At 36.6% G+C, this 144179-nt stretch overlaps 1 protein-coding gene and 1 long non-coding RNA gene across 2 annotated transcripts; both read right to left on the bottom strand.

Annotated features, from left to right (window-relative positions):
• Positions 1-44566: 44566 nt before the first annotated feature.
• Positions 44567-102933, bottom strand: SYT10 (synaptotagmin 10). The gene is made up of 7 exons (XM_072954409.1): positions 102454-102933; positions 86195-86555; positions 71102-71669; positions 53562-53682; positions 50336-50507; positions 47862-47991; positions 44567-45197 (listed from the first exon to the last, which is right to left on the bottom strand). The coding sequence occupies exons 1-7, from the start codon at positions 102602-102604 to the stop codon at positions 45126-45128; spliced, it is 1575 nt and encodes a 524-aa protein (XP_072810510.1). The 5' UTR covers positions 102605-102933; the 3' UTR covers positions 44567-45125.
• A 2592-nt stretch (positions 102934-105525) lies between these two features.
• Positions 105526-131366, bottom strand: LOC140691276 (uncharacterized). The gene is made up of 4 exons (XR_012066858.1): positions 131082-131366; positions 126082-126129; positions 106885-107026; positions 105526-105772 (listed from the first exon to the last, which is right to left on the bottom strand). It is a non-coding gene; the product is annotated as an uncharacterized lncRNA (long non-coding RNA).
• Positions 131367-144179: the final 12813 nt, after the last annotated feature.

The raw sequence follows: 144179 nt of genomic DNA, 5'->3' as shown, positions 1-144179 counted from the left end.
AGAGAAGTGTTTGACTTCCACTGATATATACTTCAACTGAAGATAAAAAAATTAAATAACCTAATAGGAATTATAAGGAAAAAAACCCAGAATTCTCTAATATGCCTTATTGTCAAGTCCAAAACACATAGAGAGGTGAACAGAAGCTACAGTAACTATGAAACTCTGTAGCCTCATGCAGCCTTACAGGTTGCTTTTAAATTTTTCTTAAAATTAGATCTATCAGAAGAAATGCAACCCAGCTGATAATGTGATTTCAGGACTTCTAGAGCTAAGGATGATCTGGAATCATCCATGTTCCCAATGCCCAAGGCCTCCCTTGAACGTCCCGAGACAGACATGGGAATCCAGCAATTACCAGAAAAGGGAATGTAGTGTTGGGAGTGGTCATTGATGCCTTTTCCAGCCTCAAGAAGACAAATTGCTTGACCCTGAAGGAGATGTTTTGTCAGCACCTGGACTTCCAGATGCCCCAAGTCTGCCCTGCAGTGAAGAAGAGGTGTTGAGCTCACATCCTGAAAAGAAGCATCCTGAGGACAAGAGTGGTAACACCAGGGCACATGGCAGCCTGGAGATGCTGAAAGAGGATCCCTTGAGTGGTCAGCGCAGGACTGAACACTTCTCCATCCCCCTTGATTAGGGGACTGGTGTGGAAATAGACAAGCTGAGTATCACTGAAAGGTGCCTGAAGGCGACACAATCTACCCACATAATGTGAAGTGTTTGTGGACAACATGAACCAGAATATTATGAGAGTCTTGTAAAGAGCAGATTTTAGAAAATTCTGTTTGGAAAAGCATCTATATCTTATTTAAAACTTTTTTGCTTACTGTATGTATTCTCAGGCTTAAATTTTCACCCTTATTTTTGATAACAGTCTTTAGGATCTGAAAAGGTCTTGATGAGAGTGACATGAATAATCTAAAATGATTTGATTTACCCTTTAGGGTTATAATCTGACATTTCTTTTACTCTTACTTCTTGCCTAAGTATGGACACCACCATAATTTTACCTGATTGTTATGTATGTCTTAAATGATGTGAGTTTTGGCAAGAAGATTTCTTGCTGCATTTTTGCACGTGGTTGTTTTTGATGTGTCTTCCCAGTTGATTTCAGTTGAATGTCGGTAATTGACAGAGTGATAACATGACAGGTTGGACTTAGTAACTCATTATCTAGTCACTCTTTTCTCCAATAATGTGGTGAATTATTTTCTCTTCTAGCCTAAACTGAACTTAAAGAAGAACATATAGGTTACATTCTCAGTGCTCCTGAGGGCTTCATGGAAGACATGAGCAAATACAAAAACATACGATCTCAGGTCGGAATATTTAATCTTGTGGAAATGTCAATTCTCCCAAGTTAACATACAAATTTAAAGTGATCTCAGTAAACGTATCAACAATATTTCCCTTGCACAACTTATAAAACTGATTCTAAAGTTCAAATTTTACATAAATATACGATTACACGTACTATTAAAATATTATAAAGCTTTAATAATGAAAACTACTCATAAATGGTGAAATGAAACCAAATACAAACTCTAGAAATAGAACCAAATACATATACCAAATTTATAGTAGGGGGTCATTCAGATTTTTAGAGGAAAGATAAATCACTTAGTATAAACAGGGGGACCATGCAATGGCTATCTAAAAATTCAATAGCCTGAATAAGGAAGGAACTAACGGGAACAAAAAGGGGAGTGAATCTACTGAGATTATTTTTTCCACATCACACGCTCTCTCAATAGCAAATCTCTACCTTTCATCAATTAATACAAAGGTAATTTTACTTTAATTTGTTAGTGGTTCAATCCGTTTCTTCTACTGGAACATATGCTATATCCAGGACAGGAACTTTGGGTGATTTGCTAATTGTTTTTCAGCTATACCCTGTCAAATTCATTGCAGGAAATCACTAAGTGTTTGTTGAATAAATGAGAACTAATATAAAAAATCCAATTGCTTCTAGGAGATAGTTTGAAGAAAGAAAACATAAAGTATGTAAATTTAAGTAAAAAATTAGATTCATAATACGATGAAGTAGGCACTTCTAAGTATTAACTCATTTAACTACAAACTCACTTATTTAACCGCAAATGAACTCATTGAATTCACAAAGTAATTCACCTAATTATTTCTAACAGACTTAGGAGGTAAGAACTTCCGTGACACCCATTTTACAAATGAAGATGTTGAAGGCTAGAAAAGTTAAATGAAGGGTCACAGGATCAGTAAGTGGCAGAGCTGGAATTCAAACCTCCTGGGTCTATGTTCTTAATCTTTTAAGCTCTGCTGTTCTGAGACTTTGTAAGTAGAAAAACCTTAGTTTCAATCTATTTTAACTTGGGAAATGTCAATTCTCTGTTCTAAGCACAGTTATTTATTTTAAGTAAATGGGTTTAAATATAACAACAAGCTCAGGAGGTAAATATAATTTCTGAGAGCCACAGAAAGGTGAGGTAAATTGATGACTAAATTGGGATTTCTGCTGAGGCAGTCTGGCTTGAGAGAAGGCTCATGAGCTTCTTTCAACCATTAAGTACATGCTTTAGAGTTGTAAAGCAGTTTCAAGAAATTAAGTAATTCAGGATGCAATACAACCCTAGTTATTCAATTACTTCCTTGTTCTTTCAGCTACAGTCATCCATTCTATGCTATTTTATTAACTGTGGACCATCCAGATGAAAAAGAAATTCCTTAAAAGCGGGGTGGGGAGGGGAAGTAGATAGAATTTTGGCAATGTGCCTGAATGTAACTGACACACTGCCATGCTGGAGACCCTCAGATAGATCTATTCCTTTCTAATCTGTGTTGCTAGCTTTGCTCATTGTTTTGGTTAGAATACTAGGCTATTCTGTAGTAACAATTAAAACCCCCAAATTTCAGTGGTCTAACACAGTGAAGATTTATTTCCTGTTTGTATCACAGTTGAACAAAGGCTGGTCTTTACCTTTAGACCAAATTTTCCTGGCAGATTCCTGGTTTTGATCTTTGCCTGGAAGTCATTTTAAAATTGTATCATCATTTGCCACCTGGGAAGGCTAGGAAAATTTATATCCAGCAAGTCCTTACTTCTTTGTGTTTAACAGCCTTTCCTTTATCTTGTCTCTCTCGCCTCCCATCTTATTGCAAACAGCAAAAAGAAACTGGGTAATACTTTCAACACTCTACCTGGAAATTTACTTAGAACAATCACCCCATTGATTTGGGTACATTTTCTACCTTTCACATTATAGAGAGTGATGGAGTTCTTAAACTTTTTGCCACAGAGAAAATCTTCATTTCTCCAATTTCCAGTAACACTTTTCTTGCACCCCTTTAATCCTTTACCTGTATCCTCTTCAAGGTTCATCAGTAATGTCCTAACAATTTCCTCAGAGCTTTTCAGTGTTTCACTAGCTTTTCCCTCAAAGTCCTTTCTTCCTGATTCCAAAGCCACTTCCACATTGAAAATTTTTCTTATAGTAGGACTCCACTTCTAGGTATTGATTTTCTATTGTTGAATAGCAAATTATCTAAAAACTTAAAACAACAATGGGTAGTTCCTGTGGGTCAGAAATTTGGGAGTGGCTGTTCTGGCGTGTGGTTTCACCTGTAAGAATGGCTATCACCAAAAGTCTACAAATAATAAATGCTGAAGAGGGTGTGGGGAAAAAGAACCCTCCTACCCTGAGGATGAGAATGGAAATTTGTGCAGTCACTAGGGAAAACAGTATAGAGGGTCCTCAAAAAACTAGAAATAGAAGTACCACATGATCCAGCAATTCCACTCCTAGAAAAAAATGGAAACACTAATTCAGAAATATACATGCACCACGGTATTCAGAGCAGCACCATTTACAGTAACCAAGACATGGAAGCAACACAAGTGTCTATCAACACATGACTGGATTAAGAAGATATGATATATGTGTAATGAAATGTTACTCAGCCTTAAAAAAGAATGAAATGCTGCCATTTGCAGCAGTGTAGATGGACCTAGAAAATATTATGCTTAGTGAAATAATTCAGACAGAGAAAGAAAAGTACTATATGATATCATTTATATGTGGAATCTAAAAAATAATATGAAAGAGTATAGATGCAAAACAGAAGCTGACTCACAGATATAGAAAACAAACCTGTGGTTACCAAAGGGAAGAGGGAAGGGGGGGATACAAATTATGGGTTATCAGATGCAAATCACCATATATAAAATAGGTAAGCAATAAGGATACACTGTACAGCACTGGGGATTACACTCATTATCTTGTAATAATTTATAATGCAATATAATCTGCAAAAATACTGAATAACTGTGCTGTACACCTGAAACTAACACATGTTGTAAATCAACCATACTTCAATGAAAAAAATTTGAACCTCTCTGTTTTACACCTTACACCAATAATTTTATAAATCAGCTTTACTTTAATAATAAAAAATTAATTAATTAAAAAGTAAAGATAACAGGAGCTAAATGATATGGTTTATTGAAGTCTATGAATAATAAATGTTTATAATTTATAGATAGAGAATATAACCTTTTCCAAATGGCAATAGAATAATTATAAATATTTTACATCATTTAAATAGTGATTTAAAGTTATAGAACACACAAACATTTATAAACTCCAAAAATTCAGGAGTTACTGAGACTATATTGATGGACTCTTTTACCTTCTTGCCTCCTTTCCTGCTACTTCTTTCCAGGAGTACTTCAGTGATGGCCGGTGTTCCAGCCTCCATGTTGGAACATTTGGCAACCATAAGGATGAAATTCATGGATTTAGGACGGCTAAATATAAACAAACGCTAATTACAAAGCAACAGCAATACTAGGCCTGGACTCTCTGTTTAGGACTTCTTTTAACTGAAAGAAAACTAATCCTATATACATCTAGGCAGGGTTAGTGCTGGGTTCTGCATTTTCTGTCATACGCAGATAAACTTCATTCTTACTGGTAGATAATATTGCTACCATTTTGACATTGCCAAGCTCTGACTAAAATTGTCTAAGGCGGTATGGCCCGTAAATGATGTTGTGTATTAAGTAAGATCTTGTTACAGGAAATGAAGGACTACTCCATCTACTTCACCACGGCCGTGGGTAGATTTGGGACACATCAGTTACACACATAATTCCCCATTTTTGCCATTAGTTACAATCTCTTCTCACAGCTGCTAAAATGGTCCAGCTTATAAGGCATTACCGCTGCCTTGTGACTTACTTGAAGTGAAGGAATACTGAAACAATTGTGAGAGGAGGTGTAAGGACTCTCTGGCTGGAAGTTAGCTGGTGTTTAATTTGTTTCAAAATATAATTTCAGTTTCACTTTAAATAACCGTTTCTATTTTGGCCAGAATTTACATTCAATAGAAAAACATTTTTCAGAGGTAAATGGAAAAGAAATATATACTTGTTCAAAACCCGTTTTGCAGAGGGGTGTGTGTTGCCATCTGACTTAACAACAGGTGTTTTTAATTATGAATGTCGTCTCAGTGTTTATGGCATTATCGATGTTCTGGTCTTTCCACATAATGCTCTTGTTTTTTATTTTAATAAAAACAAATATTACACAGATTACTCATCCATACCATAAAAATATACCTTTTACATAATCTCTCTCTTAACTAACAAATCCAAACACACCACTGAAAGACAGATTTGAATGAGAATGATGAGAACTGAATAAATTTTTGCTCTGATCTTTCTGACAGTGTTGTAATTAAGCTGCCAAAAGCTAAGAGAAAAAAGAACACATGTGCACACTGTATTTGACTAAAGATTAGCTGTTCAAGGAGAGCATATTTTGTACAACAGATTCAAGGAAGCATTTAAGCATATTTGACCTATAGTTCAGTGATGGGCAGTGAGACATTTGTCACTGGAAATAGCTGTAATATAGATCCTACTTCACATAGTCTGTCATCTTAGAACTTTGTGTCTGAAAACAATAAAAATAAAATTAGTGCTATAATGAATACTGCTTTAGAGAAAGTGAAGATTTAAGCTTTTGAGTGACCTCCCTCTTAAGTCTCATGCACCTCGAGGTGTGTGAGCCGACACCATGATAGAATCTTAGTTGACACCGCTGAGGTCTTGAAGCAGCCACCTTTATTGGTAGGTTAACTGTTTCTCACATTGGGCTCAGAGCCCAACAAAGGTTATTAAAAAAAAAAAAAGGGAAATTTCAATAAAAATGCTAAGATTTTATTATCTGAGGAACATGCTTACTCTATGGAGCTCATGTTCTGCTAATGTTCCTTTACTGTAAATCATACACTTTCAATGAATAGCAAGTTTCATGGGCACTAGTGCCCATTTTTTAATGTTAGTAGAAGAGCTAAACTCATAAATGAAAATTCAGTGATCTAAGGAATGACCATTCGTGCAGACTAAAGCACATGTTTTGATAAGTTTCCACCACTTTTGAAAAGATTTGAATACTCTCAGCATGTTGTAGCATCAAGGGATTCTTATAACTCATCTTAGAGCGGAGGAGTGATTGCAGGGGTTTGAATTACTTGATTGAACCACTCAGTGCAATTTAAATGAGATAGTACACTATGTGCTCAGGGACAATTCCTAAACTCTCTCCCCACAAATAGGTTTAAAATTTATGTCAGTGTCTTTCAGACTATAACAGAATACTTTAGCTTGGTTTTATCAATTCTTCTTACTCAGGTCTTAGCTCTATCACAATCCTAATGATACAGAAATATTATCTCCAAATTTGGAAGTAATTCGCCTTAGCTCTTTTTACCTTTTAAGATTTTTGACTAGGTAATAAAGAAGAATATAAAGATGTGCTCAATATCATTAGCCATCAAGCAAATGCAAATTAAAAACACAGTGAGTTATTAACGCACACCTTTTAAAATGGCTAAAAATTTAAACATAATAATAACAATACTTGACAATACCAAGTGCCAGGGAGGACGGGGAGCCCTGAAATATATTTCACCTTCATATATTGCTGGTGAAAATGCAAAATGGTACAGCCAGTTTAAGAAACAGTTTGCAATTTTTTGTGAAGTTAAACATTCACTTACCTTATAGCTCAGCATTCCATTCTAGGCATTTACTTCCCCTAAAATGAAAACTTCTATTCATGCAAAAACCTATGTGTGAGAATTTATAGTGACACTAGTCATAATTGCCCCCAAATGGAAACAACTCAAATGTCCTTCAATTGGCAAAATGTAATAACCTTCCTCAATGCCCCTCACCCCCCAAAATACTTCCAGAATGTTTGGTATGTAGTAGGACTCAATAAATGCTGGTTATTAATATTTGAGAAAGTTTATGACAAACTTCTATGGAATATTCTAGGGATTATTTGGAAGAAAGAATAGATCTTACAGAAAAGTGGGAATAAAGTCAGGCTATCAAAAATGTGTCTTCAGTAGAACTTAGTCTTCTTTTTAAGCTTTTGTATTTTTCTTGATGACACACCGTTTCTCACCTTGTTTTGGCAGCCTGTGAGCAACTCGGTTTGAATAAATATGTGCAATGCCTTATTTTAGAAATGTGTTAGCAAAGTAATTAATAGATGTAGGTTCTCTTATTCCATAAAACATGACCTTAAATTTTAAAGGTCTTGAATATATGAAAACTTTCTTAGGAGGGAGTACTCCCAGACTCATTCTATGAAGCCACCATCACCCTGATACCAAAACCACACAAAGACACTACCAAAAATGAAAATTACAGGCCAGTATCATTGATGAACATAGATGCAAAACTCCTCAACAAAATATTAGCAAGCAGAATCCAACAGCACATGAAAAGGATCATACACCATGATCAAGTTGGGTTCATCCCATGCAGACAAGGATGGTTCAGCATATGCAAATCAATCAGTGTGATACACCACATCAGTTTTGAGGGCCATAGTTTTAACCTCCACAGAAACTAAAGCATATGTTTATAGATTTTAATACATTTTTAATTGTCATAATTAGTATACTTACATCAAGAATAGCAAAGAAAGGAGAATACATTCATAAGGAAATGGCTCTTTGATACTAATTATAGGTTTATAATGCATAGATGACTGGTTAAAAAAAATCAACCTATGAGTAAGTGTGTGAAAAATCAACCTATGAGTAAATGTGCAGAACTATGAACATTTCCTTAACTCTTTCTCATATTATGTAGGTAAGGGGTAGCAGAATATGCCAACCCAAAATATGCCTCTTAGTATAGGGATTGTTTTGAGCTGATTGTTTTGAGAAATAGAACAACAGATAGTGGAGAAGCTCTGGAAACAGAGTGGAAGTCACCCTTTGGTAAGGGACGTTTATATTTATAAAGAAAATCTCCATTTTGTAAGGGTGTCTTCCTCTTTGTGCCAGGATGAGAAGGGTGACTCCATGACAAGAGAATCTTGTCAGTAGAGAAAGCAACAACTTTAATCTGCGTAGCAAAACTTACCCTAGACGACCATGCCTGTCCTGGTCACCTCCCTATAACTCATCTCCGTCTCCCATCCCTACCCCCAACACCTTTCTTATTTTGTTTTTAGCTGAAGATGGTATTTAAGCTGGAGTTCTAACAACTTCATTGAATTACTCATTTTTCCCCTGGGTATATCCCATGTACACATGAGGTACACATGTTAATAACCTTCTGTTTGTTTTTTTCTTGTTAAACTGTGTTTTATTATGGGGGTGTCAGCCAGGAACTCAGAAGGTTAGAGAGAAAATCATTTTTCCTCCTCTACAATGTGGTAGTTCAATTTTGAATTTTTTTTGTGGTATCTTCATGCTGTTTTTGGTAGCAGCTGCACAATTTTGCATTCCCACCAATGTACAAATTTTCCAATTTCTCCATGGCCCTGCCAACACTTACTTTTGTTTTTTGATAATAGCCATCTTAACTGGTGTGAAATGGTTTGGATTTTCATTTCTCCACTGATTAGCAATGTTGAACATCTTTTCATATACCTGTTGGGCATTTCTTCTTTGGAGAAATGTCTGTATGTCTTCTTTGGAGAAATGTCTGTTTTAAGTCCTTTCCAATTTTTAAATCAGGTTATTTGTTTTCCTTTTGAGTTGTAGGGGTTTGGTGTCACATTTTAAACAATCAACTCTTCCACAGCTTCCACAAAAAAGGCATATGATGTTTTTTGATTTGTTTTAATTCAAGAGGTTAATTTTTAATTAATACTTTCACAGTGAGGTTCATTGTCTCAATTACTTAAAATGGCAGTTCACATTAACATGAAACAAACCCAAATTATACTTTGTTTTGAAAAACATACTTTCCTGTTTTCTCCATTTCTATTGTCACTCTTCTTGAAGACTTTGCATGACAAGGACAGTGCTATACATTTATAAAATACCGTTTTTTTTCTTTCTCTGGGCACACAGAAATACGACATTTTACAAACTCACTTGCAGTTGAATTAGGGCCAAATGATCAGGTCCTGGCCAGTTGCCAAGGTAAGTGGCAGCCAAGTATGTCCCTTAAAAACAGCTCTCTCTTCTTCTGAGGTGCGGACTTTGGAAACCATATATTACAGAGAGAGCTGCAAGGTAGAAGAGGAGTTATCAACTCTCAATGACTTTGCAGTGAGCAAAAAATAATTTTTATTGGATTAACTCATTAAGATTTCAGGGTATTTTTTTTGCTTCTTACTTAAGAATAACTAGTCTATGATGACTAATTTAACTCTCAACAAACACTGTTTGCTAAACCTGTATAAAAGTCAATACATAATGAAATTATTAGAAAATTTAAAAAATGTTGTAGAAAGGGATTTCACAACATGAATCAACATCTCTTCTGGTAGTCATTTCTCCCCAAAATGAGTATTTTGTCAGGTATGAGAATGAATTAAAGCCAGGAAGAAAAATTGGTTTTGAAACACAAAAACGTAGATTAGAGAAGTCTAAACATATTTAAGAACATTGAATAAGGCAACATTAGCTGAAATTATATTTAATTATATAGTAGCAATCTTGGGTTAACAAATTTGAGATATAAATTTTGTGGAGTTGGAATGTTTCATCTTCTTTTTAAAAAAATCTCATCAAGTAGAAGATAAAAATAATAATACTGTTATATTAGACAGTTAAACACATCATACTAATAGACTGAGGCAGGAATCTGAGTAATACCCCATAAATGTAACAAAACTAAATACATTTTCAATGAAATTTATGATAAGTAAATAGATGACTTTTTGTAATTTTCCCCTTATTAAAAATCATCTGTAGAGCCTGTAAACTGAAAAAACCAATAATGCAGTCATCAAATTTACTGCATAGATCACTGTGACATTAAATGAAAAAGAAAGAAGTTACAAGTCATTAGAGTGTGCAGTGAAGGGTATCAGAATATGTCACCCCAGAACATCTCTTTGCCATATGTATTATTTCAAATATAGGCCATTAAGATATTGTGTGAGTTCTGTTCTCCTTAAATTTATCATATATTAATTTTTTGGAAGTTTTTATCTACATATATGTTATTTGAAGTACAGTCAGTTTACAATACTATGTCAATTTCTGGTGTACAGCACAATGCTTCAGTCATACATGAACATATATGTATTAATTTTCATATTCTTTTCACCATAAGATATTGAATGTTGTTCCCTGTGCTATACAGTATGAACTTGTTGTTTATCTATTTTATATATACTAGTTAGTATCTGCAAATCTCAAACTCCCAATTTGTCTGTTCCCATCCCCTTCCTCCCTTGGTAACCATAAGTTTGTTTTCTATGTCTGTGAGTCTGTTTCTGTGGAATGGGAGAAAATATTTATAAAAGATGAGACTGACAAGGGCTTAATTTCCAGAATATATGAGCAGCCCACATAACTTAATAAACAAACAAACAACCCAATCCAAAAATGGGCAGAAGACCTAAACAAGCAATTCTCCAAAGAAGGCATGTAAATTGCCAATAGGCACATGAAAAAATACTCAATATTACTAATAATCAGAGAAATGCAAATCAAAACTACAATGAGTTATCACCTCACAGCAGTCAGAATGGCCATCATTCAAAAGTCCACAAATGATAAATGCTGGAGAGGCTGTGGAGAAAATGGAGCCCTCCTACACTGTTGGTGGGAATGTAGTTTGGTGCAGCTGTTATGGAAAATAGTTTGGAGACTCCTCAAAAGATTAAAAATAGACTTACCATATGATCCAGCAATTCCACTCCTGGGCATATATCCAGAAGGAACCTTAATTCAAAAAGATGCATGTACCCGCAGTGTTCATAGCAACACTATTTACAGTAGCCAAGACATGGAAACAAACTAAATGTCCATCAACAGATGACTGGATAAAGAAGATGTGGTATATTTATACAACGGAATACTATTCAGCCATAAAAACTGACAACATAATGCCATTTGCAGCAATAGGGATGTTCCTGGAGAATGCCATTCTAAGTGAAGTAAGCCAGAAAGAGAAAGAAAAATACCATATAATATCCTGTATCTATGGAATCTAAAAAAAAGGGCAAACTTCTCTCATGTATTAATTTTAATCACATATTTTTTAGTTTCTACTTTTCTACTGTCTATGATCTTGTTATTTATTCCTCTACTTTATTTTTCGTTCCAGTTCTCATTTTAACTCTCTTTCATTCTTTTTTTCTTCCAGTTTTATTGAGATAAAATTGATATACAGCAATGACTAAGTTTGAGGTGTGCAACATAATGCTTTGACTTACCTACCTCGTGAAATCATTACAACAATAAGTTTAATGAACATCCGTCATCTCACATAGACACAAAATTTTAAAAATAGAAAAAATTTTTCTTTGATGAGAATTCTTATGATTTATTCTCTTAACAACTGTCATGTAGTGTACAGCATTGTTAATTATCTTTATCATGTTATGCATTTCATCCTTGCTACTTCTTTATCTTATAATTGGAATTTTGTACCAATCAACTACTTTCATTGGATTTTCCCTCTCCTCACCCCTTGCTTCTGGTAACCACAAATTTTATCTCTTTTTCTATGTGTTTGTTTGTTTTTGAAGTATGATTGACCCAAGATGCTTTGTTACCTGTTAGACAAAGTAGCGATTCCATATCTCTGTACATTTCAAAATGGCAACCATGGTAAATGTGGTTGTGCTATGTCACCAAACAAACAAATTGCATAGCTATTGACTATATTCCCCACACTGTACATTTTATACCTGTGACTCATTTGTTTCACAACTGGAAGTTTGTACTTGGTTATCTCACTTGCTTATTTCTCTCTTGCTCCACCCATCCCATCTGGCAACCACCTATTTGTTCTCTATAACTCTATTTCTGTTTTTACTACGCTTGTTTGTTTTGTTTTCTTTTAAATTCCACATATAAGTGAAGTCCTACAGTATTTGTCTTTCTCTGACTTATTTCACTTAGCTTACTATCCGCTAGATCCATCCATGTTGTTGCAAATGGCGAGATTTTTTATGGCTGAGTAATATTCCATTGTACATATATGCCAGATCTATTGATGGGTTCCTGTCTATTATGGGCACTTGGATTTCTTCCATGTCTTGGCTATTGTAAATAATGCTGCAATTAACATAGGGGTGCATGTATCTTTCTAGTTAGTGTTTTTGTTTTCTTCAGAAAAATAAGCAGGAGTGGAATTGCTGGATAATATGGTAGTTCTATTTTAAGGTTTTTAAGGAACCACCATACTGTTTTCTATAGCGGCAAAACCAGTATATGTCCCCATGCACTATTGTGAGTGAAAAATTCCCTTTTCTCTACATCTTCACCAACACTTGTTATTTGTCTTTTTTATAATGGTCATTCAGACAGATGTGGGTTGATACTTCATTATGGTTTTGAATTACATTTTCCTGATCATTAGTGATGTTGAGAGTCTTTCCATGTGCCTATGGTCCATCTGTATGTCTTCCCTGGGGAAAAAAAATATCTATTCAGTTCCTCTGCCCATTTCTTAATTGGGTTGTTTGTTTGTTTTTAATTTTGAGTTGAGTTTGTGTATTTAGGATATTAACCCTTACTGGATATATCATTTACAAATATCTTATCCCACTTAGTAGGTGTTTTTTTTATCTCATTGAGAGTTTCCTTCATTGTGCAAAAGCTTTTATTTTGATGTAGTCCCAATTTTTAACTTTTGCTTGCCTGAGGAGACATAGTCCCCAACATAGTACTAAGACTGATGTTAAAGAATTTACTGCCTATGTTTTCTTCTAGAAATTTTATGGTTTCAGATTTTACATTTAAGTCTATTTCATTTTGAATTTATTTTTGTAAATTATATGAGAGAGAAGTTCAGTTTGACTCTTTTGCAGGTAGCTCTCTAGTTTTTGCAATACCATATATTGATTTACTTGTGTTTTCCCAATTATATATGCCATAGATCAACTGCCCATATAACTGTGGGTTTGTTTCTGCACTCTCTGCTCTGTTCCATTGATCAATGTGTGTGTTTGTTGGTCAATACCATACTGTTTTGCTTACTGTAGCTTTGTAGTATAGTTTGAAATCAGGACGTGTAATAACTCCCACTTTGTTCTTCATTCTCAAGATTGTTTTGGCTATTAAGGATATGTTTCCATTAAAAAATTAGAATTATTTATTCTAGTCCTTTTGAAAATGTTATGGGTATTTTGATAGGGATTGCACTAAATCTGTAGATTGCCTTGTGTGGTCATTTTAATAGTATTAATTCTTCTAGTCCACGAGAACTATATTTCTATTTGTTTATGCTGTCTTCAGTTTTGTTCATCAGTGTCTTGCAGTTTTCTAAGTGCAAGTCTTATTTCCTTAGATGCATTTATTCCTAAGTGTTTCATTCTTTGCCATGCAATTGTAAATGAGATTGTTTCTTAATTTCTCTTTCTAATTGTTCATTATTAGGGTGTAAAATGCAGCAGATTTCTATATATTAATTTTGCATCCTTCAATTTTACTGAGTTTTTTGATGAGCACTAGTAGTATTTTGTGACATCTTTAGGATTCCCTATGTATAGTATCATGTTCATCTGCAAACAGTAACATTTTGACTTCTTCCTTTCCAGTTTGGATTCCTTTCATTTCTTTTTCTTGCCTGACTGCTACGGCTAGAACTTCCAAAATTGTGTTGGATAAAAATGGCAAGAGTGGGTATCCTTGTCTTTTTCCTAATTTTAGAGGAAACGCTTTTGGCTTTTTACCATTGAGTATGATGTTAGCTATGGGTTTGATTATGTTGAGGTATGGTCTCTCTATATCCACTTTTTTGAGAATTTTTAATCATAAATAGATGTCAAATTTTGTCAAAAACTTTTACTGCATCTATTGTGATGATCATATGATTTTTCCCTTCAGTTTGTTAATGTGATGTGTCCATTGGTTGATTTGCAGATATTGAATCATCCTTCCATCTCTAGGACAAACCCCACATGATCATGGAGCCTTTTAATGTGTTGTTGAATTCAGTTAGCTAACATTTTATTGAGAATTTTTGTATCTATGTTCATCAGTGATATTTTCCTGTAACTATTTTTTTTATCATATCTTTGTCTGGATTTGATATCAGAATGATGCTGGCCTTATGGAATGAGCTCAGAAGCATTCCTTCCTCTGCAATATTTTGAAATTTTAACTCATCTATACCCTATGAAGCCTTCCCGGGACAAACCCCTCCCCCATATCCTCTACTTTAGCTCCCCTCTGATGATAATATGTGATGCACACTTCCTGGTTTGTTTCAGATGCTAAAGCTCCCACCAAATGGAAGACCTTTACTTGATGACCATGAGCACATAGTCATCCCCCAGGCTTACTGGGGCTTGAGGGTTGATAGTGTTAACCCCTGTGACATTGCCCTGTCACCTCACCATCAACCAAGTAGGGAATTGTGTATGAGCTTATCACATAACTCGGAACTCCTCTCCTTCACCTGGCCTTTAAAAATACTTTGCTGAAACTTACCAGGAGGTTCAGGCTTTTTGAGCATTAGCTGTACCGGATTCCTTATATGGGAGCACCTTACAATAAATGCTGCATTTTCCTTCGCCACAACCTGAGGTCGGTAGATTGGTTTTACTGCACACAGGTGAGAAGACCCAGGTTTTGGTTTGGTAATAGAATGGTTTAAGGATAGGTACTAACTCTTCTCTAACGTCCAATGGAATTTAATGCTGAAGCCCTCTGGTCCTGGACTTTCATTTGTTAGGAGTTTATTTTTTATTACTGACTTAATTTCATTACTGGTAATTGGTTTGTCCATATTTTCTATTTCTTCCTGCTTCAGTCTTGGGAGATCATACGTTTCTAGGAATTTGCTCATTTCTCCTAGGTTGTCCGTTTTATTGGCAAATAGCTGTTCATAGTAGTCTTTTATAATCTTTCTTTGTATTTGGGTGGTGTCAGTTGTAACTTCTTTTTCATTTCTGATTTTATTGATTTGGGCTATCTCTTATTTTAATTCTTTTTTTAAAAACATTTTATTTCTATAATTGTTAATTTTACTTACAATTTTGGCAACATTAATAAAATAATAAATTTTATCTGAAAGAATAAGCAAAATAGGCAAGGGAATTCACAAAGGGCAATGACCAAATAGTCATCTTGACAGATATTCAATATATCTGTAAACAAAACAAAGTGACATTGCCTTAAAAATACAGACGAATCAATAGAAAAACAGAGAAATCTCCCAAAATAACTGTTGACTGAAAAAAAAAAAGCACAACCTAAAGTTGAGAGTTACATTTTATTTGGTAGGTTTTCTGAGGACTTGAGCCTGGAAAGTGGCCCCTGAGATCACGCTAAGAGACTGCTCTGAAGAGGCAAGGGAGCAGCCAGGATATATAGGAGTTTTAGCAATGAGGAGTTAAATGTTGGGACATTGGTGGGTCCAGGATATCTGGCTGCAGGGTCCTGGGGTCCCAGGGCTAGTACAAGTCCACTGGTGTATGGGATCTGGTCCTGGGCCCTCCGGTGGGCAGAGCCATGTCCTGAGCCACCAGTAGGCTTAAGGGGACTTACGGTGACTGACGGTTTGTTGTTGAGTGGGGCTGAGTCCTAGCCTGGCTAGTTGCTTGGCCTGAAGCATCCCAGTGCTGGTGCAGACAGCCTGGTGGGTGGGGTCAGGTCCTGAGGGTAATAAGCTAGATGGAAGATTCCAAAATGACACTTGCCAGCACCAGCATCATGGTAGGAAAAGAGCCTCAAAATGGCTGCTGCCAACGTCTGTGTCCCCAGCGTGAGCTCCAGTTGCCTCCTGCATCTCCTGGAAGCACTCCAAGATTAACAAGTGGGTCTGAGCTAAGTTCCTGCCAAATTACTTCTGCCTTGGGTTTTGGAGCTTGTGATATTTTGCACGTGCCATTTAGTAGTGGAATGTCTATTTCTCACAGCTCTCTGGCTTCCCTGAAAGTAAGCCATGCTGGTCTTATTAAACATGCATTCACACATCATAATTTGGATTACTGTCCTTCTTTGGATTCCCACTGCACTCAAGTAATATCTGAACTCCTTGTTAGGAGCCCCCATTGCTCCTCCCCCCACCCCATGGTAGCTCCTGTATAATCTTATATTACTCTATCCCACTAATTTTGCTCCAGGCATACCTGTAGGTCTCTTTCATATTTGGGACACCTATATTAAAGGCTTGGAAGCAGCCCATTTCAGGCGGTAGGGAACGGGAGCATTTCAAGGTAATAATGTGCCCTGAAAGGACCTAGAGAGCAGTGTTGCCTTCAGATTCTTTGCTGCATAGGGAATTGGCATTTGCTGTCTGTCAGCTTGTGTCTTAGTTTATCTCTTGACTTATATTCTTTTCTCATCTTTTAGGTCTCAGCATAAACATGCCATCTTCAAAAAGGTCTTCTTTGATTATCTTACTCAAAGTACGTCCACTCATTTGCTCTTCATCATATCACCTTACCTATTAATATGTTAGCATTTATCAGAGTTTAACATTATCTTTTTGTTTTATTTATTTTTATTCTCTCTCTTTACCTCCGATAGGTATATAAACTCTATGACCACAGCAACCTTGGGTGTTTTCTTATTAATATATCCCTGGTACCAAAGCAGTGTCTGGCTCAAAGATAACAGAATAAATAAATGTGTACATGTTGAGTGTCATTTTCTACTTTCTCATTTCTGTCTCCAGTTTCTGGAAACAAATTATATTATTGGAGCACATTGTATTAATTATCTTCATTATACAAATAAACTAAACTGATAGTGCCAAAGTACAGCGGAAGAGTCTAAATTACTCTAATTAAATATTGATTTAATTTTCTTAAAATATGTATCAAACCTGCCATACACTTCTATTTCTAATAATACTCTCCCATAGTTCCTTTTGAAGGGATAAATTTAGAAACATGAGAGTAAACTTTGTGGATCAGATTGTGTCAAGGCAGTTTAGTTTGAAGCATATGTATCTGAGAAGTATAATTACAGTCATTCACGGCACAAGGTGATTATTATACACGTTTTAACATGTAACTAGAATTGTTTCGTCCGTGGATTCTGAGATTGTAATAGGCACTGTCTTACTTCCCTGTCTTCACTGGCATTTTGTATTCTCTAGTTCTCATATATAAAATTTATTTTAAAAAGTAACCAAATTGAGTTTCAGAGAATGTAATAACTCTTGAAATTCTCACCTTTACATTTCTCTTGAGGCGGGAAGCCCCGTAAAAAGAACAGCAGGACCCGTAGGCAGGGCCGCTGCTCTCCTCTTAGCACCGCTGGTTCCTTGGCCCAGAGGCTCTATCTCACTTTTTGCCGCTAAAGCGGCTAACTTACACCTAGAATTCTATTGGTTCCCTGAGCTCACTTCTGATTGGTTATTTCCTTCACTCCTGATTGGTTATTACTCTCACTTCTGATTAGCTATTACTCTCACTTCTGATTGGCTATTACTCTCACTTCTGAATGGTCCACTCTCCTAACTTCTGATTGGTCCATTTGTAGTACTTCATTTGCATGGAGCTCACTTCTGATTGGTCAATTTCTACAAAGCTTGTTCCTGACTGGTCAACTTCTGTTGTACTTTATTTGCATATGATGTTGCAAAGTGTAAAACTGGCAGCCTATAAAAGGCCTGTGTAAACGTGCTGGCAGGGTCTAGAGCTTGAAGTTTTAACTCCTTTCGGCCTGCTGGTGTAATAAACCCGAGTTCTCCAACTCTCCGAGTGCTGTTTGGTCTCTCGCCCAGATGCAGGTTGCTGTCACAACTGAGCTGTAACGCCGAGCTGTGACGCGTTTTTCTGCAACACTCTAAGGACTGAGAGTGAAACTGTTCAATCATGTCTGCGGGTATAGACACACTCCACATGTAAGTACAGATCATAACCCAAGGCAAGAGGAACTTAGGAATTTATGCCAGTTACATATCCGTTCAGTACTGAGTCTGCTCTTGTTGCTTTTAATGACATCCCATATCCCCAGATTGTAATGGTGAGATTCGTTGCCCTAAGTCTGTATTGCCCAATATCCACAGTCAGTCAGGACCCTTCTTTCTGTCTTTCCATCTTTTTGGACCCTTCCTCAATTGCCTTCCCCATCATTGTTCTAGATCTTGGTTTTTACTCCAACTTGTATTAATGTTAAACTTATTCTATCCCCATTTGTACATGCAGCCATGTATACAAGAAAGATTAGTTTTCCACATTGGTTCACTTTTTATTGTATTTGACATGCTTTGAATTTCTCTTACAAATAATCCCAAATGAAAAATACTAGCTTTTGTTACATTTATGTGATTCACTTACATGAGTCTCATTTAGAGCACTGAGATTTTCAGTCATCCTTATTTTGAGTATGGTTCTCTTGGTGAGTTACTCCACAGTCATCTCACCTCTTACTGAGTTGCGTTTCTTTGTTTCCAATTTTCTTATGTCCCCAGAAATGTCATTACTGTCCTTATTTATATTCATAGCATTGTCCAATACAAGTTCTGTAGGGGACCTGATCTAAAACCAGACCACACACCAGTGGCATCCTATTTCAAACCATCTATTTTCCTTCACTTCATTACTGGTTACCTTTGATGTCTAGTTTGAGCAAGTTTCTACTCCCCATGATAATGCTTACTATCAAGCTGAAAGGAGTTATTTCCATGATTATAATTTCATGATTTCTACATCTAAATTCTTTGCTAGAGAGACCATTAAATATTCTCTGGAGGAAAAAAATATAGCATAACATTTTTTGCTGCTGTTGCATGAATTTACCATCACAAATTCTAGGAAGTGCCTTCTCTCCAGGAGAAATAGAGTAATAAGCTGCAAAATAATCAGATTTGACAATTTATATTTACAGTAATAAAGTAATAATATCTTTATGATATACAAGATAATTTTTTAGTTCAGATTTTTATTTTTAAGACCAACTAGAAAATACAATTGAGACAATCAAAACAAGAAGACAGCATATGGTTTATTGATCCCACTAATATGATCTTGTTCCTCAGCATTTTTTACTAAGCCAAAGGTTTGTTTTGTGTAATTAAGAATTTGGAGGGGAATTCTTAATTGAACCATGAATTGACTGTATCAAGTCAAAGCAAAAAAAAAATGAATTATGTAAGGAAGATTTATGGCCATTGGAAGTTTTGGGTGTGGTCCTTTTTCAGGTTGAGATTTTGCAGGGCTCTTGCTCTCAGTCTGTCTTCCAATTAATGAAGGGAAGACCTGCTATTTGAGATGAGTTTTGAATTCTGGGGAATGAGGAACCAGGATGGAGAGGTGTCATTTATCTCCTAAAGCTTGCTCAGGACTTTTGGTTCAAAAAGAGACAGCTTAAACCAAACCTCTTTTTTTATTCCTAAATTGTCTAAAACTATTCACTAGGTATAAATAAGGCAGATATTCAGGGTAACATTTCAAATGATAAAAATTTAGTTGAAGCTTTCCTTTCAGTCTTCTTTCCCTTGAGAAACTCAGAAGAGAGCCTGTGCGTGGTACTCTGCATATGGCAGTTAATGAACAGCCTCAACTCTTCAAACTTTTCTTAACCAAGTTGAAAAATCACTTTAGGTGAAGAGATTTTTTAAGTGGTTTAGTCATTGCTTTCGTGATAAAGACACAACTTACAAGAGTATGGGAATAATTCATTTAGCCAAAACTGGGTTGCCACAGATTGACTTTTGTGAAAAACAACTTAGAATAAGAGAATCAGTTAATTAAAGACTCCATCATACCTCTGCTGGAGAGTCATCATTTATGGTTGAGTTACATATCGCTTTATCCAAGTGCATCAAGCAGCAGAAAATAAAAATACATACTTCACATGAGAGAGTTGGCTTTCCAGATCGGCTCACAGGGCATGGGGGTGATCCTGGGGGTACAGCGACTCATGCTCCTAACTTTCACTGAAAGCTACTACTAACCTTTCTTTTCAGGGGGTAAACTTAACTTTTTCAGAGAACTGAAGTACAATTGAGCTTTTGATAACACAATTTAATTAAAAAGAAAATGTTCCCTTGGAGTTTCCCACAACTGCCTCCCAAAGAGATCAAGGAAGCTTGACACCTGCCCCATCATGAAACACCAGGCATCCTTTCCAGACTTCAGCAACCCTGGGAAGCTGAGAGCCCAGTAGGCTCTGAAGTGAAATCTGCCACTTGGCATTTCTCCTGTTCTCAGACACTCTGGCCATCCAACCACTCCCAAGGTCATGTTCTCATCATCTCGGGGCTCTTCTCCATTGATCGGCTCTCACCCCTTCCACACTCCCCTAAACCCTTTCACTGTGACATTTGCTGTTACTGATCTATAATCAGCAAACTCTTATATAGCCTCAGTGGCTTCAACACATTTGCCTTAACTTGACCTCAGCATCCCTCAATCTGCAGGAGCTCACATGTTCACACCCCACTAATCTCCAGGTCAGATCATATATAAACACTTAGGTCACAAATGCCTTGATCACCCGCTTGAACTGGTGTTCTCTCATCCACCTGAGAATCTCACTCCCGTTGGTGTATTCTGCACCTTTCGCCACCCAAAACTGTTTCGATGTAAAATCCCCAATTCAGACATTCCACAGTAAGGCCACAACCGTACATTTCTTGTTGGCTTGTATAACTTACTGGCATAAGTTTTTCCTGCTTTATTGAGATAACATTGACATTTAACATTGTGTAAGTTTAAAGTATGCGATGTTATGATTATACATACATATATAGTGAAATATTTACCACAATAAGGTTAATTAGCATATACTTTACCTCATACAAGTACCATTTTGTTGTTATGGTGAGAACATGAAAGCTCTACTCCCACAGCCACCTTCAAGTGTACAATACAATTCTGTTAACTATAGTCACCGGGCTGCCCCTTAGATCCCCAGGACTTATTTTGTAAGTGGAAGTTTTTCCCTTTTGACCAACATCTCCCCATTTTCCCCACCCCCTGTCCCTGGCCATCACCACTCTCCTATTTGCTTCTGTGAGTTCAGTGTTTTTTAGATTCCACATATAAGTGAGATTGTGCAGTGTTTGTGTTTCTCTGTCTGACTTATTTCACTTAGCATAATGCCTTCAAGGTCTACCCATGTTTTGCCTTAATTGTTTTATTTTTATGCTTTAGCCCTTCAGCATCAACATTAACTCGTGTAGCTTTCTCATGCTCTTCAATAACCATTTCAGAATTTTCCTCCCTATCTTTAAAGACTTCTTTCTTTCTTATTCTCAGCCAATGATTGGGGCTACTCGAAATGGACATTTAGATGTCTCAAACTCAGTGTGTGGAAAACTATTTTTGCACCAGCCCTCATGGAAAACATAAATAACTGTAACCCTTCTATTACCTCACTTTCATGCACTCTGCTCTTGGATCGCTGTCGTATCTTTCCAGTTCACTTCTATTATTTCCATCAACTGTGCCTATAGCCGTGAAGCTGAGCGTATGGAGAAAAACACACAACCACATTGACCGTTCCTCCTTTAAACTCATGCCACAGACTTCAAAGTGGACCCTTAATCATCCCTAGCAATGATAGTACATTTCCTTGGGCTGCTCACACTCTACTTTCTTGGAAGATTTTGCTCACATCTTCCTTCTCAGACCCTGACTCTTTCCTCTGGCTTTCCTTTTCACCTGACCCCTTTCACTTCCTTCTTTACTGAGGACATGGAATCACTTAAAGGAGAACTTCGCCAGATCCTACCACCATAATTACCAACCTACCTACTACACTTGTAAGCTAAAAGATCTGATGGCACATTAGTACATGATCTCCTTGTGCTTCTGATTCAAGCCCAGACTTTCATGAGTGCATTAGACCTCAGCTCCTTTCACTCCATCTAAAGGCACTGCTCCAGAAATTCTGCAGCCACCTCTTGTATTATGTTTTCCTTGTTTACATTATTATTCCCAACAGTACATAAGCATGACATTATTTTTCCCATCTTAGCAGCATTATTTACAATAGCCAAGACATGGAAACAGCCTAAATGTCCATCAACAGATGACTGGATAAAGAAGATGTGGTACATTTATACAATGCAATACTACTCAGCCATAAAAACCGACAACATAACGCCATTTGCAGCAACATGGATGCTCCTGGAGAATGAAATTCTAAGCGAAGTAAGCCAGAAAAAGAAAGAAAAATACCATATGAGATCGCTCATATGCGGAATCTAAAAAAAAAAAAAACAAACAAACAAAGCATAAATACAAAACAGAAATAGACTCACATAGAATACAAACTTGTGGGAGCAGGGGGTGGGAAGAGATAGACTGGGATTTCAAAATTGTAGAATAGATAAACAAGATTATACTGTATAGCACAGGGAAATACATACAAGATCTTATGGTAGCTCACAGAGAAAAAAATGTGACAATGAATATATATATGTTCATGTATAACTGAAAATGTGCTCTACACTGGAATTTGACACAACATTCTAAAATGATTATAAATCAATAAAAAATGTTTTAAAAAAAGAAAAAGAAAACTTTTCTTGACCCTACTTTCCTCACCAAATCTCATTCTTCTGCTCTTCTTTGCAATTGTGTTTACCTCTAATTATCTCTTAACCCCCTGCTTTTCCCTCCCAGTCAGACGTTGGCCCCATCCTTCCACTGAAACTGTGCTTAAGGTCACAAGTCACTTCCATGATACTAAATCTACTGGCCAAGTCCCAGTCCTCATCTTACTAGGTCTTTTTGAATCACTTGACTTCAGGTGATGAAATCTTTCTCCTTTATACATTTTCCTCACCTGACTTGCAGAAATCAGCATCCTTTTGATTTTCCTCCATTATCCTTTCGGCATCTTCTTAGTCTCCTTTATGGCTTCCTATCCTTGATCCATGCCTCACTGTTGGAATCCCCTGTGCCTTAGTCTTTTTTTATATCTATATCCATTCCCTTAATGATACTAAAATTAATGATACTGTGGCTTTAAAGTTTAATTATATGCAGTTGACTTGCAAATTTATGTCATCAGTCTGGACTTCTCTCCTATTTAACAGTTACATGATATTTCAAACTTAAACTTGTCCAAAACTGGTTTTCTGCTCTGCTTCCAAATCCACTCTTTCTATGTGATTTTCCATTTTAGCTGAAGGCACCTTAGTCCTTTCAGCTATTTAAGCCAATAGTAATTTTTGAATCTTCCAGGAAATTTTAGTTCAAACTTTAAAATATATTAAAAACCAATCAATTCTCTCCATCTCTAACTACTATTACCCTGGTGTGAACGGTCATTATCTCTCACCTAGATTGTTGTTAGTGTTTTCAGTGGTCTCTCTGCCTCCCTATAATACAGTCAGTCGGACTTTATACCTGACACAACAGCTGTGCTAACTTTTGTTGTAATGATTGGATTTTGTCACTCGTCTTCTGAAACCCCCTTAATCACTCCCTAACTTAGAAGGAAGCCAAAGTCTTTACAATTGCCCATAAAGTCCTATGTGAACTGTTTCCACTTATAGCCTGACCTCAACTCCAGCTACCTTCTTCCTCCATTGTAGCTCAGTGACCAGCTTGCTTTTCTATGAGCATCTAAGTGTATCAGTGGGATGCATACCTCAGTGGTAGAGCGCCTGCTTAGCAAGGTCTTGGTTCATTCCCCAGTACGTCTATCAAAAAAAAAAAATTGATCCATCTGAGTATCTTTTACTGGAAATTCCCTCTGCCTGGGACATTCTTCTCTCCAGACGGTATCATATTTAACTAACTCTTGTTCTTTAAGTCTTTGCTTAAATGTGACCTCCCAATGGCTTACCCAATTTTTAAACTTTTTTTTAACCACCCTATTTAAAATTACAACCCACCTGGAGGAGCGTATAGCTCAAGTGGTGGAGTGCACGCTTAGCATGCACAAGGTCCTTGGTTCAATCCCCAGTACCTCCATGAAATAAATAAATAAATAAACCTATTTACTCCTTCCCCCATAAACAAAACAAAACAAAGCAAAACAGAACAAAAATAAAATAAAATTGCAACCCACCCTTCCTAGCATCCATGATTACTCAAATCTGTTTCTTCATACTAAGTTTAATAAATTTTTATTTATTACCATTATCAGACTCTACCATATATATTTTCTCTATTAACTATGTATGATTATTGTCTGACTCTCTGATTAGAAGTCAGTTACTGTGAAATCACGGATTTTGATTATTTTCATATTTTTGATCACTGATGAATTTTGTCTCCAGAAGAATGGCTGACATCAAATAGTTGCTCAGAGGATATTTACTGGATGAACTAGTGAGTAAAGAATTTCCCCCATGTTGGAAAAATTACTGGCATTTACAGAAAAATATATTCTTTATGTTTGAAATAAATTAAAATATATATAAAGCCAAAAACTGTCACATCAAAATGCATTCTCTTAAAATACTCACAGTTTTGTTTTCTCTTAAATTTCTTTCTATGCATCAAAATGTAACTGAGATGGAAGTTGAGACATCTACCAGCACTGCTGTGTGCTCATTTTCTTCAAAAGGCAGCTTACGTTATAAACCAAATCTTTTGCTTGCAATTTCTCTTTAAAAATTATTTAAAAGCTAATTTTCTAACATCATTATGTGTTCTTCTGAAATGTGATTTTAAATGCAATATGTGACATAACTTATTTTGTTAAAGTTTTATTTTGGTATTCATGCTGTTTACTCAGTCCAACACTGTTTGCTATAAATAGGTGAGGTTTCTTACTTTATCTTAATTAATATTTTACCATATGTTATCTTGTTTATAATTTATTGTTTTTTAATGGTTTCTTATTGTTTTCCTTCTTTTTTATGGTCTTTTGCTATATTGACAATTTTGGTTTTTTCTCTTAATTCAGAAGGTGTATTATCTGTTCCCATTATAATAATATCTGTTCTTAGGTAACTGTACTCTGTGATTTTCCTTTAATGATTGCATCTAAGCATTTTTTAGACTCCATATATTACAACACATTCAATTTGCCTTTCTTCTTCTGTCTCTTTCCCTTTTAATTTCCAGTTTTTGCTAGTGAAATCTGAAATTTAAATCTATATTATCATTTCATATTTTATATCTTCTCTCTCAAGATTTTTACATTATATTGTTTATAATAATTTAATACTTATTCAGTTTTTCTTAAAGATAATTTCTTTATATTATTACTTCTCTATTCTTAAGATCTCTGCTTTTTTGTTTTTTTCCTCATTTTGTTGAATTACTTCCTCAAATACTTTGCATTAAGTCTACAAATATACTGTACTTTCTGAATATTTGTACACCTAAAATATCTTTTCCTGTCTTTACAGTTGAATACAATTCGGCCTTGTGTAAAAATTTTATCCTACTTTTTTCTCTGTAAAACTCAGAGATTAGTTTTCTGTTTTCTGATCTTAAGAATAAGATCAAGTAAATCTGGGGATACATATACCCTGCACCATACCCACAATCTTAAGGGTTAAGAATGTGTAACTGTTAAAATATGCAAATTTTTTAAAGTACGGGTGATCAGTAATGTAAAAGATAAATCATGTTTCCATTTGCTTATGTGATAAGGTAAACACTGGAATATTTTCAGCCAGAAAGCAAACAAAAATAACAACTGATTTTCGTGCTTCAATCTTATCATCTCTGCCTGCTTACATTCTGCCTACATGCTTGTTGAAGTGCACTTCCTTGTTTATGATGACATCGTGCAATATTATCATGGGAGTACACAAAATCTAAATTTCGGCTGTGGTTGGATATAATTTATTTCATGATACCTGCGATGACTTTAAAACTGCAAAAGCCTGTACTGACATTTTCACGGCAATTTCTGTGCATTCAGCTGCTAAGTCAAGAATGTGAAACAAACAAATATTTTATTATTGTCAAGAAGTTTCCAGCTGGTGCCAGTATAATGAGACTATTTTGAGGTTCAAAATAAGGTTATAATTAGCCACGTTTTAAAAGTCATTGGAAACAAGGAAGAATTATTATCAACCAAAATTTATGTTTAAAGCAAGGAAACTTCAAAATAAAACATGAAAAAAAAGAAACCATGAAATTTTAAAATATCTTGGTTCAGATTTTTCTCATCATTTTATATATAGGAGGTAGATTCCCCGTGTTTGGATCATTTGTTCTAATGTTAAACATTTACTCATGAAAAATCATTATTTATGATATAAAACATTCTAATTTAAACAACAACAACATTGGAAAACTTCAGAAAATATAAAGGACATTAAATACTTTTAAAATCAATATAATTGAGGACTGAATTCCAATTTAATGGTAAAACTATTGCTGATAATGACAATTACAATCAAATTACCTTATCACTCATAACAGGTTAAACAGCTAGAATGCACTTGAAATTCAGTTAGTACAATTACTCACATAATCATATCTATATTTAACAAAGACAATCTATTTCACTGGGAATATAATCCTTAAAAGGAGAACTATCCAGAGGTTTTAGTTTATAAGCTAATATTCCTATAAATTTGTACAAATTTAAAATAGAATAATAAGCACTGGAATGCTGCATGGCATTGTAACTAGATCCTTTTGGATTTATTTAGTAGTTCCTGGTGTATTTGACGAACAAGCAAGTGACAGCTGTCAGTTCATGTAAGACAGCTGAATAAAATGTCAAAATATGCTTAAGAAGAGATTCTTAAATTTTACCGGTGTTGAAGAAACTGTTGGAAACAACTTGAAGAGGTTATTATAATGAATCTTAAATAAAGTTTAATTTAAATAAGATATATGATTATGTATATGGCATCTACATAAATTTGAATTTTATTGAGGTGAACAATCCATCATTTGGATTGAGTAATAGTGAAACTTTGTAAGGAATTCCAAAATGTTCTGAACTTTAAAACAAAGTTTATGACACTATGCATCTGAGATATGATAGGCATTTTGTTTCCCAAAATATTTGTGAAGTAGGCAAAGGTGTATTATGCAGGAAATAATACTGCTTGTTAAAAACAGATTGAATGTATATCATCATGGATTACATGAAACAAAACATATATTAAGGAAGGGCTGGGGATTTTGCTTTAAAGATGGCAAAGTAAAAAATACGGCCATTCCCCACTTCTTTTGAAAAGAAGCAGCGTTAAAGAGAAACAAAAGCATTGAGAAGGGTAAAGAGGCATTTATACAAGAACAAAAGCCCAAAACCAAACTAACAAACAGAAAAACAAACACTAAAACTGTTATTGCAAAGTACTAGATTTATAAATAACAAAACACAATTTTTTAGGTTAAACATTTCATGAGACTATTTATAAACCATGCTTTGTTGTATAAGAACACTCTCCACAATCTCTACTCCGCTGCCAATTTTATGTCAGTTTTCTGGCCAACATTGCTACTATCATTGCTCTTTCTTTCATTTCCCCATAACTATGGACACTCTAGTGGTAAATGAAATGAACCAATTCTATTCAAAAGGGAATATGGACATGGTGGACATGGGACAGTGGGAGAATTAACACCGACATAATTCTCGATCCTGGTAGAAGAGAGATTTAAAGAGATCAAAGCTTATTCATTCTGCCTGTATCATTTTATGTTATAAAATTAAATTTTTATCTCTGTTTAACAGATTCAATAAATGACAGTTGACCCACTGTTTTGTTTTGTGAACTGAGGATATAATATGTAAGATATAACAGGATAAATGTTAATTAATGAATTTTTTAAAAAGCCTCAGTTGCACAGAACTGTCTTAATCATAATGTTTGGTTTGTAGACAGATTATCTTTCATTGGCCCATGCAAGGTCTTCTTTTATTCTATGTTTGTAGGTATGGTGCATATATATGCATTTATTAACATAAAGAACACCCATGAACTCAAATCTTAAGAACTGGACAATTTCTAATTATTCAGAACTATACATTTATTCATCCTTATTCTATTCTTCTAACTCCCACTTCCAAATAAATACTGTCCTGAACTTTCTGTTTGTCATTCTCTTGATTTTTTTTTTGGAAATACCTTTATTGGGATATAATTCATATATAAACAATTCATCCACATATAGTGTATAACTAAATGGTTTTTAGTGTATTCACGTATTTGTAAAACCTAACACCACAATCAACTTTAGAACATTTTCATCACCCCCAAAATTAATCCTGTTTCCTTTGCAGAGGGGATTTGGCCCCAGTCTCCTCATCCAAGGTAGCCCCAGACAACTCCAGATCTACTTTCTGTCTCTATAAATCTGCCTATTATAGACCTTCCATATAAATGAATTCATACAATATATCATCTTTTGTGATTGTCTTCTTTCAGTTGTCACACGTTTCCAAGGTTTACCATGTTGTAGTACATACCACTACTTCATTCTTATTTATTCCCGAATAATATTCTGTGTGTGGATACACCACTTTGTACTTTACTATTCATTAGCTGATGGGCATTTGGATTGTTGCCTCTGGTTTGCTTATAATGAATAATGCTGCTATAAGCATTCATGTACGAGGGGTTTTTTGCACATTTTTTTTCTCTTGGGTGTATATTTAGGAGTAGATTTGCTGGGTCATATGGTAACTTTATGTGTAATATTTTGAGGAACTGTCAGACAGTTTTCCAAAGTGTGTGTACCATTTTACATTCCTACCAACTGTCAATGAAGATTTCGATTTTTCTGTATTTTGTCAACACTTGCTGTTATTCATCCTTTAAATTATTGACACTTTAGTGGGCATGAAGTGGTATATTGTGGTTTCAATTTCCATTTCCCTGATGACTGATGATTCTGAACACTTTTTCCAGTGCTCATTGGCCACTTGCATATCTTTTTTTGGAAAAATGTCTTTTTACATCTCTTGCCCATTTTATTTTTCTATTTTATTTTATTCTTTATTGACGTATGATTGATTTACAACATTGTGTTAGTTCCAAGTGTACAACAATGTGATTCAGTTATACTATATAGATATAATTTTTCAGATTATTTTCCATTATAGGTTATAACAAGATACTGAATATGGTTCCCTGTGCTATATAGTAGGTCCTTGTGGTTAATCTATTTTATATATAGTAGTATGTGTCTGTTGATCCTAGACTTCTAATTTATACCTTTCCCCCTTTCCCCTTTAGAAGATTCAAAGGCAGCAAGAGAAAAACAAAGAGACAGGTAAAAGGGAACCCCCATAAGGCTATCAATTGATTTTCTACACAAACTGCAGGCCAGAAAAGAGTAGCAAGATATATTCAAAGTCCTAAAAGAGAAAATCCTGCAGCCAAGGGTACTCCACACAGCAAGATTCATTTAGACTAGAAGGAGAGATAAAGAATCTCTCAGACAAACAAAAACTCAGAGAATACAGTGATACTTAATTTATCCTAAAATAAATATTGAGAAGACTTTTCTAAATAGAAAAGAAGAAAGAAAAGAGAAAATCAAAATTGGAAATGTGATAACTACAATGAACAGGGGAAAATAAATATGAAGATTTAAAAGAGGGCATCAAAATCATAAAATATAAGGGAGGGGTGTATAAAAATGTAGATTTTTTCCTTTTTTTTTTTTAATAATGTGTTTGAGTCTATATGCCTACCAGTCTAAAGCAAGTAGATATAGTATGGGTTAACATACTTGAAAAGCATGTTAACCTCAAATCAAAAACATGCAATAGTCACAAAAGCCAAAAAGAAAATAACATAAGCATAATTCAAAAGAAAATTATCAAACCACAAAAGGAAAAGGAAAAAGAAAAAGAAAGGAACAAAGAAGAAATATAAAATTAACTGAAAAAAAACAAGATTTAAAATTACAATAAATACATATCTATAATTATGTTAAATGTCAATGGACTAAATGCTCCAATGAAAAGACACAAAATGACAAATTGGATAACAAAACAAGAGCCTTCAGTATGCTGCCCAGAAGCGATCAACTTTAGGATGACAGACATACATAGATTGAAAGTGAAGGGATGGAAAAAGATACTTCATGCAAGTGGAAATGACAAGGTGGGTAGCACTACTCATATGAGAAAAAAATAGACTTTAAAACGAAGGCTATAAAGTTAAAGAAGGATACTATACAGTAATAAAAAGATCATTACAAGAAAAGGATAGTATACTCATTAACATATATACAATCAATATAGGAGAATCTGAATACATAAAACAAATACTAACAGACATAAAGAGAGAAATTGATGGGAATCCAATAACTTAGGAGACTTTAACACCCCACTAACATCAATGGACAGATCTTCCAGACATAATAATAAAAAAGGACCAGAGATCCTAAATGATACAGTAGAACAGTTGGACTTACTTGTTCTTTTCAGGATATTACATTAAAAAAAAAAAACCGAATATACATTCTTTTCAAGTGCACATGGAACATTTTCTAGGATAGACCACATACTTGAACACAAAACAAGCCTAAATGAATTTAAAAGGATAGAAATTATTTCAAGCATCTTTTCTGACCACAGCGGCATGAAACTAGAAATCAAGCACAGAAAGGAAAATGAGAAAAAAAAAAAAAAAAAAAGATTACATTGAGAGTAAAAGACGTACTAAAAAACCAGTGGGTCCAGGTTGAAATCAAAGGGGAAATTAAAAAAATACCTTGAGACAAATGATAATGAAAGCACAGCCACACAAAGCCTATGGGATGCAGCAAAAGCAGTTCTAAGAGGGAATTTGATACTGATACAGGTCTTCCTCAAAAAACTAATCAAAAAATCTCAAATAAACAATGCAACTTATTATCTAAAAGAATTAGAAAAGGAAGAACAAACAAAACCTAAAGTCAGCAGAAAGAAAGAAAGAATGAAGATCAAGAAGGAAGGAAATAAATATTTAGAAATTAAAAAAAATAGAACAAATCAATAAAATCAAGAGCTGGGGTTTTGAAAGGGTAAACAAAATGGACAAACATCTGGCCAGGCTCATCAAGAAGAAAAGAGAAAGGACCTAAATAAACAAAACTAAGAAATGAAAGAGGAGAAATTACAACCAATACCTCAGAAATACAACAAACCAGGAGAGACTATTAGGAACAATTATATGCCAACAAATTGGACAACCTAAAAAAAAAAAAAAGGACAAGTTTCTAGAAACATACAGTCCACCAAAACTGAATCAAGAAGAAATAGATCATTTGAACAGACTGATCACTAGAAGTGAAATAGTATCTATAATTTAAAAACAAACAAACAAAACCTCCCTGCAAACACAAGTCCAGGACAAGATGGCTTCACTGAGGACTTCTACTAAACATACAAAGAAAAACTTACATGGATCGTTCTCAAACTCTTACAAAAGACTGAAGAGGAGGGAACACTCCCAAACTCATACTATGAAGCCACCAGCACCCTGATACCAAAATCAGACAGACACCACCAAACAGTAAACTATAGACCAATATCTTTGATGAATATAGATGCAAGAACACTAAACAAAATATTAGCAAACTAAACCTAAAAACACATGAAAAAAGGTCATAGACTACAAATAAGTTGGATTCATTTGAGGTACACAAGGATTGTTCAATGTATGGAAATCAGTGTGATACACCACGTCAACAAAAGGACAGAAAATACACGATCATCTCAACAGGTGCAGAAAAAAAGATTCTGATAAAATTCAACATTTATTCATGATAAACTTACCAAGTTAGGTATAGGGGAAACATACCTCAAACTAGCACAAGCTGTTTATGACAAACCCACAGCCATACAATACTCAACAGGGAGAAATGGAAAGCCTTCCCCCTGAAAGCTGGAGCAGGACAAGGCTGCCCACTCGCACCACTGCTATTCCACATAGCGTTGGAAGTCCTGGCCACAGCAACCAGACAAGAGACAGACGTAAAATGGATTCGAATTGGAAAGGAAGGGGTAAAATTGTCATTATACGCAGATGACATCATATTATGTATAGAAAAGCCTAATGACACCACATAACAACTAGAGCTGATAAATGAATTCAACAAGATAGCAGGACGCAAGGTTAACATACAGAAATTTACTGCATTGCTTTACACTTGAAATGTTAGAAAAAATAGTTTTAAAAAATTCTTTTAAAATTGCACCAAAAAATACTTAGGAATAAACCTGATCAAGGGAGTGAAAGACTTATACGCAGAGAAAGTAAAATACTAATAAAGAAAATTAAATATGTTTTAAAGAAATGGAAAGGTATCCTATGCTCTTGGATTGGAAGAATTAATATTGTTAAAATAGCCATACTACCCAAAGCAATCTATAGATTTAATGCAATTCCTATCAAATTACTCAGGACATTTTTCACAGAACTAGAACAAATAATCCTAAAATTTACATGGAAGCACAAAAACCCAGAATTGCCAAAGCAATCCTGAAGAAAAAGAACAAGCTGGAGGCATAACCCTCTCAGATCTCAGACAGCACTACAAAGCTAGAGCAATCAAAACACAGTGCTGTTGGCACAGAGACAGACACATGGATCAATGGAACAGAATAGAGAGCTCAGAAGTAAACTCACACAGTTACGGTCAATTAATCTTTGACAAAGTAGGCAAGAATATACAATGGAGAAAAGATTGTCTCTTTGTCAAGTTGTGTTGGGAAAGCTGAACAGCAGCATGTAAATTAATAAAGTTAGAACATTCCCCCACACCATAAACAAAAATAAACTCAAAATGGCTTTATGACTTACACATAAGTCAGGACACCATAAACCTCCTAGAAGATAACACAGGCAAAACATTCTCTGATATAAATCGTAGCCATGTTTTCCTAGGTCAGTCTTCAAAGACAATAGAAATAAAAGCAAAAATTAAGAAATGAGAGCTAATTAAACTTAAAAGCTTTTCATAGCAAAGGAAACAATAAGCAAATCCAAAAGAAAACCTACAGACTGGGAGAAAATGTTTGCAAACAGTGCAACTGACAAGGGCATAATTTTAAGAATGTACAACAGCTCATACAGCTCAATAACAAACAATAAACAACCCACTCAAAGAAATGGGCGGAAGACCTAACAAAACAGACATTTCTCCAATGAAGACATACGGATAGCCAATAGGTACGTGAAAAGATGCTCAATATCGCTAACATCAGAGAAATGCAAATCAAAACTACAATGAGGTATCACCTCACCCTATTCAGAATGGCCACCAGCAAAAAGTCTACAAGAAAGAAATCCTGGAGAGGTTGTGGGGGAAAGAGGCCCCTCTTACACTGCTGGTGGGGATTTAAATTGGAGCAGCCACTATGGAAAACAGTATGAAGTTTTCTTAAAAAACTAAAAATATAGTTATGTGATCTAGGAATCCCAACCTGGGCATATACCTGGAGAAAACTCTGGTTTGAAAAGATACATGGACCCCAATGTTCATAGCAGCATTATTTACAATAGCCAAGACATGGAAGCAACCTAAATAGCCATGGATAGATGACTGGATAAGAAGTTGTTTGTGTGTATATGTGTGTGTGTGTGTGTGTGTGTGTGTGTGTATATAAAATAATATATATATATATTATATCTATATATGGTACTGGCACAAAAACAGACACATAGATTAAGAGAACAAGACAGAAAACATGGAAATAAACCCACACACTCGTGCACTTACGGTCAATTGATCTATGACAAAGGAGGCAAGAATATACAATGGAGAAAAGACAGTCTCTTCAATATGTGGTGCTGGGAAAACTGGACAGCTACCTGTGAAAGAATGAAATTGGAACATTCTCTAAAGCCATGTACAAAAATAAACTCAAAATTGATTAAAGACCTAAACGTTAAGACCAGATACTATAAAACTCTTACAGGAAAACAGGCAGAACAATCTTTGATATAAATCACAGTAATATTTTTTTGCTCTCTCTCCTAAAGTAAAGGAAATAAAAGCAAAAATAAACAAACGGGACCTAATCAAACTTAAAAGCTTTTGCACAGCAAAGAAAACCATTGAAAAAACAAAAAGACAACCTACTAAATGGGCAAAAATTTTTGCAAATGATATATCTGATAAAGCATTAATATCCAACATATATAAACAGCTCATACAACCCTACATCAAAAACAAACAACTGGAATAAAAAATGGGCAGAAGAATTGAATAGATATTTTTCCAAAGAGGGATGCAGATGGCTAAAAAGTACATGAAAAGATGCTCAACATTGCCAATTATCAGGGAAATGCAAATCAAAATCACATTAGTATGTCACTTCACACCTGCCAAAATGGCTATCATCCAAAAGAACACAAATAACAAATGTTGGTGAAGATGTGGTGAAAAGGGAGCCTTTTTACATAGTTGGTGGGAATCATGCAGCCACTGTGGGAAACAATATGCAGGTTTCTCAAAAAACTAAAAATAGAACTACTGCATGACCCAGCAATTCAACTCCTGGGTTTATATCTGAAAAAAACTAAAACACTAATTCAAAAAGATACATGCACCCCAATGTTCATAGCATAATTATTTACAACTGCCAAGATACGTATGGCAATGACTTTAGTGTTCTTCAACAGATGTCTGGATGAAGATATACACAATGGAATATTACTTAGTCATAAAAATGAACAAGATTTTGCCATCTGCAGCAAAATGGATGGATGGATGGACTTGGAGGGCATTATGCTAAGTGAATTAAGTCAGACAGAGAAAGACAAATACTGTATGATGTCACTTACATGTGGAATCTAAAAATATAACCAACTAGTGAATATAACAAAAAAGCAGCAGACTCACAGATATAAAAAACAAACTAATGATTACCAATAGGGGTGGGGGGCAATACAGGGGTGGGGCAGTGGGTGGTTCAAATTCTTGGGTGTTAGATGAACTCACGGATATACTGTATAATATGAAGAATATAGCCAATATTTTTAAATAACTGTAAATAAAAATAACATTTAAAATTCTATTAAAAAAGAAATCATTCTCTCTAAATCATTCATACTTTATAATAGAATCTTGAAAGTTTTTGTTTGGCTTTTAATGCCATTTCACGCTGAATTTAGTATGCAGATTGAAAGGGGGATTGGAATTTGTAATTCCCCCTACAGATAATCTTTCTTATAGCTGTAATTATTAAACAAATAGTTCCATTTTCTTCCCATGTGCCCTCTCACCTATCTAATTTCTATATCTGCTTGACATGTTTTACTCTATTTGTTTTGCCAATTTGTCTATCCTCATGCTAGTATGACACGTCTTAATTACAGTAACTTCAGAATAAGCGTAAGTCTCACCACTTCCTGTCTTTCTTTTTCAGCAGTATGGCTGTTCAGAGACCTCTATTTCTCCATACGCATTTAAGAATCAGCTTGTCAAATTTCATTAAAAGAAAATTTAAAGACTCACTGGGATTTTAATTGAAGTTGTTTTGAAATGTTGAGTTGCTTTAGATCAATTTGGAGGAATTTTAAGTCTTTACATTTTTAAGACATTCTACATTTAAGAAGCCAGAAAGTTTCAGCCAGGTGTGCCTACAAAAAGATCAGGTCTTGGTCTTCCACAAGCTCTACAGGTTTAAGCCCTGTTGTATCTGAATTTAATTTCTATGTATGATATGAGACAGGAGTCAAATGTTTTTCTTATGGATTCACAGTTGGTCCAGTATCATTCTTTTCCCCTTTAAGATTCATTTATGGTTTTCACGGAAGGATATGGATGCACAGAGATGCATTTTCTAGAGGTGGACCTAACAGCACTGGGTAGCAGACAGTGACAACTATGAGAATCTGGAGGCTTTTAAACCAATTAACAAGATTCATAGAATGCAGTCAAGAGGATTCATGGCTTGAACCAGAATAGTGTTAATGGAAAAATAATTTTTAATGAGAGGTGATCCTTCTTTTCTGTTCTTTGTTCTTTTTTGTCAGATCAGTGTCAAGTTGATATCTGAGGGGAGTTCCTTCTTCCTAGCAAAGTGATCTATACCTATTCCTGTCTTATGACTCTTAAAAATATTTATTACATTCATATTTGTTAGGTATTAATGATGGGAATGATTCTGGTCATAGAAGTAGTACCTACTGTGTGCCTAGTGCATTGACCTGTTATAACAATGACACGTTAACTAATCGATAGCGCCGGCAGATACAACTGATCTCACCTTTATAGATGACCTTTATTTTTATTTTGCTATTTTGTTTTTGTTTTTTGTTTGTTTTTATTTTTAATTTTTATTTTTTTTATTGAGTTATAGTCAGTTTACCGTGTTGTATCTATTTCTGGTGTATAGCACAATGCTTCAGTCATACAGGAATGATCATATATTCATTATAGACGAACTTTATAGATGAGTAAAGATTGGTAAAGTTTATACGTATTTCATCTTGGTGATTTATCTAAAGAGGCAAAAAAGACAACAGAGCGTCCTTTGTTTCATGGCATGTTTTAGAGTGTTATACTGAAAAAGGATCAGGTTGCTTGTGCATATAGTTTGAGGACCAAAGATCTAGACTTGAGGACCAGTCCCGCCACCTACCATATGACCTGGGGCTTTCATTTAACCACTCTTAACCACAATCATCATTTCTGTAAAACGAGAGTTAAAAAAAAAAACCCACATACCTTTTTTGGTAAGAATTAAGAAACAGCAAATGTGAAAATATTTTAAAATTGTATAAATATTAGCTTGTATATTTCATGACATGTAGAGGATAAAAGTCCAGACTTTGGCAATGAGTTTTGTTCAAAGCTGTGCTCTGCAATTAAAACCAAAAAAATCTCCTCCAATTCTTGACTCCAGCTTTCAATTACTGCTTCTGGTTAAGGTACCGCTGTAGCTTTCATGCTGCTCCCTTGTTTTTCACTAATTTAAGGTGGTTCAATTCAGATGCTCCTGGTGGCATCATTTATATAGACTAGTGTGGCCAGTGCTTTCAGGTGTTGGTGGCCTGTCTCATGTTTTCAGTACAATTCTTTCCTGTTAGTTCCTTTACTTTCTGGTTTAAGTTCCAGTCACCAACTCAAGTCTACCTTCCCATTTAAAGTACAATTTTCAATCATATATGTCCTGAAAAATTATTTTAAAAAAGCAGAAAATTAAAAAAAAAAAACCCAAAATCTTGCTGATGGAAATGCACACAAGCTAAACAGTTAGACTCACTAAGTGCATTCACAGTGGGAACTGATTCCATTCTGAATGATTTTTTTCATTTGAAGGAAAACTGGGCTTGAAAAACATGGAAACGATCAAGGGTCCTATCTGTGGTTACTGTTCAAATTTTTTATTCTGTTTTCTGTTGACACTGATGGATGTATCTTCTCTTTGTTCCATTCAATTTTATGAGGGTGAACTGAATTGACAGAAATCAAATATAACACAAAAGTGAATTTAAAAATAGCATAAAAAAAGCATAAATAATGGCTTATCCGTGAATGAATGCCTTCAAATCCTTTCAGATACAGGGGTAGTTATAGCCCAGAATGGTCTATATCATTGTAAAGATAATCATGCTTTTTAAGATAAAAATGATAACTTTTTATTGTACTTTGCTTTGTATTCCTCACATATATTTTTCATTCATATAGACTATATAAATTGCCTTTATACATTATAGCCTGACATTATAAGCCGCCTGCCTTGCGTATAGTATTGGAAATAAGTTTGAGATGTAGTCATATAAAGAATATGAATGCATTTAAAAAATGAAACAAAAACCTTTAAAAATGGATAAGGAAGACAACTCCAACAGAAGAATGGGAAAAGTCTTAGGTAATGGAATCCATATTTCCTATCAATATATATATGAAATGATTAATACCCCTGGATAGACAATAAATATAAATGAAAAGATTTATAAAATATTATTTTTGTTGTGTTCAAGTTGGCAAAGATTCAAATAATAATATTAAGTATTAACCAAGGTAACTGGAAACTCTCATAGATTATTAGTGGAAATATAAATTTTAAATCAGTGTAAATATAAACACTTCCTGGGGACATAATTGGGAGTACTAATAAAAACTCTTTAAAAGAAGTCATTTGACTAAAGTTTTTAGAAGCAACTTACATTTCATTCAGGTTCCTCATACTTTTTGGATGTAGGAACTTAAGCAAGGACAGAGAAGTCAGATCACTGACTTTTCTTTATTCTGCTTTCCACACAGAGGCAAAGGCTTATTTGTTTGCTGCTGCTTATGAATTCTATTTTTTTTAAACAATGACTCTAGGTATAGAACACCTGTTTTATCAACAATTATGATTTGAGGCAGTGCTGTGTTGACTGCCTAAAACTAGTTGCTACACTTACATTCCTTATAAAAACATTTTTGAACAAATAAACAAGATAACTGGTATACTCCGGCTACTCCATCACCTGGCAAAGGTATTTATAGGGACTCTTTGTAGATGAAACAAATGTAGCTAATATGTGTAAATGGCATTTACCTCTTTTAACACTTGACTAGTGATTGTTTCATTACTCCTTAATGGAAAAAATCTAGGACCTTAAATTAATACTTTTGTAAAAAATGGTATGTAGTAAGTGAGGTTTTTTAAGATATATTCAGTAGCTCATTACTGAATTATTGATAAATTAATCACACTGCTTTCTAATGAATGCTAAAAATAATGATTACTAAAGAAAAAGCAACACAATGGTCTCAAAATTAAATCTAGAAAACGTATTTTCTTCAAACAAGAAAAAAATAATTTATAATCACTTTATTTATTTTTCAAAATACATATGAAACAGAATTATATTTCAAGTGCTTTTCCATTTTCTTTTACAAAAGTAAGCATAAACTGTACGCTTCATAACAGCTTTGAGGTTTCATTGTTACATAATTCATCTGAACCTGACAAATAAGTTCACACATTTTAAAGACGTAAAAATACTGAGATATGTAACATCTTTTAAAGGTGGTTGCAAAACATTTGTTCTAAGTAATACAATTATATGCTGTCAAGTTTCACAAATGGTTGGTTACCATGTACAAAAGCCAGATACATGAATTTCAAAAGATTTTTAAATTGCTGTTCTATGATACAGAAGTCAAAGATACTAATTTGAACAATGGCTACATAGTATATCACAAACTTCAGTTAAAAAGCCACCTTATGAACAATGACGGAAGGATACAAAAAAAAAAGATCAAATATAATGGATCCAAGTTATTCAATGTCATGTATGAAGTAAATAATTTTCATGGTTTCTGCCAGTTTAGAATAACTGACAAATATCTTGGACTATTCATTGGTGGAATCATCATATTTACAATGTGAGATATTTCTTTTCTTTTTTGACTTGTTCATTCTCCATTCTTCAATGGAATTCTCACTTCATGTGTTCCATAATTTACCTGTATTTTGCAGATGAAACCAATCATTGCTCTCAGTTGGAAGGGTCAATTAAAAGTTATTGCCAATGACATAAACTTGAGTTGGACTTTTGTTTATAAGAACTAAAAATGCAAATATTTTGTATATTAGAGTTGGTCTACCTGCTTCTTTCCTACACAGTAATACAATTTATGATGCTGTTCACATTGGGGATTACTGTGCTTTTAAATGGAAAGCTTAAAGGGTCTTTTAAAAGAAAAAACAAAAAGGTATTTAATAAAATCCACAGAACAATCTATATAGATATAAATAGAATAAACCATGCAATTTTTATAGATGATTATTCTGTGACCAGTTTGTTCACAGCCTTAGCGATTATAGGAGGCTTTCTGGTTCACAAACTTTATTCTAAAGCAAAGTCATAGTCAAACATAATTGACGTTTAGACGTTTAGGGAAAACTTTTTTTAATTTTGAAAAAGAAAATAAAAACAAATCCAATGCATTAACCTTACTACATTGGGACTTACTTTTCTTAACAGTGTTTGACTCATTTCAATAATATGCATTATTATCCAATGAATCATTTTTGAGAAAACAAAAACATGAAATTGAATAATTGAAATCCATCACCCTGTACAGGAAATAGGGATCCTGTGCATAGCAGATGCAAATCACAACAAAATTTCTGAAGAAAATGGCCAATTTTTATACCTTTATGACAAAATCAGGCAGTTTGCTCTTTGGAGAGGATCCTTAGGGATTAGAGCTTAGAAGAAATCATTGTCAGTTTGAGGTTAATGTATTTCTGTATAAATACTATCTACTCTTTAGATCCATCAATAGCAAGTTATTTCCAGTGTTTTGGAATAGATAAAAATAGGACTATTCTAATCAATTCTCCTTATAGGAGTATATTTAAATTTTTTTCAGGCATGACGATGCTTATTTTTCCCTTTAAATATCTTCTACTTATTTTTTCAGTCACCATTTCTAGTATCCAAAATGTTTGCGTTCAATAAATCCTTAAGACTCACCTCCACCCTTAATTTAATACTTTCTTTTTGAAGTCTATAGCATGATTATCATGCTATCAGGTCAAACCTTCACAATGAAGAGTGGAAATAAAAACAATTTTTTACTTTGATGAGAAAACACTTGAACACAATATTAATTAATACCACTGTTCAAATACACATTTTTTTGGTTAACCGATATTGACAGATGACAAGTATTACCAATGCATCCTTTATTAAATTACTATACACTTTAACATAAGACTGAGCAAATATTGGAAAAGTCTTTTAATGAAATAGAAAATTCTTACCTTAAAGAGTATCACTAAATAACATACTGGAAACATTTTGTTTAATTAGCTCTCTTTCCCATGTAAAATATATACTCATTAATTTCTTTTAAATAATGGGTCTTAGTAGGTTCAGATGAATCATATCCTGAGCCATGTCACTGAGTAACCATTAAAATGCTGTGTCATGGGTTTTTTGAACAGTGTTAGAAGGTTTACTTTCCCCTTAAAAGTTGAAATACAAAGGTGGTTTTGATTTTGCATATGCTTTAACAGTCTATTTTATTTCCATATGCTTTAACATCTCTGTTTAATTGTTTAACTATATAGATTCTTAATTTAAATGATTTAACTTGTGCAGGGAGGGCATAGCTCAAGTGGTAGAGCACATGCTTAGCACACACCAGGTCCTGGGTTCAATCCCCACTACCTCATCTAAAAAATGAAAAAAAAATAAGTAAAACCTAATTACCTCCCACCCCAAAACAAATTAAAATTTTTTTTTTTTAATTAGAAAAAAAACAACTTAACTTTCCATGTTTTTGTATCCTTTCTTATTAAAGGCAGCAATAAATTCTTGGTCTACAAACTCTAAAAGTTTAAATCAACTAAAGTGCATCAGAACAATCAGAGATGTTTCAAGAAAAAGTTGTAAAGAAAACAGATTTAGTGGAGAATGCATGACTTTCTAAAATCCTGACAACTCTAGTTTTTTCTTTTTTTCTAAAAAATTATCAGGTAATTAAATTATAAGATGGAAAAAAAAATATGGAACCCTATTCCATGAAAATATATGTCTGAGATGATAATATCAAGTATTCTTTTTAAAGAGGTAAAGAAATAACCATGTGTTCAATGTTAAGATTCTGAGTCCCTTTATTTGTTCTAGTCTCTGGCTCTTTTGACAACTTATTCAGAAATAAGTTAGATTTTGTTTCATGGATAGTAAAGGTTGAGGAAGAAGTGAAATTTTGGCTTTTTCATTTGTGAAGCAATCAATTGTTAAATGAAAGCCTTAAGAAATTGATAAGTTCTTTATCATGTCTCCAAATTTTAAAATAACGAACGTTACAGAGCAAGCACAGGCGGAATGTCAACTAAATATCACAGCCAAATAGGTTCAAATATATTTTTCTTTATCTAAAACCTGAGTCAGTATTGATCAGTTGCGATCTCCCTGCAGTAATTAGAACATGCGCACGCTCCCAAAAACTGCATAAGAAAGTGGGTGCCTGGTTCTGTGTTCCCATCTCGAGATCCCTGGCACTACTCCTGAAAATATGTTTACTGAGCTGTGAATGTATTAATATCATACGTTTTATATGTAAATCAAAGTATCAGAAACAGGGCTGGCCTCACAAAAAAGTTAAAATTGTCAAAAAAAAAAAAACATTATTCAGAAACTAGTGTAAAAAGGCGTCTATCTACTGTTCAGATTTTTGTGAGAAGACTGTATATCCACAAACCAATGTTTTTTCATACTCAATTTCCTATTCTCCTAATTACTTAGTGAGTTAGGTTAAATAAGTAAATAAGTAAGTAATTAAATAAATAAATAAACAAACAAAATAAAAAATAAAGCAGACAAACAAAAAAAGACATCAGTGTTGTTACTCTAATGAATCAACAGTTGTTCATTAGAGTTTTTGTTTTTTAGATTTATGTTTGGCACATCCCTGAATAAATCCCTGAAATTAGGTATTCATAATATATATACCTAAGCTGCAATTTCAAAATGTGTCAATGCTGTCATTAAAATACAATGTCTCACACAAATTAATGGAGAATATTTGTAACATCAAATCTTATTTTAAATAATAAATGAAAAATATTCCATCTTCAATTACAAGTAGAAAGAGGGTAAGTTACGTTTGCACAGATGTGTGGCTATGCAGAATGAGGGCACGTTGTATTGCAAATGGTAGGATTACATTTTTATAATATGAACTATCATTTTTAATAATGCGTGAAATCTGAGTTGTGAATTTTCTCTCCTTAAGCTCTCTCAAGGATTAACAAATACTCAGCCGTGATGGTTTATTCTAATTTCTAGGAAATTTTTTTTAAATTACTTTAAACAATTATTTTAATCTATAATAGCCATATTAAAGTCCCCTGGTTGGCTGGTTGGTTGCATTTTTCCATCATAAACATTGACTTTCTCTCCATAGGAGGAAAAGAAAAGCATGAGCTTCTGAGAATAAATAAAAGTCCTTAAAATATGTTTTCAGGTGAAAATAATTATTACACTAAAGTACGAAATATAGTTGCTAATTAATGGTAAGCTGAAGCTATTCCTACAAACAATCATCTCCAAAAACGTCATTCTATTAAGCCTTCCCCTTTGACTATTTTACTTCTCAATAAAACAGAGAGTTACAAAATGGAAGTGTCGTCTTCGGTCTTTCTGGCGACAGCAAGTGGTTCTTTTAGGCTTGATAAGGTAACCAGGTATTTTCAAAGAGGTTTCTTTGATTATTTTCAACTAGAAAATGTTAACCAGCAATACTTGTTTTCATTAATATAGCACAAGTAGTTTTGAAAAATTTTAGGGAATTGTGTTTGCCTTAAACGTGACTGTGTAAAATATCTACATTTTAGTTACTGGTAATACCACCATCATATGAGGGATGCCAACACACAAAATGTTAAAACTTTTTATTTTTTCCAATATTTAGAAATAGGAGATTTTGCTAAAATCAAAATTCTGTAATTGCTGATAAAATTTTCTCATGCAGATGACTATGTTTTTATGTTCTAACTACAGATTTTCTTGCCTTTTGGGATTCTTGGGGGGGACTCCTTTAACTTTCCATCTTGGGATAAGCTTGAAAGATACACTATCCATGGCACTGAACTAAAAAGTAAGGTTGGGATCATTCAATATAGATACCTTCCAATAGGGCCCAGCAATGAGACAATGAAAGATTGGCATGATTTAAAGGAAAGTTCTGTCATGTAAAAATATTTGCATAGTTTTTACAACTAGTGGTCTGATCCTTGACCCTCATGAAAGCAAATGCCTTTCATAAAAAGACAGTGGGTCAGGGCCTTCAGAGTTTTTGTTTATTTTTATTAAATGTTGAAGTTGTATTATTTATGGTATAGTTCTATAATTTGCTGAAAAATAACTCATCCTTTCTTTAAGAAAATATCCTCTTCTAAGGATTAGCTAGCTTCTGATTGGGTTTAAAAGTCACCATTACTGCATACAGTCCACACAAGAGCACAGACATTTATTGTACCTTTGGTGTCTGTTATACCCAGAAATACAGGATCTATGTGATAGCTTTGTGTCACAAAATAAATATGTCACAGTACTGGAGAAACTTACAAACACTTACGAGTTCTGATTCTATTCACTTAAGAATACTAATGCTACATTTGAGTGTCAGAGTAACAGAATCTTTAAAATACCAGTTAAACAGTGCTATAGATATTTGAACTAATACAATTTTAAGACAGTATAAAATAACCCAAATGGCTCAATCTCTATTTTCCAGCTATTAAATATTACTCTTAAATTTATGCTCAAAAACGTCCTTTAAATTACAGATTTTTCTCTCTATCTTAAAGAGTGAGCTTGAAAGAAAAAGTTTTGAGTTTAGCAAGAGCCAAACCTCACCAAGGAAAGATTCTGCTGAGAATGAAAGAATGTATTATCAGACAAGTAATATTAATTTGATTATGTAAGGGTTTAATACTGTGAGAGTGAAGTTCAAAGTTTCCATTAAAGTTTATATAGAACCATGTACACAACTAGAAATGAACATAGTTTTAACAAAGTCCAAACCGTACACATGTGACATGTGCTACTTTACGCAGCAGAAGCATTAACAATACTTAATTTTAGGTAAGTATGGATTCTTTTGAAAAAAATGTATTTCCTTGCTTATGCAAAGAATTTACAACTTATTAAAACACTCTGTGCTAACAGGCTTATGGCACGAAGAATAAAATGCCTTATGTAAGTAAGAACCATTAATATTCAAGTAAAATACACCAAGATGTCCAAAGTTAATAAGCAGACAAAAAAAGTGAAAGTTGCGCACGAAGTTTGTTCATGATCAGGATACATTTTAAATGAGGAAATCAAACCTCTCACTCTTTTCTGATCTGCTGAGTACACGGTCCTGCGTCCTTACTATAATGGTCTTATTTTGGAGGCATTACGGTGTGGAAGGTGGTTTGGGAGATGAACAGGATCCTTGACTATCAAAACTGGTCGCCCGGCCAGGTAACTGAAAGATAATAATTTCATCATTTAGTGTAAAAAAGAAAAGTGGGTAGTAGTTGTTACCTTCTAATAGTGAATATTCACGCATGACAGGCAAGTCTCTGAAGAGAAGACATACATGATCCTCCGTGCCGTTCAGAACTCACCTTCTCAGGTAACGTAAGGAAACACAAGCATCTCGCAGAGATGTAACAGAGCATGGTACGTGGATGGCTTTGCACAGCAACACTGTGCAGGCGCAGTTCATGACTGCAGATTCATTTCACATTCTATGACAGGCTTTTAGCCCTTATTGTAACATAATTAATGATTTACCGTAGCTGGGGTAACTGCCAGGTAAGAGCAAGACGGTTCATGACACAAGAGACTGCATTCCACTTGCTCTAAGGCAGGAAGTGACTTTCATAGGGGCAAATCAATGAAATGAGAGGGACTGAGTTTGGAGAATGAGAGCCACGGATGATAAATTACAACTTCTCACAGTCCCTAAACGTTAAATGTGTTTGGAAAGTTTAATTACAACAGAATAAACTTTTGTATCTAGGTAGATGCAGTCAGATTTTCCAAAGGATGCTTTAGTCTCTGTCTTAGCAACTTACACAGCTCTTGAATAACTGCTCCCTCCTTATTTTAATCCCTGCTCTGGCAACAAGACACATACTTACACACTCATCAGTTTCCCAAAATGCAAAATCCAGCCTGTTCTCAGGTTTCTGGTCCCTAGGTTCTGCTTGACCAGTGATGTGGATGTGTGAGTTGACAAAAAGGAGCTATTTGCTAGAGAAAGTCCATTTACATAATCTTTTTGGCCCACTTGTCCTCTGATAGTCAGCTGCTAAAAAAAAATACCTGGGCTCTTCTGATGTCCATATTGTAGCTTACTCTTCCTGTGTGTCCTATGGTGACAGTAGTGTCCCCATGTTCTCAGACACAAACACATGCCTGTTCCATAGCTCTCCTTCACCACATAAATGTGTAACTGCTTATTCAACAGTCATAAATAATTATAATACGCCTTGGGTAACACAACCGGTCCTTTCATTAGTTAAAAGTTGCTGATCACATTAGCTCATTTCTCCTTGCGTCATTCCTGTGGACTCCGTAGGAGGCGCATTTCTGTTTTCATTAAACACAGAGAAATGTCACTGTAGACATTGTAAGTGGTCTGCCCAGGATTAGGCAGCCAGCCAAGCAAGGTACTCTCATGTCTAGGCTCTTAGAATTAATATTCACCTTTCAAACTTTAAATAAAAACAAAGCTGACAATCAGGAAAAGGATGATAAAGCAGCAGAGTAGACGTTATACTGTAGACAACGCACGTTGTCAAAATGAAACGACCACCTGGCTGAGGTGGACTCAGGGCTTGTTGAGCTACTACCTGGGGGAAAGTGCTGGGTGAACGTGCTTTTGTGTGTATTTAATGTGAATCATACAAGATTTACGTTAAATGACGAAGTGAGGTAAAGATCTGGAACATTAACATACAAAAACACGTATCTGTGATGGCGGTTCACGTCTGTTGTCTGAGCATGTGCTGTTTGTACAGTGTTCGTTGAATTTTCCCTATAAATCCTGAGTCACAGGCCGCGGTCACATTTCTGTGACTAAGCTAAGCTTAGAACCCAGGCCCATGGACATTTAGTTAACTCCACTGCCCTGCCTCTCCTACTCAACCTGCTGCCTGGACAAGCAGCAGGGTCTGGTCGATGGGCGAGACGGCGCTGTATCCTGCACTCACTACGTGGTTATCGATAACTTGTTACTGAATTGCATAAATTTCATCCTCTATTCCATACATCCTTTTCTCAACCTGTATTACCTCTCAACTAATCAGGTCATATAAATTACTTCCTTTGTGACTCTTTAAGATACATTCAGTGTATTGAGTAGACTGACAATTAACTTCATGGCTAAAAATCCTGCTAGAAACGGATACTGATATTTCTCCTGGCTAATATAACCATTAACATCAGTTGCAATCAGAGCAAACCTGTGCAGTAGTCTGGACTAAGCACTTAACATTCAGCATTTTGTTTAGTCTTACTCTTTGAGTTTACTGTATTACAGAGGAAAAGCAGAAACGTGGAGAAGACAAGTTTTGCCCAAGGTTCTCCAATATGTAGTCACACAGCAGACAGAGCCAGGCTTTCAACTCCTGCAAACTAATGCCTCAGTATTCTAAAAACCTGTGAGGCCTTTCACTCCCTGAGCACAGCGGGGGGCTGCGTACATGCCCCCATACACAGATGAGCGGTGTCAGATGACAGCGCCTCTGTTGAGGGCTTCTGAGGAGGTGCAGTGAGGCGGCTGCTTTCACGAAAGGCAAGCAGCAATCCTATTTCCAGTGAGCAATGAATTTAGTTGATTTCTCCATCTTTCACTGATATAAGTCTTCATACTATGCCAAGAAAATCACAGACTTGCAGTTTTTATGGGCTTACTGTCAAAAGGAATACCAAACTCAGAAAGTTTAGTGGTTTTTACAAACCAGCAAGGCACACAGAACCTTGCATACTGGATTATAGAGTCTGTGGGACCAAAGCAAGAACAATGCCTGTTTTTTTTTTTTAAGTGAATATATAAAATGTCAGTGAAATGTTAGCAGATAAATAATATCTAAGCAATAGATTAAAAAGAGAGCAGACGTCAGAGAGCCCCAGCGCTCACCTCCAGCAAGGGATGCCAGTGTGTTATCGGCTTGCGGTGATAAGCCAGCATCTCGTTCCAGTGGTCTCGCCCAAGACCCTCAGCGTCCAGTCCTGCTCTACACACTCCTATGACCTCGTTGTGTCCCACCCTATGATTTGGAGAATATTATGCTTTCAGTCCAAATTTCAAAGATTAATGAATTTTTGTACACCTTAGCTGCATTTTAAACATATGATTTAAACGGTAGATTCTGTGATAAGTTCTACATAATTTTATGTATTAAACTAGGTTCAGGTCACATGAAAAATCTTAAGTAACCTAGAATTTACTAAACAGGATTAGCCTTCAAAACTGAACCTATAAAAGGAACACACACAACAGTTTCAGCGCCTGTAACTTGAGCACACTTCACAATAGGAAGAATGGTGTGAGTGAGAAATGACAGCAGGTCCTTACCTACGTGATGAGTTTCTTCCTTGGAAGCAGACCTATTAACTTTAAGTGATGTCAGTCAAATATCATTCTTTCCAAAGGGCCTGGATTTCTCACCAAGAGTTTAAGACCCACTTTCTTGTATAAATAACCATAATTAATTGACTCTAAATCGTATGTCAGTGAACATTACTGCTTGCACCACAATTAAACAGGGCAGGGCTATGTTCAATACCACGGCATTTGACTTATTTTTGCACAGCACCCAAAGCATACTGAACAACATTCTTATTTTCTATTCATGTCTTGTTTTCATAGCAACAAATCCAAATAATGATAACTAATGTTTCTGAGAGCTTATTATGTGCCAGACACTGTTCTAAGTAATTTAAATATACTGACTCAATCCTCACACCATGACCATGAATATCATTATCATCATCTCATTTTACAGACAAAGAAACCAAACACCTAGAAGTCAAGGGACCCACTCGCCTTTGTACACTTAGTAAGAGGCAAAGGCAGGACCTGAGCCAAGCACATTTGTAGTTAGGTTGTGTCTCAAGAATGGAATGTAATTTAAAGGCATTTTCTCTGGGGTTATTCGGACAGACATCTCTAAGGAGACTTCTCAGATAATTGTAGGACTTTTCACTTCTTTTTGCCTGTCATTGATGTAGAAATGTCCTTAATATGAAGTTTCCCAAACAAGTACGTTTTTCAAAATCACTTTGAAAAAATTTTTCTATTTTATATACTGTCAGTATCCATTTCCCTAAAATTGTTTGGGTGACAAATGCTCAATTGTATCTACCTTAATCTGTGCTGTGAGAAATTAATAGGAGTAATTTTTTGGGAAAACAGAATGATGACTTGTGATGAAAACATTACAGCATTTTTAGAGTTTGCCATTTCAACTAATTCAAGATTTCTCTTTCTCTCTCATTCTTTAAATAGTGATGGCTTTTTTGTATACAGTGATGTAAACTAATTTCAAATAGATGGTATAAATAATTTTCTTTTTCAGTGTTTCATTTTTCTAGCTCTCATCCAGAGGATACAGTTTAATGTCTCTACGTTATAGGGTCCTGATTACTAAAGGTTGCACAATAATATAAAATAGACACTCTTTGAATACTTGTGTATGTTTATTCTGTACCATTTGTGTTATCATTAGGACAAAATAAATGTAGTAAGACATTGTCTACGTGCTTAATTCTGTAGGTTAAACATACAAGATTCCTTTCAAAAGTCTTATAAATATACAAAGCAAAATAATCAGAACAATATAGCAAGGGCCAAATAAGAGACATAAATCTTCAGTGGGACAAAAGTTCAGAGGAGGAAGAGGCTGGTTAGCCGAGAAGGACACAGAAGTGGTGACCTGATCAGGGCCGAGCAGGGCAACATTTCAGACAAGGAAGGGAATGGGAGCTACAGCAGGATGAGGCTTCAGAGCTGCACTCAGGAGTCTGCCATTTGCTTTATGAAAGGGGAAGTGATCAGAGGGTGTGAGCTGGCAGAACTACCCACAAAGCGATGTTTTATTAAGACTGGTGGGAAAGCATCAAGGCAGTATCCTTGTGGACACCATTCACCGTCCACTCTTAATACCCACTGTTCACAGGTCCACATTGTGCTCAGGTTTTACAAATGGACAAGCGACTCTCTAAGGGACAACTCGCCCTTTCACATGACCAGTTAACAGTGGAGCTCAGGTAAATATCATGACATTCACATTCCAGCCCAGCTGGGAAAGCAAAATTGGCTGATCATAATTTCTGTTGTTACTATAAAAAGACTTCACAAAAGAGCTTTCTACAACGTTATCATACAACTTCCACACTCGTTCTCTCACCAGCCCAGGTATCCTGTCCTTAAGAATGACATCTTTGGGGAAAGAAAAAAGAAATGTTATAACGTGGGGAAAAATGAATTTTGAATGAGTAATTTTTTCCCTCTTCCAATTTCAATGAAAACTGTTAGAGCAGAAAATAACCTGAAAAGTTGAACTGGATCTACATATGACTAAACGTAGCTGAGCAGAGAGATGAACACACCTGTCGTAATCCATGACTGCAATGGAGAGGCTGACCTGGTCCACGTTCTCTGGAGGGATGTCGAAAACAATGGCCTCATTGTACACGGGGTTCAGAGTGTTTTTCTTTGTAGTTGTTTTTCTCTTTTTCAATCTTCGACCCTCACACATCAGAGACACTTTGACATAAGGATCTAGGAATGGGACGGCAATTTTATTAAAATGAAAGTAATAGTTCAAAGCGTAAGTAAAACCGTGGTTAATTGTTACTAAATAAGGAAAGTGATATATTAAGCCCGTTAGTATTACCAGTTTTAAATTCAAATGACTTAGCTGGGGGCCATGGACTCTCTAAAACTTCTTGCTTTAAATGGAAGAACTTATCTTGAATGAGCTAGAAAAGAATCAACTTGACCACCGTGTTTACTAATGTTTAAAACTCACTAGTTTATCAAGAGCCAATCAAACCTGTAACGTTTCTTTTAGTCACAGCTATTGGAGGGCGTGTTTTGTCCCAGGTGACTTCTAGGGCATGTGATCCTAACAAGAAGATGTGACTGTATTAAAGTTAATTTCCTTCACAGTGATTTAGAATAAGAAGACTAAAACTTACGAAAGAGCAACATTGTATTTCAACAAGTATACAGGATCACAATGAACTGAAATTAGCAAAAACTATATTCATTAGAACCATTTTGAATTGTTGGAAAAAGTACTAAACTTAGAGGTGCCATTTTATAGTCAGAGGGCTTAAGAAGGAGTTTGGATTGAAGGAATGATTACTATACATCATTTATTAAATGCTCAACAGCATACAATTTAAAAAAAGGTGATATTTGGTTTACAGATGTCCTCAAGGAACTTTCCTGAAATGCACTGCCTGTGTATGACAACAGGAAAGAGAAAAACTCAGCTGGAATTGAACTATATTTTTATGGGCCAAAGAGGTCAAATAATTTTTAACAAATTCTACCCCAGTTGACTGACTCGTCTCTACTCTCTTATTCCTGCTACCTTAATAATAACAATAATAATAGTTTTTTAATAATATTTTTCTACTATTACAGTATTGTAGAAAATTATATAGTACCAATCAAAAGTTTCTTTTAAAAGCCTTACTTTTTGCACCTTGTAATACAAAGGAGGCATCGTTTTGGGAGGGAGTGTCAGCACTGGGGTGAGTGTGCTACTTGGTTAAAACAATCAGTGTCTGTTCTGTCTTCATTTTTTTTTTTTTTATTCTGGTCACTCTTCAACTGTAGCACCACTACCTCTTTTCCTCTTTTCATTAATGGAATAATAAGAAAAAAAGTCATTTCTTTAGAATAAGCCAAAAAAACACGGCAACGTTATTTGAGCAAATGAATGCTTTTTATGCTCTACAAAAATGTATCTGTATTATTTCACAAGCATTTCTACTAATGGGCAAAGACATATTTTGTGGCTAGTAATAGGGTATAAAGAGGAATACAAGGCAAAAGAGCAACGTTCAGTGGCTGTTTCCTATTTACATTTCAGTTTTTTTAACAAGAGGAAGTATGTTCTAAGGAAGAAGCTCGCTTTTGTGGTACACTTTTGTATAGGCCTCTCATCAATAGTGGGAACGAGGCCTGGTTTGTCATTTGCTGCCCCCGTCATGTCTCTGATGACACTTCTCTACTAGTGACAAAGATAATTCATTGGCTTCTTAGTTGATTTACAAGCCTGTTGTAAGAATTAATGAGGTGATGTTCTTAAAGCAGGCATTCCCTCAATGAGAAGCTTCATATAAGTAAAAAGTAGTCTTGCACTCAATGACAACTTCAGTGCTGTTTGCTTGTCTCAAAATTTGGTTCTCTTATGATACATGACAGAAAGAGTAAAATAATTTGCACAATACACTCCTTATCTTTAAGTTCTTCAACATTTACTTACCTAAGAGCTTTTCACCAAAAAAAATATGGAATTTACTTACTTCCTCGGTATCTTTATATTTCAACTATGCACTGCAGATTTTAAAAAACGAAGAGTAAATTCATGACATAGTTCAAAAATGAGGTAACAGAGATCGATGTGCAATGAGAAGTGCCCTATCATCTGTCCCCATACCTCTCCACCTCTTAGTTTTTATATCACTTAAGTATTTCTCTATGCAGATATTAGCAACATGAATATATACTCCAAGATTACCATTCGTACATAGAGGGGAATTATATATTTATGCCTGCACCTCAATTTTTTATTCACTTAGTATACTCTGGAGTTCCTTCTACACTAGACCTTAGAGTTCCTCCTACTTTTTTGTGATGCAAATTTAGTCTGTTTTTTTGTTCTGAAGAACCAAACAGCTATTGACCCCCCTCCCCATGTCATCCTTTAATATATCTATACTATTATTTGTTATTATTGAGTTATAGTCAGTTTACCATGTTGTGTCAATTTCTGGTGTACAGAACAATTTTTCAGTCATTTTTTTAACTGAGTTATAGTCTACTACTATTTATTTGTTTAATTTAACAAATGCTTACTGACCTCCCTACTCTGCCCTTATCGTTTCTTGCTTCCACAGAGCTGGGCCAGAGTTCACCTGTTAAGTTATAAATAACCCTCTACAACTGAGGTGACTTAAATGGAGGGACTAAAGAGAATGATGTGGTTTAACTACTTTATCAAAGTTAGCACAAGAGAAATTTCCTTCAAGAATGTCTTTAAGAAACGTCAAGAAGTGTTCATTTACTCTATTATTTCTTTCAGTCCCTACTGTTGTCCAAATTTTTCATGAGAAAAGTGTTAAGAATACAAATGCAAATGGTGGTTTTGGAAACTTGTTATTTCTCTGCAGATCAAGTGAAGGAGATGAATTTGGTCTAAATATGTCTTCATGTGGCTCTTACTGGTAGATTAATGCAAGTTTAAGCTGAATGGCTCAAAGTCCAAGGATCTTCCCTTAATAAGCAATTGACTAGCTGGAAGTAGGGAAGTGTATGGTAAATGATTTATTTTTGAGAAAGAATGACATCAGCAGAGAAAGAAATAAAAAGAGAACCCCAAGTTCAAAGTCAATCAATTTGATGATACCTTTAAAAAAAGTCACAATGGTAAATTAAAGAGGTGTTTGGAGCACGTCATTTGGTAATCTTTTTCTCCTTCTATAGTATCCCACGACAGACAAATGAACTCAATACTTCAACAGCGATATAGAATTTTGGCTAGGTACAGTATTTTCTTTGGGAATATACTCTTGACCCACTAGCCAATTGTGTTCATACCTGACGAACCAGTGATATCCATGGCCTTCAGATTTCTGCACTTGATGACTGTCAATGTCATACGTCCAGCAGTTGGCAAATAACAAAGGGAAAACATGATTTCACCCAGGTCTATACTGTCCTAGAAAGACAATCAGTCATGTTAGCAATTTCAAATACCAGATGGTGAAAACAAAATATAATTGGTGAAAAATCACTTTAATGGAGTATTTGAGTGTCATTTTAAATTGTTTCTAATTGAGAATACAGATTACATTGCAAAAAAAGTGTAGTAAAAAGGGGAAGAAGAAAGTCAAGATGGTGGAGTGGTAGGACCACGAGCTCGCCTCTCCTCGCGACTACAACAAACCATCGAAAAAAAGACTGGAACCTAGCAAAAAAGATCAATGCCTGCAGAGCTGGTGGACAAATGAAAACGAGCATGAACAATTTAGGATCCTTCTCAAAGAGTTGTTTACAGGATTTAATCAAATTATCCCTGGAAAGACAATCTGTGGTAGATTTAATATGGCGGGAAATAAATTGCTCTGCATCCAGGTCCATAGAATTAGGTTCTTAAAAGTTCTTCATGAACTATTAACCTTTGTTGGACGTATTCTTATAGCTCAGGTTCTGATTTATGTAATTCCCATTTCTTTATTCATGGTCTAGAAGTAGCAGGGCCTAGTAATTAAGAACATAAATTTTAAAGTCAGTTAAACTTGAGTTGACTCCTGTTCGCTACTTCTTAGCTGTGAGATCCTAGGAAACTTAATTAAGCTTTGAATATCTGAAACTTCATTTTCAGGTTGAGGAAAATGCCACTCAAAGGGGTTTTAAGTCATTAATTGAGATAATGTAAATAAAGCCCCAGCTATTTAACACAGTGTCTGGCATATGATAAAGCACGTTATTTTCTCATTGCTATATTGCCGTCCCATGGAGCAGTACTTAACACAGATCAGGTGTTCAGAAACACTGGATAAGTAAGAAAAAATTAATAAAGAAGAGCAATTTTTTGAGAAAATTATTAAGAAAGCAATTATGTAAAAATATATCCAAATGGGTCTCCTCTGGGCTGCTGGATTACTGCAGATCCAAAATAGTGAGCAAGAGCTAAAAGGAGAGGGTTGGGGGAAAACAGGAAGTGTACACCCTCCTACTGGGACTCATTCTTTCCACCACAAGGCAATTACTGAGCCTCAGATGTTAGATGCACTGGAAGATGCTGCACAAACCAAAATAGAAACGGTATGACTCTGCCCTTGAAGATCCTGGTTGAGGAGGAAGAGAGAGGGCTATAAAGAACTACGAAAATATGTCTGAATTTTATTTTTATCTGATGCTTCTCTGTTTCTCTTTCTCTCTCTTTTTCCAAGTGTTTCTTCAGGCTCAGTCAATGGGCTGAAGCTCTCCCTCTGGGAGCCACCCTTCTTCCCCTCACTGGACATCTCCCCTTCCTGGAACTATCAATCAGAGTAGGCATATTGTGTTGTAAGCTAGTAAAACTTAAGGAATCCCTCTATAATTCTAGAACAAGATACCAAGGACCACCAAGGAACGTGGCGGGGGTGGGGACAGAGAAGCTAGGAAACAAACAGGAGACACGGTCTCCGAGATGAAATGCTTAGACTTCAACATGAAAGGTACCACGTACAAGCAAAACAAACATACACAGAGACATCCCAAGGATTAGTAAACGAGACCTCTCCACATGTTTGACTGATACGGTTTTATTGTTACACATTATGCAACCTATAGAAGTAATTTTTCTATTTCTCTAGATTTATCATGTGCTTACTGGCTGGAACAAAGACAGTTTGCTGTGTTTGGGCCCATCTCTCAAAGATCCTTTCTCTGAATCCAGCTACAACATCGTTTTGATTGTTAACAAGTACTGGCAAACATAAAGAGGTTAAATTGAGGAGTGAGCAAAGAACTAGCCCAGATAAACTGAAAGCAAAGAGCATGATTAAAGGACATCCCTGAGCAGCTCTGTGTGACAAGCTAGTTTGCTTTTTAGTAGTAAGAAATCTACTTGAATATTTAAGTTCCAAGTAGTCAGGGGTTTTAAGGAAACTGAAATGAACTGGGTGGAGAAGACGAATGTATAGTATGCATGCATGATAACTGCACAAAAGTTTGGTTTTCCAGTAGACTAAATTTTTCCTTCAGGAAGTACAAATGTGAAAGAACTAAAATGGCCTACCTATGGAAAAGGGCAAAATACTCTTTAAGGTAAATATTCTTCAATATTCTTCAACTTTTTAGCTATGAAAGCAATGTAAGAGATAATTAGGGGAAATAAACTCAAAGAAGGTAAATGGGTGTGTGACCTTTAAAAAGGTCCTGTAGCAAATGTAACATCAGAACTCTAGACTTTGGCTACAGTTCTCTGAACTACGGTGCGCACTGGTCTCAGCACCCACCACTGAGTGTCCCAGCTCCAGGGAGCAGGCTGAGTTTTAATGGCTGCCTCTTCTCTGCTCGCCCCAGACCACTGAGGTTTGTAAGGCAGGTCATACTCAGTTTCAACAATCTGAACCTTCTAGTGCCCAGCAAGGAACCAGGAAATAAACCGAAAAGTCTCTAACATACAGCTTATATATAACAAAGTTATGCAGTAAAATTCCTTTATATAAGGAGAATATATCATCTCTTATTCAACACCCATTTACTATTATTTTAGACAAAATCCTAAGAGTGTTGACTTGGTATATCCATCCACCGCAGGTCAAAACTCTCATGTGAAATGTAGAGATGGGGGAACTAGCAGTCCCAGGTTTAGTGAAGGCAGAGATAAATGTTAGCTGTAAAGACACAAGACATATAAAAAAGAAGCAGATATTCTAGAAAGGATAGAAATCTAGAATCATTTTCTCTCAAGGGCACCTAACGCTAATAATGCCCCAGTAACTTAAAAACAACATTTTATTACAGACTGGAACAGTAATTAATACTTAAAATGATGACTCAGTCATTAAGCCAGGGAAAATTCTCTTATATGTTTTGTTTAAGAAGATAGAGAGGTGAACACTCTTTTTTAAGAGTTATTTTTATCCAAAATCCTTGAAATTTTTGAAGTGGTAATTTTGGCTTAAACATGAGAAAGATTTTGAGTTTCTGAAAATTTTATTTATGGATAATCTCATTTACTACAATACTATGTAAACATGAACTTCCCATATTAACCTTTGAAAAACTTTTGTGTCTTTGGGCAAACAACCATTTGAAAGCCTGTAAGTGTAGGATGTCATGTTCCATGAAATTTCTTTTGGGTAAGAAGACTTTTATTTCATTCTTATACACATCAATTTATTTGGTGAAACGTTCACAATGACAGTCGTCTAACTCAATACTTGGAAAAGGGTCTTAAGGAAACAAGGAACTCTGACGCTGAGTCAGGGACTGCACATTTGGTTTCTTCGACCTGGTTCCACAGACAAGAGATGGGGCAAAAAAGATCATTTTCTGACGACTGGCTATCGTCAACCTCACAAACACGGTCACGGTTATAAAGTTTTCTTCTACGTTCTGTCTCTCCAAAATGAAACTAAAAGCCATTGGAAAGATAAAGTGATATACAAATAGTTGCATTGCACATTTTATTTCAGGACTAACTGAACTAAAACTAAGATCAAGCTATCGCAACTCAGTGTGAACATGGAGAGGAGGCAGCTGGAAGGCTCGATAACTAGTGAGTATAATAACAATGGAATCACCCCTGGAGGGAAATAGTCATGACTCTGGGGCTGGAAGGATTAAAGAGATGGGATTTCACAGGGAAGATGAGGAACAATGCTGCATGTGAGGGCTACGTGTAAAACTCAGAAATAAGAACGGACAAATGTACGTTGAGAAGTACGGAGTTTGGTGACATGATGGAGGAGGTAAGGCTAGATGTAGCTGGTCTGGTGACTTGTCTGGGCAATAGGGAGCCAAAGGTTTTGGTAACATGGAACAGCGGGGAGCTTAGAAGAATGGAGAGGGCATGGGTTCAGAAAAACCAGAGTTAAAATCCTACATCTTCCATGCACTGGTTCCCAAGTACATAGAAAAACCACTTTATCTCCTTGAACTTCAGTTTAATCACAAGTAAAATGGGGATAATGACATCTGCCTCACAAGGTCGGTATCATGCATGTTAACGTGCCTGGCGTAAACAGGCACTCAGAAATGATGATAATGAAAATCATATTTTTTTTAAAGTTTCTTTATTTTTAGTAGGCTAGATTAGGATGGAAAAAACCAGAAGGGCCATTGAAGTAAACAGGTGTGCGAAGGTGTTGGCTGAAGGAAGGTTTGAATTCAGAGATATATTAAGAAGAATCATCAAGACTTATTTTTTTAAAAATCCTTAAACAAACAATTGGTTGCCATGGTGACAGCAGTCATCACAACCACTTAGCACCCTGAATGCAGCCTGCCTTCCGCATTTCCTGGTTGGTAAGAAACAGATGGTTTTCCTCACATTGTTAAGTGATGTGTTGTGGGATCAAATGAGCTGCTTCTTTGAGTTAGTACATTACTTCATGAAATGAAGCTACAGTGAAATACAGACCCAAAGTGGGTCTACCGAATCCAACTTATAGTAAAATACTTACTTCTCTCCGACCTGCACCTCTCATCCACCTGAGAAAATCATGGAATTTAACCTCAACATTTAACCCCCTTGACCTCAGTTTCTTTGGTGTAAAATGATGGTGTTCAAAGAGATAAACTAGTTTATTTTCTAGCTCTAAAATTTTGTAGTCTTAGGCACCAGTAAAATAAGGACTAAATAGGATACATAGTTCAGGTATGTTCAGGAACGTATGGGCAGGTTCTTTTAGACTTTGCTACAGAGCTGGCAAAGCCTCACTGGAAAGACCAGAAAGGTCAACTCGTGTGAACAGCTTGATTTCAAGTTCCAGAACAGGTGGTCATAAAACATGGCTATTAATGAAATCTCCAGACAGCGTGGCTTAGATGAGGAGGGATACAGCCCTTAAGGCAGACAGCAGAGGCTTGATTTAGCTGGGGATTCAAGAGAAAAGACCGGGAGCGGGAGGCGGGGGGTGGACATAGCTCAAGCGGTAGAGCCCAAGCTTAGCACACACAAGGTCCTGGGTTCAATCCCCAGTGCCTCCTCTAAAAATAACATAAATAAGTAAATCTAATTACCTCCACCACCCCCACGAAAACAAACAAACAAACAAACAAAAGTTTTTTAAAAGAGAGAAAATACCACACTAGACAGTAAGTGTGCAATGTCATTTATATTGTCTGCTGTCTCTTCTGAAAATTTCCAGGGGATCGTGTTTCACTCTGATACGTGTTGGATGCACAGGGCCTACAATAGAGTCCACACTCGTCAACACGACACATGGAATCCCTAACAACCCAGCCCCGAAGTTGTTTCCTACCTTCGTGTTACCAATTTCTTTAACATTTTTTTTCTGTTGTTGTTGGAGGGGGAGGTAATCAGGTTTATTTATTTATTTTTAGAGGAGGGCTGGGTATTGAACCCAGGACCGCATGCATGCTAGGCATGCGCTCTGCCACTTGAGCTACACCCGTCCCCTCACGTTACCAATTTCTTGTTAAACTCAGTAAACCCCAAAACTCTGCACTCCAGCTGTATCAAGTGCCCTGTCAGCCTCTGAACAGTCATCCATTCAGGAGCACGCTTTTGTGTTCTGAGAACATCCAGAACGGCAGACACTACTCTAGTCACTGAGGGGACACACCGATGATCAAGACAAAACTTTCCTCCCCGTAGGGCTTATTTGGGATTTTGGACACGTCACATAACCTCTCAGAACATCACATAATTAATCAGGGGACAAGCTGGAATAAAAACATAGGCCTGCGTATTTTTTAAGTACTTGCTTTTTTGGATCCAGTGTTGTAAGTGCTTTGCGGAGGGATTCTTGGATTTTAGTTACGAGAATAGAGATGAAAAGTACCTGATTCTTCCCGTGAGGATCTAGGAAGCCTTCAGAGGCGGATGACTTTCAATCTGAATCTTGAAGAATGACTGATGTGAAGGGAATTAAAAACAGAGGGAGCAGCATATAAAGAAGCTGTGAGGGGAGGCTCTGGAGTGTCGAGCCACGACCAGAAGGTGGACAGAAACCACTGGCTCTGGCAATGCCACTGGGTAATTTAAATGGCAGCACAGTGGCCTTATTGTAAATGACCCTTTCTCAAGAATACTTCACTCAGATCAACCCCGTTTTTCTCCGTAGTCAGGATGACATCCATGTTCACGGCTAACAGCAATTACCTGGCCAGGGTGCATTTCAATTTAAAGGGACAGCATACAAAGATAACATGTGTCATGGGCCCAGTTTGCAGCCTGACACATAGCAGATGCTCCAAAAAATACTATTTTTTTTCTTGTTTATAACTGTTTTTCTAGGGTCAGTGACTGATCTGAGGTCGATGCTCAGTAAAAAAGTACACTGAATAAATAAATCATACGAGCATCAGGCTAGGTCTTGACTTCAGTGGTAGCAGGGACATCTACCCTTTGAAGAAGTGAAGACTTTCCAGTAACCAGAGAACAAGTGAGCAGAGGCATTGTTTATGAGAGTTGAAGACTGTCAGCAGAACCCCCTAGAAGTGTGCACGGGCATGTCCAGTATATGGTGGCCCTCAGGGAACAATAAACACAGTCAGAACACTTGTGAGCCATTTAAAGGTACACTAAGGATTTGGGAAGCTAAAGTCACAGGATTCTTATCTAGCAGTTTTACTGAACTCTATTTGTTTATATGTCACTTTATTATTATTTTAATTGAGTTATAGTCAGTTTACAATATTGTGTCAATTGCTGGTGCACAGCACAAAGCTTCAGTCATACATGAATACACATGTATTCGTTTTCATATTCTTTTTCACTGTAAGCTACTACAAGATAGTGAATATATTTCTCTGTGCTATGCAGTATAAACTTGTTTATCTATTTGTATGTCACTTTAGTGCCATCTGGTATTATGTTCGCTATAATTCCGTAGAACATTGGAATTTCAGAATTAAATGTATCCCTAAGGTGGACAAAATGCTCTTTTATTTTGTGCACCTAGCCATCTCCTCCACTCAGCCAGCACAAGCAGCCTAGTGACGATGGGAAGCAAATGGGGAGGGAGAAGCTGTTTGACAGAATACAATTAGGAAATGTAATTAACATTACAACCCTTCTCCAGTTTCTAGCCCACTTTCCTCCTTCTCCTTCAAAGAATCCCAATTTTCATACAACACTTCCTCCAGGCCCTTCCTCTCCCTCTCAGTGATTCTGATTAAACTAGCTTTCATCACGTTCAATTGTTAGAGCAGGCAGACAGCCAGATATGAGCAGAGAAAGGGGGACACAGACCAAATGGCAGGGATTGGGCAGAAAGGAGGGGCATGGGCCAAATGCAGAAAAACATACATCATGGAACCACCAGGGGTCCCTGGGCAGAGAGAGAAAAGCAGGAACCTTTGGGCTGATAAGTGGCCTGGAGACCAACAAAGAAAGGTCAGAAAAGGCAGGAGTTTCCAGTGTCCGAATGCAACCTTTTGCTCACTATGCCCTCATATCAATAAAATTAGCCTTGCAGATCAGAAGTACCCATCATGCACGGACGCCATGACACCTCCGATCCAGACTAAATAAGGACAAAAACCCTTCCTCCTTTCGGGGAGGTGGAGTTGGGATGATGATCAGGGAATATGACCCCAAACCCTCTCCTCCCCAATGAATATTCCACCCATTTGGTTTTACACCCTATATAACTAACTTGCCAAAAAAACTGAGGACAGCCGCTCACCTGAGCCTGCCCGCTCTCCCCTTGAGAGCGTACTGTCCATCCCTTAACAAATCCTCACTTTACTTTTTTAAACACTACGTTTTGTCTCTGAATTCTTTCTGGGACGGGACAAGAACCTAGAACACCAGTTGCATCCACCGGCAACACAGTGAAGGTTGGGGAAGCAGCAGCCAGAGGTGGGGTTCCATCACAGAACCTAGTTGCCTTTCTGGATTTTTACATCACAGTTTCATTACTGATTCTTTCCCACCATCTCCACTTGGAGACAGAGAAGATGCTCACCTGGTGTCCTTCAGCAGGACCTGCTTGTATTTTTATAAGAAGGAAGGAGTGTATTTTCTATTAAACATATAATATTAAGCACTGTGTTCTTGGCCATGGCACAAAGACAAGGTGAAACTGCTGAAGCCAGGGCAGAAATGGGCAGAGAGCATGGCAGTGTCAGAGACGGGACAACTGAAAACCCACTGGGAATTAAGTGGGGCTTAATGGCCACAACCCGGAGCTATTACTGCCAGAGATGCTGTTTAATAGTGCCTGTGTTTCTTCTCAGTGGGAGAATAATTTTCAGCCCTCATTCCAAGTGGGCAATAACTCTGCTGGGCACGATGGCTTAGTTCTTACCTCTCCCTCATAGCTACTCGGAGTCAGGAAGTGTGCGGGTTGTAGAGACAGAAATGAGGCCTTTCCTGGATTTAACAGAGCAAGTCTTCTAACGACCTATATTATAAGGACCTTGAAGCAAAGAGGGGATGGCCTGGTGTAGACACTGGGGCAAGAAGAACCTGGGACACAGTAAGAGGATACAAATTTGGTAAGAACACATCCCTTCATCATGCTGGTTAACAGATCTCATGAGCTCCTTGCTAAGACAAACTGGAGACTTATTCTCAAATCTTCATCACCATTTACAGAGAGGGGCATAGAAACTTGTGTGGTAAACTGTATACAGCTGTCCGGAGTATCTGATGCTTTTAAACATTACAAAATTCCTAATTGAAGGACTCCCTCTCAGTACTGCTGCACCTAGACGCTTGAGCTGAATGAACTTGGCTTTGCTATTTTAAAGAATAAGACATTGGTTTACTTGGTTTCATTCCCTCCCCTCCGAAGTCTCTTCTCCACATAGTAGCAAGAAATCTTACCGATAATAAATGAGGCCACAGCTCACTTCTGACCAAAAGCCATGCATAGTCTCCCGTGCCACTCAGAATAAAATTCAAAGTTCTTCCCAAGACCTGAAGGCTGTGGGTGATCTGGCTCTTTGATCTCATCTCCTAACCTCTCATCCGACCGCCCTGTGAAGAGTGGCCCCACCTCACTGCCATTCTGATCCCTCACCTGCCTCCAGTTTCACAGAGCCCTTCCATTCACTGGACACACGACATATTTCTTTGATTATTATCTGTCTCCTTTTTCTACAAAGTAGGTCTTATTAAATTGGGAACATTTTATGTCCTATAACATCCAGAAGAGTTTCTGGTAAATAGGAGAACTAGATAGAAATTGGCTGAATTGACAGATTTAAGATCTTTTTTCTATAAGTGGGCACAGCAGGTAACCAGCCTGTTACAAAATGTTCTCTTGGTCATTATTTTTCTCTGGATGAGCAATATGTATCATGTTTGCTTCTTGATAAATAATCAGGTTATAAACTAAAACATCTGCAATCTACTTGGTACAACAGTCTGGACATAATTTTCTCCTTCTGGTTATCTAAGTGCTTCTGTAGACTGGTTTTAAGGTGCCTGCACTTATAAAGCATCCCGTTACTTACCGTGGGCATGAGATTGTGCACAGCATATAGAAAACTTAAAAGCACTCCAAAAGTATTAAGAACATTGGTATTCAGTTAGTGAGATTTAGTGAATTAATTAAATTTATAAAAAGACTTAATGCAATGTATGCCACAGCACAGCCTTTTAAAACACTGTCATGTTTTATTCAATTTCAAGATTGAGGATAAGAGTAAACATTAAGTATTCGCATTCATGGAGAGGCTGTGGAGAGAGGGGAATCCTCCTACACTGCTGGTGGGAATGCAGTTTGGTGCAGCCACTGTGGAAAACAGTATGGAGACTCCTCAAAAGACTAGGAGCAGACTTACCATATGACCCAGGAATCCCGCTCCTGGGCATATATCCAGAAGGAACCCTACTTCAAAATGACACCTGCACCCCAATGTTCATAGCAGCACTATTTACAATAGCCAAGACATGGAAACAGCCTAAATGTCCATCAACAGATGACTGGATAAAGAAGATGTGGTGTATTTATATAATGGAGTACTATTCAGCCATAAAAACTGACAACATAACGCCATTTGCAGCAACATGGATGCTCCTGGAGAATGTCGTTCTAAGCGAAGTAAGCCAGAAAGAGAAAGAAAAATACCATATGAGATCGCTCATATGTGGAATCTAAAAAAAAAAACCCATAAATCATAAATACAAAACAAAAACAGACTCATAGACATAGAATACAAACTTGCGGTTGCCAAGGGGGAGGGGGGTGAGAAGGGACAGACTGGAAGTTCAAAATTTGTAGATACTGACAGGCATACGCAGAATAGATAAACAAGATTATACTGTATAGCACAGGGAAATATATACAAGATCTTGTGGTAGCTCACAGTGAAAAAAGATGTGACAATGAATATACATATGTTCATGAATAACTGAAAAATTGTGCTCTACACTGGAATTTGACACAGCATTATAAAATGACTATACCTAAATAAAAAATGTTGAAAAAAACAAACAAAAAAAGTACATTGCATTCATTTTTTCTAATTGTGAGGGCAATACATTAAGAAATATTAAGGTAAGAAATTTAAGACATGGAAGGAACTGGATACTAGCAATCAAGTGGATAACAAATATCCATTTTGTAAGATTCCAGCATGTTGAGGATAACTAACACTTAGCAACCTTAAATTTTACAAGAACTGCACATTTATTATCTTATTTTATTTTCAAAATAGTCATGTGGGTTGATATTATTATAAACTTCTTTTTATGGATGTGGAAAGAAGTTCAGAAATGTTCAGCAATTTACCCAAAGTGAAATGGTCAGATGGTTGTACATCCAGGATTCTGATTAAAGGACACTCTGAGTTCCTGCGGTCTTCGGCTTTCCTCTGTGACTTTTCCCCGTGGAAATAATGCTTCACATTTTACTAGCCAGAAGACAAACTCAAAGTTGTTTTCATGGCCCCAGATTTCAGAGCTAGCAAATGAAGTACTATATTTCATTGAATTTTTTAATTGGGAAATCAGTTACCTGAATTATAGGAAACTATTTAACACAGTCTATTATAGAGGAAGAGAGTATTTTGAACGTTCACATTTAAATTCAACTGCATATTCTTTTCGCTATGTAAGAGAATGTTAATAATTAATAATTAAACTAGTTAAATGTAAGAGAGAAAGAGACAATTTTAACTCAACACTACCTTTACAATTATACTAAATTCCTAAAGCCTGCAACAGACCCACGTACGTGGCTAGACCATCATGGGGATAAAAGGGTTCTCCTTTGTCTCCCACAACCTGCAAGCATTACAGTGCAGAGAGACACAAATGGTACAATGAAATTATGCCTCCAATATGGATTTTTTACCAATTACATTTAAGAAAGAAAAATGGCCTAGAACTCTGATTCTGACTGCTCTTTTTTGAATAAGGCCAGAGGAATCATTGCTTAGTTCTTCATGCATTTTGATAAACATTATTAGCAAAATAAATGTGACAGGATTATACATTTTAAAGGCCTTATGTATATATTTCTTCATAAGTATCATATTAAAAATGTCTTTAATTCAATTTGTGTAGTATTTTGAGATTTTAATTCTGTAAACCAAAAGTGAACTTCCACGTTAAAAAAAATGAATTATTTTCATTTCTTTTTCATATGTTTCATGCCTGGTAACAATCTAACATAATTCAGGGCAAACAACACTTAAATAAGAGTTAATTAAAGATTTAGAATCTAGTTTTGGACCTTCTATTAATCAGCTGTGGGAATTTAAGTGATTTTCTTAATATCACTGGACCTCCATTTGCTAAACTATAAAGTCAAAGGATCACTTGAATGCTCTACCAATTCTAAAATAATAAGATCATAAGATCTAGACTCTCAAAATCCTACTTAGATCATACCCATGAACTTTTAACTTAATATTAAAAGACTTCTGACCTATTATAAGTAAGTCTCAAGTACTTTACTCTGAGAGCAAGATCTCAGGTCATTATCTAAGACTTATTGATTTTACTTATATATATAATTCTCCCAACTTAGGTATTTTATTAAAAAGCAACAAATTAAAGAATTAAGAAATGCAGGAAGCATGTATACTTACAAAGGGGAAAGAACTTTGTAATTGAAGAATGATGGACAAAAGTTAAAATCTGCTTTTTAAATTTACTCTCGTAATTAATGGTCACAAAAATCATCACTGTCAAGAAAAAGTTAAATCATTTTCAGTAGCTTCTACTTAAAAAGTAAGGACATGTATAGCTTTTTATGTGTTTCTATTTTATATTTCTAAAGTGAGATATTGGGCGCATAAATACATGTTTTGAAGCCTATAAAATTACCATAAATAGACTTATTTTTCCAGACTATTCTAAATACATCAGGTATTATGTTTGCTGAAACCTTGATTTTAAGAAGCAGGAATTCAGATGTTTTCAGGTGTGATGAAATGTGAAATTCCACTGGAAGGAGGTCCTCATTCTCTGTGTAAAAAAAGATGAGAAGCTTTTAACAATGTCATGGTTCTTTTTGTGGATGAAAACTTTGTCTTATTATCCAGCATTTAAAGGACTAATTTAGCTTCCCTAAAGGTAATAAACACACCAAACATCCTAGGATGTGGCATGGTCCAAGGAGGTTACAGCAAATTAACCTGTTTGTAATCAGGAATTTTCTTCTTTCTTTGTGGTGTCAGGCGGGGATATAGGAAGAAACAGATGGCACACACAAATTAGAGTAATTCCAGAGGGCTTAATGGGGAGACTGTCTACAGACGTGTGAGTAGGAAGCAGGGAAACCACAAAAGCGCTGGTAACAGCCCAGGAGCTGTAATGACCGCTAGGCCTGAAAGGGCAAGAGGGGGGACAGCTGAATTCAGAGAGAAGTGGCAAGAAGAAAAGCTTGCTTTAAGAGGAACTGTACCCTCAGGGGAAGGACACAGACAGCTTGAGGAAGACCTAAAGAGAACACCCATCCGCGTGTCATTCTCGTCCTGCCCTGACATTTCTTGCCAGAACTCAAGAGAGCAGAGTTTGTGGACCAAAAGGCCAGCCTCTTGAGGCACCAAACAGGGTGAAGAACAGTGGAAAGTGGAAATCTTCACCATGATGATAGGATATAGCCATTTTTAGCACCATGATCTTCATTCCTATTTAGTATGTCAGCTACATTAACAACCGGATCCATGGCCCAGCGATAACATTCTGCAAACACTTCTTGGCAGCTAATGTACATGAAGCATTTACAAATGCCTGGTTCCATCATAAGCACTTATCTTATTTAGTGTAGTCAACAAACTATGGTTCACTTTCTCATAATCCCCATTTAGCAGATAAGATAATTAAGGCTTAGAGAGATTTAGTAACTTGCCCAAAGACATACAGATAAGTGACCCAGCAAGGATGCTATACTGTATTATACAGGAAGAAAATCCATTTACTAAGGCTAGAGCTTCTGCCAGATGAGCAAGGAAATGCTGGATTCCGCTCTGGGGTCGGAGGTACCAGTGACCACCACTGTTTAAGTCCCGCTGGGACTCTTCCCAGCCCACGCCTGCTCCAGCTCCAGCCACAGCCAACCCCCAAGGTGACATCGGGTGCAGCATCCCTCGAGGACGGCCCCCAGCCTAGCCTGATCAGCTTCAGTTGCCCCACAGAGGCAGCCCCAGGCACAGCACCACCCAGAAACTGCCCCTGGCCCGCGCTGCTCCAGCTCCAGCCAGCCTGTCAGAACCACTAGGCACAAGCCATTCACACAGGAGATGGAGCCACGCAGGACCACCCCATCCAGACCAGAGAGAGTTAGCTATTTCGCCTCATTCATAGAAACAGAAAACAGAAGTCAAACAAAATAAGACATGAGGAGGATGTTCTAAACAAATAGATTCAAACATGTATAATGATGGACTTCGAAAAAAAATTAATTTAAAATTTGAATAATATTATTCTCACATATTTAAAAATAAAATGTATCTAAAGCAGTATGTTACAAATCCTTCCTTTTCCACATTCATCTAGTTTCTACCATTTTTGCCAACAACTATTATTATTAAATCATTGTGTGTCTTTACATAGACTATTTTTGCATATATAACTGAATATGAATCTGTATTTTTCCTTCCTATTGCAGAAGTAGTGGCAAAGGTTACACACTATCCTTCAGTGTGATTTGTCCCTAAGTTGGAAATATTTTTATGTTAGTGCAAGAGCTGATTGGCTTGCCTTATCCATAATATATAGTGGGATAAACTCTAATGTGAAAATTTACTTTTTGCACAGGATAAAGACACACCTTTGTTTTCTTTGTCATTCAAATTGAAATTAAAAAAAAACTTGCTAATTCCTGATTAAAATATTAATATTTCTTATATAGAAATAATTTATTAGTGGTGAAATTATGAATACATAATTTGTGACTCTTGTTTCAACTTGATAGGATTTTTAATAATAAATTTTAAAGATTACTGGTTTGTTTTACATATGAATTTGTGCTATACATTGAATAATCATTTAAATTTTTGTCTACAGAAAGTAGTCAAAATTAACAAATATAACCAAGCATATCAATAGGACACATCATTGTATTTATTGTTTTTTTTCTTCTGGGAGGTGTGTACTAACACACATTCTTTCACTTAGGACCTTACACGAAAATATGCTAAGTCATTTATTCAACAAGTATCTAGTGAGGGCACAGGATTACGTTAATTTCTATTTCTTTCCCTTCTCCTTCTTTCTAGAAAACTCTGTAATTTCTGTGAGAAATCGTTTAAAATTAAAAATGTGAGTAGGATAAGAAAGCTTCTTAAGCAAATTTCAACTCACATCACTTTTCTTATTTTATTGATCTGAAAACATAAAATTGTTTAATGATTTTTCAAAAGCTGAAGGGACGTTGAAATTAAACACTACATTAACCATAAAGATGATAGTAGTGTATACTGTGAACTGGGATCCCACAGTCTAGAAATTTAGGCTTCACGACGCTCTTCTCAACAAAAAAGCCACAAGCATTTCTAGAACAGTGTGTGGGTCAGTGTTCCAGCTAAAGAGAAACACCATTTGACTAGAATAATTTAATCATACATTATATTATCCACATACTTCTTTTTATATCCAGAATACTGAAATGAAAATGTCTATAGCTGGGGAGGCAAAATAAATGCATCTCTAAGGATGGCTACGTCCTAACCTCCAGATCTGAATATGGTTCCTACATGCCAAAAGGGACTTGGCAGAGGTGATTAAGATTATAATCCAAAATTGACACAACATTGTAAACTGACTATACTTCAATTAAAAAAAAAAGATTATAAACCATAAGATGGGGAGAATATCCTTGCTTGCTCACATAGGCTCACTCAAAACCAAAGAATACCAGTGGCCTCTAAAATCTGAAAAGGCAGGGGAACAGATCACCCCTAGACCAGAGCCTCCAGATCGGAACACAGACCAGCCAGCACCTGTTTTAGGCCAATTAACACCTATGTTGGACTTCTTTTTTTTAACATTTTTTATTGAGTTATAGTCATTTTACAATGTTGTGTCAATTTCCAGTGTAGAGCACAATTTTTAGTCATACATGAACATACATATATTCATTGTCACTTAGGTTGGACTTCTAACCTACAGAAGTAGGAGATGATAAATTTGCATTATTTTAAGACACAAAACTTGTAATTTTTACAGCAGAAAATAGATACATTAAGCACATAGAGTTGAAAATAAAATTGAGGGGTGTATTAATATTTACCAAAAAAAACCCCAGGTATGCTCTATTAGCAGTCAAAAATTGAAACTTCCATCAGTAATTCTTACTGTTCTTTTAAGGATCAGTATGGAACAGAGAAACTTATTAATGTAATAAAAAAATCCACTGTTAATCACCTGTAAAATTATGCCAATTTTTAGACCTCGTTTGGCGGTTACTTACCTCTGAACCCAAATATATGAATAGAACATGTGTCAAAACAATTTTTATGGTAATGTTTGTTGCATCCCTAATACTTAGAGTATGCCAAACACATAGGAGGCAATTAGCAAATGTTTGTTGAATGAATAAAAGGAGGTATAATATAAGACTGGAGAATCAAGAGAAATAGCCTAATAATTAATTATTATCTGCATTTGTAGCATTCTAAAAGGTGTCATATATTTAAAACAGTAAAATGCACTCCTTATCCTTGTAGGAATATGTTATAAAGTGAAAAACAATATGAAATCAAAAGAACTCCAATGTGCCTTTGAAATATGGTCCAGTTTGTTCCCTAATAAATTATCACAGTGTAGACCATGAAATAAAAACCCAGGGACTAAAAATGTTTTGATGATGTAATGCAATAAACTGACAATTAATTTAATGTATCCATATACTTTATAATGGAAATATAGTGACTCCAAATACTGATTGTACTTAGTAAAATATTGATGAGAAAAATACAAAAGGAGCTATTTTGAATTAAGAAAATAATTCTTGTTTTTAATAATCCCTGTCTCTGTCCAGACTTCAACATCTCAAGCTTATAAATTGTGGTAAACCTTAGACAAAAGATGGTAAATACATAGACAACCTCATGGTAGAAAATTAAGTGCTTTCATTTAAAAACTAACAAATGAAAACAGTTTAGCAGCCTAACCTCCCAAGAAACCAGTTCCCTAATTCTGCTTCTCTAATTCTATTCTAGACAAAATCATCTTGAATAAAAATATTTATGTAAAAAAAAACACAACAGTGTTTAGTATAATAAAATTTATGCCCAATTTAAATGTCAACAATAAAAAAATGGTTAGGTTAATGGATCATATATTTAAACATTATGTACCAAAACAAATACAGCATGAAAAAAATTAGTGTGAAAAAACTTAAACTTAGTTTGATCTTAATTATTTTAAAACAGTCATAGAAAAAAGCTGGAAAGCGATATGCCAAGATTTTACGTATAAGTCATGGCATGGTAAGATTATTTTATACTTTTTTATTCTGCTTTTCAAATTTTTAATATTAAATTATTTAGTAATCAGAAAAGGCATCTTGTAATGAAAAAGAATCACTTCCTGATCATTTGGCAGTTCAGACTGTATCCATTCCACAAAAGCTACTGAAGGAACAGTCTGTTTTAGACCAAATCAAGAACTTTTCCAAAGAGCAGCAAGTACATCTTAGGTTTGATCTGAGGAACAAACTCATCTTAAATAATGAAAGTCAATAATAACTGTGAGGAAATTAAGTGCTGAGAACAGGTTACGGATCAGTATTTCACAAGAGAAAAGGCCTACTGTTTTTGGTAAATTACAAAAGCTGTGCTTTTTTTATATATATTTACACAATCACTAATGTTACCCACATAGTGTTACGTGCCAGACTAATTATGTATGTACGTGATCATATACTCCATTTGCAGGTCTTCAGGGCATAAACTCCCTAACTTGGTAGAAATAATCTGGGTAATAATTAGTTTTATATCACTGCAGGTCAAACAAAAGGCAATACATTGGTGGAATTATAACTTACTGTGGTGGCACAATGGATATCTTTCCACATCGTGGCTTCCCTGGAGAGATCAGAGGCTTCGAACAAATTGTCAAGAATCGCTTCCCCAATCATGTCATGTCTAGAAAATCGGTCAAAATCATATATACTGAAATGTAGTTTTCGGTTGCTTAGTTGATCATATGCTACGGGAAACTGAAAAGTTTCGTCAAATAGAGGATTTAAAGTCTTTCTGTGCACACGGGTCTGAAATTTCTTTTTCCTGTCTGGAAGAAGATACATCTTCACGTAAGGGTCAGACGTCCCTGCGAAGTCTTTAGCAGGGAGATCTAGGGCTTTGATAATTTTAACAACTAGAAGTTCATTTTCATAATCGTACTGGAGGGTGAAGTTAAGCTTCCCACAGACTTTGACATCTTCCTTCCTGTCGTCCTCAGAGTCAACTGATTTCTGTTTGTAGAGCTCTGGTTTTATCCTCCCAATGCTGGTGGTGGTTTCTCCTTTTCGTAAGACAGGTTCCATGCCCATGCCAAAATCGACGCTGGAGACCTGCATTTGCCGTGGGAGGTGCCTTCTGAAGGAATTGTGGCTGCACACACGCACACACACACAAAATCATTAGGTGGGTCATTCTGATGACAGTGTCCCACAGTGGCATGTAAACGCTCCCCCAACCCAGGATAATGAAAGCGTTACATCCACAGAAGTAAACAGGTGAACACACACACACACACGTAATCAAACAGGTACTTTTGAAAAACCAGAAATGCAATATTCAAAAGAAAAGTCTCCTAAAATTATAGAAACACTTAAAAGCACAAAAATTTACATTTTTATGACTTTTTGGAATTTTTACTTACCATCATAAGCACATAATTAAATACAATTATAAAGATGGTTACCAAAAAAGTTCAGTGTTCCACAAACTATTATCAATGTTACCGATTTTCTGGAATGTTTATCTAGATGTAAATATTATATAGACAAATCATTCAGATGGCTGATTTCTTTTCATCTGGATATTTTGGTCTCATGAATTTCACGTTTTAGTGATGACAATATTAAAAAGAATGTATCAGAAGCCCATATTCCTATTCTATATTAATTATTTCAAATACCTAAGACAACTAAATGAATGTTTACTTTTCAAAAGGACATATAGTTACAATAGTCAAAATAAGTACATTTTCCTTTTTTCAACATGGAGTGGGCTTCAGAAACTCTTAAAGATTAAAAAAAATGTAGAATTTTAGAATTTGGGGCTAAATAATTGTTCTTAAAATTCAAACTGAATTTCCCATTCAGTTGCTATCTATCCTGCCAACATGTCCAGAACACTAGCTATCAGCTTACTAATGTCTTGTAAATGTGGCTCACATTAAGATCTGCTTCTCTTACACCTTCTCCATGATTTCTAGTGTGAGCTAGGTCAACTTATATGTCTCCTAAGGCCTGGTCCCAGATCTTTTGTTCTTTTCTCAATCACTCCATCAGACTAAGAATCAATTTGGGGGCTAGAGTTACTGTCTTGCATCTGATGATTCTTTAGGTATGTCTCAGGCAGACAAAATTCTAGTTCTATGTATCTTTGTCTTCAGTTTCAAACCAGTTCTGTCTTCCACGGTCTCTGACAACAAATAGTGCTAATGCTTTTATCAGTCGCTTGTGCTTGGAAGCCTGCGGTATGCTTTGGATCACCTTCCCTTCAGTCTATGGGATTTACTCGATTTTCTAAGTCCTCTTGATTTTTGCTTTGTGACATCTCATATACTTGTCCATTCTGCTCCATTCCCATCACTACTCGGTCCAGATCCTCTTCAGTCATACTCTGCTTTCTACAGTAGACCTGCAGCTTGATTTTCCTTCTTTCAGCTTTCTCTGACACTCAGTATCTCTCTAGCACCTACATCAAAACATTTACTCACTTATGTTGTCTGTTGCATTAAGTCTGTATCTTTTTATAGCGTTAATATTGAGGACTTTGCTTACTTAATATCTGCCTCACTGGTATACACAGAAGGACTGATTTAAGTGGAGCAGAAAACGAGTCCGTACCCAGAAGTGAGCTACCTGGGCACAATCCCATTTGGGAAGTGGTCAGAGGAACGGAGGATGTTGAACCTGGACGGGAAAGGAAGAAGCAGAGGCAAGAGGAACAATGAGATGGACACTAATTGTTGTCTAATAGCTGAAGGACTGTCAGGACAGAATTAATAAGAACTCATGGAATTTACATAGATAGACTTCAATTCAACATAATGAAATGTTTAAAAATGTCTAGAGATCTCCAACGTGGTGAAGCAATAAACTCCCCCAAACAAGAAATGTAGAAACAAAGGTCAGACGTTGAAGGGAAAAAGTTTCTGCCTTGATGCTAGACCGCATTGTTTTCTAACACTTACTTTCTGTAATTTTAGCTATCTAAATATTCAACATCATTACTATGTATATTAATGAAATGAAATTTTAAAAATCAGAATTTTAAACTGAGGTGTTCCAAATTCACTCTTACACTTAGTTAGCTTACTTTGTATAAACTGGACTGAAACCCTGAACAATTATTTAAACATTGTAACAAATACTTGGAGCTATACTGAAATTAATTCAACCTTTTTATGGTCTCTTTTTATACAAATAAAGAAGATGAAATGAAGTGATCTGTGAAAATACCAGCAATGCTTTGCCTGCTACCGTGTTATTTACAGACTTCTCAAAAAAATTTTTTTAAATAGACCTATCGCCACCTGAAAGAGAGGCCTTCAATGTGCTGTCATAAAGAATTATATGGAAGACAGGAGAAGGCTGAAGGAAAAAATGATATTCTAGCATCAGATGACAGTTAGGATAGGAGAAAATACTACCCAATGACAATTAGGGATGAAATAAAAGTTGAAATAATAAAAGCCCCCCAAATGAAAGAAATATACCATATAAAATTTTCTCAATAAAAAAATTAAATCTGACCTGGCTCTTCAGATTTTGCCAAAGGCCAACACACTGAGTGCTTACTCTGTGGCAGGAACACTGTAAATTCTTTATCAGCTTCCTATGAGGTATTTACCACTATGTTTCCCATTTTACAAATGAGGACACTGAAGCACAAGACATAACTTGCTTAAAATCACACAGTAGGCAGGTTCTAAAACTAAAATTTGACCAATCTGATCAAGGCAGTCTGGGTCCAGTGGCCACACTCTGTACCACCATGCTATGCTGTTAAAGCAGTGATTATTCCATTCAATTAAATTATTTAAAAATTAACTCCAAGTAGCTATAGAAAATATTTTAAAATTATTTATATATGCTTTTATATAAAATTTTCCACTTAAACATTATATGTAATATAATTATGTAATCCACTAAGATCCAAAGTTTACTTGGTTGAAATAACTTCAGATATGTTTTCAGATTTTTTTTTTAACTTCTTTGGCAAGTTACCATAAATTGAAAGGGAACAAAGATGTTTACTTTGCAGGTAAAATTATATCAGATATGTACAATACTTTTATCATGGCAATAGTTTTTATTTTACAAGAAATAACATGTTTTGAAAATACCAAGTAGCAAGGTGAAACTCACTAGGCAATTTTTGCTGTATTGTTTGTCAAAATGATTAAGTTAAAAAAATTGATCATAATTGAAAAATACTTCTATATAAAGAAACAAACTAGGGCTACTCTGTCTCAGGTGAGGGAATTAGGTCCTAATTAAACCCATAGTGAATTTAAGACCCAATATTTTAGTTTCAGTATCTAAGTGAGTATATATGCAGAAGTTGTTACTAACTTAAAGCTTAAAATGATCTGTTTCCTTAGACTGATCTTCAAATTGATCCCACTTTAATGTGTTGAACATGCTCTGAATCTATCCCAGATACACAAGATCAGGGACTTAAATGAGGGTCAGGGAACAATCATGGAGCATTAATGAAAATAATAAGAAAAAAGTAATATACGTAGTATATGTTGTTATGGCTTATTAAACGAGTCTAGTATAATCCAGTTTATATATTCAATATTCCTAAGAGATGTAGAGTATTTTATTAAACAATCTAATATTTCTGCCAAAATCTTTCACTTATACAATGATTTTTAATTACTTTTTTTTAACTTTTGTGAGCAAAAAAACCCCAAGAAATTAATTCTTTATTGTCCATAAATTGATCTATAATTTCACATTATCTTACGCTTTTCAATGTAATAAAAATTTAATCTTCTATCCTCTCCTTAAAAAAAATCAGTAATTTCTTTCTCATGCATCTGGAATATAATTATGCAGCTTTAAAGCCCCTTCTCACAGGAATCATAGTAGTAACATTTTTGTTCTACTAAGCCAGTGCCCTAATTACAGAGTAAACAGTGCACATACTAAGTCAGAGTTTAGCTAGTCAGTTAAGAGACACTTTAATTATTACAGTGTTAAACTATTGCCATGACAACACAGATCTTCTTTATCTTCTTGCATTTTCTTCTTTTTGGGAATGACAGTGGTAAGTGGCTATTTAGTTTCACACAAATATCCAACCAATTAATGAACAGACCATTTGACTGTGACTGATCTCATTCTTATCCTTCCAACCCAGGAAGGCACCACGTCAGTCCTCTTCCAGATGGAGAAGGGAAAACCTTCCCACCTCACCTGGAGCACCTGAGAGTAGCTCAAGGGATTACTCGATGCCATAGGAATAAAATGTATTAATATGGTGATTGTCAAATATTTTTTTACCAACAGATCCTTTCAAACAAAATCAGAGACCAGAAGTTGAATATAAATAGGAGCCGCTTTGGCTGACATACAGAGAGTCCTGGAATCTCACTGGAAACTGTGCCCATTTTTCCCCACTACTCAGAAGAGCGTTACCCTGAGATGAGACAGAACAAATGCTGGGCTGGGCTGAAATCAGACTGCAGTTTGGTACCAGCCTCCCCTATGGAGTGAGGGCAACTCTGGGCCAGTCACTGCGCTAAGTTTGAGCTCTACTGTCCTCCTCCATAAGACAATTCTTTCATAGTTGTGAAGGTCAAGTGAGATATGACAGATAGCTTTGAAACTGATCATTTTTCATACTGATAATAATTATCATTAGAGTTCAGGACCCAAGGAGCCAAAGGGCAAACGCTACGGTGAACTCTCTGGATCTGACCATCTCAAACCTAGCCTTCCTGTTTGTGACACAGAGTCACTGCTGTGTGAACACGTCCTGGACGACAGGTGCCCTCTGGCTCGCTCATGTCTCAGCACCCAGCAGTTCTTCCTTCCTTCAGTGGGAAACCTACATCCCCCTACTCTTACTTGCAAAATTTATTAAATTTACCTTAGATATTGCTTGAGAAATCAGATGGGGAAAAGCAAAAATATACTTAGTAGCATTTTATTTGTTTACTCAACACGTTTACAAGGAGCTCATCTCTTCTTGTCTTAATATTGACATTTATGTCAGAAACTAACATGTATTAAAGCTATAACCCCTTTTCATAGCTAAGGAGGCTCAAATACAAAGAGTGTATCAATTTTCTGGTAAAGTTTTCATCTTTGTTCCCTATTTTCTTCCATTTGGAAGAAATTTGTTCAGTTTGGAACAAGGACAAGCGTTGATTCACTCATCACACGGGTATCTGAGCACATACTATGCAGGGCGCTGTATATATGAAGACAGACCAACTTGTATAACATAGCACAATGAATTTTTGAGACTAATTTATTCTCTGATGTCAACAAAATGCTCTATATCCTTAATCTCTTCTTTAAGTATTCTTCTCACCTTACTGCTCACTAGAAACCTGGCTCTGGCTCTTCCCCAAGGACACTGTTTTTCCTCTGTGCCCTTCTCATGTGATGGCTATTTTCCCCATAGTCCTCCTTCCACTGGACCTAGAGGAGGAGTAGCTGCCCATCCCTCTTGCCCTCCGTCACCACTTTCACAGCATCCTCCCTGAACACACCGCTCCCAGCTCTGCAGCTCAAGTTAAACCACCATATCCCCATTACTGCTCACTGTCAGTCATTTAATCGTTCTCAGATCCCTCCCTTTAAAGCTTTCATTATTTTAATCTCTTGGTTCACTAACATTCTCCTTGACAATGTTTTTGTTTTAATTCCTAGCAATGCACAAGTTTCTTCCAACTACTTGACCTCTGGGTTCTTTGAATTCCTTTCCGCCAGTGAAGTTGTCTACCTAAGTCTGATACTACCATGTACATAGCCAGATTTCCTCCTTAGCTTTCTCTGCAAACTCTCCACAACCCCAATTTCATTCATGTCTCTCTCTGATCAACACCTCTTTCCAGCACACACCCTCTTATGCTCCGACTCAAGCAACTTTTCCAACTCACAAGAACCTCTAATCCATTGATTCTATCACTATTTCACAATCCCTAGTTCTTTAATATCATTTTTCCTTCTTTATCTGGCTTCAGTTCCATGGCTAATCATTAGAGCCACTCATGCATATATCCCCAGTTCCTATGTTGCTCTCTACCTTCTTTGTTGCAGGACAAAAATCAGTCCTGGTTGAATCCAACCTTCCATCGCCTCTACACCCGTACATGTGCAAGTGAAAGTAACCAGAGACAGACAAAACAGCTCTCACTGTTCCACTTGAAATCCATGACCACATTCCTCTTGTAGACCCTCCTGTTGCTCAGTCTCCTAGATTCACAAGAACTTTCACACCTTCTCACCTTTCTTCAAACCTCCATCACCTTCCTCATTCCAACCTCCGTTCATGGAAACTTACTTCATATTTTCACTAATGAAATTGAAACAAAGAGCAGAAACCTTCCACATACTTCCACTATCTCATCAACCTTCTTATCAGCATTTGTACCCATATTTTTTACCTTCCTGATCGATATTAGATGAATGACCCATGCTCTTGTCTAAAGCCAGTCCCTTCACTTGTATACCAAATTCCATTTACTCTCATGTCGCTTTCGAGATTGTTCCTCTTTGATTCTTGCATTTTGAATTCTGCCTCTTTGTTGGATTTTTACCATAAGCACAAGAGGGTACTGTTATTTCTGCCATCTTAAAGGAACATTCCATTTACCTTACTTCCTTTCTCTCTGCTGTGCTGTTTCTCTAATACATTTGTAGCAAAATTCCTTCAAAGATTTGAGGACAGTATATCCACTGTCCAATTTATCTCCTCCCATTCTATATAAACCCACTTTAATCAGTCTTTCACATACAAACCCTAGCATAATCGCTCTTGAAAATGTCAATGATGTCTCCCCTACATTGTTAAATATAGGGGTCAATCCATGGTCCTCAACTCACTTGACGTTATCATAGTCACCTGACAGTTAATCACTCCTGATTGTTTATACTCTCTTTACTTGGCTTTCAGATTATACACCCCTGGCTTTCCTTCCATTTTATAGTCTCTACTTCTCAGTCTACTATGCTGTTCCTGGTGTCTTAATGTTGGAGTACCTCCAGGATTCATCTCTGGTTTTCTCTTTCCTATCTACACTCAACTCTTTGATATCATCTCCTGGCTTTGAACACCATCATCTCTATGTGGACCCCAAATGTATGTATTAATCACAGGTTTTCTCCAGAATTTCAGAGGCATTATCCAGTTGCTTACTCCATTTTTCCACTTAGAGTTTCAACAAAATCCTTAAACACAATAGTTCCAGATCTCCTGTTCTTGGCTCTCAAACTCACTCCACTCATCTTTCTCAATTTGATCGTTCCAGATGCTCAGGCCAAAACACTGGAGTCATTCTTGACTCCTCTCTTTTTACTCATATGCCTAATGTATCAAATTCTGCATGTTCTATCTTCACAGTATATCCTGAATCCAGCCAGATCTACCATCTCCCTACTCTGAACCACGATCACTTCTGGCCTCCATAGATGTCTTTCTGCTTCTACCCTTTTGCCTCCTTCAATGTTGATACTCAAAACAACAGAGAAATTCTTTCAAGACATTAGTCAGATCATGGAACTTCTCTGATTAAAAACTCTCTGGTGGCTTTCCATGTTACTCAAGAGTAAAAGCCAAAATGGTGTAGGTCCTGCTACCTCTCTGATTTTTCTCCTAGTATTCTCCACCTTGCTCTCTCGGCTACACCCACAGTGGCTTCCTTGCTGTGACTGGAACACAAAAAGCAGGTTCCACCTTCAGGGTCTTCCCCATTCAAAGTTCTTCCCAAACATCCACATGGACCACCCTTCCACCTCCTCCAGTATTTGCTCAAATGTTACCTTCTCAGCAAACTCTATCCTGATTATCAAAAGTTAAATTGGGACACTGCTCCCCTTTCAGACCTACCAATCCTTTATTTCGCACTACTATTTTCTACAGAATTTAATATCTCCTAAAACATCATGTAATTACTATGCTGTTTGGTCCCTCTCCACAAGAACGCAGGTGGGGATTTTTGAGTTTTGTTCCCTAATGTGTATCAAATGTCTAGAAAAATGGCACATAACAAGTGTTCTATAAATATTATTGAATAAATTAATTAATTAAAAAATTTCCCTGAAAAATGTAGCCATATGACTAATAACCCTATAATAATAAAAATTGTTGAGACAAAAAAAAACTGGTTTTCTTCTCAATTATGCAATATAATGGTTGAAACTAATTTAGGTAACTTATCTTTATACTATTCAAAGAATTAACAGGAAACTTGTTTTTTAATAGCAGTTCATGAAGTGAATGTTCAGTTATTCTGAAAATACTTGTCCCTTGACCTCTCATCATGTTAAAAAAAAAGATCTACAAATCATAACAAGAGATAAGCAACTGCTTTTGATCCTGCATATATTTAAAGGAATGCATATGAAATAATTAGGTCAGGAAATATTTCTTGGTAGTTTTGATCTACAAATACATTTCTGAGAATGTACTATTTTATATTATAAGAAAAGAAGTAATATAAAATGAATCCTAAAATTAAACAAAAATATCTCAATAACAATGTGTTAGAATAATAAATCCAAGAACATTCTGGTTGGTACTACCAGGTCACTATAAAGTCTTTTGACCTTAATTATGGATGCTCTAAATTTCTACGCTCAACGTGTCACTTAGGCCTTCCCTTACTTGGAAGTATGTTGCTAGTAAGCTCAGCTAGGTTTTGGAGGAAAATGTTAGTCTTCCAGCTGAGTTCACCTACCCCACGCTGGGACCTTCCTTTTGTTGTCTCCACATCTCCCTGAGCATATTGTACATAGCGTATTGAAATGACCTGTTCTCAGATTTGTCTTCCATTCCCCAACTCTTTTACTAGACTGTGGTCTTTATAATGGCAGAAATTAAGTATCATTAATCTTTTCATGAACTTCATATTAAATATATGCTGGGATTTCATGACCTGTCTGTTAAGACTTTGTATGAAGTCATTTACTCCAATATTCCTGTGACCAATAAAAGCCAACTTCCAGAGAATTATTTGTACAATGAAGAAGGAGGGCCCAATCAACATGTAATTAGTGTTTGTAAAGAGGAGATAATATTTCTCAGTGCCAGAAAACAAACTCTCCAAGTTTGGAAAAATTTTGTAAGGTTTTGCCTCTGACCTTGGTTCAAAGTGCTGTTCCATTTCAGAAAAGAAGTTAGTTTATATACCAAATACGTATGTTTCATACAGGAGATTATTTAACTACCTCAAGCAACTGCACAGCATGTTTTATGAACTTTTATTTCATGGAGACAGATCACAGGTTCTCCCATTGTTTAGGGCAAGCACTACGTCCTATCTTAGCTAATTAAATACCTTTTAAATTCTTCCTTTGTGTAACAGTTTACTTCCCATTCCTTACCATATCTTGAAATGAAAATTGTAATTTTTGCTATCTCTTGAGAAGAATTTAATTAAAAAAAATCTCTTAAAGAAAACTGCACAATCCAGTTTTATATATTTTTACATCATTTTTCATTTCTCTTATAACAATGCATATTAAGTATCCTTTCTAACTTTTATGTGTAATGATTTGAAGAATTACTTTTCTAAGCAAACACAGCTCATTGTAAATCCATCAGCACACTTGAGTCAATGATCTCTTTGCATGTCCTGCTTTTTGTTTGTGTTCAGTTGGATCTGCCACTAGGACCCCTAATTACTTTTTGTAGATACTTAGAATCCTCTCTAACAGTGGCTAACTTACAAAATTTCTCAAATTATTTTGCCATTTGTAAGTCATCTCATTTCACACCATTAATGACTACACAGACAATTGGTCCTCATACTCATCCTTGGGAGTGTATCATCATTAACCTCTTCCTAATATTAGCACTGTTTACCTCACCACCCAATGCTGTCTTTAAGGAAGAAAAGTGGAGAGATATCAATCAATGGATCAAAACCACTTGCTGCTTTTTACGCACCTACTCATTGATGGAAATTAGGAGCACCTTAAAGCAGGTTATACAGCCTTATTCTCCTAGAACTTAGCATCTCAGGTTTGGCAAACAGAAAAGGTACTCGCAGATGTATTTTCCTTGAAGATCTTACAGTAGATTACAAAAAAAAGGTATCACTCTAGACGAGGGAAGCAGTCTGAGCAAAAGCAAAGAGACAGAGAGTTGAGGCCTATAGCAGGATGATAAAAGGACCAAGCGCCCTTCTAACTGGTAACCATGAGAGATCCACTTGGGAAGATAAGATGCAGTCATCAAATTCACTTACTGATTTTTTTAAATCAACAAATATACCCTCTTGTTCCTATAGTGCTTTGTCTAGCTGTCAAGAGCAATACAGAAGTGAAATCGGCAGGTTTTCTGCCTAACAACGCAGCATGGAGCTATATGTGTGGGGCAATATGGAACCGAAATATTATAATGGGAGCCCAGTATCATTAGATTTTTACAGTTTGATTGTCAGACTTTTAACAGGGTTGGACTAGACTGAGAATGACTGTAATATCACTGAATTCCTTTTATAAGAGATCTGAGATTCTTCCTTTATAATTTTTCGCAGGTTTCTTTTTGTTGCTGTTTGCAACTTCCTGGTTTTGATCATACCTGGCCTACTAAATTAGTTTCATAATAGATGTTTTTTTTCTACAGTGTGTCCTATAAACTGCTGCCAAATTAATTTTCTTAACACACTGCTCTTTATCCAAGGGACTTTTCTGTTGAAATATTTTTGACAGAACAGACTTTGAGCATCTTGGCCATGATTGCAAGGCCTCCCCAGACTTTAACACTAGCTGACTTTATCTTCCATTATTCCTCCACTGACCTCTGTTTTCCAATCAAGGTAATTTACTTGGTGTTTTCATAGCATGATTTCCTCTTCCGTGTCTTTTCACATAAAATGTTTCCATCTGGAATGCATATCCTCTTCCAATTGGTATTTAGATGCATTCCTAGTTTTCTGAGGCCTCAGTTTAATGGCCCTTCTCCATGCCTCAGCTAGAAGTGATTTTTCTATTCTATTAATTCCACATTTTCCACCACACAGTTTGTACTTGTAATTCCTTAAATTGAAGATTGTGTCTTCTCTCTCTGCATTGTGATGTGACTTTTTTTCTAGTTTCCTAGAATTTGCAAAGTGGAGAGTATGCAGGATATACTGACTATATCTGTTACAGAAACCTGAATCCTATCAAGAGACCAAGGGATACTCAGAGGGTTGAAGATCTCAGGTTTATTAAGCCAGCAGGCCCAGAGGAGTTAACACTCCAAGCTCTGGAGGCCATCTGTAGGTTTATACAGACTTTAATAGGATTTTAGATTTCAATTAAGTTTGTGCCATATGCAAATGAGGTGTTAAAAATGGACCAATCAGGAGTGAGATTTCAGAAACCAATGGAATTTTAGGGGTAAATGCAAATGAGGTGTTAGAAATGGGCCAATCAGGAGTGAGCTTTTGGGAACCACTGGAATCTTAGGAGTAAGTTTTGTTTTCCTAGAAGCAAGCCATTTTACAGAAGCACAAAAGCCTGGGAGGTCTTGCTGGTCACTTTGTGGGTTTTGCCCCTTCATATCTAGCCATCAATATCAACTGAGCAAGGCTATTAGATGAATGAACAATCAATCAAGATTGTTAATAGAAGAATATTAATAGTAAGAAATACACAGACACCTGTTGGGTTGTTTGACTGACTGCCAGTACGCTGATGGGGTTAACTGTCCAGGTATTTGAAAAGCAAGATGAGAATATGGGAAATGTGGCAGTTTCCAGCAATGCTGTTAATTAATCAGGATGTCTCTTAACTAAAGAGACAAGTAAAACCTGAGGGAATATGATGTCTGTCATTTATTGTCTGAGCCAAATAAAAGGGAGTTTCAACACCAGACTAGAGCTGAGATATCTTAATAAGGTGAGGAAACCAAATATTAAAGTTAAATTTATTGTGTGTGGCAGTGGGGAGAGGAGGTTGTTTGATTTCACTACACTGCAGTGAAAAGTTAGCATTTGAGCAGAACAATCTGATTCATAATAATGTACCCGCAATCTCTGCGTCTGCATAATAAGCTTGGTAATTTCCCCTTCCTCTCAGTATAAAGGTAATTTTTAGTATGATGATGTAATTAATGTAGATAAAGGTTTTCAAGAACTGGGAACAATCAAGTTTCTGCAAGGAATTCATCCCAAGGCCACATAGATTAAAACCATAACTGTAGTCATTCATGCTAACCACATATAATTCCAGACTTCTGACTGAGCAGGATGAGCAGGAAGATGTCCTCATTCTCCAACCTCCCAACTACCTGACCTCAGAAGACCTCGTAACCATCTTTGGTTGTGAAAAACCGTATCCTCTTGGCTTTAACTCTTAAATTGTGTTCCATCAATCTGGATAAATTTGAATTCTAACTTTCACCAGCTGTATGGCTGTAGGCAATGTTTTAAATCTCTCTGGGCTTCAGTTAACTCACAAGTAATAGGGATAATTAATAACATTTCATGCAGGTTGCCAGAAGATTAGCAGGAAGAGTGTCTGCCATAGTGACTAAGTTGCAAGCACTCAAAAACTATACATTTTTTTTCCTTCCTTCCCCAGCCACTCATAAACAAGGAAATTCAAAGAAGCCAATGAAATGGTATCAAAGTTCTAGCAAAACTATGAACTTGTATTCCACTTTTTCGCTCAGAAAATATGATACACAAGCACAATCAATTTTTGTTTTTTAAGGTTGAAAGAAAAAGGTTTTCTTCTGATTTGTTCAATTTCACATAATTACTGAGAAATTCAGGGATAGAATGATGTGTTGTCATTCCTATTGTGTTTTATTTCTAGAAACCAATTCTGTATCCAAAACCAAGTCTTCACACACGTGTTCTCAATATGAATTCTTTCCTTCTCCCGTAGCTAGGGATCATCAGATACGCTGTATGTTTATATTCAACAGATACTATTCTGAAGATAATACTTTGCTTTTCTGAGGTTTCTGAAAAAAATCTGAGCAAAGAATGGCAAGCTACTCTCATAGCTTACCTTAATTTGCTTTCATAAATTGAGAGTCCTTATGTGGGGTGCACTTACCAACTAAAAGAGTTGAATTATTCTGAATGCTAAGTTGATACCTAGTCATAGCTGTTACCAATATTTTTTAAATGTTTTGTAGATTATTTAAACATTTTTACCCTGAAACTGATGAGTATATTAAGGCTTTGTTAAACATCATATTTAGCCATAGTTTGCAATAGTAGCGATAATCAAGTAACCACAGGGGATAATTTTAAAGTAGTTTTTCCTTTAAATATAAAAAAAGAAGTGGCACATGGGATAATTATTTTATAGTTAAATATCAGTAATAAATAAATTTCAATTAATGTATACTGGACCATATGATGTAAAAATCACACACAAAAAGAAAAATAAACCTAAATGCTTAGATGCCACTGCTCAGGAAAACTTGTCAAAATAATAATTAAATATGAAGCATATCTTGGTTATAAAATTTAAATAGCTGAGAAAAGTGTAACATCTCCCCATCCTCCTTATCCCAAAGTAACAATTATTCTTATTCCTCTGGAATTTATTTCATAAAGAAGAGGATTTATTTGTAGATACAATCCTGTTTTATTTATAAAAGATATATTGAATAATCTTTCAATCCTAGTACCAAACATGACCCAGGCAATTTTTCAATCTGATCGACTTCCAAACCCACAAAAGTAAGTCATGTCAAAAAAGCATGAATGCATCTTTGATTTAGAGGCAGGAAGGTAAGATTAGGAAGTCCATTAGTCAGCAGAAAACAGCACTTAATTCCCATCACCACTGATTTTTCACCCTGTCCTAGGGTAAAACTAGTTGCTATTCTGGGAATCAGAGAAAAACCGCTACTAACATGTTGTTTTTAATTTTAAAGATTGAAGACCATACTTTAGTAGAAAAAAAAGGCTTTTTACAAGAATCTTTTTTTTTCCTTTATAGTTAACATCATTTGAAATATACTATAGCAAATTATTTTCATTCAAGCAAACTATTTTCATTCAAGCAAATTCCTGCTGATTTTTCCAGGCTAAGTTAAAAAGTACATCCTTAAAATGTGTCTCCTTAAGGAGGGCTCCCCCTTCCCTCCTGTTGTATATACTCCTTGGTACGTTCAGGATACTCACTAATGCTCCTGCGGAACTTAACATACTCTGACCAGGATAAGGGCTTGGTCTATGAACTCAAACAAGCAATGAAATTTTCCAGCAGTTTATGATACAGGTGCTAAACCACTGTAGACTAAACATTAGTCTCTGTTACTCAGTTCTGACTGTACATTTCTGGGTGATTGCATGAAATCCCTGGCTGTTTTCTTGATACTGATTGGCTGAATTAAACTAAATTGAAAGACTCCAAATAGCAGCTATCAACCAATGACACTTCAAAGAAAAGAGTCAATAAACAATGATCTCTAGTTAGATGGTTTTAATAAGACCTCAGATTCCCCTAAGCCCCTTTCGTGGTACTGCTCTCTGTTTGGCTTCTTTGTCCTCAATTTCTCTCTCCATCCCTACTTATTCTGTCCCACCCATTCCCTCCTTATTCTATTTGTTTCCTGTGTCTTTCTCATTTCTTCTGTTGGTCTTTTTCTTTTCTCCTTTCCCACCTCAGTTTTTCTCTCTTAGGAAATCACACACAACACACACACACACGCACGCACGCACGCACCCACCACAAGTGGTTTTATCTATTTTGATCCTTCCTTACCGGGATGAAGATGTCGGCTCAGTAGTTTGTCTCTGCACACGTGCATGTTTAATTAAATGTTCTTTTAAAGCAGTCTGGACTTCTGCTGGGATATCAGGGGAAGTGTGGCTGATTTTTATTGCGGGCTCAATAGCTTTTAGTGCTGGCTTTCCATTTTCTTTAACTTCTTTCTTCTCTTCAGTCTCTTGAAAAACTTCAGTAGGAGCACTTGAAACGCTCGGTGGGAGGGTACTGACGTTGGAAGTCAGGGGTTTGCTCTTCCAGCAAGGCCAGCACAACTTCCAGAAGACAAAAAGTGAGACGACCAACAAGGCCAGGCCACAAAAGCTGACAACGACTGCTAACAGGCTGACTGAAATGTCTGGAAAAATTACAACGCAAAAAAAAAAAAAAAGTCATTGACAGTACACATTATAAGGCAGTAATGGTGACAAAATTTTACATTATGGGTATTAGTAATAGTTTGCTGATTTAGAGTTCCAAAAATTTACTTAAGTTCTATTTGTAGGGAGGATACAATAATTATGTTTGAAAATTCACAATGGAGATGTTTGAAAAATTTCACCCCATTAAGTTTCCAGTTGTGTACAACAAAAGCATGATATGTACATATAATTTCCAGGAACAGTACAAGGGGTCCAAGAATGCAAAAAGAAGGCTGCTTATCTGTAACCTGCCTTGAAGTCTCTGATCTGTATAGAACAAGCAGGGCTTCTGTGAGCTTCACTTTTGATCTAAAGATGAAAACTCCCTGTGCTCTGAGCAGGTAATAATGTTAAATATGTGCATATAAACTGCTTTCTATGGTCTAAATGAGAATAACACATTGCTAAGAGAGAATAGGTACACAGTTAGCTGTATTTTCAAGCTCCCTAGGTCCTTTCTAATAAGCTTGCATGCTCCTAATTGCTAAAGTCCAAAATTAGTTAATGATTTGTTACCTAAGTATGTTTAAAATATTCTTACTTAAAAATAATTACAAATTAATATATGCTCATTGCAAAGGGGTAAAAAAAGATGTAACTTTACAGAAGAGAAACCTGAAAAACACTAACCTCCCCCAGGTGACCAAGGTGACCATCAGCAGTGCCCAATCATGTCGTACCCTTGATAGGATGTGCTGAGAATGGTGCTTTATCTCTGTGGTCTGCCTCCCCAACCCAATAACCTGAATCTAATCATGAGAAAAATTTATGACAAATTCCGGTAAAGGGACATTCTACAAAATACCTGGCCAGTACTCTTCAAAACTGCCAATGTTGTCAAAAAAGAAATTTTGAGAAAGTGTCACAGCCCCGAAAGACTAAGACATGACAACTAAATGTAATGTGGTATCCTAGATGGAATTAAAAAAAAAAAAAGGACATTAGGTAAAAACTAAGGAAACCTGGATAAAGTATGGACGTTAGTTAGCACTGTATCCACACTAGTTCATCAGCTGTGAGACACGTACCATGCTACTGCAAAGCGTTAATAACAAGAGAAACGGGGTGTGGGGAGTATGGGAACGCTGCACTAGCTTCCCCAATCCTTCTGCACATCTGCAACTGTTTCAAAAAGTAAAATCCTTTCAAAAATGTTAATAATATCCCCCTACCACTTTCGTTTTCACCTTCCTAAAATAACCAACGTTAGCCATCTGGCGCTATAGCATTCCGAAAGTTTGGAAGACCAAATGGATTTCCCATGAAGGGAAATTTTTCTAGATTTAGATAAGCTTATACTTTTGTTTTACAACTTTGTTTAGCATCAGTGTCAAGTATGAATCCAATTTCTTGTTTGTTTTAAATAAAGATGTTAGGGATACAGTATCGGCTGAACTGTGTCCGTTCCTCCACCCTGTCCAAATGCGTATGTTAAAGCCCTGATCTCGGTCCCTGGGAATGTGACTGCGTTTGGAGGCGGGGCCTTTTAAATTAGTAATGAAGGCATAATGAGGTCATACAGATGAGCCCTTATCCAGTATGACTGGTGTCCTTGTAAGAAGAGCAGATGAAGACAAAGATCGTCACAGGAGGAAGACCGCTTGGAGACCCAGGGAGGAAGCAGCCACCTGTAAACCAAAGAGAAGCGGACTCCGAAGCAACCAGCTATTCTGACACCTTTATCTCAGACTTGCAGCTTTCACAACTCCGGGGAGTAAGTTTCTGCTGTTTAAGCCGCCAAGTCTGTGGCACTAGGCTACGGCAGCCCTAGCAAACTAGAGAACAAACCCAGTGCCCTTTAACCACCACCGGAGACCCAGGAGGTCCCGCGGACAAGGCAAAGCAACCACGGACCTCAGCTTGGTGCTATGTCTGTCTGTTCGGCTCAAGCGCTAATAAACTAATAAATCTCCTAAGTAACCCTAAAAGGTAGAACGATTTAATACACTTTTATATAAATGATTACTGCATCTTTCTTTATTCAATTTGCTTATTTTTTTTAAATTCAGCAATACTTAAGGTCTAACTTCATGTCACAGCACTCCATAATACTTCATCATGAAAGATATTTGGATAATGCCCAATATTTGCTATTACAGCACAGCTACCTTCTTGTCCCCTTGTCCCTGCTATCTGGGGACTGTTTCTTTAAGGTAAGTATCTAAAGATAGAACTGCAGCGTCATACGTGCATATTTAGTTTTACTAAATTATTTCCAAAAAGACTGACTAATAAAACATCATACAAATTTACCAGTTCTGACAATTTTGGAGAAATATTGCTGTATTTTAATCTTGATCTGATGGGGAAATGATAGGTTGTTTCAATTTACATTTCCGTGATTAGTAAGATAAAATGGTTCTGGCTAAATTCTCAATTTGTAGCTAAATGCAAATCCATTCAGAAATTGAAATGATTCCAACTTTTTACTGCTCCTTAATCATAAGAATAAAAATTAATTTTGACATGCTATGATCCACAGACACCAATGTTTCTCTTCATTTTTCCATTGCTTACTGAAGCTGCCTTCAATATATTTTCCATTTATATTCCATTGATGAGGAATGTGTGATCATATTTTGTATTTTATAGTTTATTTTTACTTTTTAAAATTATTCATTGGCATCAAAGCTTGAGGAAAAGAGAAAAATACATAATTAATGTGTTTCTTAATTATTAACTCATTTTAAAATGGAGGAATAAATATTACAACAATGGCTTTATAATCTTCATGTATTTTCAGTTCCACTTACATTAGATTTTCCTGGACATTTTAACTCAATTAACTTCTTTCACAATCTAACTTCTACCCAGTTGGAGCCAAAGCCAAGACATAAGGAAACTGCTGGACAATGTGGGTTAGAAGAAAGGAGAGAAGTAGTTTTCAGTCTATGACTGAAATGCTCCCATTTTTAGGTTCTTTGACCCAGTTTCAACTTGTGTGTAGTGGGGGGAGGGGGAGTTCCCACACCGCTAACAGTTCTCTGGACACCAACTGCATGTTCTTTCCACTCCGTTCTGCCGCCTACCCACCCACAGGTAGCATCAGATTCTTCTCTGACCAACCAGCTACCGACTGGAGGGTCCCACAACCCCTTCTTTGGGTTTGATTAATTTGCCAGAGCAGCTTACAGAACTCAGGAAACTCATTTATTTATCAGTTTATTACAAAAAGATAAAAAGATATATTATAAAAGGATTACCAGTTTATTACAAAAGGATATAACTGAGAACAGCCAGACGGAAGAGATGCACGGGAAAAGGGCATAGAGTTTCCATGCCCTCTGAAAGCATGATGTCCTCAAATGTCTGCATGTTCAACGCAGAAGTGCTCAAACCCCATCCTTTTGGTGTGTTATGGAGGCTTCATTACACTGGCATGATTGAGTAAATAACTGACCACTGGTGACTGATTCAACCTCCCGCCCCTGAAGATTATCAGTAGCAGGGGTGGGAAGGAAAATTCCAGACCTCTAATCACATGGTTGATTCTGCTGGAAGCCAGTCCCTCTCCTTAGGTTGAGTCCAAAAGTCACCTCATCAACCTAACAGGACGCTTTTATGACTCTCATCACTAAGGAAATTCCAAGGGTTCTGGGAGCTGTGAGTCAGGAACTGTGGACAAAGGCTATACATATACACACAATATCACACCTCCCTTCTCACTAATGTGGGTCATAAAATATTTCATTCAAGTCAAGTCACTTTTGAAAGTGAAAGGCTGTACTATAAACCATACAAGGGTAGTGGGAACAGACTGTCGCAGTCTGGCAACTCAGACAAATGGTCAACTTACCTCTTTAAGACTGACATCTTCCCAGGTCACCCCTTAGCCATCTGGGTTCAAATCCAAACTTTGCATGGCATTTCTCAGTGTCTTTGTGATTTGACACCTGACTATTGATCCAATGCCATTCTTCTGCCACTCTCCTTCCCCTGACCACTAATTACTCTCTCATGATTTTGTTCAGGCTGTTTCAAGCAGCTCCAGTGCATTTTCTCCTCTCATCTGGCTGCCTGGCAAATCTACATTCATGCTTCAATAACTAGACCGAGTAACACCTCTCCTCTGAAGCTCTCCCGTTCTCCTTTGTTCTAAGGGCTTTTAAAGCACACCCACTACCATAGCACGAGTGCTGTAATGACTCATTGGCCTAAAAGCCTTTATCCCAAATGTTGGACACATGATGTGTTTCAAAATTATTATTATTTGCTTTTGGCTATCAGAAAGGTAGTAGGGTACACATTATCGAGGGTAACATCTAGTAACCAAATACATTAATATATCTGTAATAAAATGTACGGATTAGTCACACTGAATCTGAAACTGAAACTGTAGGCAGCTTAATGCCAAACCAATGTAGGTAAGGTGCTGGTGCCAAACTGGATAATTTACAACATAATTTTCAGTTTCCAGAGGTTTGGAGGTTTCATAATTGGGGATAAGGAATTGTGGATGTTTACATATTTTGCTCTCCAAATGCTCTCATCCTACCAATACACTCACTCCCTTTATTCCTTTTTATTTTTAGTGTCCAGTGTGTATCACATGTTCAAAAATATTTATGGAGCTACTGAATACATACTTTGGGAATTATCTGAAAAGATATGCAAATGCCTGTGAATTTCAAAGTGGCTGGATAACTAAAAATTGAGTGATATGAAGGAAATATGCAAAAATCCTTATTCTAGGAAAATGGTATAATATAACATACTGTGGAATCATTCAGACCTGGGTTCAAATGTCAACTCCACCACTGTGTGATTTTGGGCAAATTGTTTGGACTTTAATAACAGTCTCAGTAAAATAGGGGAATGTTTATTTCATCAGAATGTTGTGGGGTTTATATAGAAAATGTATGTAAATTATTTAGCATCATAATTTGCATAATAAGTACAACAATGGGTTGCCACTATTATCAATGATCTTTTTTTTCTTTAAACAAGAGTACCTAGGGGAAAAGAGGCGTGGGTATGGATTGAGTATGGATTGAACGGTGATTCACAGATCACTAAGAAGAAAAGCATCTTCTACTGCTGTATGGCATTGAAAGGAATTAATTTGTTTATAATGGAGACCAAATTTCTAAGTAAATGTTAATGTTTCAGGAAGCTAATAAATACCATTCTATTTTCCTACCCATTTGTGCTCAGAACAACTGAGAGACACAGGTAGCAATTAAAATACCAGGAAACATCAGCTTAGGTCTATCAGAAAGTGAACTTGCCAACACATCACCTTGAATTAACTGTGGACTTGCCCGTACAGTCACAGGCCTGGCTGGACAACCATCAGCGCTCCCCATGGGCACCTGATCCTGTAAGGTTTACTATAATGAAGAGTAGAGAATATTTCTTTCCTGAGGGTATCAAGCTTATGCCTCAAAAAAGGAAGAAATAGATAAGTCATTTCTTAGAGATGGGGTGGGCCAAGATTCCATGATTATTCCTCTCTTGTAGCTCCTTCCATCTAGAAATGCAAAGTAAGGGAGAAAGGGATTTCCCTACAACAGCAAAAAGTAAAAGAACTTCTATTAATTAGAATCTTACCCAGAAAAATAAAATTAAAATTATAAAAACAAGCTTACTGTATTACATAGTTCTACATTGCTTATTACTTCAATCATGACTAATTATTTACAAATATTTAAAAAAAAAAACCAAGAGTTTAATTCTTAGGTCTTTATGATTATTTTTTTCAACAAAATTTGTTTACTAAGAATCTGACTATCAAAAGATGAAGGGAGGATCTGTGAGATCAAAATTCATCAAAGTGTCTAAAATGATTTTTTTATGATTATGATTCAACATTTAACTGTGACATTGGGGATGGTATGAGTTTGGACTTAGTTCAAATTAAAATAAGTAGTCCCAGAAACATTTTTAAGTCAAGGTTTTGAAATGGTTGGATATATATTTCAGAAATATTCTGGCTAGGCAGAAGAGTGGAGGCCAGATTAGAAAAGGAAAAGTAGTTAACAGATTATGGTAGTCATTTGTATGAGATCACAGTGGCTCTGAACAAGGGTTGCTGAAATGAGAAAAATAATAGATTCTGGAGATACCTGGGAAATTAAAAGTCCTAGGGAAGAAGTATAAAGATTGAAGGACAAGAACAGGACTCACTGGGAGATGAACAGGATTGAAGGAAGGAAGACCAGGACTTCACCTTTAGCTGAACTGGGGTGGGAGCACTTGTGTTCACACAAGCAGAAATTCTGAATAAGGTGTTGGTCACACATGACTGCCACTCAAGATAAAACTGGAGGAATTTCTCAAATAGTAGAATCTGAACCCATGAAAGAGAAGATTAAAAACTCCTCCAGAGAACCCTGAGTGTACCAATACTGAAAGACAGAGAACTTGAAGGAACAAAGAACACACACTGAAGACTGAGAAAGAGCAGATGTATGAAAAAAATGAGATCACCGTGTTTTCATAGAAGTCTGGAGAAGAATATTTTTAAGAAGTGGTAAGCAGTATAAAAAGTTAAAATAAGTTTAATTAAAGCAAGAGTTGACAAGTAACCATTAACTTGAACAAGTAGGTCATTAGTGAATTCGACGAGACTAGTGAAGCAGAGGCTGTGTTAACCAGATTGATGCCATTTAATGGATAAATAGGAGTAAGGAATTGGAGTCTGTGAATGAAGATAGTTCCTTTAGGAACGGAGGAAGGAGACAGCACTAGAGCAGCCCATGAAATTGATGGAGGTGTTTTTATTAGTATGTGCAATATATTTTAGCATATTTCAAAATTTATGGAATGGAGTGAGTAGCCAAGAGATAGGAAATTAAGCAGAGTGAATAATTAATTGTAATGTCTCATAAAAGGTGACAATGGATGGATTCTGAAGCAAAGGTGAGCAGATTGGATCACTTCTTTCCTTGTAGGAAAGAGATGGTTCTGGAATCAGGTAAGTTTATAGGTATAGGCTGGAAGTCAAGTGAATTCTTGTTTATAATGTTCTCTACAAAGTGCGAGTTAGGAGCAACAGCCACTTATTTTGGGATCTGTGGGAATAATCTGAAATATTTAATAGAGTGGGAAAAGTTTGAACTTTGGAGAACAGGAGAACACTGAATAGGAAAAACATGGGATGTCTGGTCAGAATTGAGGGTTCTTTTGAAAATTGGAGACTAAGAATGATTCCGGTCTTCTTGGTTTTAAAATCTCCTAAATATTCAGTTTCTCTGGTGTATGAGCAGAGAAGATTGATTTATCCATGAATGAGAACCCCCTACCCTCTCAGGCGAATGTGATAAAACTCAAAAGAAAGTGATTGCAAGGATGAAATGATGTATGCTAAGCACGACACCGTATTTATTGACAGGGAATTCACAAGGAAGTAGAAAAGTGCATGAAGTTTCCCAATGAGAAAGAGAAAAGCACAGCAGGTTTGGGCTGGAGATTGGGATACCTGAATTTATACTTCTAACACAGCACTGTTGACAAGTGTTTGGGCATGACCATAAAAGCCAAGGTAAGGGAGAGAGGAGGAGAAGGCCACTGGAGGAAAGGGGCTAGCCACTGGGGAGCCAGGGTGATGAATATGCATTGATTGCCTTCTCCACTAAGACTTCGAAGTTACCCACTGTAATAAGCAAACTGGAGGAACAGGATCTCTCTAGCACAGACTTTCAATGTCTCTGGATAATTAAAAAGAATCCATTATATGCCATTCATTGAGCGATATCTCAGTAAGAATCACAGTTCATGAAATTGACAAAAATTAGATTACATTAAAAAATAATCAGGTTTAAAATTGCTCAAACTCTGATTTCATCACACACATTGGCATATATGAATAATTGTTTCCACCACTATCTATAGACATCTGTCTGTCTGACTGACTTGATAGCTCTGACCCATTTTTAGCTATAAAGATGTCACTCTTACCATGTCTTAGTATCTCAAAGAAGTGACATAGTTCTGAAAAAACTAAAAAGACCACTTTCATCAGAAAACAGTAAGCCAAAAAAATGCCAATTCCTCAGAAACTTTTAGCAAAATAGAACTTTGCTGAAGTATATGATTAGATCGTAACATTTGCGTGGTCTTGATCACCATGGATTGTACATTCTGTTAGGTCTAATTACCTATTACCCATGCAGATAACGATGCAGGAGAGAACAGACCAATTGGTGTGCTTTCAATTCTAATTCCTGCTGCCTTACTTGATAATCCTGTGTCTTTTCTATATCACTTTTTAAAATTTTAGAATTCTAGTTCTTTAATTTTTTCAAATGTACCAAAAAGTTATTTCTCAACTAATCTGAAATTATAATTCAGTTCATGTATATGCCAAGCCTTTTGTTTCTTTGGTTGTTTCTCCATTGCTGCCTGAGGACAGATCACGTTTATGGCAACATTCTGTAGAGAGTGAGCAGTAATAAAACTCAGATCAGCACCTCTTATTCAAAGAAAGCTGAGGAAAACTGCCTCTAAAGTGAAAATTTTTAATTATCTTTGAAGTTAACTTATTCATACTATTCATACGGTGTTATTATAATAGGGCATAATTCTGACACCCATAACAAAAGACCAAAATAACAGCGAGTTACACATAAGGTATAAAATAAAAATTCTATGTGATAAGAAAGCATCAAGCCATAATTTCATTTGCAATATTTTTTTCCCTTTTTTTGTACCATATAAAATAATGGTGCACCTTATAATTAACAACATCTTAGATTCAATGAAATATGGTTATCAAGTATGGTACCAAACATGGTATTAAAATATCCAGGGAGAGGGTATAGCTCAAGTGGTAGAGCACCCACTTAGCATGCTTGAGGTCCTGGGTTCAATCCCCAGTACCTCCTCTAAAGATAAATCAAACTTAGTTACCTCCCCCAGCCAAAATAAAATAATTAAATAATACAATAATAAATGAAATATAAAGCTACTTAAATAAAAAAGAAATATCCAAATTTATTTTTAAAATCTTTATGTATATTCATAATTGAGTAATGAATTATAATCTGTGACTGTGTATTAATTCTACCTTTACATTAACTTGAACAGCTATGCACAACATTTAATTACTAGTACCAGGACATTTTAATGTCTGCCACAGTGGTTTTCACATGGTACAAGCTGAATAACTATTTGTTGAACAAAAGTATAATACTAAAACCACCTCTCACATTAACAACTCATACTGTAACATGTTTGAGATGATAATAGGCTTCTTAATGTTGTTTTGTCTGTGAGTATAAATCTGTGACTACTGAAACAGAACTAAGGAAATAATGGAGACTGAAGAGAAAACAACAGTCTTCATTGTTTAATTAAAATCACTCTGCAGTATGGACAAACTGATATTTACAAGGCTTTTAAAACTGACTGTAATGTTCTCTATTCAATAACAGAATGTTAAATTAAACAGTAGATCATAACACACTTCGGGATCCATCTGAATGAAAAGTAAAGGTTAGTTATCAGTTCCTTTTTCCTCTCACCACCACTTCTTGATAATGCTGCCTCCAGCTCTTGGGCCACCACAGCACCATCCCATGAAGGAGAGAGTGTGTGTGTGTATGTGTGTGTGTGTGCGCATGCATATACTGTGTTATATATTATACACATGTAATGTTACATTTTCTGATAGTCTACCTAAGCCATGTTTAATGTCAGCTCTTACAGCTTTAGTGGCCACTTAGGATAATTAAATTATGAGGGAAAAAAATTACCCTATTTAGATAATAAGCAGCAGCTATCTCTTCTGTCAGGGATTCAGTTTCTAAACTTGGTCAGTGTTGGGCATTCCACCAAAAGAGGAAATTGCTATTGTACAGGTTAGAAACAAACAAAATAATTTGTTGACCTTTAATAGTAACACTCCTCATTAGGAGGTTTATTTTCTTGGAAACATCCATACTATTAACACTTTGGGATCTTCGAACAAATGACTCTCAGCTCTTTTCCACAGTAGTATTTTGTCTCCAATGCCTCATAGTGTTGAATTTTAATAATAATATGGATTGCTAATTACATAACCTCGTCAAAATACAGTAGGAAAATAAAACGGATGAGATTTTACTAAATTATTTTTCTAATTTTAAATTATCAAAAACCAATTTAACTGATAATTGAGTTTTCATCATAGGCTTTTTAATGAATGTATAAAAAGAGCTATATTCTAATTACATGAGTTCAAAGTTGTACATTTCAAACACACCAAAATTGTTTACATGATGTTAAGGTTGGAACAAATCAATTATATTTGGCCAAGAATATGAGTAAACACTAGTGCACACTTAAGCACATATGCACGCATATACTCAAGTAAAGAAAATGAAAACATTGTATCTTATATTTGGATGACAGCAAGGCTCAAAAAAAAATTGGGGATTTAATCATAACACACACTGAAAAATCTAATTGCTACCTCCCAATATGCCACTAATTATAGTCAATAGCACAATAATAAAAAGCCTTTCTTTACAAACATTTGTTCCATTGCCCTTTACCACCATGAGTGTCTCCAGGATCTCTTATTATTCCTACTTTTTGTTGAGCCTAGGACAGGATCTAAGAAGCCCTGAGTTCTTATCCTAGCTAAATCACTAATGAGGTGTGATTTGAGGGGGAAGCTGCTAACTTCTCCTGCCTTAGTTTTCAAAACCGCAAACTGGTGATTTCTTGTTCTAACTGTAACGACTAACAGCAATTTGAATAATGATTATGATTATTTTTCCCATGCTACTTTCTACTTAAGCAAACTAACAAGGTTCCCTTTTACTATTGTAAATGGATGTATTAAACAGATATTCCCACTTTTCTAGAACTTTAATAAACTCAATACCTTTATTATGTAACATTTACAAATTTAGCCATGGATCATAGTCCTACCTGAACACACTCTGAGGAAAGTCAATGGACATCCATACCATGCTCAATTGCTTTTTCATGAGTATGTTGACCATTATATCCTACCTTTTAAATGCCTCAAGTGCTCTAATTTTTGCCATTATCAGAAAGCTAAATACCTGGTACGCATATCTACATAGGATACTGTACTGGACGCTGTAGACAAAGATACAAATATATACAATTTAGGTTCAGAATGAATTTGGAGATTATTAAATAGCACCCATTGCTATACAAATAAGTATACTGAGGCTCCTTGAGGATAAACACATTAATTAGTTATTCATTCTTTCATTCATTCAACAAATGTTTATTGAGATTCTTAAAGGAGCCACAGATTTTTCCAGGCACTGAAGATAAAACAGTAAATAAGCCACTGCCCTTAAAAAGTTTACAGTCTGTTGAATTAACATGTATGCCATTAGCAGAATAAAATGTAGATCAGAACACAATTATGTTTTCAAAGTATAGATTATTTCAATTGGCATTGGACATTTATTAAACATTTATGATAATGTTTATTTTCTGCCATAATCTTGTGCCAAAAAAATTTGTAAATGAATGCAGATGTATCCCAAATAATGACCTTTTTTTTTTCTTTCCATAAAAGAAAATCACAATGATGATTAGGTTTTAAAGAAAATGTGATCTGAATGAAATGGACAGCTATATACTTTGTATATTAAATCATTCTTGAAAGAATCAGATTTCAGAGATTCACAGTTCATATAAAGAGGAAATATAGGTCTCAACTTGTCTTAAGGAGGAGAAAGGTTAAGGCAAAAAAAAAAAAATCCTGTCAATACTGCCAAAATATTGACATCTCAGAATGAGGAATAATGAATGTTTGCTGATACCTGTGTGGCCTTTGAAGCCAAGGGAGTTGTCCATTTCCCTTTGAAGCAAATGAGACTAAGAATAATGTGCATTGATGAGCATATAAAAATGAGACTGGAAGTAGTAGGAACTGGACATTCTTCAGTGGAGTATCAATGTCTGGGAAGAAAAAACCCTCTAGGGCATATAGCTCTTCAGACGGGCTGAGAGTTTTGAATTCTTTGTGGTTCAACTATGGGTTTCAGACCTGTAAGTCTCAAGGAAAACTTTCTACTAAGTTTCTAAATTGTAATTCTTCATACAATCATTAGAATGTGTAAAACTCAGACACACAAAAAATGAAATTAATTATGTAATCATTTGCTTTATACTTGTAGGAAAAAAACCTATGAAGCCCCCTCCTCATTTTAAACAATTATGGTAGACTTACTCTCGGGGGAAATCATGATGTAATATTAAAATTTTTACTTAGCCATCTTTTTTCTTATTAGTCCAGTAACTTCAATGAAATTGTTTGCCATACACCTACCTGTCCCCACAGCTAAGAAACTGAAGAACATGTATCTGAATTTAGAAGAATGTGTTTAAGTTTTTATTTTAGAATTTTCAGCACCAAATTAAAAGTGTAAAAATGCAAATTTACAACATTGATGAATTAAAAGTTTATTTAAAATATTTAAATCATGGTTAGATCTATACAGCTGTGATGTGACTGTGAGCTTAGGTGGGTTTGATCAGCTGCATTTATGCGGTATGTCTTTCAATCACCATGGTTTCCGAAAACCTCATAAGCATCTGGATATGGAGCAGCAATTAAATTCTGACCGGAAATGAACTCAAATCCAGTTCAAAAACTATTATGTATATTGCATCACAGTACATTTAAGGCCAATTGCTTATTCTGTGTCTTCCCTAAGTATTCTAATACTAAATCATATTGTATGTTAATGACTTCATGGGTAGACTGTCTATTTAGGGGTAGAGGGAGAATCAGTGGTAGAATGACTGCAAAAATCTGATTTTCCAAAGAAATTCCATCTGATGAACTTTCTAGTGTGCTAGTAATGATGCCTTCAATAGTCTCTAATACACTATTCCAAAAGAGTAAATTAACTGGTGTTGTCATCTGCAGTTAAGCTTCATAAATTTTACTAAAGCAGAGGATCTGTCAATTTGCTTTTTTGATCCTCAAGACAGTAACACTACTGTAGCGGGACTTGAATTTGCTACCCATGGGCAACTACTGACATTGCATTTACAACTATTTACATAGTATTTGCATTGCATTAGGTTTTATAAGTAATCTAGAGATGATTTCAGGGATATGGGAGGATGTGGCTGCAGGTTATATGCAAACACCACACCACTGTATATAAGGAACTTGAACATCATGGATTTTGGTATCTGCAGGGGCTCCTGGAACAAATCCCCCATGGATATCAAGGGAGGACTGTACCTGACATTCTTTACCTCTACCCCTATGTGAAGGAATCTAAAAATATACACAATCTGCAAACCTGCAGCTGTCACCGCACCTTTGGGGTAACTGACACCATCTGGGCAGGCACTGCTGACAGACATTTAAAGTAAAAAAACCACTGTACCATTCAATGTCCATGTCCTCCTACACAACTATGTCTTTCTCATTAAACAAACAATGAGTAGAAGGACCACCTACCGGAAGTATGTTTATGTAGGGATCTTTAATAAAGGGCACAAGTGCATACGTTAGAAAAAAAATCTACTTTAAAGAACAAAGTGAGGCTGGGTGGCTAATTACTGTAAGTTAAGATTTGGTAACTAATCTTTAATCCATTTCATAGCTCTCTATTGGTATTGGGAGTTTATTTGCAGATTAGAGTATTTTACTTCCAATGATTGTACAAATTTACAAATAGAGAATGTAAGTCAATCTTATGCCTCTTTATATCTTAGACAATCTTGTAGAATGTCTTTTCTAGTGATAACCATTCAATAAATAGTCTTATATTAAATCAAATACCTTATTTGAATAGCATATATTTTCGCTTAAGGACGAAAAAATATCCATGTGATTGTTTTAGACTATTTTTTGCCCACTTTTTGTTCTCAAGGGGAAGTCCAAGAGGAATTAGGGCTACAACTACTTCTGCTTTTGACAAGCTCAGACAATTCATATATTGTTTGACCTTAAACTGCTAGTTGTGTATTGATAAAGATTTAGGAACTAGTATTTGGTTTCTAATCTTCACATTTTCTTCATTATCAGTCAATTCGAGACCCAGGAAATCACTTCTTGGTGTATGATCACGAAGGAGGGGGTATGGGGTGGAAATCAATACTTTTATCCACAGCATCAACTATTAAACAACCACATATAGGTCTTCAAACTTAAATACTCTCATTTCTTCCACCGCAGCTCTGTCTCTGAGTCTTATCTTTAGCGTGCGTATCATCAAAGGCATTTCAGAGGAGCTTATTCAATCATCACAAAGGACTTAAAGTTCTCACTATTTGGAGTGTTTACCTCATGCTTAGCAGCTATACACAAGACGTGTATACTCAGTGTTCACTCAGCCCCTTCCACGAATAGAGTTTCATAACTTCCTAGGAATGTAACACCCACTGAACAAATGGAAAAGCTCATTGTCTGCTGCGATTCACAAAAAGTTCTCAGCACATGTACTGCAGCAATTATGCATCATTCCACTCCAGGGCATCTTCTCCAGTTCTGCCAAATGCAGACAGAAGCTTCTCTTGGTTCCTGTTGCCATGATCAGAGGTTTTCCACAAGTGCAGATATTCCACCTAAATAATGGTATGTAAAAGCTAAGCCACACCGATTCCCCACCTCCATCCCCTCTCCCTTTGCCTTTGGTGGTGGCGGCGGCTGGGGGATCACTGACAGTGGGCTCCTCGCCTCCTTCCCAGCGCGCAGGCTTTTCCACCGTCGCGCTGCGCACTGAGCTAAGGTCCAGCTCTACTTGTTGCCCTGGCTACCCTTAACCCACCAAGGCCGCCGCGGTCCTAAAATGACACGAGAGCAAAGAGAAAGAAACAAGGCACTACAGAAGTAATGGCAACCTTCCAGCCCGATGACGAAAATCCGAAGCCAGTTTGTCCCCCGAAGCAACAAGTGACCTTCTCACAAGGGACTCCTAAACCACGCGGCCCGCAGCTCCCGAAATCCATCTCGCCCGCGTCCACAGCACAACAGGCTGCACAAATCGCCTCTCCCCCGAGCATGACCAAAACATTGGCTCTGATACGCCCCCCACCCTCTTTAAGAAAAATCTGTCACCTGAGACTTCTTTCCGCCTCCAGATTTCTGCTGGTCGTTGTGCTCTTGACCCCACTCAGGTTTTTGGCAAGTTTCCTGAAGGGGCAGAGAGGATGCCTGTGTGTTGGGATGTGTATGAGGGCGTGAATGGAAGGGATTTATAATCTCCTCCCTGTCTTCCCACTTAATTCTGTATCTGCGCTGAGCCTTATTTGTCGCCTCAAAAAAATGGAAGTAATCCCTGCTGTTGCACCAAAGGCATCACGAAGCCCTGGAAAATCATATATATTACATGAAGGAGCTCTGGCACTGGCACATGCTCCGCAGTTTGCGGTCGCGGGTTGCCCCTATCGGGATCCTTTCTGCTCTCGGGAACCAAGGCAGCCCCGTTTGCTTGGCGGTTCTTGGCGCCCAAGCACGTTTTCTCCGGCCCGGTCCCTTCCCCGGGACGAGCGAGGGCAGCTGGAGTCCGATGGCGAGCGGCCCCCGCGGGCAGCGCTCGGGGACCCGTCCCGGCGCCGCCGCCCGCGCTCGCCTCTCGGCTCCGGGAGGGAGATCGGAAGCGTGGGAGAGCGCGGGGAGAGGGGGGTGCGGGCGCCTGGGAGCGAGAGACGGTGCCGGCTGGCGAGGAGCGGACCACAGACGCGGAAGAAGCCCGGCAGCCGGCGACGAGGAGACAAAACCCAAACAGCACGCGCGCAAAGTCACCCGGCGCGGAGAAGGAAGGAGCGAGGTAGGACAGGAAGGCGCCGCATCGCAAAGATGCCCGGGCGCCGCGCGGCCGGCGCAGGACCCGGGAGCCCGGAGCCCACGCCAGTCCCGGGGGGCTGCGGGATCGCGAGCGGAGCCCTCCCCCCGGTTACCTGTGCTGCCGCCGCCCTGGCTGCCCCTGTCCGGGGGGAAGATGCTGGAGCACTTCTCCCACTCCACCTGGCCCGCGAAGCACAGCTCTGTGACGATGTGCAGCGCCTTCTGGCACAGGCTGCTCACTCCGTCCTCCTTATGGAAACTCATTGTTTGGCCTCGTTTACCCCCGGGAGCCGTCGTTTCCCCTTCGCGTCACCTCTAGGCTGGCCCTTCTGGCGCCCTAAGCCATATCCCGCCCGCGGGGGCTCGGGCCCGCCAGGGAGCGCGCGGCTAAGAGGCGGCAACTCTTAGGGGCCCCACGTTGGCCCCATGGCGGGAGCGGCGGGCTCGGGCGAAGGCGCAGAGGCTGGGGCAGGAGCGGCGCGAAGCGGCGGCGACGCGAGGTTTTCGGGAACTCTCTCGCCGTCCTAAGGAGCCAAAGCCAGCTGCAGAGAGAGACCCGGCGTGGAGTGCGGAGGGGAGGGGAGGACGTAGAAAAGCTAAAGCCCTCGACTCGCACAAGCGTTTGTGTTTCTGGCGGGTGCCTGGCAGCGGCGCGTCCAATCGCAGCCTGCGAGGGCCCGGTGACCCCCGGCGGGATGCGCGATCCCCCTTCTCGAGTTCGGGGTGGGGTGGGATTGGCACTGGGGGAGGGGGTTCTGGCGCGCCTGCTGGGCTCTCCTGCTGAGCCCCGGGGGTGCTCTCCTGGGAGCGCTGCGCGGCAGAGAAATCTCGATTTTTCTCCGTACTTTTCCCAGCATCCAGCATCCGTACCCGGTACCCCAGTCCCCTGATCCCCCCAAGGCCTACTGCAGATATGTGCTCCTGTCTGTGTTCTGTCCTGTTCCACTTTTCTGAAGTCATTCCAACTGAAAACAAGCCGGGGAAAAATTAAATTGAAGAAAATGAGTAATCAAACCAGACGTCTCTAAAAAGAAGAAAGACGTCCCTGGAAAGTATTTTTAAAATGATTTCTAACCATGATGGTTTAGAGACAGAATGTTTAACCGGAGAGATCTTTTCATTACTTGCAGTGAAATTCACCATAAGGTATACTTACTGTTTACCCAGTTTAGTTTTTCTTTATGCGTAAATAAAGTGAATAGGCAGATTTAAATGTATTGCCTTTCTGATTTTTTGTTGTTTGTTTATATTAACCTTAGGAGATCACAAAATGAAATGTTATTTTTATTAATGTTAAGTTAGGATTCTGTCCATTAATCTGCAACTGGCAATTGAAATAGCAATAACCTGACCCTTTTATCACCCTGTTTGTTGACTAGGGGAAAAAAAAAAAAAGCACAACCTCAAAGTTGAGAAGTATGTTTTATTTGGTGGACCTTCTGAAGCCTTCAAGCCCAGGAGACACAGGGACTGCTCTGAAGAGATAAGGGAGGAGCCAGAATACACAAAAGTTTTTGCAACAAAGACAAGGTAGTCAGAACATCAAAAGATTACTGTTAGTCAAAGAAAACTAGATATTCCAGGGTAAAGAACTTAGCGCTTTTCTGTGTATAGGAAGATGCAAGAGCCTGGGCTCATTGAAGCCATTCCTTGGATATGCACTTTAGCTATCTGGAGCAGTATTCTGTTTTTTCCCGTCCTGAGGCCCCTCTGGGTGCACTGGGGTGGCTGCAGCAGCTGAGGGGTTGGCAGCCCTTTGTCTCCATCCCGAGTTCCTTCAGGGCTCCCTTGGGGCGTCTGTAGTAGCTGGATGGCTGCAGCATCCTTGTTTACTGACATGGCAGGCAACATTTTTCACTCAGAACTCTTACAAGTGACTTAAATACTGAAAAAGACAATACACAGGTGTTAAAGAGGAGGAGGGTTAGGTTCAGATCTGTTACACACATCACTGCTTAGCCTTGAAGAAACTGCTTTCAGGTCTCTTATCTCAGTCTGTGAAATGAAGGACTTGGACTCTGGTTGTAATTCTCTAATACACAGGAGTGATAATCACTAATGGAGCCAAAGCTATGAAACAATGTTAATAAACGTGGGCCACAAGTTTGCAGGAAATGGGTTTACATCGCTTGTAAATTGTTTTCAGACACAGTTTGAGCCCATATAACCTGAGGATTGATTTGACCTTTGTTGGGTAAGGATTCTTTGTTTTTGAAGTGAAATATCCTGAACTTGTTAGTGTCAGGGAGGAAGAAATTTCCCTCTGCCCTTCTAGGTTTTTCTGGCTGGTCTAAGAATTAAATTCATATGCACCAGATCAACAGGAGAAAGTCAAACAAAAATTTAATGGCATGTGTATAATCGGAGAGACTAAGTCCTGCACCTCATACAGCATTTTCAACTAAAGGCAAAAGAGGATGTTGGGGGTAGTGGTTTGGGACTTCAGAGGGGAGGAAGGCAATTCACATAAAGATGGAAAAGCAAATGTTCGGTAGATAAATGTTTGCTAGACCACGCACAGACAATAGGTGACAATAAGAATTTTAACAAACAGACCTTGCTAGGTTCCTCCCAGTCTGCATACTTGGTTCATACTATTGTTACCTGTGGTGATGACTTCCTTCCTGGAACAGCTCTGTCTACACTCTTGAGGCAGCTAGGAGGAAGATCAAAGTTTCTTCCTGAGTCTTATGGGCCTGGATTGTTTTCAGCTCAAAATAATCTGCATGCCAAAGAAACATTTTGGGGTAGCAAGTTTTGCTCCCCTAGAATAGGTGGTTTTACTTTAAACTGCTCGGTCGTCTGTGATCAGTTATTTCCCCTGTTAGGACGCTATGCTAACGCTTACTATAAATATTAGGCGTAGCATCCCAGTAGGTAAGAATGTATTAGTTGAATCATTTTGACTGGTTCATACGACAACTGGTACAAGCAGGGCTTTTTATCTTGTATCAAGACAGTAAAATCTGTAGGCTTCATTTGCTGTTTTGTTTTTATGCACATTGATGTGGGTTGTTTTTAGATCAGATTGACTCAAGAAATAATTTCACTGTCAATTTAAAAAATTTCTGAATGTCCACTGTGTTTGAAGCTAAGTGTTACTGAACAAAGTCTCGTGTGTCCGCAGCACAGAAAACCAAACTGACGGGTTGTTTGCAGCAAAGCAAGGAGTTTATTGCAGGGCACCAAGCAAGGAGAACGGGCAAGCTCATGCTCAAACGGCTTAAAGGCAAAGGTTTTTAAAGACCGTGTTGGAAGGAGAGTCCGAGGATGTGTAATCAGCTGGTGGACATTCTTCTGATTGGTTGGTGGAGAGGTAACAGGGCGATGTTTTGGAAATCTCAGCCTTCTGGTTCCAACCAGTCTGGGGCCTCCCTCCTTGCCGTCAGCGAGTAGTCACCATCCTCCATGGGGGGGAGGGGGTCTTGGTTTCTACAGAACAACTCAAAGATATGGATCAGATTGTTATCTGTGTCCCTTCAAGACAGGGTAGGAGGTCCTATGACTCTGTTGTTCTACTCACTTGGGAACTCACGGAAGGCTCAGGAAACTAAAGCCTTTTTTTCTACAAATAAGAAATGGGGGACACGGACAGGGGATTCTGTACCCAGGAAGGCCCCGCAGAGTCCTGCTCGGTTTCGTAAGTAATACATTTTAGTAAGACCCTTTCCAATTGCCCTTGTCCTCCAGCCCTCCACAATCCAGACAGACAGAGCCCTGTAAAACAGCCTGCAATGTAAGGCTGCATTTGCGTATTTACTGTATTAACAAGCTGTTGTGCGGGATGACCAAGTCAGTAACTTTATGCTACTTACAGACCCTACTTGCTTACGTGGGATAACGCAGAACGTCTCTCTTATGTTTGGTTTCAGTGTTAAACATTATTAGGTAAGCAAGTTCTGAAAATAACCTTCCTGGCGTTTGTTGATGCCCTTCCTGGCCCGTTACTACTTTACTGCTGTGTTCCCACAACAAGCAGAATTAATTTCACTTGGCTGTTCATTTTTCTGAATTCATCTGAAATTTTTTGCTTTCATCTAAAATAAATACCGTCAGATTTTGATTTATTTTCTTTGTTCTTTAGACCATCTCACAGCTTATTAACAGGTGAATCAAGTCAGTTTTTTTCATATCACTTATTAACAGCTCCAGTAAGAGCTTTGGAAAAGTAGAAACTAGATGGAAAGTCATTTGTTTCAACGATGAAGGATAAGCTAACAAGAATTTATCTTGTGAATTCTTGAGAGGAGGTTAGACTGATACTCACTGAGCACGACTCGCTGTGCTAAGTGCTATGTGAGGCACTGATAGTCACAAAGGTCTTTGTCACAGCTTCCCTCTGTATGACCTTTGCATTAAGAAGAGGAGGAATTGGTTTGGGGGGTGAACAGCCTATGAGAACTCCTGTGTGAGCTAACTAGCTTCTTGGGTGGTAATTCTAGGCATGCAACATTCCCTGATTTCCCGGCAGGCCCAGGCCTCTTCCAATGTTTTCTCTTTCCCCTTCCCAAGCCCCTTTCAAAATCTGGAGGGGAGGGAGTTACCTCCTTAAGGTAGACATTTCCCCCAAGGTAAAGGGAACTGGAGACTCATCCCTGAGACTGTAATTTCAAACATGACTCGATTCCAAAGACAGGAAGTAAGAGGGGGAGTAAATGAGGAAATCTCAGAACAGCTGAGCTCAATCTGAAAATGAAGGCGAGAGACAAATATTACATGTTAACTTACAGCTTTTCCACCTTCTTTTCTGTGTTCTGCAGGGAGCTCAGACTCAGGGGGGCCCAATTCTAACTTCCTGGACACGCTTGGGCCTCCTCCCATACGCCTTAACTTGGAGAACGGCAGTACCGTTCACGCCCAAGTGGTAACGATGAGGACTGTGCTGCTGGCTTGTGTGCATGGGTGTCGCTGCTGAGAAGTCTGGTTTTATTCTGACCCCGGATCCTTTAACTCAACCCGATTCATCACTCTGGAAGGTCTGGTGTCTTCTCTTGTTCCACTGTGTTCATTTTTTTTTTTCATTCATCCTGATAGATATTCAGTGAGCATTTACGAGACTCCATTTTGAATTCTTCAATTTTGAGAAGTTCTATTGATTTACTCCTTCAATAATTCTTTGCCTTCTATTTTTCCATTTCTTTCTATTTTTAGTCTCTCTCTGGAACTCCTTCATGTTGCATCTGTGACCACCAGGACGGAATCTTTAATTCGTGTTATTCTCCTCTTTTCTCTCTACCACCCCTTACTTTTTGTAGTTGAAATTTGAAGAAATTTCCTTGACTTTCTTTTCTGACTTTTCTATTGAATTACTGCAGCTTCAGTTATTATCATTTTAAGATTTGTATACATATTTTTTGATTGTGTTGTTTCTTATTTCATGGATACATATCATCTGTACTTCTTTTTCAGACCATATTGATTATATATATTTTAAGGTTCTCCACTGCTTCTGTCTTGTGTCTTTTTCTCTGAATAACTTTGCTTGTTTGTTTGTTAGTTGTTGCTTTTGATGTTGTGGGATTTTCTCAGGTGTCTGGTGATATAAATGACTAAATATAAATGTTACCTATTTATGTTTAAGAGCACTATAATATGGGATGAAGTGCTTTAGAAAGGTTTATAAGCAGTGGGCTTCACTGAAGGGAGATTCAGGGTACTTTGAAGTGACACACCCCAGAATATCAGAGAGGGACGACCTAATGTTTCATTAGAGACATGGGGTCTTAATTAAAGTCTGTCTGCTTTTACTTAAACCTCCTTTTTTGGGCCTCATTCTACCCTCTTGGAATTCTGTCATCTTATGTTTGGAGTCTTTCTATCTCCAGAGAAAAACTTTTATTTGCAAGAATGGGGAAGGGCAATCAGTTGACCATAGAGTTGTGTGGGTGGAGACTTGAGTCTCAAGACATCTTAAGAATTATACCCAACTCCTAACCCTACCTTTTTAAGCCTCTCACCCTACCCCCATCTCCTAGAGAATCAGTACAAGGTACTTCCATATTTGTATTTTTCTGAGGCTCTGTGAGGTAGGGCTTAGCTTCTTATCTGCCATCTGCCTCTGGAGGTTTAAGCTGCCTGTGCTCCGGAAAGCAGTTACTCCTCCTTCACCTGCTTCCATCCTGTAAAGCTCTTGACATTTTTTGTGGTCTCCTGTGTCTTTTTCTATTCTCTTTGTCCTGTTGAATTTATTGCCTTTTCTCACTCTGTTGTCATTTCAGTGTCATTTCAAGAGGGGCGGGAACACACATCTTCAGTCCATCATGTTTAACTGTTTAAAAAGGACACTTGTTACGTCACTCCGGTGCCCTCCCATCGTGCCCTAGATGTATACAGTGCTTTAACGCAGCCTCTGGAGCCCTACCTGACCTGATCTCGGCCCATTTTCTTTGTTCTTTACCGAACTGTTTGACTTTGTGCTTTCTGTTCTCTTGACAAAATTCAACATTTATGATAAAAACCCTCAACAAAGTGGGTATAGTCAGAACATACCTCAACATAATAAAGGCCATCTATGATAAGCCCTCAGTTAACATTATACGTAATGGTCAAAAGGTGAAAGCATTTCCTCTGAGATAAAAGAAGACAAGGATGCTTGCTCTTTTGTTCAATATAGTACTGGAAGCCCTAGCCACGGCAACTGGATAACAAAATGAGATAAATGGAATCCAAATTGAGATGGAAAAAGTAAAACTGTCAGTGTGTGCCGGTGACATGATACGATGCGTAGAGATCCTAAAGACACCATTTAAAAACTAGTAGAATTCGTCAGTGAATTCAGTGAAGTTGCAAGATACAAAATTAATGTAGAGAAATTTGTTGCATTTCTATACACTAACAATGAACTATCCAAAAGAGAAATTAAGAAAATAATCCTGTGTAGAATCTTATCAAAAAGAATAAAACACCTGCTCATAAATCTAATAAGGTAAAAAACTTGTACTTGGAGAACCATAAGACACTGATGAAAGAAACTGAAGATGATAGACAGGTGGAAAGATACACTGTGCCCATGGATTGGAGGAATATTAAAATGACCATACTACCCAAGGCAATCTGTAGACTCAGTATAATCCATACCAAAATACCAAGGGCGTTTTTCACAGAACTACAAAAAAATAATTCTGAAATTTGTATGGGAACACAGAAGACCCCAGGTAACCAAAACAATCTTAAGAAAGAAGATCAAAACAGGAGATATCATGATCCCTGAGTTCAAACCATACTACAAAGTTACAATCACAAAACAATTTAATACTGGCACAAAAACAGACGTTGATTGATGGTATTGAATAGAGAACCCAGAAATGAACCTACAGTTATATCGGCAAATAATCAATGACAAAGGAAGCAAGACTATACAACAGGGGACAGACAGGCTCTTTGATACATGATGTTGGAAAAACTGGCCAGCTATATGTGAAAGAATCCAAGTGGGCTACTTTCACACATCATATACAAAAATAAACTCAAAGAGTTAAATGTAAGGCCTGAAACATAGGCAGTGTGCTCTTTAACATCGGTCTTAGCAACATCTGTTTGGATAAGTCTCCCCAGCAAAGGAAACTGGGAAAAATAAACAAGTGGGACTAGATCAAACTGAAAAACTTTTGCACAGTGGAGAAAACTACCAACAAAACAGAAAGACTGCCTGCTGATTGGGGAAAGATATTTGCAAATGATAAAACCAACAAGGAGTTAATATTCCAAAATATACAAAGAACTCATGCAATTTAACATCCAAAAAAAAAAAAAAACCCCAAACAACCTAATTTTTAAAATGAGCAGAGGCTCTGAGTAGACATTTTTAGAAGGCATGCAGATGGCCAATAAACACATGAAAAGATGCTCAACATTGCTAATCATCAGTGAAATTCAAATCAAAACCACAATGAGACATCCCCTCACGCCTGTCAGAATGGCTATTATTAAAAAAAAAATGTTGGTGAGAGTGTAGAGAAAAGGAAACCCTTGTGCCCTATTGGTGGGAATGTAAATTGGTGCAGCCACTGTGGAAAACTATATGGAATTAAACAATATTTAATTCCACAACAAATTAAAACTAGAACTACTATATGATCCAGCAAATCCACTCTTGGGTATTTATCCAAAAAAATGAAAACACTAATTAGAAAAGATACATTCACCCCTATGGGTGTTGCACATTATTTATAGTAACCAAGATATAGGAGCAACCTAAGTGCCCATCAGTGGGTGGAGATATATATATTTATATATATATATATGTATATTACTTAACCATGAATAGGAATGAAAACTTGCCATTTGCAACAACATGGATGGACATAAATGGTATTATGCTAAGTGAAAAAAGTCAGACACAGAAAGACAAGTACTATGTGATTACACTTAGATGTGGAATCTGAAAAACAAAACAAATGAACTAACGTAACTAAAAGGAAACAGAATCATAGTTAAAGAGAACAAATACTGGTTTCCAAAGGGGAAGGGTGTGGAGGATGGAGAGAAATAGCAAAGGGAGATTAAAAGATACAAACTTTCAGTTACCAAAAAAATTGAATGACAGGTCTGAAATGTACAGTCTTGGGAACATAGTCAATAATTATGTAATATCTTTGTAGGATGACAGGTGACCACTAGACTTATTATGGGGAAAATTTTTAAATGTACAGAAATATTGGATCACTATATTATGGACCAGGAACTAACATAATGTTCAGGAACTAACTAACTAACTAATTAACTAACTCATTTTAAAAAAAAAAGAGCAGATTTCTTGCTACCAGAGTCAGGGTGTGAGGGAAAGGAGAACTAGAGGAAGGTAGTCAAAAGGGACAAACTTCCAGTTACAAGGTAAATAAGTACTAGGGATGTCACGTACAACATGATAAAGAAAACTATTGCTGCTGTAAGTGATAAATGGAAGTTGTTAAGAGAGTAAATCCTGGAGTTATCATCATAAATAAAATATATATATTTTTCTGTTTCTTTAATTCTGTACCTATATGAGATGATAGTGTTCACTAAACCAATAATGGTAATTATTTCATGATGTACGTGAGCCAAATCAGTATATCATATACCTTAAAGTTACACAGTTTGGTATGGCAATTGTAGATCAATAAAACTGGAGGGAGGAAAGTAGAGAAATACCAGGATATAGTGGGAATGGATAAACTATTCTATTCCCAGGGAGGCTGGCAGAGGAGGAGTCAGAGGAATAGGTCTTTTGAGAGAAAGAAGATGGTCACTTGTGTTTCAGGAACTGTACCAACTTCTGAGCATCTGCTTTGAATCATCTGTTATTTACTTTATTTAATAATGATAATGTCTTAAATAAATAAAATTAAATACTTTGTAAGCTAATTGTTTTAATAAATCATATACTAACTCATTTAGCACACTCAAGGCATAGTTCTATCTTCCGCGTGTACTAACTTAATTCTCACAATGGACTTATGAGGTAGGCGCTGGTATTTCCCCATTATACAGCTGAGAAAGCTGAGTCTCAGAGAAGTGGTGGAGTCTTTCTTAGGCCATGTAATTATTGGTAGCAGAGTCTAGATTTGGATTAAGTCCGTACGGTTGCAGAATTTAGTTTCTTAATGATTGCAGTGTGCTGCTGCTTCTCATCCATCCTCAGGAGATGCTTACAGAGTAGGAAGAATGAGATCAAAGGACTATTCAGCCAGGCAGGTACAACTGATAAAAGCATGTGATAATAAGAGTATGACCTTTCTCTACTTCTCCATTCACATTAGCAACCAATCTCTATCCCCAGTAGTTATGCCATTTAAGAACTTAGCACACATCTTGTCATCTCCTCTCATTTAACTAAATAAGTATATGGATAGGCATGTGTATGAATAGGTGTTATGTCATTGTCTATTTCTCAAAAAGTTACAATTCTTACCCAACTGTAATGAATGAAAACTCATCCAGTTCGACTGGGTAGCTTTACTTATTTTAAGTGACTATAAATTTTCAATGTACTGCTCTACCGTCATCTATTCATCTTTCCCTACTGATGGAGATTTACTTGATTTTTAGTTATTCATCACTATGGATCCTTCTGTAAGGCTGTGGCAGTAAACTTTCTAAGTAATGTTTACTTACATACTGAGAATTTTCTTTTTTTGTTTGTTTCCTTTTTCCTTTTTTTTTTTTTCGGTGTGGGGAGGGAATTAGGTTATTTATTTATTCTTAGAGGAGGTACTAGGGTTTGAACCCAGGACCTCATGCCTGCTAAGCATGTGCTGTACCGCTGGAGCTACACCCTCCCGCCCTAGAATTTTATTTATATGATTTAGATTCCCAAGGAAGAGAATTCTGCCATATGAAATCACATTTAAAATTATATTTCTATTGAAAAAGAATATGAAAATGAACATATATATATTCATGTATGACTGAAAAACTGTGCTGTACACCAGAAATTGACACAATATTGTAAACTGACTATAACTCAAGAAAAGAATAAAGAAAACCACATAGAAACATTGAAAATAAAATAAAGTAAAATCATATTTCTACCAGAAATATACAAGAATACAATTTTCTTTGCATCCCGCTTACAAAAATAGAAGTTACTACTTTAAAAAGTTTGCCATTATTTTGAGTGCATTTTTTCAAAGACTTCACTGGAAAAATGAACGATACGGTCAGATTTACACATCTTTATAAATTTTTACCTAAATAATGTGTGTATAAATGAATTTAAATTTAAAACATTTGTCTTTGATTTTTTAAAAAAAAGGGATGTAGGAGTCGTCATTATTTATCTTTTAAATTAGCGATCTCAAATCTTAGCATGTATTAGAATCACCTGGTGGGCTTGTTAAAACACAAATCCAAGGCCCCACTCTCAGAGTTTCTGAATCAGTAAGTCTGAAGTGGGGTATGAAAATTTGCATGTCAAAGTTCCTGGTGAAGATGCTGCTGGTCCTGGGACCATACTGAGAACCACTGTTCTCTGTAGCCCCTTTAAAACCAAGAATTATTCCCAAGATTTTAGACCAGAAGTAAGCTCCTGAACATTCACACCTCATTGAGTCAAGCAGCTACAAAATTTAGCAAAATGATAATCTTTTAAGAAAGAGATAAGACCCAGTGTAGGCTTGATTTGGGGGAAAAGTGGGTAATTGTGTACACTGCTGTTAAAAAAATAAATTGATATTCTATTTCACTAAAATTATTGTTTTGCATACTTAGAAATTCACTTCTAAGGGTTTATCCTAAGGAAAATGTCATAAACGTGTTAATTGATTTAGCAACAAAAATATTTATTGAAGCATTATTTGTAATATTAAAAATGTTATAACTGTCTGCACTTCCAAATAGGGTATTTATTAGATCAATTGTGATATATCCATAAAATTGAACACCACTCAGGTATTCAATAAAATAATTAGATTATAGAGAAGTAGGTACAGACTTAGTGATTTATAAATATTAAGAAAAGCAAGAAACGTTCACTGTGGTTATGTCAGATGTTGGGATTAGCAGCTATGATGGTTGGTGCTCAACACCTCTTTCATCATCTTCTTAGATGCGCTCCTGTCTTGTGGAGACTAGAAAGTTAGAAATTCCATTTCTTGGACTCCACCGAAGCTTGGGCTCTGTATCTACTTAACCCTTGTGAACCCCATGTTACTGCAGGAGATTTGGAAGTTACTAGTGAAGCAGAAAATACACTCTCGCCGTTTCTGCTCTCAAGCATAGTCATGGAAGCGTTTGATTTTTTGCTACATTGTCAAAGGGACCCCAATATTGAGCCACTTATAATGTGACTGTCAAGCTGAGCATGGGACATTCATTTTGCTGTTGTGTAATATCATAGTCACAAAGTAGACTGCGGAGCAGCAAAGTCATAGCATGATTTTGAATTCTAACATCTAATCATTGAAGAATCAGTGGCCCAATAGCACAGCCTAGAATCTGGCTTTTTACCTTTTACAATAATGCTGCAAGCCATTTAGTATTTAGTAAAGTCTCTTTTGGTGTAGAGTGGTGGAAAAGATTCTGTTCTCTGAATACTGAACACTGATAAGACTGGATAACTTTTATTTTTATTTTTAGCTTATATATGCTGCCTAATTTTCAACACCCATGTATTACTATTGTCATATGAAAAAAAACTATATAATAATAATATTGTTTAGAAAAAATCTAAAGTTTACAAAGAGATTTATTTTAAAATTATGGTAACTTTTTGGAACATGGTATTACAGTTTACTAGCTAAGTAGTTTTAAATCCCAGGACTGCCACTTCCTCCTTTAGCATCTTTAGTTCATAAACCTTCTAAAGTCTCAGCGTTACTTTCTATAAACTGAAGATTATAGCATTTTGTCTATGGTGATAAAATTAAATGAGATATATGTAAAGCTGAGATCCCCATGCCTAATGTTTTACAGGAATTAAATGGTGGCAGTCTCGCTGCCTCCCTTCAACTTTTATAGAGCTAACATTTTTCCATTTTGACTGTAAGAACATCCATGCATATCTTTTTTAAATGCTTGGCTTTGAACAGCATTTCATTATACAACATCAAAATCAATTTAGGTGAATATCCTAAGATAATTTAAATTAGATGAAAAAAATAATAAAAATATTAAATGAAAATTATTTCTCTGTGTGAACTTGCATTTCATTATCATCGACATTATTTAAGAAAACAAATTCTACTTTGTAAAGTGATTTTCGGATTCTTTCAGATCACTGATTGTTTCAAGTTGACACAAATGACGCCTAGTGTTCAAAATACAGCGACACATCAATGTCTGATAGATAAGAATCACTGCTTCCTTGGATTCATACGCATAACTCTTAGTAGCGTTAATAGCAAATGGGGGCACACAGTTTCCTATGAATTTAAAATAAAATCATGCTTCTGAATTGTTTTGAACTCAAGTATCTGGACTACATAGGGTAAATATTACCTTTAAATCTGCACCTGAGTATTGTGTAAATATAGACAGAGTTCTGAAACTGGCAACGAACCCCAAGCATCTTGTCCAGAAGAGCTAGCCATTTCTGCTAAAGTTGCAATCGATTTATTATTTTTTTTTTTACAGCATTCAGTTGCCCAGAGAGAGGACTGTGATATGTGGCCACTGCATAAACCAACAGAACCACCTTTTATGGGGTTCAAACGTACCACCTTGGTTTTAGTAGTGTATATACTAGCCAACTGAGCTGATTCACTATGTTTTAATTATGAATAAATTATGATATATTTCGGTCAGTTACTTTGTGTAATTCCTGTATTCTTAAATTATGTTCATGAGGATTGTTTCTTAAGGCATGTGCTCCTGACTTGTAGGTTATCATCTGAGATTCTTTTCTGCTTCAGCTAATGAGACTGAAATTAAGAATGTCTCCTTATAATCCTATCTTTTAAATAAGTGCTTGGCACTGATTTGTTATAGTGAAAATGTGTTAGTAAGTACAAAAATTATGTTCATTCATTCATTCAATATCTATTTATTGAGACCTACTAGGCAGTGTTCTAAGTGCTGGGGATACAGTGGTGAACAAAATAAACAAGAAATATAAATGAAAGCCACTTTGGAAAACATTTTGGAAGTTCCTCAAGATGTTTAACATTGAGTTACCGTATGACCAGAAATTCCACTCCTAGGAATATACCCCAAAGAGTGGAAAACTGTTCACACACAAAAAATTATGCTGATGTTCATACCATCATTGTTCCAAGTAGCCAAAGAGTGGTAGCACCCGTCACTGATGAACAAACAAATACAGTGTCTCTTCATAGCATAAACAAGAATGGAATTGAGTCTACAGATTTACTACAAAATGAGTTCTCTTCTTGAGTTAATTTCTCATTTTTAACTGGAATGAAATGTAGAGGAGAAAACTACCTGGTGTTCTGGTCTATACAGTGTGACAACGCTAAGCCATCCTGGGGAGGAAGGTTTCTCACATCTTCTGGGAAGCAGCATGATTTTTTAGGGGAGAATTTAGATGTTTACGATCATTTATAGCCTAAAAATTTTAAGATATTTAGTCTTGGTCTAACCATGTAAAAACTTGCATTCATGATTATATTAAAAGAAAATGGAAATCCCTTATAATATGTTTTTATAATTTTAATATAATTAAAGATTTTTAATGTTTCTATACTATGTCCTTGAATTCCAATAAAATGTGCTAGAATAGATAGAATAAGACCCTTTGTAAAGACATCTGCTTAAGAAATTTTACTACTTTTAAATTCTAAATAGCTTTTCAAAAAACATGAAGGCCATTGTTAAAAGGGCAAGCTTGGAAAATAATCTGATCACATTACAGAATTCAGAGGTTTAGCGAAGCTTGTCAGTAATCTAGATCCTGTAGAGAATGTCTTCGTAAGTAAGTTGTGAATGCAAATGAGAGAATTATTTCCATTTGTAATTCATGAATTTTGTCTTAATAATTTGTTACTTTTTGTATAAAACATTTAACAACATTTCAAGAGTGACAACCTGGAAATTGGCAAAGTATGGAACTCACTCCACTGAAACAGTCATGAAGCTGGCAAAACTGATGAATAGATTCAGACCAAGGTGGTAGAACAGAAGTATGAGGAGCTCACCTTCCTCCACAAAAACATCAAAATCACATCTACACGTGGGAAAACTCTCATGGAGATCTAACTGGAAACTGGCAGAAGAACCAAAGCTACAAGAAAGAATTCCATGATACCAGGCAGGATGGAGAAAAGACCTAGGGGCAGAACCTCCACCCCTGAGAGGGATCTGACAGGAAAAGTTCACATGGGTGGACCCTCCCCCTGGAGAGTGAGTGGGTCAAGCCACAGACTGGGTGCCCCAGTCCCGTCGGTCCTACACAGAGGAGACAAAGCCCCCGGCTACTGGAAGAACCACTAGGAGAGACAGAAGGGCTGTCACAAAGAAGGCACAGGCACCAGCTTGCCAAAAACCAGGATGAAGACAGCGCAGCACTAGTGGCTGCTGCCTCGCTGCTCTCCCCAGTCCAAGTAAGTTTTAACAACTCAGCCCACTCATTCCACATCACAGCTTGGCATGGGAACTGGGCCAGCTGGGCCCAAGGAAAAGAACTGATCTAGCTTTGCAGAGACAGCCTAGGGGGTTGGGGTGTGGTCTGGATGGGGTGGCAGCAGCTATTGTTGGTGTTTACTGAAGAGGCACCATGACCAGCAAGCTGTGGTCCCCAGTCCCTGTCAAGAAATGCTTCAGTCTCACATACTCAGTGCTATGGCTTAGCATTGGATCTGGAGCAGACAGGTCCTGGGAGAAGACTCAGTCTAAGGTCACAGATCGGGGGATGGGATGTAGTCTGGGTGCAGCAGTGGTGGCCATTATTGGTGCTTACTCAAGCCACACCTTGTGAACCACTGAAATCAGCACTCTGCTGTCCTGCTCCCAGCCAAGTGGGTGCTCTGGCTTGCTGCCGGATCTGGGGCAGACAGGTCCTGGGAGAAGATCTAAGGATGCAGAGGAGGCTCAAGGGCCTGGTGTGTGATTCAGGAGGGGTGACGGCAACCAGTGTTGGTGCTAGATCCATCAGCACCCCCAGAAACAGCCCAGATCCCTGATGGCATTGCAGCCAGAACAGTTCCTGCAACCAGAACACCTCAACCCCCAGGCCCAGCCTGGGAATACTGTAGCCTTACACACTTCACGTCATAGCCTTGCACTAGGTCTGGGACAACCAAAACAAGGGTAGGTATGCAACCTTGGGCTATGTCTGAGCAGAGCTGTAGCTGTCTGCTTAGGTGGCACATCAGACCTCTGTGAGCACAGGAGTCTCACTTGCTACAGCACTCCCATCTGCTGGGGCAAAACACAAACTCAGAGGAAACAAAGCCTGCTCAAGCCTGACTCGCAGGGCTTATGCTGTAGCAACTAAGGAGTAGACTTAGCCCCTAACTTGTGGAAACAGCCATGGAGCAGAAAAGAAATCCCACTTCCCACACTGTACAGGCTGTAGATCTTCCAAAACCAACCACATCTTCTATCAAGGCAATAGCGGCCAGCACACCTTGAGGAAAGACAAGCCCACATCAAAACCAGCCCTGATACCAAAGACATCTGACACATTCAATCTACACAGGGATGCTCCCACATTAAAATACTCCTTAAAGATCACAAAAGATAGTAGTTTCCCTAAATTCATAGATATAGAGAAAGATAAGAAAATGAAAAGGAAGGGGAGCTTCTCCCAATTGAAAGGGCAAGACAAATCCTCTGAAAGAATAAAGAGATCATTAGTCTACCAGACACTGTATTCAAAAAGGTGGTAATAAAAATGCTAACTAAATTAAGAGGGGTTACTGTTATAAAAGTAGATCATTTTAATAAGGAACAAGCAAAAATAAAGTTAACTCAAACAAAAATAGATAATTCAATTTCTAAGGTACAAAGCACTCAAGAAGCAATGAACAGCCAACTAAATGACACAGAATAATGAATAAGTGATCTTGAAGGTAGAATAATGGAAATCACCTCATCAGAACAGCAGACAGAAAAATGAATGAAAAAAGTTAAAGCAACATATGAGATCTAGAAAATAATAAAATGCACCAACCTATGTATAATAGGGGGTGCAGAAGGGAAAGAGAGAAAGAAGGGGATCAAAGATGTATTTGAATAATTATGGCTGAAAACTTCCCAACAATAAAGAAGGAAAATATATCCATGTATAGGAAGCACAGAGGGCTCCAAACAAGATGAACATAAACAGATCCACACCAAAACATATCATAATTAAAACAGCAAAAGATAAAGAATTCTAAAGGCAGCAAGAGAGAAATAGAGCCATTTTTAAGGGAAGTCCCATAAGATTATCAGCTGATTTCTCTGTCGAAAATTTACAGGCCAGGTGAGAGTGGCATAATATATTCAAAGTCTTGAAAGGGAAAAACCGTCAACCTAGGTTACTCTACCCAGCAATATTATCATTTAGAATAGAAAGAGAGACAAAGAATACCGGAGACATGCAAAAACTAAAAGAATTCAGTAATACAAAAACTATCCTACAAGAAATATTGAAGGGTCTTCTCTAAGTGGAAAAGAAGCAAGAATCTATAGGAGAGGCAAATAAACAGTAAGGATTGAAGATCGTTTAAATAAGCCAGTATGTAGATTAAAAATTGGGGGAAAAATTGTAAAAGCAACTACAGCTACAATAAACAGTAAAAAGATACACATAAAGATGTAAAATAGGACATCTAACCAAATATGGGGAAGGGGAGTAAAAATTGTAGATCTTTTGAATGCATTTAAACTTAAATGATTATCAACTTAAAACAAGTAGATATAATTATGGGTCAACATATGTGAACCCCATGGTAAACACAAATCAAAAACCTACAGTAGATACACAAAAACCAAAAAGAATTGAACTCAAGACTATTACAAAGGAAAATCCTCAAATCACAAAGGGAAAAATGAAAAGATGAAATGAAAAAGAAGAACTACAAAAACAACTGGAAAACAAGGAATAAAATGGCAATAAGTACATGTCCATCAACAATTACTTTGCATGTTAATAGACTTAGCTCTCCAACAGAAGGACATAGGGTGGCTGACCGGATTAAACAACAAGAACCTGCAATATGCTTCCTGCAAGAAACCCATTTCAGGAAGAAAGACACACACAGACTGAATGTGAGGAGATGGAAAGATATATTTCATGCAAATGGAAATGACAAGAAAGAGGAAGTAGAAATACTTGTATTGGACAAAATAGACTTTAAAAACAAAAACTATAATGAAAGACAACAAAAGGCATTATATAATAATAAAGAGATCAATATAAGAAGAGGATATTACATGTTGCAATATATACACACCCAGTACAGAAGAAATTAAATATATAAAGCAAATACTAAATGACATAAAGGGAGAGTTTAACAAGAAGGCGTTAACACTCTAGTGATATCAACAGATAGATCATCCAGACAAAACATTAACAAGACAACTGAGGTCTTAACACAATAGACCAGTTGGACTTAACAGATATATACAGGACACTACATCCAAAATAAAAAGGAATAACACATGTTCATTTCAGGCATGCAAGGAACATTCTCTAGGATAGACCACATACTAAGTCACAAAAGAAGCCTCAACAAATTTAAGAGGATGGAAAATACATCAAGCATATTTTCTGACCACAATTGTATGAAACTGGAAATCAACTACAGAAAGGAAAATGGGGAAAGAATGAATGTGTGGAGACTAAACAAGATGCTACTAAAAACTAAATGGGTTAATGATGAAATTAAAAAAGAAATCAGGAAATAACTGGAGACAGAGGACAATGAAAACACAAACTTACAAAATCTATGAGATGCAACAAAAGAAGTTCTAAGAGGGAAGTTCATAGCAATACAGGCTTCCTCAAGAAACAAGAAAAATCTCAAAAAACATTTTACTCTCCCACCTAAAAGAATTAGAAAAATAAGAACTAAAAAACTTTAAACTCAGCAGAAGATAGGAAATGATCAAGATCAGAAAGGCAATAAATAAAATACAGATAAAAAATAGAAAGGATTAATAAAACCAAGAGCTGGTATTTTAAAAAATCAACAAACCTCTAGCCAGGCTCACCAAGAAGAAAAGAGAGAGGAACCATATAAACAAAATAAGAAACAAAAGAGGAGAAATATCAACTGACAAAGCAAAAATACAAAAAAAAAAAAACCCATAAGAGAATACTATGAACAGTTATGGCAATAAATTGGTCAACCTAGAAGAAATGGACAAATTTCTCAAAATGTACAGTGTCCTCAGACTGAGTGAAGAAGAAACAGATAAACTGAACAGACTGATCATTAGAAGTGAACTAGAATCTGTAATTTAAAAAAAAATCACTGAATACAGAAGTCCAGGACTGAGTGGCTTCACTGGGGAATTCTCCCAAATATATAAAGAACAACTGGTACCTGTCCTTCTCAAGCTATTCCAAAAAATTGAAGAAAGAATACCCCCAAATTCATTCTATGAGGCCACCATTATTCTGATACCAAAGCAAGGAAAAATAACTAAACACTAAAACACTAAAAAATAAGAAAATTACAGGCCCACATTTTTGATGAATTTAGGTGCAAAAATCCTCAAGAAAATATTAGAAACTGAATCTAACGATACATAAAAAGTATCATATACCATGGTCAAGTTGGATTTATTCCATGGTCAAAAGAATGGTTCAACACATGTAAATCAATCAATGTGATACACCTCTTTAACAAAAAGAAAGATAAAAACCACATAATTATCTCAGTAGACCCAGAAAAAGCATTTGGAAAAACCCAACATCCATTTATGATAAAGATTTTCATTGAAGTGTGTATAGAGGGAACATATCTCAACATAATAAAGGGAATTCATGACAAACCCACAACCAACATGATACCCAACAGTGAAAAGCTTCGAGTCTTTCTGTGAAATTCAAGACAAGGAGGCCCACTCTCACCACTTCTGTACAACATAGCACTGGATGTCCTAGCCAGAGCAATCAGTCAAGAAAAACAAATTAAAAGGTATCCAAATCGGAAACAGAGAGGGAAAACTGTCACAATTTGTGGGTGACATGATATTCTGTATAGAGAACCCAAAAGTCTCCACTCAAAAACTATTAAAACTATTAAGTTAATTCAGCAAAGTTGCAGGATACAGATAAATATGCAAAAATCTGTTACATTTCTATACTCTTAAGATGAAATATCAGAAAGAGAAAGTTTAAAAAATCCCATTTAAAATCACATCAAAACCACCACCACAACAACAAAAGACCCTAGGAATGAACTTAAACAAGGAAATGAAGACTTATATGCTGAAAACTGTAAAATATTGATAATGGAAACTGAAAATGATTTGAAGAAATGGAAATACATCCTGTGCTCTTGGATTGGAAGAACAAATATTATAAAATAAACTTCCTACACAGAGCAATATACAGATTTAGTACAATCCTTATCAAAATACCAAGGACATTTTTCTTTGAACTAGAACAAGCAATTTTAAAATTTGTATGGAACCACAAAAGACCCTGAATTGCCAAATCAATCCTGATTAAAAAAGAACAAACCTGGATGTATACCACTTTTATACCTCAGACTACTACAAAGAAAGCTATATTTACCAAAACAGCATGGTATTGGCATAAAAACAGACATATAGATCAAGGAAACAGAACAGAGACCCCAGAAATAAACCCACATACTTATGTTTAGTTAATCCATGACAAAGATGTCAAGAATATACATGAAGAAAAGACAGCTTTTCAACAAGCTGGGCTGGGAAAACTGGACAGTCACACATGGAACAATGAGATTAGAATATTACCTCACACCATATACAAAAATAAGTTCAAAATGTTTAAAGACCTAAACATAAGACATGACACCATAAAGCTCCTAGAACATAGATGAAATACTCTTTGACATAAATTGTAGCAATATTTTCTTAGATCAATTTCCCAAGACAAAAAATAAATAAATAAATAAAAGTAAAAATAAACAAATGAGACCTAATTAAACTTAAAAGCTTTTGCACAGCAAAATATACCATTGACAAAGTGAAAACACAGCCTATGGAATGGGAGGAAATAGTTGTAAATGATGTAACTGACAAAGGGTTAATATCCAAAATATACAAGCAGCTCATACAACTCAACATTGAAAACCAAACAATCCAATTAAAAAATGGGCTGAAGACTTGAATAGACACTTTCCCAAAGAAGACAGACAGGCACATGAAAAGGTGTTGAGTGTCGCTAATTACTAGAGAAATGCAAATTAAAACCACAATGAGGTAACACCTCACATCTGTCAAAATGGCTATTGTTAAAAAGTCTACAAATAACATGTTGGAGAGGATGTAGAGAAACGAGGACTCTCCTACACTGCTGCTGGGAATGTAAACTGGTGCAGCGACTATGCAAAACAGTATGGAGGTTCCTTAAAACATTAAAGTAGAACTACCATGTGATTCAGCAGTTTCACTTCCGGGTATGTATTTGGAAAGAACACAAACATTAATTTGAAAAAAATACATGAACCCAATGTTTATTGCAGCACTACTTACGACCAGTGATGTCATGGGAGCAACCCGAATGCCCATCAACAAACAATGCTTGTACAACTGAATATCCACATGCAAAAGCTTAAATTTGATGATTACACTGTATGCACAAATCAACTCAAAATGGGTCAATGACCTAAATATAAGGGATAAGGCTATAGAATTCTTACAAGAAAACATAGGGAGAAATCTTTATGACATTGATTTGACAGTGGATTTATCAATGTGGCACCAAAGTGTGAGCAACATAAGAAAAGTAGATAAGTTGGTCTATGTAAACACGTAAGGATTCATGCAAAGAACATTACCAAAAAGTTAAAAAAGACAATTTACACAATGGGAAAAAATATTTGTAAATCATATATAATCATAAAGATCTATTATCCAGAATATATAAAGAATTCTTCCAACTCAACCACAAAAATGACATACAACTCAACTTAATGGACAAAGGACATGAATAGACAATTCTCCAGAGTAGATACACAAAAGTCCAACGAGCACGTAAGGTGCTCAACATCACTAGAACAATGCAAATGAAGATCACAGTGAGGTACAACTTCACACCAAGACAGCTATTACCAAAGAAACACGAACAAATGACCAAACTGTGGAGAAACTGGACATTGCTGATGGGAATACAAAATGATGCAGCCACCATGGAAAAATTTCAGTGATTCCTCAAAAAGTTAAACAGAATTACCATATGGCTCAGTGTTTGCCCTTCTAGGTATATTTCCCAAAAGAATTAAAAACAGGTACTCATTTCAATTCTGGTACATGAATATTCATTATAGCTTTTCACAATAGCCACGATGTGCAAATAGCCCAAATGTCTTTCACTGGATAAATAAATAAGCAAACGTAGTATATGCATGTAATAGAACGTTACTCAGCTTAAAAATGAATGAAGTACTACGTGCCACAATGTGAATGAAACTTGAACACATTATGTTATGTGAATGAAGCTAGATACTAAAGGTCAGGTATTATATGGTTACATTTATATGAAATAATCAGCACAGGTACACGGATAAAGCCAGAAAGCAGATTGATGATTGCCAGGGGGAAATGGGAGTGACCACTTTATGAGAACAGTTTTCTTATGGGAGGATGAAAGTGTTTTGGAACCAGATAGAGGTAGGCGGTGATCAAACATTTGTGGATATACTAAATGCATTGAATTATATAATTTTAAATAGTTAATTTTATATTGAATAAGTTTTACCTCAATAAGAAAATAACCCAGTACATTCTAGGGACTTAACAAGAACAAAAATGAAGGGATGAAGTTGACAGTAGTCCTGGTCTAGTCAAAGCACACACTAATTTTAACAAGGAAGGTTTAATATAAAGAAGATTGATGTAAAGATTTAATTATAATGGATTGCTTACTAATGGGGAGACAGTAAGAGCAGATACAGGGAAGAGCCTCTTCCTTTTGGCTGAGGCAGAGCACCAAAGGAAGGAACAAATATGGAAGAAATTTCCTGCCAAGGTGCAGCCCCAGATCTTGTTGGAGAGGGTGTGGCCGTTGCCCACAGGATGGTGGAAATGTTTGCTGAGATCCTGCACTGTGGAACTCGCTGGTGATGGACTGTGAGGCTACCTTCTCACAAGGGTCATGGACTGTGAGGTTACCTTCTGGGGGAAGCTACTCAAGGAGGAGTGCTGTTGGCTGCTGGACACTGCAGAAATTTAACAAGTGCATTGCTCTGAAACCAAAAAAGTCAGCCCCTTCCTTCCGCTGGGTCCCGCCAGCATTCTGCCTAATCAAAACTTAACATTGTGCCAACTGGCAAAGGAGAAATATTTTCAAGGTTACATTACTATTTTCAGTATTACATAGCAGGAAATAAAAGAGGTTTTTCAACTGAGAAGCGATAAATTGACAACTGGCACACAATTACTTCAACAAAGTAAGTTTAAATAAGGTAAGTCACACAAAGATCTCCAACTTTAGCAATACCCTCCAAAATTAGCTCATGAGTCGTGTAATAATCTATATGTGATTACTTAGTTGTCATCTGGGTTTGTGATATTTCCATCATCTAGAGTTGGGAAGATATATTTGTTAGGGCAAAAATGTAACTTAGTTAAAAAAATAGGCATAAAATCTATAATGTCCAATTGAAGGTATTAGATAAAAATGTAACAGTGAATTTTAACACAAAGACATGGTTATTGATTTAAAAAGGGCATAATCTGCCGTTTAACTCTCAGGTGTTAATCATTATTTTCAAGTAGGCAGGATATCTACATAGGAAATAAGATGATAACTAGTTATATTGGAAAAGACATCAAAACATTTCCAAATTGTTAAAAAGCTAAATTTTGATCAAGTTGTGTAATCACAACATTGAAAACATGATAACAAATAGCTGTTGGGACACAATTATAGCATCTCTATTATAATAATTACCTTTCCTGGTGTATTTTTAGAGCAAGGTTGAAGTATCAAACATAAATTATTGCAGTAGAATGTTGCTTAAAGGTTATTACTTTACGGGATAAAAATCCTTGTCTCAACTTTGACATTTGTTTTTGAAAAATGGGTCTCACTTCAACATTTATATAACAGCTGGAGACCGTTTTCTTGTGACAACTCTTCTTCGCATTGACATTATCTGTTAATTATTGTTGCCACCGCTAACTTCAAGCTTGGCGCGCTATTATGTCCCAGCTCTTACCAGTTGTGTGATTGCTCTTTTCCTTCTTCATTGATGAAAAGGATGAGTCTGAAAAATATACAAACTTTAATTGAAAGTGAAACTCAAACAAAGGTTATATGGAGTTTTCTGGAGAAATTCGTACAGAATGGTTCAAAAATAATCTTCATGTATTTGAGATTTCCCGTGGTATGCGCTATCTGTGGTGGATGGCCATGAAAGCGTGTCCCTCCCCTCTCTCCTGGGTGCATCCATCCCTTTCAAATGACCTGTGAGTGAAATTCCATATAGTGTTTGCCTAAGTGCTCCACGTCACAAATACTCTGTACAGATATTTAATGAATATTTATTCTGTAAAAACACAATCAATTATAGATGCTTTGGGGGATGATGGAAGGGGTAAGCAGACCACATCAGAAATAAAAAAATGAATGACAAAGAGCCTGTCCTCGGGGAAATCATAGGCTTGTAGAAAAGTTAACACCTTTTCCAAACTATGTAACTAAACATGTATTTTCTTTAGAATTGTCTTCTTGCTTCTGGTGACCTCTCCTTTAACTGCCCTACCTTTGTTTTTCTGTCTTCTTAAAGAGATTTCATAAACTTGCCCAGCCCGTTAGCTCAGATTTTGTGCTCCTTAATGGAGGGTACACTACCTCCCTTCACCTGGCATGGTCTCCAAAGTAGAATATGTTGCATTGTGCTCCTAACGTGCCCCCCTAACCTCTGACCTTCCTACTCCTCTCTGCCGTAGTAGCATTCTTGGTGCTTCAGTTCCCAAAGAAAGAGCAAGGAATGTAGTTCTAGGCCCAGCCTTCTTCTTGTCTTCTTACCTTATCTTCCACTTATCTCCTCATGGTTTTCTTCTTATAATTTCATTCAAATGTCCCTTCATGAAAGAGGCATCACCTAAACATTCTATCTTATGTAGCCTCCTTCCCCAACCCGCAAATTTCAATTACCTTTGACCCCATTATTCTAATTTACACTACTCATAACATTTATGCTTATCTGAAATGATTTTTTTCCCAAAGTTTGCTGCTTAAGATCTGTGTTCCTCCACTGTGATGTCAGTAAAAAAAAAAAAAAAAAGTTAGATGTGGTGTTAGAAAAAATATATACAAATTTCTTTTTGAAGTCTTGGTTCAATTAATTGGGCTGGAAATACAATTTGAACAATTTGAACATTTAAAATTTTTATTTCTTATTCAAATGTTACAGTTTCCTTCAGCTTTGGTAGATCACTCCAGTACAATTACCCGTCGCAGACTCATTTTGCTATTGGGTACTAATGTAATCATTTCTTGTTTTCAAAGTGAAGGAAATTATTTTATACTTTGTTATATGGAAAAATGAAAACTTAAATTTGGTGAAAGTCTTCATAAAACTCTTATCTGGAAATAAATGAATAAATCTGAAAACAAATGCAACACTACATAAAGACTCAAATTTTCACACCATCTTTTATTACTCTGGTCCCAGGTAAACAAAGAGAAAGATAGAATTTGAGCTTTGCTCCCAACGGACTTGTACTCTGTGCCTTTTTGCTACTTGGTGGGTCACAGAACACTCAGTAGAGAAATGGAATTAGGTCTTGTAGTCCATGTTGACAATAATCCTTCCTGCATCTCTCTCTTCATTCACAACTCCTACTTATTTTTGTCCTTTCTTGGTTCCACCCTTCTTCTCTTTTACACTCTCCCTTTACCTCTGTCTTCCCCTCCTAAAAATTCTAGTGTTGTTCTTTGATCCAGTTAAACTTTAAAGCCTTAAAATGAGTTCTACTGAAAAACTATGTTTAATAGGTAAAAATAAATTTCAGCCTTAGAAGTGTGCTAAGTATTTTAAGAAAAATTAACTTTTGAAAAAATTACGTAATTATATACTATATGTCCTCTAAAGCTTGGCAATTCATTCTTTTGCAGAAAATAACAGCTTTATGCAAAACAATAATTCTCTAAACTACAGAACGGATTCCTAGTAAATGTCAATACAAGTGGATTATGTGAGCACATCACTGATTCTTTCATTCAAACAACTTGATACAAATGAATAAGGATGGTTTTCTGAAAGGTTGCATTCTAGAACAGATATGGAGTGGGACAAACAAAGTAATCAATTTGAAAGTACTAACTAGGTAGTTATGATTTATTACATCTTATTACCAAGTGAACATCACACTTTTACCAGAGATTACAGTCAACACAGTATCACCAACCATTACTCCAATTCTCTCTTCACCCCAACGCATTCGTGCTTCCAGCACAAACTCAGGAGCTTTCCAAACATACTAACATACTCCCACTTGTGGCGTATGGTATCTGGACCATTATATCCACAAAGAACAAACAGATGTGGACCATCCAAAGTAGGCATCTTGCTTAACAGACAGCAGCTGAGATCTGCTGTAAGCGAAGGAAGACTTCTTGAGCTTCTCTGGCTCTGAAACTGGCAGATTATGCTGATGGTTAATGGGCAAGTCAAACTTAGTAGGTACTAAGCCGAGCCCTTTCAATTTCCCCTGTTTACACTCTTTCCGATCATGATTAAGGGAAATTCTATCTTTAGGCCAGAAACTATGGATTTATGTTGACACCTCGATTTCTCTTGCATTCATTCACATCCACAAATACAGCCTGCTTTAAAATACATCCAGACTCTGATCACTTCTTGTCACCTCCACAGCTACCATCCTGGTCTAAGACATTCTCAACTCTGACTTTTATAATGGTGTCTCTGCTTCCACTCTTTCCTCACTTCCGTATCTGACCACTAGAACATCTTGAGAAATCCTATTAAAACATGTCATATCACGTCACTTCCCTGTTCAAAACACTGTAACTGCTAGTCCTCTAACTCAGAGTAAAAGCCAAGTCATTACTTTATCTTACAAGTCTCTTCATAATCTCTCACTCATCTTACCCAGTTACCTCTCTGCCCACTTCTCCCATTCTTGCGCTTTCAACACAAATTTCCCCCTCACAGGTCAAGTACCTCTCACCTGGGGCTTTGCACCTTCCACGCCCAGGCTGGAATGTTCATTTCTCAGATAGTCACACGACTTTGTCCCTCAATTCCTTCCTGTCTTGACTCACACGTCGTATTTTTAGCAAGATCTTCCTTAACCAATCTAAAATGGTCGTGCCTGGCACTTTCCCTTTTTTTCTCTTGATGATCATCATTATCTTACACACATATATTTTACTTATCTTCTTTTTTGTCTCTCTTTTTCTCCATAACATGAGCTCCATAATAGATGTCTTTCTATTTTGTTTTTATTTATTGTCATTGCCTAGAACAGTGCCTGACACATAGTAGATAGTCAATAAATAACAAACACTAGTTTAGAATAGGCTCTGGTGGCAGTAGGTGGGCAAAGTCCTTATACCTTTTTCATGTGTAAGGTAGCAAAGAAAGAAAAAGAAAACACTTCATTTTCCTTCTTAAACAGAATAAGGATCATCACATATGGTTTAATTTAAACTCTTGGCTGCTTAGTCAGTCTCATTCTGATGAGAAAAAAATTTTTGAAAGTTGCCTTAAAAATATGGGCCTATTTAACCATTCAAAAGTCCACAAATGATAAACGCTGGAGAAGGTGTGAAGAGAAGGGAACCCTCCTACACTGTTGGTGGGAATGCAGTTTGGTGTAGCCACTGTGGAAAACAGTATGGACATTCCTCAGAAGACTAGGAATAGACTTACTGTATGACCTAGGAATCCCGCTCCTGGGCATATATCCAGAGGGAACCTTCATTCAAAAAGACACCTGCACCCCAATGTTCATAGCAGCACTACTTACAATAGCCAAGACATGGAAACAACCTAAATGTCCATTGGCAGATGACTGGATAAAGAAATTGTGATATATTTATACAATGGAATACTATTCAGCCATAAAACTGATAAAATAATGCCATTGCAGCAACATGGATATTCCTGGAGAATGTCATTCTAAGTGAAGTAAGCCAGAAAGAGAAAGAAAAATAACATATGATATCACTCATACGTGAAATCAAAAAAAAAAAGATAAATGAACTTATATATAAAACAGAAGGAGACTCATAGTCATAGAACACAGACTTGTGGCCAGGGGGAGGTGGGTGGGAAGGGATAAACTGGGAGTTCGAGATTTGTAGATACTGATTGGTATGTATAAAAGATAAACAAGTTTATACTGTATAGCACAGGGAAAGATATTCAATACCTTGTAGTAGCTTATGGTGAAAAAGGGTATGAAAATGAATATATGTATACTCATGTATGACTGAAGAATTCTGCTGTATACCAGAAATTGACACAGCACTGTAAACTGACTAGACCTCAATAAAAACAAATAAATAAAAATATTTTTTTATTTTATTTTAATTTTTATTTTATTAATAAAATTTTTTTATTAAAAAAATTTTGCGCTTTCAACACAAATTTCCCCCTCACTTGACCTGTGAGGGGGAAATTTGTGTTGAAAGCACAAGAATGGGAGAAGTGGGCAGAGAGGTAACTGGGTAAGATGAGTGAGAGATTATGAAGAGACTTGTAAGATAAAGAAATGACTTGGCTTTTACTCTGAGTTAGAGGACTAGCAGTTACAATGTTTTGAACAGGGAAGTGACGTGATATGACACGTTTTAATTTATTTATTTTATTAATAAAATTTTTATTTTATTTTTTTTTATTTATATTTATGGGCATTCAGCATTTTAGAGTCATGAGAGATCATTCTCAGTTACACAAAAATTAAACTTTAATGAACAAGATTGTACTGTGTAGCACAGGGAAATATATACATAATCTTGTGGTGGCTCACAGTGAAAGAGAATGACAGTGAATGTATGTATGTTCGTGTATAACTGAAAAATTGTGCTCTACACTGGAATCTGACACAACATTGTAAAATGACTATAACTCAATAAAAAAAAGTTTAAAAAAAAAGAAAAAATTAGCCTTTAATGTCTATGCATTGTTCTTATTTTTACTCTTAATCACGTTTGACTTATTTATACAGAGATTTCAGTTCTTACCTATTTTTTTCTCTCTTGGGCACACTTCTCCCTTAGGACCTTGAATCGTGTTTGGCTCTAGCATCCAGCACCCGCTCTCTTTCTTGGTTTCCTGTGGTCATCCCACCAACAGCGGCCCTGAATAAACGGCTCCAAAACCTGAACCCTGGCGCTGCATCAAAACATCGTTCATGTATAGGGAGCATTTCAACACTTGCTGATTTCCATGCCTTAGACCAAGAAATCAAAGAATTATTTTAAAGCATCCCCTAATATGTAAGTAGACTGCATCTGTGGAAAACTGAAAATCTGTACTTATTTATGCAACTAAAGTTTCAGGAAAGGAACCAGCATTTTTGTCTTTTTACTTACACGCGCAGAAATAAAAGGTCAGCTCAACGAACACAGTTTCACTGTTTGCTGACCTCATAAATGTTGATAGATGTGAGAATTCTACAGCTCCTGCTGTCTCCCTTTGCCAACAGCCTTCCTGCTGTGTTACATGAACTTTCTGTCCTGTGCCAGGGCACCAATTACCTCTCTCTCACTGTGGCTCTAACTTACAGTCTTCTTAGCCACTGGAAAGAAACCTCCAAACAAGTCATTGAAATGACAGCCTTGACGTATGGGAAGAAATGTATTTTTTTCAGTGTTCTTATGAATGAATTTTCCACATGGAAAACTTTAGTCATCATTCTTTTCAGCAGACACCGATATAGCACCAGGTCTATATTTACATATTTAAGTATAAGGAAATTTGTTCATAACAGTGACGTGTTCTAAAGAACAATGATGATGATGGGAGAGGGGAAAAGAATTTGCAGAGAAAAAGTAGTTCCTTAAAAGAAATTAAAATACTTTAACTTAGATTTTCCAGTATTTTTCACATGGCTTTTTAAGTTCATCTTAATATGTTTCTCTTACTTGATTGTTATTAAGAGAAAAGCACTCAATATTAACAATTCTAAGAGCTATGGAGCTATTACTCATCTGTGTCTGATGACATTTGTCACCGAATCTTGCGAGCAAGCTATTTATAGAATGACCATATAATTTATCATCCTGTCTGACACCTCTCGGAAGTGAAAGGTTGTTATTAATCAGCAAGCTTGAGCAACAGGAAGAATGGGAACTGTCCTGGGAGAGTCAAGGCATGGCCGTCCTACCCACTGCACGAAGACTTCCAGCAGTAAGAAGCAAGACAGGCTGTGTTTACCATGAACTTAACAAATTGCTTTCTTTTTTGTTGTTCAGAATACATGTTACAATTAGATTTGGGGGTCTTAAAAGAGACACAATTTTGAAACTTATGTCCCATTAAACCACCATTGAAAACAGATACCAACAGTTTCAATGCTACTTATAAACAGTTCTATCACTTTGTGATGAACAAATTTTAGAAATTTGTACTCATAAAACACGTCTCTCTTCTAAATCTGACGTATACTTTCACTATATAGTAAGAATAAAATATCTTACTTTTTGTCACTTTGAGCGTCAGAGAACATATATTTTGTATTCAATAATATCACTTAGGTATTTTCTTCATTTTTCTTTCTAATTTATTCAATTAAAGTGATATCTTTTAGACTGAGTTTCCTCTGCTTCATTTTGGGAATCAGCAGGGTATAAATAATAAGTGTGTGTTAAAATTTGGGTAGTTTCTACATAGGACATATGCTGGGGTAAATTTTAGGAATCTGATAGGACACAGAAAATAATTCTGGTGCCAAGTTCTGTTTTGTTTTATACACTATATCTGAACCTGTTTAACATAAAAGGAAATGCCAACTTTCCACAAAATTGTGTCTGTATCAATGGGTAGATATGTGAAGTAGAAGTTGCCAAATAAACAGAAAGGACACACACACACACACACACACATATGCACACAATTTCCTTTCAGTTTTCAATGATTTTCTGAAAATATTTTAGGTTTATGTCAATTAACACACAGCAATATTGTTAAGTCCATCTATCTTGGCCCAGTCCTAGCAGAAATAAATCAGTCAAAGGCACATCTGGGTTAAATGAGTTTTCCTCTCTTCTACTCATGCACTTCCAGTCTTTTTCCTCCTGTCATCCTTGACACACAATTTCTTCTAGCCATGTGAATGCCATGTAAATTACTGCCCTGGATTTGCAATTGTGGGGGTCTATTCACCCGCTTTAATGTCTTAACATGTCCCACATTCCTGTAGTTGCTTTTCTCAACTTGTCTCTTTCCCCAGTCATCATTCTCACGCCCATTCCTCCTGCATGGCCAGAAATACTGTTTCTAGCTCATCTTTTCAAGGCTCTTTTTTTCTCCTCAAATGCTAGTAAAATAGTGACTGAATTATTCCTTTACAATGACTAATAATTTTTGAATACCATATGATATCACTCACATGTGGAATCTAAAAAAAAAGACAAATGAACTTATATATAAAGCAGAAACAGACTCACAGACACAGAATACAGACTTGGGTTGTCGGGGGAAAGGAATGGGGAGGGATAAACTGGGAGTTCGAGATTTGCAGGACTGACTGATATGTATGAAATAGATAAGTTTACACTGTACAGCACAGGGAAATATATTCAATACCTTGTAGTAGCTCACAGTGAAAAAGAATATGAAAATGAATATATGTATATTCATGTATGACTGAAACATTGTGCTCTACACCAGAAATTGACACAATATTGTAAGCTGACTATACCTTAATAAAACAATAATGATAAGTTTTGATTACTATCTTTATAACATCTATATTTCAATAGTTGTCTATAATTTTCTGGAGAAAAGTCCTCAATTTTTTTTATTATTTTTTGCTAGAATAAACTGATACATTTTACTTATTGCAGTTAGTGGAGTTTAGGCAGTTTATTGAGGTATAAATAATATACAATGAACTGCCCATATTTAAGTGTTCAGTTTTAAGCCTTAACATCTATGTATTACACCTGTGAAATTATCACAATGAGCGTATAAATGTAACATATCTATCACCCTCCAGAAGTTTCCTTATATTCCCTGTGATTCCCTCTGTCATTCATCCTTTCAGCCCCAGGCAATCATGGATCTGATTTCAGTCACTATGGATTAGTTTGCATTTTGCAGCGTTTGATTTATGTGGAAGCATCTAATGTGTATTCTGATTACCTAGCTTCTTTCTCACACTACAATTATTTGAATATCATTCATGTTTCTGGGTGTATCAATAGTTTATTCCCTTTTATTGCTGAGTAATATTCCATCGTATGAGTGTTATGGACTTAAAGTTTATCACCCCCAAATGTTCGTATGTTGAAGCCCTACTTCCCCACTCTGCTTACATGATGGTGTTTGGAATTCAGAGATGACAATTTGGGGAAGAGTAGGATTAGATGAGACCATGTGGGTAGACCCATCATGAATGAGATTAACTGCCCTTGTAAGAGCCAGGAGAGAGCTTTCTTCTCCCTCTGACCCCGCTCACGGAAAGGCAGAGTGAGAAGGTGGCAGTCTACGTCCCAGAACTTGATCACGCTGGCACCCTCGTTTTGGACTTCTCCCTCTAGAACCGTGAGAAACAAGTTTCTGTTGTTCATACGCTAGCAAGTCTATGGTATTTCATTTCAGCAGCCTGAACTAACCAAGATAATGAGTGTACCAGCATTTGTGGATGCATTCTTCTCTTGATGGGTATTTGGCTAATACAATACTATTATAAACATTCACGTTCAAGTATTTGTGTGAATATGTGCTCTGCTTTCATTGTTCTTAGATAAATTTCTAGGAGTGGAATAATGTGTGTTTAAATTTTAAGAAAATGACAAATTATTTTCTAAATTTTATATGCCGTTTTACATCCCCACCAGCAGCGAGTGGGTGTGCCAGCACTCCACATCCTTGTCAAGATGCGGTACAATCTTTTCCATTTTAGCCGTTTTGATGGGTGTGTAGTGGTGTACCATTGTGGTCTTAACTTCCAGTTCCCTTATGACTAATCATGTTGAGCATTTTTAGATGTGCCCATTTACTAGTGGCACATTTTCTTTTGTGAAGTGTTGGCTCAAATCAGTTGGCTTTTTGTTTCTTTTTATTGGGTTCTTTGTTTTCTTATTATTGTACGTTGAGCGTTTCTAATATATACTAGATCCAAATTCTTCATCAATATGACTTGCAAATATGTCCTCTGAGTCTTGGGCTTTTATTTTGATTCTCTTTTTTACTTTGATTCTCTCGACTCTGGCTTTTGACGAGAAAGGTGCTTAAATTTGATGAAATACAGTTCATCAATTCTTGCATAGTTTAGCTTGGCTGTCATAACTAACAGATCTTTTACTAACAAGAGGTTACAAAGATTCCTTGTCTATATTCTTCTAGAGGTTTTTATAGACTTAGATTTTACGTTTAGGTCTATGATCCTTTGTGTGTGTGTGTGTGTGTGTGTGTGTGTGTAGGTGTGATCCATTTCTATTAACTTTTTTAATATAGTGTTTGATATGGATAGAGATTCATTTTTTTGGCATAAAAATATTCAATTGTTCCAGCATCATTTGCTTAAGACTACCCTTTTTAACCAATGAACTGCCTTTATACTTTGTTCAAAATCAGTTGATCATATACGTGAGGGCATTTTACTAGATTCTCTATTCTGTTCCAATTATCTGTTTCTCTATTCTCACATCAATGCTATGCTATCTGTATTACTGAAGTTTTATGACAATTGTTAAATTAGGTGGTGTAAGTCATAGACAAGACCAACTCCAATTTGGTGATCCGCCACCATTTCGCGACAAGCTGAGCCCACCGCAAGCCACAACTTCCGCCTTCTGCCTGTAAAACCCTCCCCGGACCTGAGTGAGAACTACTGGTGGGAGAGTCCATCTGACACGTCCTTCTCTCGGACGTCCTTCTCACTTTCAGCAGCCCTTATTTCCGTAAGAATCCACCAATCAGCTCCTACCCCCCAGGCATAAATAACCAAGCCTGTACACAGACCGCTGGCTCCAGTCTAACTGGAGACGCCCTCTGCAGATTTCTCCCAATAAACCTGACTCTGCTATTGAGCTGTCTCTGATCCTTTCTCTCCGATTTGAACAGTAAGTCCTTCAAAATTATTTCTTTATCTCAAAATTTGCTTTAGCTATTCTAAGTACTCTGTATTTTCATATACTGTGTAAAGTCAGTATGTCAATTTAAAAGTCCCACTGGATTTCCATTTATTATGCACTGAATCTGCAGAAAAATTTGGGGCTAACTGGCGATATTAACAATGTATTAAGTCCTCTGATCCATGAGTGTGTTATGTCTCTCCGCTTATTTAGCCTTGTTTAATTTCTCTCAGCATGGTTTGTAGTTACCAGTGTACAAGTCTTGCACATTTTTCATAAAATTCATCACTAAATATTTCACATATTTTGATATTGGACTTCTTTTTTTGCTAGATGCAAATTTCAATTCTTCATTACAGGGACATAGAAATACTACATTTTTCCCCTAATATATTGACTTGCAAACTTCATAAACTCACCTCTGAGTCTTTGTAGTTTTTGTGGATTCTGAAGGACTTTCTACATAGATAATCATATAACAAATGAGATAATCACATAACAAACAAAGATAGTCGTATTCTTTATTTTTCAATCTTGATTTTTTTAATCTCGTTTTATTGAATTATTGCACTGGTTAGAATCTTCAGTATAACATTCAACAGAAGTGACAAGATCAGACATTCTCATCAGGAATAGGAAGTTTTCTATTCCTGAGTTTTCTATTCTTAGTTTACTGAGAGTTTTTAATCAGAAATGGAATTTGGATTTTGCAGAAATGGAATTTGGATTCTTCACTTAATTATATTATAATGTTCTTTTTTTTTTCTTTTTTAGTCTGTTATTGTGGTGAATTATATCAATGAATTTTGAATGTTAATCGAACCTTGCATTTCTGGGATACACTGCAGCTGGTCATAATATAGTTACTTTTAATATAACTTTAGATTTAATTTTTGAAAATGTGTTGGTTTTAAAAGTAAAAACTAAGCTGGGGAAAATATGATGATATTTTCAAACTGTCATCCCTCTTCCTACCCACCCCCTACATACATCGTTTTTTTATTGTGTCATAATTTAGAAGAGATAGAGGACCAGGGAGAGATAATTTGATTTGTTATGAGAGTCAAGTTCGCATTTGTTTGTATGTTTGAGCACACCCTTCTTCAATTCTGAGCCACTGCTTGATTGTCTAATTTGCTAACTAGTTCAAATATAGTTTATGATCTGTTGCTTAATGTTTAGGCCTAGAGAAGGTATTTCTTTTTAGTATGCCCTATCTCGAAGCATATAATCTGGAAATGCTCTCTCAATATCTCAAGCAAATAATCTGGAATGATGAATATTCAAAAACAAGGATTTAAAATTAGGCAGACCTCTGTTATGGAATGCTACAATACATAATGCCAAATTTCAGGCCATATGATGGGAACAATTTAAATACGTAAATAATGCCAACATCTAAGTGTTGCACAATGTCTTATGAAGTCTCAAATTAGGCTAGATAATGCCTTATAATTCAAAGAGCTATGGTTCCATAAGAAAAAAAGCAGCTAACCTCTTGTGTGTTAACACAGCAGGAACTCTAGTGTCTTTCTTCATGACAGAATGGTAATTAGGTAATGATTAAAAAGGAATTGTTCTGTTTCATCACAGTTTTCAGGATTTTCCTAACCCACATGCATGGAATTTTGTTCAGTCCTGTATTCACTGGCCTTTTGCAATGTAAGTTTATATAGTTGGAGCCAATACTATAAGGAAACGGATTGTTATTTAATAGATAGTCCAGCCTTAATGTCTATAATTACTTTATTTCCTTGATTTCATTTTGCCAGTTTCATTTTGGTGCACTTTCATATTTGAATGTGGACTACTGTGTGAAACGTTAACGAGAGCCCAGAGTGATGCCGAGTGAAATTCATCAGATGAAGCAATACGAGACACCAGGTGGTGTGTGCTTCATAAGGAAGTTCCCTTCAGAAATCAAAGACGCAAAGGTAATCTGCACCAGAAATAGAGAATAGAGCATGCAATAAGACTGAAGGGGTTTTCTTTGTTTTTTGTCACAAAATGAAAGGAGCAAAAAATTTAAAGTGTAAGTGGCTTTTATTCTTGAAATGTTTTTCTCTTTTATACCACTTCATGCACTGATGCTGGATGCCTTCCTTTTGTAGTCTCATGTTTGATACTAAGTACAGATGTTTGAACCTCGGCAGTGCCAAAACAAAAAACCTCCAAGGGCGGTTTGGAATGACTATCCCATGGCCTATCATATTAATTTGAAGCCATCATATTTGTCATATAGTTATATAATTTGTTGAGAAATAATTTAATCAATATTCACCAAAAATTTTAATATTAATATTAGGTATAAATTTATATTAGTGGTATTTAGATTATCAACTACTGATTAAATAAACTTTTGAGATTTTTTGCATCATTTAGTAAGTACTACTTATATTTTTTATGCATTTTATGCTTTATTGTAGAAAACCCAGGTTCTCACTAACAGAAAGGTGGTATTTAGAAATAATAATGAAAGATGCATTCAATTGTATAATATGCAAATAGTCTAGATTGCTTGTTGTCTTGAACGAGAGAAAAGAATGCTCATGTCTCTCAATGGGGATCACTTTCTGGGGAATGTGGAAACTCATTTCTTTTACTGCTATATTTTATACATTTGAGTATTTCAGATATGGAGAATAAGTCAGACCCTAACATACTAAAATCATTAACAACCATATACAAAGCATCACTTGTTAAATCTCTCCTTACTTTTCTGTCTTGTCTTTTCCTTTTCCTTCCCCCTCTCAAAATTATTGAAGACACAAAAAAGAATGACCTTAAAAGGAAGATACCACACTAGGCAAAAGAATTGATTCTGTATGCAAGTTGTATATGTGCTAATTACTAGAAGCATGATTCTGGGAAAGATATTTAATTTCTTTATTTAAACCTTTTTTCTCATTTGAAATAATTGGTTGATAATATCTATTTTTAAGGTTTGCTATGTGCTATAGATTTAAGGTTTGTGTCCCCCCAAAATTCATATGCTGAAAGTTAGTCTCCAGTGTGATGGTATTTGGAGGTGTGGCCTTTGGGAGGGCTCTGCCCTCATGAATAGGTTTAGAGCTCATATAAAAGAGATCCTGAAAACTCTCTTGTCCCCTTTTAGCCATAAGAGGATGCAGTGAAGACCATCTATGAACCAAGAAAAAGGTAATCACCAGACACTGAATCCACTAGTGCGCTGATCTTTGACTTCTCAGCCTCCAGAATGATGAGAAGTAAATTTGTGCTTATATAAGCCATCCAATCTATGGAAGCTTGTTATAGCAGGTCAAACAGAAGAGACTAAGACATTATGGGGATAAAGTATTTTATATAAAGTGTTTAGCATAGTTACTGATATATAATAGAATCTCTAAAGATTGAAGCTGTTACTCAGATGCTTTGTATAATAAAGTTAATGAACAAAGATGTAAATGGAGAACTCAGGGACAGGAAAAAAGGAGAAAACAAAATACTAGTCTTAAGAGAGACAGTTTCTGTGTCTCAGAATAAAAATTAACTCTGAGACTCCTTACAACTCAGACAAAAAGAAACCAAGATGTATTCTAATCATTCTTATTATACATTTTGTATACACTGGAAACATGCCAGTTTATCAGAAAAAAAAGATAATTATTTTGAACAATATTCTAAAAAACTTCTCACTCAATATTTTATATTATGGATATTAAATGGCATAATGGGTAGTTTTGTTACCAAGGCCAAGTTCCTACTGCTTGCTGCAAGATAGGCCAATAAATCAAGAGACAAGTTTTGGGGGCAAAGAATAGGAACTTTATTCAGAAGGCCAGCAGACTGAGAAGATCACGGTCTAGTGTCCCAAAGAACCATCTTACCTGAGTTTGGAAGCTCGTTTCTTTTATAGAACAAAGAGGAGGAGGTGAAGAGGTAAAGTAAAAAAAAAAAAAGTGTAAGTTACTGCAAATATTTCCTGCTTCTGGCCAGACTCTGGAGGGGATGTGTTAATTTCTTCTTTTCTGCAGCCATTCACAGGTGGGCCTGGTCAGGATGTTTCCTGTTGTTACTGAGTACAAACTCATTCTGCTCGCTCGCAACAGGCCAATAAATCAGGAGACATTGTGTTGAGGCAAGGAACAATGACTTTATTTGAAAAGCTGGAAGACCAAGAAGATGGCAGACTAACGTCTTGGAGACCCATCCTACCCAAGTCAGAATTCAGGCTCCTTTTTTACTGAAAAAAAAAATTTGTTGCTGGTTGTTGCAAACTTGCTGTTGGAATCCTTTGTCCTTGCAGCTGTCCACATAGGTCAGGTCATGATGTTCCTGAAAACTTTCAACAGAACAAACCTTATCCTCTGTTCTGCAACTTTTTATCTTTATACGAATGGAAAAGTATTATACCCTTAAAGGTCAGAGCCCTGAGAGTAGGCTCTCCCGAATATTTCAGGCTACAGGCAACATTCTTTTTACAAAAGGTACAGAACCAACATGTCCAAGCACAGAAAACAGCACAGAGTTAGAGCTAAAGGAGCGGATGTAATATGGAGTTAAATTTGTTCTTCCCTGTTACACTGTGAGCTTGACAAAGGTATTTTATCTCAGGCATGGGAGTCAGGGTTCTCAGAGATGGACGATTACATGTACGTTAAGCTACACGCAACATCTTTTTAGTGATTAACTTGTAGAAAAAGCAATAGAATAGAAAGTTTAAAGTCAAAGAAACAGACCTAGTATGGAGTCAGATTTCTTCTTCCCTTTTCTGGTTTTACTGTGAACGTAGAAGTAGGTTTCATATGATCGTTCTTGAGGGATCATTTCATTAAATTTCAAGACATGACAGGACAAAAAAGAGGATGTCGTAAAGAGCTAAGCCATTGTGTTTCAAGTACAAAGACTAACAAGCTAGAGTTTATTATATCTAGAGAAAGTTCCTAACGGGATGCTCTCACATCTGGCTGATCATCAGCATCACCCAGGGAACACTAAAAAAGGAGATATTCCTGGTTCCAACAGAGAAAGGTTCTAATTTTATACATGAGGAATGAGGCCCAGGAACTGGTCTTTTAAAAAGTTTGCCAGATGGGGCTGATAACTGACTCATTTTGGAACTACAAATTTCCTAAATTTTATTTTGAAATATTAAATCTTTTATTTAGGTTTTTGGTAGGCATTAAAAGGTAGACATAATATCTTATTTTCTGATTGTTTATCTCTTATGTTGCTGATTTAGGAAACAGTTATATTGTGGGGAAGACATGACCATGGGCAGAGTTGATTATCCGATATGGTGGCTGGGCAGTCTGAATCATGTTTTGTGGTGGATTACACCTACATATGGCATCGTCCCTCCTTGGTAATGTAGGCAAATATAAGATTCTTTTTACAAAGGAGATCTGTACCTGCTATTGCTGAAACCCAGCCTCTGTGTCGCAATACTGAATTGAAATCTGGAGACAGAGTTTTGGGTGAAGTAGAAAAGAATATCTTTATTTCCTTGCCAGGCAAAAGAGGCCACAGCGAGCTATTGCCTCAAGACTGTGAGCCCCCTTGGGGAGGGGTGGTGGGCAGTTTTATAGCAAATGTCCAAGGAACAGTGCTTCTGACAAGGATCCAGTAACACACAGAGCTGCATTCTTTTCCTTTTGATGTAGTCACATTGCTATCAAGGAAATCTAGTGATGAGGCTTCCTGTTCCTGAAGTTATCATGTAGTAGAAAAGAACAAATCTGACCCCATATGAGACCCATTCCTTTGGCTTTAACCCTGTGCCCTGTTTTCTAGGCTCAGTCTTGCCAGCTCTGCACCTTTTGGGAAACAATGTTGCCTTTAGCCTGAAATACACAGGAGAGCCTATTCTGGGTGCTCTGACCTCTAAGGATATTAACACTTTTGCACTCCTATAAAGAGAACAAGTTGCAGAATAGAAAATAATGTTTGTTTTGTCAGAGGTTTTACAGGGGCACCATGACCTGACCCACATGGACAGGTGCAAAAAGAAAGGATTCCAAGAACAAAGAATTCCTACATCAAGAAGTTTGAAACAACCAACTACACCCTTTCCCCTTTTTCGTATTAAAGGAGCCTGAATTCTGACTTGGAGAAGATGGCTCTCCAGAACATTAGTCTGCCATCTTCTTGGTCTGCTGGCTTTCCAAATAAAGTCACTATTCCTTGCCCCAACACCTTGTCTCCTGATTTATGGGCCTGTCATGCAGTAAGCAGAATGAGTTTGGACTCGGCAACAATTAGACCATGTCCTTCTCCTTCATTAGGCTGTGGTCTCCTGTTTGTCTCTTGTTGCAGGAATTAATGAACTATATCTCTTCACATTCCTGTGCCTGGAACAAAGGGTGCGCAGGGAGGGGACTGTGGGCTTGTGTTCTAAGGAAAAGAAAAATGGGCATTTTAAAATCAAGCTAGTGTGTGCTTCAGCAGGAAAGAAGCCATTTTAGATTACAGCTGTGCAGTTACAAATATTATATGATTACATATTCCTCACTGTTCATTTATTACTTTCATTTGGTGATAGTTTTTAGCATCTGAAAAACTCATAAGATGCTATTACCTAGGTGCTTCAGAGAGGAGTGACCACAGAGCCTATGGGGGAGTGATCTCTCCCAGGAAGGCCCCACAGGGTCTTGCTCAGATACATTGCTTCAATACCTGGACAAGTGATTGGCTGAAACCTCAAAATTACACCCCTCAGACTGCCTCAGAGTTTGTGATGCCTTAGTAAAATAATCAGAGAAGGCGTTTCATGCACCTTGCCATCATCACGAAAATATGCCTCCTGAGTAGGCTGCCAGGATGATTTAGCTTCTACACGGAGTTAACCAACGAGTTAGGAAAGTGTGTAAAGTGTTAGGAATAGTGTTTACCACGTGGGAGGGTATCACTAAATCCAAGCTCATCTTGCCCACAAGAGACCAGGTGCTGGGGCAAGGAATAGTGACTGTATCTGAAAAGCCAGCAGACTGAGAAGAAGGCAGACTAGTGTCCCAAAGAACAGACTTACCCGAGTTAGAACTCAGGCTTCTTTTATATTAGAAGGCGAAGGGGTGTGACTGGTTGTTGTAAACTTCTTCATGCCAGCCCCTCCTCAGATGGGATATGTTTATCCTTTCTTCTGGCGACTGTCCACATAGGTCTCATCTTGATGTTCCTGTAAGCCTCCAGCTAGACAAATACTATTTTCTGTTCTGCAGATTTTTATCTCCAAATGAAGGAATGTGTTATACCTTTAAAGGTCAGGCCTGGAAGACAGAGCCTTGAAAATGGGCGATCATGTATATTTCAGGCTAGAGGCAACGGTATTTTAGACAAACGTGCAGAGCCAGCATGGCTATGCACAGGCAACAGAGCACAAAGGTGAGAGCCAAAGGAATAGATCCAATTTGGGGTGAGGTTGGTTCCTCTCTGTTACAAGAGAAGGGTACTTAGGTAATGACCTTTTCATGAAATGTTGTATTATGGGAAAATATAGTTTATGTAAGGAATTTATACTCAACAGGAGTGAAAGAGTTACTGATCAGTAGAGAGAGCCCTAAGGAAGACTCATTTTCTCTGATATGTAGTGGTAAGAAGGGAAAAATTATATAGAGTAGGTGAATAGAATAAGTTTGAAAAAAAAAACAGAATAAGTTTGGAAAACTTAGAGCCAGTAAATTGTTTCCTTCTTGAATATGCCAAATGTAAACTCACAAATTATGTTTACATTGTATTATAAAAAAATAGTGCACACATTCTAGTCTGTAGCTGAGTCAAGTGTTAATTCTTTATTATGTTTTCTATGCCATTTGACTGTTAAGGACTGCCTTGTTTTGTACTTCAAATATCTGTTTGAGACCAAAAGTTGAAAATTAGAAAGAAAAATCAAGAGGAATGTATTCTGTTTTATTGCAATTCCGTTTTTCTCTTGGACACCCTTTTATTTAAAGCATCCCTCAGAAGAACAGAGGATTTAGCTGTCAGTGTGCTTAGTTTCTTCTCAGACTTGTGTCATTTTGTATCTGAAAGGGCACACTTATTTTGAAAACTTGGTGAAGTGGAAAGAGCATGGACTTT

The sequence above is a fragment of the Vicugna pacos genome, chromosome 34 (genome assembly GCF_048564905.1).
Source record: "Vicugna pacos chromosome 34, VicPac4, whole genome shotgun sequence".
NCBI lineage: Eukaryota > Metazoa > Chordata > Mammalia > Artiodactyla > Camelidae > Vicugna > Vicugna pacos.
The sequence above is the reverse complement of the archived record's forward strand: the minus strand, read 5'-3'. Positions and strand labels throughout refer to the sequence as shown.

What these genes read in the sequence shown, in the direction of transcription:
- SYT10 (XM_072954409.1), bottom strand. Translation starts at nt 102,604, where the DNA reads ATGAGTTTCCATAAGGAGGACGGAGTGAGCAGCCTGTGCCAGAAGGCG. An exon ending in GCAGTCATGGATTACGACAG is followed by an intron (nt 47,992 to 50,335) that starts GTGTGTTCATCT and finishes TCCAAATCATAG; the next exon opens with GGTGGGACACAACGAGGTCA. An exon ending in ACTGGCATCCCTTGCTGGAG is followed by an intron (nt 45,198 to 47,861) that starts GTGAGCGCTGGG and finishes ATTATCTTTCAG; the next exon opens with TTACCTGGCCGGGCGACCAG.